At 44.9% G+C, this 144,179-nt stretch overlaps 2 protein-coding genes across 5 annotated transcripts; both read right to left on the bottom strand.

The window, feature by feature from the left end:
- Positions 1–32,102: 32,102 nt before the first annotated feature.
- PDGFRA (platelet derived growth factor receptor alpha) lies at positions 32,103–98,269 on the bottom strand. 4 transcript variants are annotated; one of them, XM_048510153.1, is made up of 23 exons: positions 97,333–97,483; positions 82,644–82,704; positions 80,686–81,000; positions 75,635–75,901; positions 73,743–73,873; positions 71,461–71,632; positions 71,178–71,367; positions 68,276–68,391; positions 67,375–67,498; positions 63,859–64,052; positions 61,211–61,305; positions 60,982–61,114; positions 53,831–53,935; positions 51,463–51,573; positions 49,610–49,763; positions 47,269–47,435; positions 41,870–41,985; positions 41,601–41,723; positions 39,853–39,964; positions 38,627–38,726; positions 37,231–37,336; positions 35,572–35,807; positions 32,103–33,857 (listed from the first exon to the last, which is right to left on the bottom strand). In XM_048510153.1, exons 2-23 carry the CDS (start codon positions 82,690–82,692, stop codon positions 33,710–33,712), a joined length of 3,264 nt encoding a protein of 1,087 aa, XP_048366110.1. In that variant the 5' UTR covers positions 82,693–82,704; positions 97,333–97,483; the 3' UTR covers positions 32,103–33,709. The 4 variants fall into 4 exon arrangements, with proteins under 4 accessions (XP_048366110.1, XP_048366111.1, XP_048366112.1 ...); XM_048510154.1 differs by lacking the exon at positions 97,333–97,483 and adding an exon at positions 98,103–98,269 and having other exon boundaries at positions 32,110–33,857; XM_048510155.1 differs by lacking the exon at positions 97,333–97,483 and adding an exon at positions 98,014–98,103 and having other exon boundaries at positions 32,110–33,857.
- A 36,952-nt stretch (positions 98,270–135,221) lies between these two features.
- On the bottom strand, positions 135,222–141,773 carry GSX2 (GS homeobox 2). Its single transcript, XM_048510173.1, has 2 exons — positions 141,225–141,773; positions 135,222–138,144 (listed from the first exon to the last, which is right to left on the bottom strand). Exons 1-2 carry the CDS (start codon positions 141,733–141,735, stop codon positions 137,804–137,806), a joined length of 852 nt encoding a protein of 283 aa, XP_048366130.1. The 5' UTR covers positions 141,736–141,773; the 3' UTR covers positions 135,222–137,803.
- Between the last annotated feature and the right edge of the window lie 2,406 nt (positions 141,774–144,179).

Raw genomic sequence — 144,179 nt, 5'->3', positions numbered from 1 at the left:
ATAAGTGGGTTTTGGGTTACAATTTGGGCACTCTGTCTTGAAAAGGTTCACCATCACTGCCCTAAGGGCTCTGGGCAGTGTACAGATCAGTAAAAACAGTTAAGTTTAAAATTACAATTAAAACCATTCCAAAAACAGGCTCTCCAACCTTAACTCCAAACATTATTACAAATTCAGCATCACAGCTCATCAGGGCTGCTGCACAATGAGTGTGAGCTCCAGACATGGAATATGGAATACAAGGGATGGCACCCTCAATAGCTGACCTCCCCGAAAGCCCGGTGGAACAACTCTGTCTTGCAGGCCCTGTAGAACTGTTCTAGGTCCCACAGGGCCCGGACCGTTGAGGGTAGAGTATTCCACTAGGCGGGGGCCAGGGCACTAAAGGCTGGAGGCCAGCTGTATCATGGAGGGACCCGGGACCACCATATAGGAAGCTTACAGCCAAGCTCAACACTATGTTTTTTAACTTTTCCAGTTTCCCACATAGCCACACAACAGCTGTAGGAAACTGCATCTTTAAAAAAATCCAGAGATCTCTAATGGCCTCAGAACAGCACCTGTTCCCCCCACCCAGTAGTCTTTTCACCTAAAAACCACGCAAGGGTCAGTTATTCTGTTGATTTCATGCCTCAGAATAACTGCACCTGGAATAACCTGGGAGTAACCGCCCTGAGCCTTCGGGGAGGGCGGTATACAAATACAATAAATAATAATAACAAAATCAGCAAAATAACTCCCTCCTGTGCACTGTCAGATGATAAAACTGCTTGGGGGTAGGCAGGAGCCTTTACTTCCACCACAGAGAAGAAGAACACGAAGAAGAGGAGGAGGAGAAAGAGGAGTTTGGATTTATACCCCACTTTTCCCAACCGTAAGGAGTCTTAAGGCAATTTACAAACTCCTTCCTTTCCTCTCTCCACAACAGACACTTTGTGAGGCAGGTGGGGCTGACAGAGCTCTGAGAGAATTGTGACTAGCCCAAGGACATCAAACAGGCTTCTCTTGGAGGAGTGGGCAAAACAAACATAGTTCACCAGATACGAGTCTGCCACTCATGGTGAAGTGGTTAAGAGTGGAGAATCAAGAGTCCACCACTCTTAACACTTCACCATGTGAGCATTCCTTTTTTAAAAAAGAAGAAGCTGCAGCAGCAAAAATGAAGTGAAGAAATGCATTGTGCCTAGTTTGGCTGTTACTTATTAGGAAAGGGGGGGTTATATGAGTTGAAAGGACTCTGTAGTGAAATGTAATAAAGTAGGTTGCTTTTTTAAATGCAGGTTTTGCTTCTTTGAGATTTCATCTTTATTCTTCCCAAATTGCTTTTTGGGGGCCAGTACATTTGGCAGAAACCAGAGCTCCATTTGTGTGAGGATCTCTGTATGTGAATGTGTGCTGTCGATGGAAAGGGGTTGGCAGAGTTGTACGGCCTGCACTGAGAAGGAACCATGTCTGAAGGAAAGCTTGCAGAAGCTGCCACTCTTATATATTTTGTCAGCGCTTGTATACCATTCATAAATGTCACTGTATACTTTTGGGGCCAATCAGTAAGTGTAAAAAGTGAAACATGAAGGCATCCAACTTCACATCAATATTAATACTGGGTCCTCCAGATTTTATTAATTTAAATGGTAAATTAATTGGCTAAAGTTTGGTTTGGCCAATTTTAAAACATGAAAAGCTGTTTTCATTGCTGGTATCAAGGTTTGGCATTTTCGGAGAATAGCGATCAAAGGACTATTACCAAGCTTTGACTGACCTACCAACTGTCAGGACCAAGTTTCATTTCTCCTAATGCCCTGTAAGGCTGTTTCCGCACGGGCGGAATACAGCGTTCCAGGGACGCTCAAAAAAGAGCGTCCCCGGGGAGGGGTTCACACGGCCGCCTCTGCCGCCACATTGCGGCAGCGGTGGCCTCACAACTCCAGAGTGGTGCGAAGCCGCTGTTTCCGAACCTTGCTCCCTGAGCGAGGCATTTCGGAAACAGCGGCTTCCAAACACTGCCCTGCAAACGGCAGCAGCTGGAAGGCGCCATTTCCCCCCCCCCTTTCCCGAACACCTACCTTGTCTCCTGGCTTCCGGCTTGTCGCAGAGGCCAGGGGACACTCCCCCTGGCCTGCAACTCCAGAGCCATCGCTCCAGGCTGTGGGGGCGTGTCCCCTGGCTTCTGCGATGAGCTGGAAGCCAGGAGACAAGGTAGGCGTTCGGCGACGGTGCAGCCCGTGCAAAGGCTGCGCCGCCACCTGCCGCCCTCCCGGGACCATCCATGTGAACGGTCCCGGGGGGGGGGTGCGTCGGCATTGTTTATGCTGACGCACCCCTGCACCGTTGTGGTGCGGATAGGGCCTAAGTTTCATTTCTCTGAATCCCCTGGTTCCTGCCACAACAATTGACTGCCCACCAACACACCTCATATATACTGGAACTGAGGGCAAGAACCCTCCATTCCAGCAGCCTGTAGCTAGGGCAACACAGATCAATAAAGTCGACTTTGAGTGTGTTCAGCCTTACACCAACTCCCACTGCACATGAAAACAGGGCTATTTTCATGTTGTTAAATATTTTGCCAATTAATGTACCAAAAAGTGTATAATTAATTAAGTCTATGGTGATTTGGGAGACAGCATGGTACAATCATTATGGTGTCAAACTAGGTTCTGGAAAACCCAGGTTAAAATCCCCCTTCTTCCATGGAGACTTGCTGGGTGAACTTGGGACAGTCACACACTCTCAGCCTTGGCCCTGGCAAGAATTTGGATGGGAGAACTCCAAGGAATACCAAGGGCATGACATGGAGGCAGGCAATGGCAAACCACCTCTGAACATCTCTTGCCTTGAAATCCTATGGGGTTGCTGTAAGTCAGCCACAACTTGACAACACTTGACACACATCGCGACTGCAGCTGGAATCGCATTTGCAGCTAGATGGAAAGCAGAGCAACCTCCAGATTTTATAGAACGGACAAACAAATTAACAGAATATGCAAAAACGGCAAAGCGAACATCTTTGATACATAACAGATTTCCTACAGGATTTAGAAAGAAACGGAGTGTCTTTTTGGACTATGTAGATCAAGGTCTGGGACAATAAATGACAACAATGGCCAGATGGATAAGAAAAATATTATATTTTGATCTTTTTAGGTTTGGAAATTTTAAACAGAATATTTGATGGTGTAAGTTTTAGATATTGACAGATGTAAGTAAACTCCATGCACTACTTTTTTTCCTGAAACAATGCTCTCTTTTATTCTTTGTGTTCTTTATAAAATAAATAAATAAACCTGAGCTATTGTCCAATGTCTTGCTGGAATCTGAGCGTGCCTCACTCATTTATTTCCCTCTAAATGCTGCTGATGCTGACAGGATTACAAAGTGCAAAAAAAGTTGTGCTGTGTTCTTTTTAGCTGCAAGGAGAACCATGAAGCATGGCCCTTTCTCCCTTTTACAAACCTTGCTTACATAACTGTTCTAAAAAAGCTATATTCCACTATTCCCTCCAGGTAACTGTCCACAGGTATTTATTTATTTTTTGCATTTGTATCCTGCCATATCTCTGAAGACTCCAGGTATGCAGTGGAACTGGACTCTTTCACACTCCGTCAACACTGATGGGGTTGTAAACTTGTAAAACAACTGTATGCCATTTATTCTCCATGCATATAATCCACAGGAAATGGGAGACCCCCTCAGATGTGCCTCAGGAAAGCTCCCATTTCTTGTGGGAAGAGCATTTTTATGTTCTTATGAATCCTACTGGTACCAGCAAAAGGACTGCCTTCCAGTAGAAGAAGAAGAGAAGGAGTAGTAGTAGTTTGAATTTATACCCCACCTTTCTCTTCTGTAAATAGATTCAAAGTGGCTTACAATCTCCCTTCTCTTCCTCTCCCCACAACAGACATCTTGTGAGGTAAGTGGGGCTGAGAGAGTTCGGAGAGAACTGTGACTAGCCCAAGGTCACCCAGCAGGCTTTATGTGTAAGAGCATGGAAACAAATCCAGTTCACCAGATAAGAGTCCACCACTCATGTGGAGGAATGGGGAATCCAACCTGGTTCTCCAGATTAGAGTCTGCCTGCTCTTAACCACTACCCCACAATGACCCCTACTGTATTGTCTGTAGGTGTCTGGAATGTAGAAGAAGAAGAAGAAGAGTTTGGATTTATATCCCCCCTTTCTCTCCTGCAGGAGACTCAAAGGAGCCCCCGACAATCCTCTCTTGCCACCCTTCCCCTCACAGAAGCAAACTACCCTGTGAGGAGTAAGTGGGGCTGAGAGGAAGCTCTGAGAAGCTGCTTGAAGCCCCAGCCCAAGGTCACCCAGCTGGCATGTGTGGGAGTGTACAGGCTAATCTGAATTCCCCAGATAAGCCTCCACAGCTCAGGCGGCAGAGCTGGGAATCAAACCCGGTTCCTCCAGATTAGATACACGAGCTCTTAACCTCCTACACCACTGCTGCTCTTAGATGTACCACCTCTAAGTAAGCTGGCTATTTTATTCATCATATAACATCCTAATAGTGGGATTTTTTTAAAAAAATGGTATCACTAAAGATGGCTTTTCTTTGTAATGAGGAATTGTATCTTTTGCTCATTAAACTGTAAGCTGGCTTGCATTTCCTACCTTCCCTCAAATGTGCATTCATAACACATCTATTGAAAGTTAATACACTTAATTAATCTATTACCTGGTTTAAAGGTAGGTGCTTAATGAACAAAAACTCAATTGGTAATTCTAATTAATACCTTTACTGGTCAGAAGTTAAGGGGACACAGGACTCTTCAGTTGCACTACACTTTACTCACTTATTTAACAAACCAACCCACACTTTCCAAAGGGGAAAGGGGAGGGAGTCCATTCATGCCCTAGATAGTTGCACAGTTTCCAGAAAAATCAAGGGGAGGAAGTCCTATCTCCGTGGAGGCAGAATTTGGCTTAAAAGGAAAATCGAGCCGAAAGAAGCCACTCCAGCTGTGTCCTCCACAGCAATAACAGCTTTTAGGCAAGTGAGTCATTGCACCTGCAGGCTGCGACAGAGGAGGAGTCCAAACTGATTTGGCACACTGCATGGGCTTCTGGCTAGAAGGTTAAAGATTGTACTTTGAAAAGTTAGGCCAAGAAGACTGCAGCCTGCATGATAACCAGTTTCCTAAGATTAGAAGGAGCTGGGATTGCAACCATTTGCCGGTTGGCATTTTTCACACGTGATGCTATGAGTGCCTTTTCCCCCTTCTGAGCTGTGGCTGCCATTTACTGAAATAATCATTGCTAACTTTTTAATCGCTTGGGGAATGCAGGGTCCAGAAAGATGGGAGTACAGGTGTTTTGGGTTTGTTTTGCTGTATCAAAAGAGCTAGGCTCGCTGAATTGCCGGAAAGCTGAAACTCAAACTACACAGCATCTTGTATCTTTCTTTTTATTGTTGATGACTGGCCATTGGCTGTATAAATAAATCTATCTATCAGCATGGTTTACTTTCATTTTTGTATTAAAATACATTTTTTCCACAATGCAGCCTCTAGGGGTGCTTTTTCAAGGGGGAGAACTTTTTTTAAAAAAATAAAAAAGTTTTTAAAGAAGTTTTTAAAACCCATTTTCTCCACTGTATTGTCCCTGCTGAAAAAGTCTCTACTCACATCGCTTACACTGGATTAAAAAAAATACAGGTATCTATAACTTTTTTCCCATTGGGATATAAGTGGCTGTAGCATGGCCCCAGATGGCCCCTCTCTAACAGGGCCAACTGGTGAGGGGATGAAAAGGTCCTGTTTGTTTAACAGAGGGTGTTTCCCCACTCACCACGACCCCTGCTATCATTTCTGGCGCGCGCCCAGTCATTTCTGTCATTTCTGGCAGTTATTTCTGGCGCGCGCCCAGGCGTCCCCACAACCCCACGCAGAGGCGCCGTTTACAAGAGTGCCAGGAATGACGTGCGCTGAGGGGGTGCGACAGTGGCAGCGTCGGGGCGGCTGCGTTGTCGCCGCCCCTGTCGTGGGGAGTGCCGGGGGACCCCGCGCTACTTGAGGAGAGTAGCGCGGGGCTTAAGGTAAGAGAGGAAAGGCCCCTAGTCTTAATGGCCATTTCTGCACAGTCCAAATATCCCGGGATGGGCAAGTGAAATATCCCAGTTCATGCAAGTTTTCCACACAGTTCCCAGTGCTAAAGCGGCCCTGCCCCGGTGTTGCCCTGCGGTATTTCCCTTAGCCCATGATTTTCAAAAATGACCAAATTGGCGATTCTTTTCAAACATCCTGGGGTGACCCTGCTCCCTTGCAAACACCATGGGAGCAGAACTGGTTTATTTTTCCTACCTCTCCACTCTCGACCAATCAAGAGGTTTGTGCATGCGGGGATGCACTTGCGGTGTAGATACAAAAGACCCGGGCTCGTGCGGAACAAACTGGAGTATTACCTCCCGGTCCTAACTCGGCTCCTGAAAAAAAACGGGGAAACCGGGATAAAATAGACCCTGGTTAAAAGAGATTATCACACACTGCCAGGCCACCACAGAAAATGAGGAAGAAGACAACAAGAGACTTCCAATAGCTGCTGTTGTTGCCTCTTCCCTTCAGTCAGGTTTCAGGCAAATGGAGAAGAAGAGCAGCCTACAAATATCCATTAAGAAGTCTTCAGGCTTGAAGCTGACCATGAAATGGCTAATAAAGAAATGTTTTGACTTGGTATCGAAAAGATAAATGTGCACCAGGGAAGCTTCAAGAGTAAAGGTATTCCAATGGCAAGGTGCAACCACAGAAACTGCTCAGTGTTTAGTCACTACCCTGTTTCACATCTGTAGGCAGAGGTGCAAAAATCAGGGCTTAGGAGGCAAGTCTTAAATGCTGAACTGGACAGTATATTGGTGGAAGGCCCTTCATTCTCTTCTCATTTCTCTAGAGGAGCCAAAATAGATGCTTTTGTAATGGCTCCTGAAAACAGCATGAGGTAAGCGGAGAGGCAGGAGTGACTCCCCCACCCCCTCCATGCCATGATACCCAGCAGTATTGGACCAAAAAAAGGCTCCACTCTTGTGTCACATCCCCATAGAGATGCAATCTAGTCTAGTTTGGCCTTTACAGTTACCAACACTGGCCATTTTTGCTTGCTATGCAGTCATTAACAGATGACACCAGTTCACATACATGCTGTGAGAAGCCCAACTGGCCTATTTTGGCACACCAGACAGTGTTTTTCCGAGATCAGTTGTCAATCACACAACCAAGCCGAGAGTTCTTGTTCCCCAGCCCCAGCCGTGCTGCATTTGTCCCGAAAAACAGAACACCCCTCACCTCCTGCATCTTTGATTCCTTCTTCCCCAACAGGTGTAACAGCTGTGCTGTGTATGTGTTGCCCTTTAATAGCTGCTAGCAGTTTCAGCAGTGCAGAAATGAGGAAGACAAGTGAGGCCTACGTAGTAAACAGCAGATTTGACCACACACTGGGTGTGGGCCTAGCTTCTTTTCCCACACAAGACCACCTGCCGGCATAGTTGATAGACTAACCTGGCGGGCAAAAAAAGGCTGAACGGCTACAGTTTCAATTAACTTTTATCCTGAAGCATTCGTGAATTGTTTTGTTTTATTAATACCACAGAGGTCAATGGAACTTTTCCCAGACATAAAAATTGGTGACAGAATTGCACTCTTTGGCTTTTGTTTGTCTTCAAAACAACAGCGTGACAGCAATAGGTCATTCTTTTTTTTCCACACCTCTTTTAAACTGTTCTTCAGTGCTTCTTAACTTCTCTTCTGAAGCATTTATTGCCAGCATGCAGCTGGGGACCAGTTTGTCAAGCCATGTCTGCTTAAGAAACAGGTGGCAAGATGGCAGGCAAAATTTGTTTTGTACAACTCCCGAGCCAGTTTCACCACCCACCCAGCACTTGTGCACATTTCTGCGGGTTGTTTACTGAACACACATGGTATGATATTGGCCCCCAGGCAGTCCCTTCTGTTGGCCACCCTCTGTTGGCCAGTTAAATATCACACAAAAAGCACAGTGGAGCTCAAGTAAAAACAGCTTTCTTTGAGTTTTCTCTCACTAATTCATGATTTGAGGGAATGGGCCCTTGCACATATTTTAAACTCTACACGTGAGGCTAAGGAAAATAACCCCCGACAGAGGAAGACTGGCAAGAAAGCTTAAACGCAGGGGTAGAATTCAGGGCTACCCAGAGGTGGGATCCAGCAGGTTCTCACAGCTTCCCGAGAGTAAGTTACTAATTATTTGTGTGTGCCGAGAGGGGGTTACTAATTGGTGATTTTGCCATGTGATTTTTGCCTTAGTTACGCCCCTCCTCCGCTCCTCAGCAGTAGCACGCATAACTTGAAGCAGTCTAGCAGGAGGTGCACCGGCGTGCGTGGCAGCCTGCGCCTGCGTGCATTCATTTCCCGCCCAATGACCGGCGCAGCGGCTACGTCCTTGCCACAGCCCCACCCAACAATGCCCTGCCCCCAAAATATCCGGCCACGCCTCCATCGTGCCCCGCCCAGCCCCATTGGCGCTACGCCACTGTTTGAATCCCACTACCATGGGAAACTGTTACTAAAATTTTTGGATCCCACCACTGGGGCTACCCCCCTGACAAACCTAATCTACTTACCTTGGAGCCTCATTTAACTTTTTACATGTGTTATGTGCACCATGTTTATCCTTTTTCTTTGTGTTTACAAAGACTAAGAAAATTAAATTTCATTTTTTAAAATTTTGACCTTTCCAAAAGATTCACGCCATTACAGTTATCAGCTTCAGACAACTCTCTAGTTCTTATTTTCTGCTTGTGGTACATTCTTTTTCCCATCTGAATTATAGTAGACTGATAACAGTAGCCTCATTTAACTTTCTTAGACTTCTACCCTTTTTGAGCAGCAAACGATGCAGAGTGGTAACAGACCATTTCCTCGATGGATGACTATTTTGGACTTGTTGGAACCAACAGATAGTTAATATAGGGCCCCTCCCGCTACTTTTAGCCAGAGAGGCAACTAAGGAGTTCGACACTCATGTCTTTGGGAGATGCGATTACCTGGGCGCTTGACTCACCTCTATATTACTCTGCACAGCAGCTGACTTGTGTCTCCGGAGCCAAGTTCAGAGGGCGGGATTACCTCCTCACATCTTCTCCACTGGCTCCCTTCCGTTTTCCTGATTAGCTGCTTCGTTCTATGGTTGGAAGCGTGTGTGCGCATCGCTTTTTTTTTCGCTTTTACCGGACATAGGGAGAGCTACGATGAGGGAGGATTTTTTTAAAAGTGCGCACTTCTGCGCTGCATACACGAAGTCTCCTGTTCCTGCGTGCATGGCTGAAATACTTCACTGTGAGTGGCTGGCTGGCAGCAAGTTTCGAGAGGCGAGGGAGATTTCTCACTCCGCCGGCTTCAGCCGAAAATTGAGTGCAAAGAGCCGAAGGTTAAAAGCCAGGAAGTTTGCTTTCCGAAAGATTTAACGCGAGACCAGGGTGAGCCGAGATTTAGAACCTTTCCGCAAGGTCCAAGTACTTCACAGCCGTCAAATGCGGATGACCCTGCCAAGGTTCCGGACTCTACGTCGAACCAGATAAGGTCGGAGATCCTACAGTCGCTTGGAGGGGCCATAAGGTCCCCTCCGCATGCGCTTTTAAGCCAACAGCAACAGCTGTTTTGATGCATTCAATATGTACACCTCTGTCTCTGTAGGACAACAGTGGATCTAGTCCATGTCCCACTCAAAGCAATGGCAAAACTCGTGACATATTTGGAGGAGGTGGATTGAACTTTACATTTTTCATGTCAGCCTTCAAATGAGTGAGCCAGTACTTGAGAAAGAATAGAAGATACCAGGACGTATCAGGTGACTGTCCTTGCAGTATCTCATAATCCTTCTGGTCACTGGATTAATACTACTCTTTCTTTCCACACAAAATGTCCAGGGACCTAGATCGCTTTTTAACATACCAGTATACATTACATGTTGGAGCCAGTTGTCTGCAGGATCGGTTAATCTACAGGATCCATTTTCTGTTATTCTGCTTCTGTTGCAGTAATTAGTTTTAGAAAGAGCAGTAATCAGTTTCACATTCATTTTCCAAATAAAGTTGCTGCCACTGGAGGTGATCTTTTCAAGATCAAAACATCCTTTCGTGGCCTAGTTCTGCTTTTCTGCAGTTAACAAGACAGTTTAACTCTTTTGGCAAAACAATTAGCCTTCAAACCCAACCATGAGTACTACAATGTTTTGGCAAACTCAGTTTTTGCTGATCCTAAACTACTAGGTCAAAGCAGCAGAGCTCGGCTAACTTGCAAGTTCATTATTTCTGTTCTATCTGACCTATTACGCTGCTTATAGATTAAAATTGGCAAGTAGGCTTTGCCGTTTTAAAATGACCTGAAGCTCTGCAACTATAAAGTCATCTTAATGGATTCTGCACAGCAGATGTATAGCAGGTTGCAGTCGTTATAAAGGAACCCATTTTGCAGCCATGCTGACTGTTCCACAATTTGATCGGCTGCACCTGTGTGGCTGTGCAAAGTGTCTCCCACCACAAGAATTATTTAACATTCTACACCCATTGTATTTGGCCTGTAAGGAATCCACCTTAGTGCGTCTATATAGGGTTTTTTTCTTTATCTTCTGCATAGGAAAAATATGCTCTACTTTTATTGGCATGATTTTCATCACGGGTTAAGTAGAGGGATGATGAGTACAGACTTCAAGAACAGGGATCAGGTTTGTAAGGCTGCAGTCCTGTCCATACTTTTATAGCAGAGAGGCCCACTGAACTTCATGAGACCTTCTTCCAAGAAAACATTTGCCGACACTGGAAAGACTATGCACAAATCTTTCCCGGGGATCTACTTGGGAATCATTATTTAAGGAGATCTTTCAAGGCTGATTCATATATTCAGTCACTCACAGCTCTTGCAGGACTATCCTCACCATGCTTGGTTGGAAGTCAGTATCATTCATTTACCTTCTTGCATGGTTCCTTCTCAGACTCCACCACTGAAACCCAGGATCAGAAGTTCTTCGTGGTTCTACTGACCTGGATGCCTCCTGGCAGCCAGGACCAAGCAAAGCCACAGAAGCTACCTTTCACTGGCTACCAGCCCACCATCTGCCAGTTTGCAGGTGGCACCCATGGGTGAGTTACTAACCGGGGCTGAGACAACTCAGCTCCTGCAAAACTGTCTTAAAGCATTGCAGGGGCCACTCAGTTTGTCTTGCTCTTGGGCCATTTTAATTTCCAGTCTGCTCCTAACAGAAACACTAAACAAGGGCTTGTTTACATCCAGGTTAATGTGAAAGTGTGTTGACATGGACCTGCCCTTACCTTGTGGGACAAGAGGCTCCAAGAAGGACATGTCTCCAAACAAACCACAGTGCTCTAAAAATATCTGAAGTATTCAGTGACTCATTCTCTATAGGTTGAACAGCTGACAGATGGTATAGTCTGTCCTATTATTATTTCTGTTGGCAACCTGGGTTGGTTTTGAACAGCTGATGTTCCAGACATCCTCTTATCGAGCTGCTTACATACCCCATTTGAATAAAATTACCCCTCTTTACAGCCCAGACTAATGCATTGCTTCAAAAACCACTGGATTACTTGCAGAATCACTTCCTTGGTTGTACAGCCTTTATCTGAGTTATAGAAGAAGCAGGGCTTATTCCTGCAAATAACAGAGAGAAGGGCTTGTAGAAATGGTAGCGATATTACAGCTCCCACTTTCCCAAGTCAGTACCATGTATACATTAAAAGCAATTTTATGGGTTGAATCCAGTCAGATAGTTTTCACTGAATCCCACACAACTTTCCTCCTTACAAGGATCAGCCTTGTATCCTTTATCCAGTCTTCGAAAATGTGGCAAGCCCTGTGCCCGGTAGGTTGCTGATGGGAGAGATGCTGCCTTAATTAAAGCAGAGAAGGCTCTGGCCGATTATACGCTGGTACCCCACAAGGAAGGGAAATTCTTTCCATGGCATAGCTTCTGTTAACTGATGCCTCCCCGCACCTCACTGTGTGGTAGATACCATAATCTCTACTGTTTATGAGAGTGGGCAAAGAGTGACCTTTTCTCCTGCTTTACAGGGAAAACTAAATAAATTGAACAGTGTTATTCTTGGTTTGGGGGAAGAGAGAGAATCCCTGCTCCTCCCAAAAACTCAAATTCTTAAATAAATGTCACCTGGCATGTGAAAATTCTTTTAAATGTATCTGGATTAGCTTTTTCTCTGCCTTTATATGCAGGCTTTATGGTAAAAATGGCTTCTACCATAGAGTTTTGCCCAAACACTGAAGCGTTCTCATGTTACAGAGCACACCAAAGGTGACATTGACATGTCACTAGTAACAGAGGCCCAGGCCTCAGTTTGCTGCCACTTCGTTGTTCACCCATTCCAGTACCTGGCAACCCTAGTCAAGTGATAACCACCTGTGGTGAGCCAGAGAAGGTTCCAAGGAGGTTGCCTACCAAGAAGCTCTGGGTTGGTAGAGGTATAACTTTAAGAGGTGCTTGACCATCCGTCCCATTTTCGAGCCGAGAGACGCTTCACGCTTTTAGCAAAGATTAAGTCCCTCGTCCCGAGGGGTTTTAGAAAAGTCCCGATTTTCAGTTGGGGAACCGGTTGTTAAAGATTAACTTCAACTCCTTTGATGAATCTTCCTTAGTTCTGCAAACTGCCGGTTAATGATTAACTTCAACTGCAACTGACCCAGCATGTCTGTTAATGATTAATCCCCCTCCCCTCCATGGGTGTTAGTATGTGAGAGGCTCTGTTATAAAAAGTATATCAAAGGAAGTAGCCGCCGGAAGAGCGCCCACCCTCATAACCAGTGGGGTTTAAGGGCCAGGAGGTTTGGCCCGCGGCGTAGCCTAGCCAGCCGCTGGCGAGGATGCGCACGCCCTGCTGCTTTGCAGAGGCGGAAGGAAAGGCGAAGGAACCTTCCGCAGCTTGATCTGGCAATACGACAGCTGGAGCGCCATACCTCGCATGACCAGGCGAAGACGGGCAGGAAGGTTGGGCCAGACGAAGGGCAACGGCCTGGCCTGCGATACCATGTGGCGCAGGGATGCACCCGCCCTGCTGCTTGCAGGGAGGACGAAGATGGGATTCGGCGGCTAACCGACGCAATTCGGCCGTGGCCGCTGGTAAAGGCTCCACGCCCGCCTTGCAATAGCTGGTGGCGTGGCAGGAGAGGTAAAGCCAGCGGATACGCGATATTCGCAGTCGGGTCAAGGGATCGCCATTGCCCTGCTGCTTGCGAAGGGGAAGATGGGTCCAATGACTCGATACCTGATTCCGGCCAGCGGACGCAAGGGATGCGCCCGCCCTGCTGCTTGCAGGGCGGGCGAAGATGGAATTCGTTTCCGGTAATTTCGGCCTGGCTGGCCGCCATAAAGCGCCCGCTATGCAATAGCCCGAAGGCGGGCAGGAGGTTGGCCACTGCTTGCAGGGCTGGCTGTAAGATGGGTACGGCGGCGAAACCGGCCTGGCGGTCACCGGGAAACCTGCTACTTGCAGAGGCGGGTGAAGACAGAACCGAGCAGCTTCGGCCTGGCCGGACGCTGGAAACCGCCCGCCTACGCCAACCAGGCGAAGCGGGCAGGAAGGCTGGAGCTCGCGAAAGCACCGATGCCCATAACTGGCCCGCCGCGAGTAAAGGGGGATGTGCCCGCCTTGCTGCTTGCAGGAAGGGACGAAGATAGAGTTCGGCTGCTTGAAGCATTACCTGGCCAAAGCCGCGGCGAAAACGCACCGCCTTCGCATATACCAGCCAGAAGGCCCGGAGCAGGAGGCTGGAGCCAGCAACGCATTGCTTACGCCTGGCCGCCGCTGAAGCGAGGGATCGCGCCCACCCTGCTGGGTTTGCAGGGTAGGCGAAGACGAGCTTCTGCCTGGCCGGCTTTACTAGAGCGCTTCCGCCTTAGTAGGAAAGGAGAGGGTCATGGCAGAAACACCAGGAGATTATTGAGGCTTGTTCCTCCTGGCTATTAAAATAAGTGACTGAGATTTTTGTTAAAACGTTCTGCCCTGTAGTGGCATGGGGATGGAGAGAGGGCACAGTTTGCCCATGCCTGCAAGTTTCTGCTGGTAAAACCTTCTGCCCTGGTGGCATAGGGGATGGAGAGGGCACAATTTGCACATGCCTGGTTTTCTGCTGGCAAAACTTTCTGCGCCCTGGTGGCATGGGGATGGAGAGGGCACAGTTTGGTTACCCATGCCTGGATTTCTGCTGGCAAAAGGCTTTCTGCACTGGTGCCATGGGGATGGGAGGGCAGAGTTTGGCCAGTGCCTGGTTTCTGCTGGCAAAACTTTCTGCCCTGGTGCCATGGGGATGGGAGGGCAGAGTTTTGCCCTCGGCAGGCTCTGCTGGATTCTATTGCCAAAAGCTTTCTATCCTGAATTGCCATAGGAGGGAGAGATTTGCTGCTAAGTGATCTGGCAGAAAAATAGTGAGGATCTGTAATTTGGAACTCCATTTTTGTACTGTAGTGGCACCAAAAAAAGCATAGGATCCATGTATTTGGGGGGGGGGGGGAGTAGTCTGTGCATATGAACATAATGTGTATTATTGATGTGAAGGAGGAATTGAATTTGGGGTTACCCAGTGCAAAAAAATCCTGAGAGTCCATGAGGGAATCTGACTTTGAATCCTACCATGCGAAGGCTGCCATGCGGAGCATGGCATGCAGGATTATTAATGTTCCAGACAATGTTAATCTAGGGTGTATGAGCTGTATGTGATGTTCTACCAGTGATTTTAGGGGTGACCAAGTTGGGAAGGAATCATTGAGGATCCATGTTTTTCAAGTGGGTTTTTGCACCACCACTGGCTTTTTTTCCATGAAGCGTGGACTGTTAACTCTTGATTAAGGTTGTGTTTAGACATTGTGGCTAATGACTGGAGTTGTGATGTTCTGGTGATTTTGGGATGATTTGAATTGCACAGAAATCCGCTTGAGGATCCACATGATGATGTTTTTCAAGCTACAGGTTTTTTGTGCCACTGCAGCACCACAGAGCATGGGATGCGTGATTGTTTTGAATTGGTGCTTCCTGCAAGGAATAAGGAACCCATGTTCCTATAGAATTTTACTTAGGTGAAGTTTCTATTTTCGATTTCCAGAGTGCTTAAAAATCCATTATAAGGAATTCTATGATGAGTCCTGTTTAAAATCATCTGCATCTGGTTTTTTAACAATTCCAGGATTTGTCGAGAGTTTGGGCATGTTCTATAATGCTTGATTATAGCCACTTTGAGGATGAAGCCTGCGTGCAAAAAAAAACTTTTTTTTGTCATGGTGGAGGAGGGCGGTTGCAGTAGGACGGGACACTTATATTTTGCCCCAAGGCTCAATTCTTCCCCAGCCACGCTTCTCTCTCTGGACAGTGTGGCAGCCTCCTCCGCGCTCTTGAAGCGCTTCGCCTCTGGGGACACTCCCTGTTTCCCGCCCTGTGCTCTTCTCATGGGCCAACCAGGTCAACAATGGACGTGGTCCCACTTTACCAATGTTAAAATCTGGTCACCTTAGTATAACTGGGTCCCCTTTTCCCCTTTGATATACCCTTAACCACACCCCTTATATTTGCCCTTCCTCTGCCTTTCTTTTGCAGCCACTCCTTTCCTGTTTTAATTTGCTTACTCGGATTCAAAAAATCATACAAAATTTAGATTGCCCAGTTGTTTTTATTACATTGTGTAAAACAAGGGAGGAAAAAATATGCCTTCTATGATTTTATTGCAACACCATTCAACAAAATTGGCACTATTTTTGTGAAAGCAATACAAATATTGTTCTGGAGGTACCTCAGTCTAATGGTGTGTGGAAAAGTTTCTCCACTCTCGTCACTGAAAGTGAGGGGGCCAATCCATATCCCTCCAAAATGTTTGAGCAATTGAACAGTCCCCCTAGACTGAAGTTTTCCCTTTGGAATCATCCAGCAGAGAGAGAGGGACTTAATTTCATCACTCAACACAGGATCAAGAGCACCATAGCTAATACAAGAAAAATACTTATTTTTAATAGGAGAAATGCAGTACTCAAAGTTTTTTTAAATGCTGCTAATTTAATTTGATGCTGCTAATTTAATCCTCCAACAAATATCACAATTCAGCTCTTCAGTTGTTACATTATATATGTGTGTGAGTGCTTTCATTGTGTTATTATCTTTTTTTAAACTGTTCATTGCCTTGAGCACCATAATTTTGTACAAAGATGGCTAAGTATACTTTTTGCCTGTCTGTACCTATAATAATTAAAATGTGTACCATCATGAGAAAGCACCTTTAATACATCAACTATGTGTGGAGCTACAGCAAAACGTGTAGCATTCCAAGATGTCTGAGACAGAGCTTTTAGGGTCAGTTTTCACAAATGCAGTGAGGCAACTTCCCAGCACTTGGATGCTCCAGAAAAGAATATAAATAAACACGATGGAATATCACCGTCCTCCTCTTTGCCTCGCTAGAACTATCTGCAGTATGTGCCAACACAAGATTCCACTTGGGGGGAGAGAAAGGTACAAAGAAATCCTGAAGATCCCCCCCCCCCCCAAAGAACAATGGTTTGTACTTTTGGGGCGCTACTGTCATAGCATTGGCCACAAATATTAGATACCAACGTTCCATTCTTTTCTATCATCCTTTCCAACATGACGCTTGTAGGAACGTTTTGCTGCTGTATCTGTGACATGCAGAAATTAAAAAAAAAATTCTCCTTGATATCCACTAATTTGCTGTTAATAAATTGAGGGGGAATATATGTCAGTAGAATGGACAGAGCCTCCCCTTGGGACCTTAGTGAAAACTTAACATCCATCACCATGTAGTAATAAAATTGCCATTCTCTGTTTTGCTGTGGTGTGAAGTCTGCAGTTTGAGGGGAAAACACACAATTATTTTACAGCAGTGGTGAACTTTGGCATGTACCTACGGACGCCAGCCATCAGGTGGGACTTTGGGATCTTCTGAAATTAAAGCTCACTTCTAGACTACAGAGGTCAATTGCCTTGGAGAAAATGGATGCTTTGGAGGGTGGACTTTATGCTATTGTACCCCACTAAGATCCCTGTCTTCTCCAGGTTCCATCCTCAAATCTCTAGGAGCTTTCCAGCCAGGATCGGGCAACCCTGCTTCCCCCAACAGTGGCCAGGAGAGACCTGATAAACCTACATGCACCCCAACCTGCCTACTGCTGACCAGGGGCGAACCTAGGCAAACTGGAGCCCGGGGACAAAACCTGAGTTTGGTGCCCCCCTCGCCGGGCGAATGGGCAGCCACCCTCCCCCACCATGAACAAACAATTATTTTTTGCACCAGCTCACAAAACACCTCCCACTCCCAGCAAAACATACATGGCTCTCTCCCCACCAACTCTTTTCCTAATTTCCTAATCACAACAACCCTATGTATGAGGTAGGTGGCTGTTAGGGCCTGGCTCTGGAGAAACAACTCCCAAGCCAGTGCAAGTGGGTATTAAAGCTTATGTAAAACCTCTTCACAAACCACCCCCCAGCTAAAACGCGTTTACCAAACAAAATGTCCACAGCATCATCTCTCTCTCACAAAACAGCACCTCCAGTAGTGAATCCACCCCCCAAACAGCGGCTGGTATTACTTTCAATGGGTGCTTAAACTATTTTGGGAGCTCAGATTCTTTTTAAATCCAATCTTAAAAGGGAGAATCTGGGGTCTCCGGCATTAAAATAAAATTGAAAGTGATGCTGTTTGGGGTGGATTCTCCCCACCCTGAAACAACATCACTTTTGAGGTTGGAGATTTTAGATGAAACAAATACCAGATTCAGCCAGAATCTGGGCAACATTTGGGCAACACATTTTGGACAAAAAAAGTGTCCAATTATGTCCTGCCCAAATATGAACAAATGTGAATGCAAGGTATTTGGGCTTTGGGTGGGGTCATTTCTGAGGTGTTTTTTTGGCCTGCAGTGGGAGGGGGCATTTTTAAAGCTAACAAGCACGCATGATTTCAGGGTATCATCCAGAGATCGCTGCCCTGATGATACCACCCAAGTTTGGTGGATGTTTGGTTCAGCAGGGAAGCAATTTATGGACGCCCAAATGGAGATGCCCCCATCCCCATTGTTTTCAATGGGAGCTAACAACTTGATAGATGGGGCTACCCATTTTGAGGGACCCATAACTCTGGTTCCCCTAAAGTGGCATCATAAGAATAGTTACACAGATGATACCCTGAAATTTTGGTGTCACTAGCTTTAAAAAAAATACACCTCTTACAGGCAACCCCAAGAAAGTTGCCCAAGATTCTTTGTTTTGCAGTGACTTTTACTCCATTGTAGACAATGGGGGAATTTCTGAGGCAGAGCTGCACATTTCTGAAAGAAGATAGAGAGGCACCAGACTTTCAAAGGTGGCTCCAGGGAAGCCCCTCCCTCGGTAGCTTTAAAAAAGCATCCAGGCATAGAGACCTTTGCTTCTTGAGGGGGTTCAATTTTATGGGCCCCTAAAAGAGCTTATTTTGGTTCCAAGTGCTCTCCTTGCCCGATGAAGCCTGCGTAGCTGAGTTCTCTCAGGGAACTCCTCTCAACTCGCCCCCCCCCACTCCAGAAGCAAAGCTCACCACCAAGCTTGGATGCTATTACCCAAGGCCTCTTTGGAGCTACTACCTTGAAAGTCTGGCGCCTCTATCTGTAAAAAAATGTGTGGTCAGTGCTTACACACTCAGAAATTCCACAGTGAATCTCAAGCCAGGTTCTTTCTAGTGAGTCTCTATGGTGGGAAAACATTATTTTTCCCACCCATAGACTTCAATGGGGCTTTCTGTTATGCTCAGCTGGTTTTTTTGTGGTAGAGGTTTCCAAACAGGTGGCAATGTGGTAGTGGTGGTCTTGCTCTGAGTACAGGGCACTTCCTAAAAGTTTGCCTGGGATGGCTGAATGCTCGTGGGCAGGCATCAGGTTCACTCTTCCCAACTTTGGTGCCCAAGCAGCATTTTAGCAGAATTTGGTTGGTTCCTTTCAGGAAAACTCTCACACCAGCAGCCCTGCAGTGAAAATGCCCCCACCCAGAGCAAGACCCCCCTCACCACAGTGCCTCCCATTGAAACCTCTTACCACCTGGGAGCCATCCTGGAAGAATGGAAACAAAATAAGCCTTTTGGGGGCCCATATAAATTGAACCCTCAGAAGCAAAGCTGGTCTCTATGCCTGGATGCTATTGCCAATAGAGGGCCTCCTGAGCCACCCCTTTGAAAGTCTGGTGCCTCTGTCTTCAAAAAAATGTGCAGCCTGCCTAATAATGACCTTCAGAAATTCCCCATTGGCTACAATGGAGCAAAGTCACTGCAAAACAAAGAATCTTGGGCAACTTTCTTGGGGTGCTCTGTAAGAGGTGTATTTTTAAAGCTAGTGACACCAAAATTTCAGGGTATCATCTGTTAACTATTCTCATGATGCCAGCCAAGTTTGGTGAAGTTAGGTTCACGGGGAGCAAAGTAATGGTCCCTCAAATGGGTAGCCCCCATCTACTGTTAGCTCCCATTGAAAACAATGGGGATGGGGGCACCCTCTTTGGGGGTCCATAACTTTGCTTTCCCTGAACCAAACATCACCTGAAACCTGGCAGGTATCAATATCAGGACAGTCTCTGGATGATAGCCTGAAAATTTGGTGTTGCTAGCCTTAAAAATGCGCCCCCTGCAGGCCAAAACGTGAAAAGCACTAAAAAATTTAAAAATCACACAAACGACCCTGAAATGGTGGCGCCCCCCCACGTGACCAAATGGGGGGCGCCCGGGGACATAGGGTACCCCCTGTCCCTAGGCAGAAACGCCACTGCTGCTGACTCTGGCCCAGAGGATTTTCAGGCAAGATACAAACTGAGGTGGTTTGCCATTGCCTGTCTCTGCATAGCAACCCTGGACTATGTTGGTGGTCTCCCATCCATACACTGACCAGGACCGACCCTACTTAGCTTCTGTGATCTGAGGAGCTCAAGCTAGCTCAGGCCATTGTTGTGCTCCTGGACTGTTCAATAACAAGACTTTGTGTTCGAATGTTTTCCTTTATTGAAAACAGCATCAGAATTAAACACGTAGATGTCCATTGACAGAACTAGAGTCTGTGCACCAAAAGAGCTTCCATTATATCCTTGCTACATTCCTCCTCCCTTCCCTTAACACCCAAGTTCCACATCACCCGACACCACCCTTCAGTACCAGTTCCCAAGGGGGAGCAGGTAACCTCCCCACATTTCCAGGAAAAGGCACAGGCAAGACCTTCACGGTGAAGGCTTCACCTGGTCAAAAAAATCCATCCTTCCCAGCGCTTTGAGGTGAAAAAGTAAGCAGATGCATTACAAACTGATTAGCTCCTTCCGAAAAGCGAAAGTAAGAAACTAGCAAAGCAAAAAATCCCCTGAGAAAGGTTCCCACATCCCAGTCAGGAAATGACAGGATTGGGACAGAACAAGGCAAGATCATGATAGCCAACTAGGTCAGAATAATGCATACATCAGGTCACATAGGCATTTTGTGACATATTACTAGGAAAACACCATGGAAAAGGGGGTTGCAATAGAGTAGAAAAGGGGAGCAGCCAATATACTTTGAATCAGGAGAGTATTTAAGTCGGAAGTTTGGCATCACTGTTGCCCATGGCTGTTTTCTTCCCAGGTACTTTTTTGACATGAAATGGCTTATAAAGTTGCTGTGCAAGCAAGAGAAAAGGATGTAGGAGATGGCTGATGAAATTTTACCTTACATCTGGCAGAGACTTCTGTTTTTTAAAAAAAAAATTGGAACACTGAGACCCTGGCAGGAGGATTTCCAATGAATAATCTGGCAATAGTGAATGAAACTGAAAGTACATTTAGGAGAGGCAGAAAACAAGGAGTTCTTCACGCAATAAATGATTAAACTATGAAATTCACTAGATGACTCATGATTTCATAAGAAGGGCTGCTCCCATGAGGCAGTGCAATTAATGCCAGGGCCCAATCGGCCAATGTTCTTGCTATTGAACGCTTTGGTCACATAACTGGCAAATGGGCCCAGTTACAATAGTTAATCTGGCAGTGGATTCGTTTTTCCCAAATTCCTTTTACAAACCGGTCCCAGGCAAGGGACTTGTGGTGACGAAGGAAAAGGGGACAACCATGCCTTTCCCCCGACTGTGTCTACTGCTAGGTAGAAACTTCCAAATTCAGGAATTTTGGAAACTTGGTCTCTTTTGTCACTCTTAAGGAGATAGAGACCAGAGAGGCTTTAAATACAAATGCTGACATGTTCATGGTATGAAGATAAATATAATCACCTGAGAATTACTCGCAGGTCAAACTACTTTCAAAGGAGCTGCTACAGAGACCAGTTTAGAAGTGGGCAGCCATAATGTGAGGGACATCTCACCACTTGATTGGAAGGAGCTGTCTGTCATGAATAGATCCATTGGTTGGAAGGATTGCTGTTCTCTGCTTGAAATGCCTGCCAGCAGACCTACTACATTTATCAGGTGTAGATCTGGCTGGAAAGGATTCATTTCAGCTATCTAGCTGACACCATGCCTTCCAACAGATTTACTCACCAGTGGACACCTCCTATGGATCCTTGCTTGAAGTGAAGCCCTTCTCAATGGCAGATTTGGACCCAGTCAATACCTGTATCTGATCCGGTGGCTGAAGAGTAGAGTTGCCAGCCTGCAGGTGGTGTCTGGAGATCTCCTGGAATTACCACTGGTCTCCAGATGAAAGAGATCAGTTTCCCTGGAGAAATTGGCAGCTTTGGGGGGCAGACGCTGTGGCAGTATACCCTGTTGAGGTCCCTCCCCTCCCCAAACGCCACCTGCTCCAGCAGTCACCTCTACTGCCAATGTGTGTGGGGGAAAGTTAAGTGCTTGCCTTCCCTCCGCTAAAGGCACCAGACTGTATCGCCCCATCCCTCCTCTACTGGACAAACACCCTATACCCCTTATGGCTGCATCTTTCTTTTCTTTGGGCTGAAATGCACAAGTTGCTTGGCGTGGTATCTGTCTATTGAAGGACAGCACGTTGCTATTAGGTCCATTAATTATTGGTAATTGTGTCAGGTTACCTGAAAGTAGGCTTGCTGTGCCCCTCAAATGGCTCATTTCCAGTAAGGATTCTTATAAATGCATTCTAGATGAGATTAACATCTAAGAAATTGAAAAGCAATAGGTTTCTTTTTAAATGACCGAGCAAGGGGGAATAGTAATTTGATGGCCATACCTCATTCTTTAAGGCTCTTCGGTAGTTTATCCCCTTGTTCTGAAATACAGCTTGTTTGGGCTAAGCAAATTGGGGATCACTGTCAAAGCTGTGTGCTATCTACAAATAAGGAATTTGGCATTAGGCAACGATTACTCTTTTAGGCTACAATCCTATGTGTGTTTCTTTGGAGTAAGTCTTCTTGGGTATGGGGGAATTACTCCCAAGTAAGTGTGCCTAGTATTGCAACCTAAATACAACTTTTAGCCTGGTGAAATCTCCAGATCGAGTGGAGCAGTTTGAGCAGATTTCCAGTAATTTGCACTTTAGTGCCCTCTGTCTTTCTCCATGACTCACAGAAGCAAGGAGGAAAATATGAAAATGTGGCAAATGCGTGGAAATTTGCTTATTTTGTGTAACTAGCAATAGGAGCAAGGCTCAAATGTTTGGTCCAGGATTTGGGTTACATTTGTTCAATATTTCTTACAAGTGTGAAGGCATAAGCCACTATAACCCACACTGGCCGTCACAGTGGTTGCTTTCAAACAAAGCCAACTGAAATAAATGGAAATTTTAGGATGGCGAATTTGGGTAAGTGTACCTGTGCCTCAGAGCCCTCTAATGAAGCAGGGTGCAGCCGTCTTACCACAAGAAATGTGTATCCCACCACACACAATGTTGCTTTTAGTTTGTTAAAAGACATTTGGTGGCATATTTATTTATGATTTCCAATAGTTTGACTGTCCCAAAGGCTCATTCCGCCCATGCAGAATAATGCACTTTCAAACTGCTTTCAGTGCTCTTTAAAGCTGTGCGGAATAGCAAAATCCACTTGCAAACAGTTGTGAAAGTGGTTTGAAAACGCATTATTTTGCGTGTGCGGAAGGTGCCAAAGAATCCTGAGAATCCTGGGAATGGTAGTTTGTTGAGAAGCTATGAGCATAGTAGAACCACAGATGTGTATAAGCTCTCAAGTGATGAGCTTGGATACAAGGGTGCATACCTTAGAGTACCTTGAACTGGGTGCAACCCCAAACTGTGAATTATTTAAAATTTCGTAATGTGGAAAAGTTCCTTCGTTTCAAGTGTTCTGCTCATAAACTGGTAGATAAACAGTTAGTCTTTGTAGGGCTGAAGCTTTCCTATGTGTATTCATTCCTCTGTGAAAATCTACAACTAAGTAACTGTGGGGTTGATTCTTTTGCTGCAATGGGCATTATAAATATCCTGCTGATCGATTCCGTTACAATTACCTTGGTACTTTTCCTGAGTGGAAGATCTATTTTACATATGCAAATAATGTGTTTGGCATCCAAAACAATATTTTCAGCATAGTAAGTCAGAATACTTTGTGGTAGGAAGGTGAAATGTAGAAGCTGTTGGCCATGAATTTGAGTAGACAACTGCCACTTGTCTCCCAGAGAATTCTCAGCATTTGGAAAATGAAGGGAATCCGGTGCCTTAATTGATTCTTGAACAATACTTCCACCTTGTGGCTGACTAAGAGAAAATCTAATTATTGTCAGAATAGTTGGGATTTCAGGATAGCATGAGTAGAATTTATCTTCATTTAAAATCCAAGTGGCTCAGATTACTCTTTCACTCAAATAAACACACTTTCACTCAAATAAACTCAAATAAACAATTGCAAATGAGCTTCACGAAGTCGAAGTCCTTTCAGGTCTAGTCGTGTTGTGTTGATGTAGAACAGAATTTTCTTTCAGTCTCATTTATAACTGAGGACGTCACTTCTACAGCAGAAAGGGTGGGAACTAAAGATCTACCAGAATTAAAATTATCTCCAGCCTACAGGATCTGGTTTCAGTGGATGAAATGGGAGCTCTGGAGGGCTTAAACCAGTGGTGGGATTCAGCAGGTTCGCACCACTTCGGCAGAACCAGTTGTTAAAATGGTGCTTGTCAACAACCAGTTGTTAAATTATTTGAATCCCACCACCGGAACTGGTTGTTAAATTAGTTGAATCCAGCCACTGGCTTAAGCCTCATCTTCTTCAAGCTCAGACCCCAATCTCTCAGAATTTCCCCATTTAGAGTTGGTAGTCCTAGGCAAGGCACTGGTCTTTCTCTCTCCCATCCAGAGTTAAACTCTTCTTTGCTCAGCTTTCTTTTTCTCTCTGTCGCAAAAGGATTCTCTTCAATACAACCCAGTGCTTTTGCTTAACAGATCTCGTCTCCTTAAAGTCAAACTGTCTGACGCAGTTAGTTCCAACTAGAAATATAAGAGAGTTTCCTCTTTTTCCTGCATTTTAAAATGTCATCCACTGTGTCATATGGAAGAGGAGATTTCCATGATCAAAGATGCAGCCACATTAAGAAATATCGTAAAAGAAATATGGTAAATATGGAAGTCCACCACTGTCAAATGGAAGAGGAGATTTTCATGATCAGAAAGATACCTGCATTAAGAAATATGGTTAAAAATGGGGCTTGTGATGAGGAGTTGTAGACAGGCCTTACACTTTAAGCTACAAATTAAGTAAGTTTAGAGCAGCTAAGACCTGTCATGATGGGGAAAAGGGAAGTAAATGGCTTCCCAATCTGAAATGGATGCACTTATTAGCCAAGAAGCCAGGTTGATTTGGGTGTATTTACATCCCATTAGTTTTCTGGATTCATTTACTGTAGATATTGGTATTATATAGGTGTACAATCAATGCATGTTATGGTGTGGAATCAGGATTGTGCCTTTTCATACCTGCTGGCACCAACTGTATTCCCTACATGCATTCTATACAACATCAGTGGGAGCCTGCATTCATGCAAACCAGACCCTTTGCTATATTTGTGACTGAGTACAGAGTTATAACCACTAGTCAAAAGTCAGCAATGACTGAGGATCTCAGCCCAAGTCTCCCTAGTTCTCTGATAAATGCACAGATGTCCACTAAAAACGTTCAGCCTCTCTTGCTCTGTTCATATGCACATGTGGAAAGCACCAGGGCAAATGTGAATGAAGTTGTTTCTGGTTCTGAAGAAACAATGTTAAAATGCACAGGGGTAGTTAATGAACCATCCCATTTCAGCCTCCCTGAACATTTTAAATGTAAGTTCAGACCTCACAAGGTGTATCACTCTGGTGCTAAATCTGTTTTATATTTACAACAGACTAGGTGTCAATGTTGGTGATCTTTTCTATTATAACAGTAAGGTGTGCTTACTTATTAATTTTATACAGTACATTTGAAGAGTTCCAACTTTATGGACCTAACTGATATCATCACTCTGCCTTAGATGTGGAAATGAGGTTGAGGTGGCATCATGGTAACTTGCTTGAGAGCACCTAGTGGATTTATATGACTGAACAGGTTTGAGCATTTGGCATTCCAACCATTATGAATCAGGTGCTAACTATTAAAACTCCCCGCGGAGCAAAGAGCCTTTATGCTAGCTTGGTTGAATTCTTTCCCCTCATCGGTAACCATCAGAAGATTCCAGCATACCCCATTTCAAGATCAACTATGCACCTGTGATGATGTACCAGACACAATGTTCTCCTAAACTGTTCTCTACAAAGTAGACAAGCTGATTTAACAGCTATCGTCACATCCAGAACTGAGAGAGAATTTATCCAGTTCCTTTTAGCTGATCAGGATGTGAAAATCACCACCTCAGTTGAAACCTTTTTAGCTGCTGCACAGAACCAGAGCACTTATAAGGTACATCGGCAGGTGGATATATTGCAATTACTTGCTTTTTAGTACATTAATTTTAATCCAGATATAGTCATTTTTGATGGTCTTCACATTATAATTTTCTTACAACTGTTTTGTTTTAATACTATTAAAGTTTAGTGAAATTGATCACAGCTCATATGAATTATGCAGTATGCAAATTTCCATTTCCCCTCAGAAAAACACAATTACTGCAAACTGTTCATTACACTGAGCTGTGTGGTTGTAAACACTGGTGGAATCAATGCTATAATTTACTTCCTTTCCATACAATTGGCTGAGCAAGATCTGCATCCCATAGCACTTTAAAGAACAAGAAGATTTTTAGGATATAAGATTTCAAGAGTTGCAGCTCCCTAACTGATATCTGATGAAGGGTGCTTTGACTCTTGAAATCTAGAAGTCTTCTTGGTTTTTAAAGTGCTACAGGACTAGAACCTAGCTCTTCCACTGCAGACCACCACCATTACCCACCTGAAACATATGACTGAGGTGTCTCAAAAACAGTTCAGGCCTAATTGTCCAAGTTCATTTTTCTTTCCAGGGTCTGGAGGAATCCTCAATAAAAGTCACAAGTCTGGGATTCTGAGACCTGAACTACATATACAGATTGAAAAATGGTAGACTGAACCACATGCATTTGAGATGGGGAACCCTCCCACTTTTAAAAAATGCATTAAAAATACACTATGGCAGTGGTGGTGAACCTTTGGCACTCCAGATGTTTCATTGGACTAGCATTCCATCAGCCCTGCTGGCATGCATGGCCCAATTGGGCATGCTGGCAAAGGGCTGAAATTGTAGTTCATAACAATTCCTGGAGATGCCAAAGGTGTCATTTCCTATCTGGAACGGCACTATGGTATGGGGAGGATCCTACCAATTTGTTTTCTACTGTGCCAGATTTTTTCCTAGGAGATAGTGGGTTATTTTAAAATGTAAAGAAGCATGAAATGTATTCTCCACTTGTAACCTGAAGTGGTATAGTCCTAACTCTAACTCAAGGCACTTAATGTAGTGTTAGATTTATACTAGGGAGACAATGGTTCAGATCCTCACTCACATATCACAGGGATACCTTGTGTTAGTTGCTATATCTCACCCTAGTGTCATCCAGAAGTTTCTGTGTGTGCATGTTTGTGTATATGTGTAAGGGAGATGCATATTGCCTTGAATTTCCCGAGCATGATAAAAATGTAAGAAGAGGAAAAATGAGGAAAAAAATTCTTCTGCATGTATAGTTTACCCTGAAATTGGACATGTGAATTCCCAGATACTTAGAGGGGACTGAAACAGTCTGGCTACCAGTAAATAGGTTACCACTGAGTGGCTCTTGTCAATACCATAGGCAAAAGGGAGAAAACAGACTAAACTAACCTTTAAAAAAAACCTTGTGTGACCAGAGAGTTAAAGAATACAATAGGCCCTTACTAGTCTAATGAAACAGCATGAAGAAGACAAGCTAAACAGTGTGGTGAGAGAGTAGGTTAAATTAGGTTAATTTGGCAGGAAGGAAAGCCACAATGTTTTATTTTTCAGATACGGGAAAGTGAGTCACATGAGTCATTTCCATGCCAAACACAATGCTTAAATGAGCGGCACAATCTATTCACTCCTAGAGACACCAGAATGCTGCAACCCACTATGAGCCTTAGCTGGGAAATGGTTGTATCTAGGTTTGCTTGGACTGGACCTTAAGAAGGTGTCTGTACCCATCCTAAACAACCCTCTACATCAGGGGTGTCAAACTTGCGGCCCTCCAGATGTCCATGAACTACCACTCCCATCAGTCCCTCCCAACATGAGCATTGGCTATACTGGCAAGGGCTGATGGGAATTGTAGTTCATGAACATCTGGAGGGCCGTGAGTTTGACACCTGTGCTCTACATGGTCCAGTCTGTCAGAGCCAAATGGAATTAGTTGATTTAAGCACACCTAATACATTGCACACAAATAATATTGCTTTATTTTGAATCAGCTCATTGGCCCGTTAAAGTGAGTATTGTCTGCTCAGGCCAGCAGCAGCTTTCTATGGTCTCAGATAGAACAGATCACTACGCAGGGGTGGCCAACCTATGGCACTCCAGATGTTCATGGACTGAAATTCCCATCAGGCCAGCCCTGAAATTCCCAATTGGCCATGCTGGCAGGGGCTGATGGGAATTGTAGTCCATGAACATCTGGAGTTCCCAATTGGTCATGCTGGCAGGGGCTGATGGGAATTGTAGTCCATGAACATCTGGAGTTCCCAATTGGTCGTGCTGGCAGGGGCTGATGGGAATTGTAGTCCATTAACATCTGGAGTTCCCAGTTGATCATGCTGGCAGAGGCTGATGGGAATTGTAGTCCATTAACATCTGGAGTGCCTTAGGTTGGCCACCCTGACCTATGCCCTGATCCTGAACTGAAGATGCTGGGGAGTGAAGCTGGGACCTTCTGTGTGCCAAAGCAACTTCTCTATCACTGAGACATAGTCCCACCCCCAGACACTGCCTAGGATCGCAGCTTTGGAGTCCTATAGAATTTCTCCACATACACTTTTTCCCATCTCAGTGCTACACTCGCCTGAGACAAACAGGCTATGACCATGACTCACAGATAGAGAAGAGTTAACTCTGGGGAAGCCTTTTTTCAGCAAGAAAACAAGAGCGGAGGAAAGGGTTAAAGTATTCTCTCTCTCCCTCCCCACCAAGGTTCTCCACCTTTATACAACACCCTGAAAGCTGCATTTTTAAACAACAGCACCAAATTCTTTGTACAAAAGGAGCCAGAACATATAACTGAGCCCTAAAACAACTGCAGTTCAATGCACACTTACTGGGATGATGTCATTGAAATTGATAGAATTTGAGAAACATGCATAGGAGTTGTATTGTCAAAGGCTTTCACGGCCAGAATCACTGGGGTGCTGTGTGGTTTCCGGACTGTATGGCCGTGTTCTAGCAGCATTCTCTCCTGACGTTTCGCCTGCATCTGTGGCTGGCATCTCTCTGAAGATGCCAGCCACAGATGCAGGCGAAACGTCAGGAGAGAATGCTGCTAGAACACGGCCATAAGCCCAGAAACCACACAGCACCCCAATGCATAGGAGTTCTTAGGAGACAAGGTTTATATATGCTTATGGATTACAGTATATAGTTATTTGTTGAATGTGCTCTAAAGAAACTGAGCTGAACTATATGCATGAGAGCCTGCTGCCCAGAATAAAATAACCCACTTTGAATGAGAGAGTAAAAACACCTTACTTATCTTTAAATTATATATCATTTATTGAAATATAAAGATCTTAATTTACATGTTTTGAAAAGACAAAAATACGAACAGGGGCATTTTGCATTATACTTGGTACCTATGATCCAGAGGTGGGATCCAACCAGTTCTCACCACTTCTCTAGAAGTGGTTACTAATTTTTTCTGAGTGCCGAGAAGGGGTTACTAAAACAACCTCCCTGCCCAATAGGGACTGGAGGTGCGTGTGTGCAGCGGCGCCACTGTTTGAATCCCACCACCATCGGAACCTGTTATTAAAATGTTTGGATCCCACCACTGCTACGATCGCTCCTTTTAGCTTGCTGTTCTCAAACATTTTCACAATCACCTACCAGGAGACTCTTGCATTCTTTTTTATCATTCTAAAATATAAATTCTGGACATTTAAAAGTGCAACAGTTAGAGTGCCTGTGGAATATATCACAGTTAAAAAAATTATAAACAAAGGCAGTGATACAGCTTGTAATACATGTTTGGCAGTACTCTTACAGTCGATATAAAAATACATATATACATATTGATGTATAACATCACCTTATTTTTTGTCCCTCATTATTTTTTAGGACTCTTTTGTACATTTTTGCAAACCATGTTTTAAAGAACAGGCCAGCCATCTGAAACAGGCAGTCGTGTGTCACTTGTAAAAATCGATTGTCATTATACAAATACTGAAAAGGCAGAAGCCGGGCATTTCTACTAGGAAGACTTCACTCAGCGGGGCGGGGACCCCAATACTAAGAACATTATCACAAAAACTAAACTCTACAAACCAGATTGGGATGTCAAACTCATTTGTTATGAGGGCTGGATAAATGTGACCTGGTCAGGCTGAGCTCTGGGAAGGGGTGTGTGTGGCTGCCTTGGATGGCTCCAGAACGCCGCTGGGGGGGGGGGGTGGTGGTGTCTGGACTGGTGAGTCTATAGCAGGATGGGATGTCTGCCTTGAGAGGGCTTATCAAGCCTGTGAGCCATCTGAGGCAACCCCCCATTGCAAGCTCACTGGGCTCACTAGGCCAAATCGGGAGCAGGGGGGTTGCCTCAGCTGGCTCACCCCCACAAGGGACCACTTGATCCAGCCCCCAGGCTGCATGTTTGACGCCCCTGATCCAGATTTTTTTTTCTGGTTAGTATTTATCAACAGAACCCCCCCTGTTGCCTGGCATTTCATAAAAATGTCCAATGTGCAGTCTGTTGCAGCATCAAGAATGAACATTTTCAAAGGATTATAAACTTAAGAATTGTTTTGGTCCACACCTGGAGAAATGGCTCCAGTCTAGCTCCCACTAAATGGTGTTGCACACTTCTAGCAGCATTGGGAAATGATGCAAGAGTGTACACAGCAATGCATCCCCTTTAAAATGCAGGTGAGAACATGCATCTTGATAGCATCTGGATGTGCGATACAACATGAGTGCATACATCAGATCTGCAGGCATGAAAAGCTGACTACACATATCTGTGGGATACAGAATTTTAAAAACTACCAACAATACAAAAAGAAACCAGGAAAGGACTGTAGCTTATTCTTTAGTGGCTGTGGGGTTGGTAGAAAGTGCTGTGAAGTCACAGCCAAACCATGGTGGCCATCTAGGCTTTCCAAGAGATGAACAGACGTGGTTTGTCATTGCTTGCCCTGTGTAGCAACCCTGGACTTCCTTGGTGGTCTCTGTCCAAGCACTAACCAAGACTGGCCCTGCTTAGATGCCAAGACCTGAGAAGATTGGCCGAGTCTGGGCCACCCAAATCTGGGACTTTTAGTGGCTACTAACATTACAGTGTGAAGGGCCAGAATGCAAAACTCTGGAAGACCTGATTCATGTGCAGAAATGCATGAGGAATCTTTCAGTATTAAATGCAAGTAGGTACATGGTTACACAACTGGAATCAAAGGAAGTTAAGGCAGGATAGAGAGAGGTTGTCACTGCTGTTCAAGGCCCTGACTCATACATTTTGCCATACCGTAGTAGCTACATATAAACATATTGTGTTTTAGTATTCAGAGTTACACAGTTATTTGAGCCACAGTTTTCCCTATAGAAACAAGTCAGCGAAAGGAAAGCACATTTCAATAAGAGAAGTAATTACTTCCTGTTCAAACTCACAGTTCAAACATCCTAAGCTGAATTACTCTTCTGAATTACACTCTTCTAAACCAATTGACTTTATTGGTCAGAGTGACCATCCATCCCTGATTTGTACCTGATTGCTACTCTACACTAAACTTAGCAACACCACAGGGCTCATATTGCACAACAAACCCAGCAACTTTCCATGTTGGTCCAAGTCAAGCTTACCTGGTGCCCTGACTCTGATCTGGCAGCTGATTTCTTTGTGAGGTCTGAGCCCAGCTTGTGTGTGTAGCCATAACAGACTCTGATTGTGTGCAGAGTGGCTTTCCCTACCAGTGAGCAAATGCACTTTAGGACTGAGGAACATGGCTTCAAGAGCAAACTGCACAGCTCCTAGGCTGGTTTACCCCTTGCCACTTCTCCTTATAGTAATTAAGCACTAGGACTATGAGGATAATGAAAATGATAGAATCTCTTGTGTAGATTACATTGTGCTTGATGGGACTGATTCCAGGTGAGAACCCCCACAGACTCTGATAGTGTCACAGCCTAAATCATGAAACAACTTCCATAGAAATGCTCTATCAAAAACAGGAAAAAATACAGAAGAGGAGGAGGAGGAGTTTGGATGTATACCTTTTCCTTCTCCTCTGTAAGAAGATTCAAAGGGGCTTACAAACTCCTCCCCTTCCTTCCCAACAGACACCTTGTGAGGTAGGTGGGACTGAGAGAGTTCCGTAGAACTGTGACTAGCTCATGGTCACCCAGCAGGCTTCACCAGATAAGAGTCTGCCACTCAGGTACAAGAATGGGGAATCAAACCCGGTTCTCTAGATTAGAGTCCACCCACTACATTTTGTCATAAAGTGGTTTTGTATCAGCCAACATGGTGTAGTGCTTAAACTACACCATGTTGGCTGATACAAAACACTTTATGACAAAATGTATACAGGACCCAGTGCTCTTTGGGTTTTTGCACACACGACACAGCCAAGATTGTTAGTGAGTGTGAACTCTACAGGGAATTGCAGCCAACCTGAAAATTCCACTCAGTGCACCTGTACAAGACATTGATGTTTTTAAACACCTAGCTATTACATATGCATTATTTTTTTAATGTGCAAGCTTTAAAAAAATAAATGTGTGAAGAGATTCTTAACAATTGTTTTACTCCTGATTCAGTGTCCACTAAAGAGGCTATGAGAGATTCCTGTTGATGCCTTTGATAAGTAGACCTGACAAGGATGAAAGATCCAGTTTCTTGTCTATTAAAATCTGATAATTGAATTTCTCTTGCAATGTTGTTACATACTTAATTGGAAATCCCAGGCTCAGAAAATAAGCTTTTTCAGAAAGCGCATTTGGCAGATCAAATCAATTAGTCACATGTAACCAAAAATAAAATTTCAAATGTGCAGCATATTTCTTGAACACTCCCAGTAGCCTTGCTATTGATCGATTAGCCACGCATCCATTGTATAAATAACTGGAGAAACCTGGTTGCAAATGAGAAATTTAAAAAAATAACTTCAGCTGCTCAAACGTTCCACTGGCAAAACAAGAGGATTCACTAGCAATACAGATTTATCATGTTAGGAAAGCCTTACTGCTAAGAATGGGAAATTATATTTGAATTCCATAGAATACACTGAACTTTGCCTATGTACTAAACTAGTTTTAGTTCACCAAAGGTATTAATTCAAATAGATCAGTTGTTTCCTGTAAATCAGAAAACTCTTTAGCTCATTAGTAAAGTTCTTCTAAGCACTGTGTTTTAATGAAGGACAATGAATAGTTATAAACTATACTTAGTGATACTGAAGGCAGTAGTAATAGGTAAACATCTATTCCTCTATGGTTATTAAGAGTCACTAGATTTACTAAGCTATTGTATAAGGTTTGGAAATGTCTATAGTTCCCTTTTATTTGCTTTAGCTGTGAAAGGTAAAATATTACCCAGTACCAATTCCTTTGAGTTTCAAAAGTGGTTTCTGGTTTGCATGTACTTCATCTCATTAGATAGTTCAACAGCAGCTTGTGACAAGATTGAAGGGAAAAAATACGTAAAATCTTGAGTGGTCTTCTAGGGAAAAAGTCTATTTCATACACATCACAAAATATCCCGGTAAGGACAGGTATTTACACAGTTACCCTGGCGATGTTTCACCATAGTGGAAACTTTATCCATCTGAGTCATGAATGCCCTTGAAGCACAAACTGGATTGTCATTTGACCTTTTTCTTCATCCACCTACCTATTAAAACTGCAAACAATGCTACGATGTGATTGAAGTATTGCAAGGCACAAAGCTTGAAAGCTGGCTTCCAAAAGTTCTTTCCCAAACCAGAACAAGATCTCTGTGCCTCTCCTTAGTTCAGCTGATGTTGCAATCTACTAAAGTGGTTTTCCTTCGGCAGTCAAAAAGTCCATGAGTTGTATTTTGAGCTTCTTTTATGTTCTTGTTTCTCACAGCCCCAAAGATGTCCGCCACTTCCTTCAGAGTTACAGGAAGCTGTCTTCAACCAGTTCTGAAGAATCCATTCCTATGTCATCAATAATGTCGATATCATCGATGGTTTCATCCTCTTGCTTGACAAATGTAGAACTGCTAGAGCCAGTCTCAATGGCACTTTCTTCAGATGTCTGGGAACTGTTTAAGAGGATTGCAGAGGAAACTAATTACAAAGATAAACAAGTACTGTGGAAAACACATACTTGAGTTTTCTGGGGTCAGAAGAAGTCCTACCTGGAAATTCAGCCAAATTACATCCATAATTTCAGAATCAGGAAAGAAAGAAAGAAAGAAAGAAAGAAAGAAAGAAAGAAAGAAAGAAAGAAAGAAAGAAAGAAAGAAAGAAAGAAAGAAAGAAAGAAAGAAAGAAAGAAAGAAAGAAAGAAAGAAAGAAAGAAAGAAAGAAAGAGTTCCCTTTACAGCTTTTATTTCCAAACGCTTTTGGGAAATGTATTGTCGAAGGTCACTAATACCCCACTAAACTTTCCCTTCTCACTAGACACAGTGTGTAACAGACTTCCCTCTGTGAGACACCTCTGAAGATGCCAGCCACAGATGCAGGTGAAATGTTAGGAACAAGATCTACCAGACCACAGCCACACAGCCCGGAAAACCCACAACAACCAGCTTTTGGGAAACTCTATGCATCAGCTTGTGAGGATCAAACTACGATGGCCATACATCAGTCTTGTGGCTACTGCCACCACTTTAGAAGCATTTTTAGTTCTCTGAAAATAGCTACAGGGCCCTGATCTGGATCAGACATGTGGCCCAGTGGCACCAGGAGCTCTTATTTACCCTCTGCACCTTTTCAAGGGCTGAAACAGCCATCAGAAGAGTTGTTTCTGCACCTGAAAAAACAGGGAGGAAACAAGAGCTTCTGGGTCCACTGTGCCAAACACCCATGGGAATTTTAAAAAACTATAAATGCTTTTAAAATGGTGTCAGCAGTCATGGGTTGGGCCCATGGCCACTGTCACTTGTAGCTTGGCTCTAAGTTTTCCCCAGGTGATATGCATGTTGCAAAGCATTCTGGGGAGCAGACTGTTCTACATTACACCCTTCATTCATCAGGGCCACATTAAACAATGGCCGGGCCCCGAGGTTTTCAGGTACTTTGGGGGCCCTCCGGCATTTCAGTCTTTCACTCCACTGCAGCTAACAGCCTGACCCTGGTACAGTAGGTACTAGACCGCAGTACATAGTCCTATATTCATTTTGAGGACCTTCTGAAGAATTTTATTCACAATTTTACTCATTCACACGTGATCAAGGCCATGACTTGACTGTACTGCTTTCAGAGGTGTAATAAAGGAGAAGGTGGCATGACATCACAATGCTGACACTGGCGCTCTACTGGCCCGCTGTCTCTCTAACCTCCCCCCCCCAACTGACTCAAAACAAACTTCAGCTGCCTACGAGTGTGCCTCACAACTTGCTCTCAAGCATATCACATGATTAGTCAACGCCTGTCAGAAAGACTGAAGCCCTAGGGCGCTGGTAATAGAGCCTCAGGGGAAAAAAAAGATTGGCAGGGCCCAAGTCCCTGCAGGACCCCTAGGCTTCAACCTAGTCAGCCTTATGGATAATATGCCACGCCATTCATACTGGATACTGGCCAGCTTTCTGGATCTTCATCATTGCTTACTGCAGACTGTAGAGTCCTTGCATGCTTCTACACCTGATCGGAAATTCAGGAAGAATCCAAGGTAGAATTCAATAGATCAGTTTGCCCACTAGGATGCAATAGTAAACATCTGCTTATCAAGTCACTAATCAAGGATGTTAACATCTATTTGCACAAATATTGTACATGCTCCCATGCATGACTGAAGCTTCAGTCAACGTTTACCTGTGCCTGTTCCTTTTGCCAAGTTCATCATCAGAAACAGGGTCAATATCAGGCAGGGGGATTATGTAGCCGCTGTCAGCACTGAGCCTTTGTTCATCAAACCTGCTCTCTCTGTCCTTCAGTTTGTCTTCATTCTTGTACGTGACGCCAATGTAGGTGTTGTCACAGTCTGCTCTCATGCGCGTTACAGCGGGATGGTCACTCTTCAGAAAGTCCAAGTGAATTCTCTCGTAACTCTAAAATAGTTATTTTGGCAGCGTCAGTTGGAATTGCTCAGAATGCCTCTCCCCATCATTCTGGACCTTTGCCGATTTTGATTATATGAAAAATATTTATATTTTGCCTTTCCCCCCAGCCCAGCAGGCATCCTTCTCTTTAAAATCTTGCCTAGGACTGTCTCTCAGTGAGACTGGGTGGGTGGGTAGGTGGATGGGTGGGTGGGAGTTGAGAAAAATTTGGTGCAAGGGGGTTTGCTTTAGGTTATATAAACTGATTTAAGTCTAGAGTGTTTGAGAAATGATTCACGCCCACGTTGGATCGGGGCAGAGAGTCAAGCTACTATCCATGTCCCTGGGTTTCCAACCACATGTGAATATGCCTCTGGAACATTAGTCACCTAACAGGCTGTATGAGTAAGTGGCTGCTGTTGTAAATAATTAAAGAAGAGGAAGAAGAAGAGTTTGGATTTATATTCCCCTTTTTCTCCTTTAAGGAGACTCACAGTGGCTTACTAGCCCCTTTCCCTTTCTCTCCCCACAACAGACACCTTATGAGGTAGGTGGGGTTGAGAGAGCTCTGAGAAACTGTGACTAGCCCAAGGTCACTCAGCAGGAAGGTAGGAGTGTGGAAACACATCTGGTTCACCAGATAAGCCTCTGCCACTCTTCCACCTGAGTGGGGAATCAAACTAGGTTCTCCAGATTAGAATCCACCTGCTCTTAACCACGACATCATGCTGACTCCCAGGGCCTACCTGGACAGGTCCCTGATTTGGATAGCCCAGGCTAGCATAATCTCATCAGATCTCAAGCAGGGTCAGCCAGGGTTAATACTTGGATGGGAGACCAGCAAGGGAGTCCAGGCTATACAGACGATACAGAGGCAGGCAATGGCAAATCACCTCACTTTTTCTCTTGCCTTGAAAACCCTACCGAGTTTATAAGTTTATACATTATATGTCAGGTGCAACTTGATGACACTTTACGTGCACATTTGCATGGAGTCCTGATAGGCCAGCCTAGCCTGATCCCATCAGATCTGAGATGCTAAGTTGGGTCAGCCATGGACAACACTTGGATAGGAGATTACCAAGAAAGTCTAGGGTTGTTACACAAAGGCAGCCAATGGCAAGTCTCCTCTGTTAGGGGCTTGCTTTAAAAATGCTACAGAAATGCCATAAATCAACTGTGACTTGATGGCACAAGAAAAATCAACATAGAGCCAGTATATTGTAAATATTAAGTAAATTACAATGTAACAGCCAGGAACCAAGAAACCAGGAACCAGCTAAGAGCCAGGAAATCACCAATTTTAGTTTCCACATTGTTCTTCGCCATGCCATTCTAAAACATTTAACTCATCCAGGAAGGTCTAAGAACCACTGGCACAACAGAGTAACATGTTCTTCTGGAGAGAAACCAAATTTCCAAAAGAACAAACCTTCTTGTATTCTCCAGGCAACAGATTTTCAACTGTTTCACTCAAGAGGTAAAAAGAAGGTCTTTTCTCGGGTTCACTGTTCCAGCATTTGACCATGATATCGTACCTGTGAATGGTATGGGAGGAAAAAAATAGCTTAATGATCTGAGAATTGGGAAATTCAACAAGCAAACTTATGATAGAGTGTCAAGGTGAAGAGAGAGATAACAGGAAGAGAGAGCCCGCAGCTTGTCCCTCAGCTGCTAGGTGAGCTCAGCATCCAGTATCCCAACCAAAATTACTGATACATTTAGTACTGGCTCAGCCAACAGTGTTGCAAACCTTCTGTGTTTCAGCTGAGCTGTCTGCTTTTTAACGTTTTAAAATTAACATGTGAACATTTACAGCCCCATCCAAGAGCTGGACGCCCAGTTGTGGTGCCCGGTTGCTGCCCCCATAGAGACTTCTTGGTGGCATGGGGAGGTTCGAAAAGTCAAAAAGCCTCCCTGCTACTGAGAAGCCTCTATGGGCCTCAATGGACTTATGCTGCCCAAAAGGATGGCTTCAATCAGCAGTACAGGCAATCAGCATAATACTGGCAAAGGCTGGGAGGCAACTGACTAAAATTGACTCCTCCCCTGGCCATGCCTCCAGCCCACCCCCGCTACATTGGCAGCATCAGGGGCCTTGGACACTGTCACAGCTTCTTTCATGTGTTCCAGTGCCGGGGGGGGGGGGCAGCAGACTCACCCCTCTGCTGGGGTAAGTGCCCTGGGGAGGCCAAATCTGCAGGTTCGGAGTCATCTCGGTCGAACGAGTGCATTCAACCCCCTCCCCCTTTTGGATGGAGCTCTTAACTATTCATTTGTAATATTTGTAAATATACCCAAAAAAAGACACTTAAAATGTTTGACATAGTTTTGGAGATTGTGAGGGGTTTGAGGAGGGGTGGGATATCCAGCACCATGCTAATATGGCTTTAACTTCAAATTTGTAGAACCACTGTTTTTGAATCTCAGGTGCCTTTTTAAAAATCAGATCTGGGGAAAGCTGCTTTCCCCTCAGTCAGATGGCAGTTACAAGGAATTAAGTTGGGTTGAGCTGAAGTCTGTTGTTCCTCCCCACCCCCTCAGTGCTATGGTCCTTATTTGAAACCTGTGGTGCTTGGAAACTTAGTTCTGTACAGGTGTTGTAGGACTAAGGGGAAATTGATGTGGACTGGGGGAACCCAGACTTGATTTGTTAAAAAATGTGACATCTTGCTTGGACCCCAGACCCAGAGGAAGAGGTACGTATGGACTTAATGGAACAAAAACGCTTCCCCATCAACCTTATAGTTTTGTCCATTTCATGTCTGTCTCCTCTTCATGTCACTGAGAAAAAGAGATCAGGAGAGGGGCATAAAGAGAATACGTACACCTCACTGGTAGCATGGTCAGGTTTTGCCATTCGATAGCCACTTTTAATTTTGTTATAGAACATCGAATCAACCATCATGCCGGGGTAAGGAGTACCACCTAAAGATCAAGAAGACAAGGGGCCATTAAATGTCTGAAGAGTCACCACAGCTGGTTTTTTTAATAAGTTCTGTCAGAATCTTACAAAGGTTCAACATACATCTAAAACATAGGTGTCAAACTCGCGGCCCTCCAGATGTAATGGACTACAGTTTCCATCATCCCCTGCTAGCATCATGCTGGCAGGGGATGATGGGAACTGTAGTCCATAACATCTGGAGGGCTGCGAGTTTGACACCTGTGATCTAAAACAAGATTCTACACGTTCTGAAAAATCTTTTTAAACTACATCAAGAAAGAAAGGGTTTGTTGCCATGGGCCCATCTGCTTGCAACATTCACATTTCACAATGGCAGAATTCAACTTTTCTTGGCACAGAATTTGGATTGCCTTAATGTTGTGGCAGACGTTTTGCATCTTTTTAAAGCACAAAATGCTAGTAGACTTTTTCACGTTTCACCCAGACATTTAAAAATGAGTAGCGTGACTTTTGGCGCTTTCTCATGAATGAGAAAAGCTACCCGTATTTACAGTGAAATCTGAAGCAAAGTTATATCCTTCTAAAACACTGGATTTATTTTTTTGTATTTATAGTCCATGACTCAAAACGGATCATGCAATGCAAACTCATAACAGTTCATACAAAGAGACATCTACTAAGCACAGTGTAAGTCAATGCAACCAGTATGAGGACTCATCAAATAAGCAAAGTACTACGACTAGGATTACTGAAATCTGATGCAGGCATTGTACAAAATATGACTACAATTCAGGCATGCTCAACACATGTATCATATGTGCATTCATCATAACTTGTGAACAGGGCTACAGTGTTACTGAGCCAGGCTCATTGAGTTTGGCCTTAACTTTTTAATCATTATTGAGGGTAAGAGTCAAAGAAGAATACGGTCTTTTGGAATCAAACAAATGGTGGCTGTTTGAGAAAAGGATATAGCCAGACAACTTAGGAATATGTCCCACCATCCTGCCTTTATAAACTCTCAAATTAGTCTTTTTAGAAGAAAATGTTTGGAAGGAAGACAGTTGGTATCTGGGATACGTATCCGTGTAACAGAACACCTGCAGATTTAGTTACTGAGTTGTTGTAGATAATTAGGGTGCCTACCAAGAGAAAATATTTCCCACAGCAGAATGCCATATGACCAGACGTCACTCAGTGTTGTGTACAGATTGTCAAAAATACTTTCAGGTGCCATCCATTTCACTGGAAGAAAGGTCTGCAGGGGAGAAAAAGTTAACCAGAATGATTGCAAATCAATCTTATAGGAAATGTTCACCAGCAGATTTTTAAACTTTATTTACAGACCACCTAAACCCCCCCCCCCCTCTTGATATTAAAACTATGCTTCCCAAAGGCGACACCCAAGGACAGCGGAGGTTAAAATCTTACAGCAGAATAAATCATCAATACTAGGACCTCAAGTGGGGATGCTGTAATATACTAGGGCTGTTCATATGTTACTGTGAATTCGTAAACATATATGCGTGTGCATCAGTAAGAAAAGTAAACATGCATCCATTTTATAAATGAAATCAAGGACCAGGACCTGGATACACAAGCAGTTTCAATCACACCTTCAGATTACAGGTATTAAACATAACGTGGGAATTACTCAACTCAAGTAAAGACAAATCAAAGGTACACTATACACACATTGTCTGTGCATTCACCATAACACGTGAACAAAGGTACTGTAAAAGCTGTGATGGACTATAAGCACCAGACATTATCTTTTCCCAGAGGGTACTAATGAAAATACAGCTATCGATTTCAGTGGGGTGACCCTCGGATGTCGTCGTTGAGATTGCCGAAAAGCTAAGCCAGGAAATATTGATAGATGATTTTATGAAGACTGAGAAAAAAATGTCCCAGTTGGTTTGAGAGGAAGCTTATGCTTGTTGGATACATACTTTAATTAAAGCATCACATCAACTGATCTGGCTCATTATTACACAGTGAAATTGTTTAGATTGTTAAGTCTGATGCAAATCTGCACCACCACCCCCTCCACCCCCAACTGCAGCCTGACAGCTACATCACACATTTCTTCAGTTTTCCAGCAGACAGGCCAACCTGGGCACAATGGAGCCAGCCAAGAGGAGAGTGGGCACTTTACTATCATGTATGATGCATAACAGCTTTTCATGTTGGTTGTCTTTAGTAAGGATAGATGGAACAGCCTGCCTGGTGGAACAGCCTCCCTCCACCTGTCTGGGCCCTGCGGGGCCTTGGTGAGTTCCGCAGGGCCTGTAAGACTGAGCTGTTCCACCGGGCTTTCGGGGGGGGGGGGCAGCTGCTGAGGGTGTCTCCTGCCTCCTACCCCCTTCCCCCTGTTTTTTGTCTTTTAATTACATGGCCCATTCTAGTGAGGGGCCTTTTTAGGTTCCTCAGCAGGGTTTAGTTTCAGTTCTCGGATCCTGGGTTTGTATACTGTAATGTTGTACTGCTGCTTTAATGGTTTTAGTAATATTACAGAGCTTATATTATATTTGCATTAGTTTTAACTTCTGCTCCGCCTGCTGATGTTCCTTTTGTACACTGCCCTAAGCCCTTCGGGAGAGGGCGGTATATAAATTTAATAATAAATAAATTAATAAATAAATAAATAATAAAGACTGGCCAGTTTGGAGAACTGAATGGCTAATGAGAACCAAAAAAAATTCCCTAGTATTTTTCATCCAAATGTCAGTTGTTCTCTCTCTCTCTCTCGCTCTCTCTCTCTCTCTCTCTCGCTCTCACACACACACACACACACACACACACACACACACACACACCCCGACTAAGGGAACCTTATATAATGCTTTAATACCAGAATGCACTTGTCTACTGAAAGGCTAAAGTATACATACACTGCCCTTGGAAACGTAGTTTGAGTCATGCATGATGTCTCTAGCCAGGCCAAAGTCACAGATCTTCACAATTTTTCCTTGAGCCAAGAGGACATTCCGTGCTGCCAAGTCACGGTGCACACACTGCAGAGGACATACAGCATATTAGACATCAGAGGACCTTGATTAGCATTTGGCCTTGTATTAGAGAAATAATAATACTGTGTCATCAGTGTACATGGGGCTTATATAAACTTGGCAGTTTGTTCCATTATCTTCCATTGTCTTACATTTTTAGAAGCTAAGAACTCCATTCCCCGGGCAACTTGGTAAGTGAAGCTCAGGAGGTCCAATAAAGTGAGGCCTTCAGAATTCTCATCAGACAGAAGGTTCTTCACATCTGGTTCTGTTGAGAGGAGGGAAGACGAATGAAAACACCTGTAATAGGAAGGCACCTTGAAGGCAGCCTAGTGCAACAGTCACTTTGAACTGGCTTTGAGGACGGGCTCAGCCTTCAACTTATAAATAACCATTTAGAATTTTCTGAGAGGCTATTGTGAGGGTGAGCAGATGCACCTGCCTTCCTTAATTGCAAAAAAAAAAAACATTTGAGAAACATTTATTGCAAAATGCATGGGAATAAAAGGAGAGTGTGTTTTCCTATGCAACTGTGGCTGTTTCCCTGCCCAACTCTAATGTCCACTCACCACTGCTTTGCATGAAACTGGATCAATATTACTAAAATAACAGGTCTCCCTCAAAACAGAGCTTCAAAAAAGGCGACTCTCTTGTGCATTTTCATCAGTCAATGATAGACAGTGACTATATTTTTTTAAAATCAAAAGTTATAGTTAGCATTTGCCCTTTTTTATTATTATAGACCTTTCCAAGAAATTGTAGGATGAAAGATGTACCACCTACATATTATGCCACTTGCTTTTATGTGATTCCAGTTGTGGTCAAAACCCAAAGGGATGATTATGAGATGGCATAGCCTCTTCGACTTTCATTTGTGTATTTTCATTTTTGTCCCATTTAGCTCTGCTGAGCACAGTGATGTTCCTTAGCCAGTATTCCTTGGGGGGCATCCAATACCATCAAAGGGCAAATGATTTTCCCGCAGCAGAACTTGTTATTTTGTTTTGAAAAACCTAGCAGCAACAAGACTAAAACCTGGTTCTTCCATTACCCGCCTGGCTCGGGCAAGCACTGAAGTAGACTAGTCTGTGCCAATCAAATCTGTGTCTGGGAAAGAGTCAGTATCTGGCATCAACAGCAGGAGGTGACCAAGCCTAGTTTGGAAGGCACAGATTGGATTTCTAAGGGTAAGGGAAAGGGATGAGTTAGCCACATTGCCCTTTGCCAGCCTTCAACTGGGAGCTGTCAGTGGATGGGAGTGAATCCCAAGAAACTTCAAAGCCAAAGTGCGTAAAGTTCTGCTATATATAAAGGTAGCAAAAACCGACTGTGACACATCTGACAGAGGACCTCACAAGGTGTAACAGGAGTGGCAGCATGGCATGGACCAACTGTCTCTAAACTGGTTAAAAGTCCGCTATTGTTACGTGATGCAGGAAAAGGGAAAATAATATGTTTATTCCAGAGGTGGTTATGAATAGCTACTTCATATTAAACTTTTTCAGATGTTCTCTCTGCACATACCAGGAGGGTGGCAATCATGGGCACTGCAAGCACGCGACTTCTAATAGGCATGTTTATGGATATGGACTGTGTATGTCTCTGTCATTGCAGATGCAAGACACAAGGAAGAAGGAAGAGATATGGAAACCACTAGAAGAATATTTTCACATAAGATACAAGATAGTTAATTATGTTATATATATGACAAGATAAGTAAGAAACAATGTATATCATTTAGAAAGTCTCTATCGCAAAATGCCTTTCCATCTGTATTTACCGAAATGTAAACAAAAACCAGACATCGTAAAAGGGAAGTCTTTAGTTTAATACTGATGAAATTATGAAACGCTGAAACTGTGTAGGAAATTGTTTTATTTACTTTAAAGCAATGTATGCTGTACGGAATTTGTAAACATGTTTAATGTTTTAATTAATAAACATACTATAATAATAATAATAATAATAATAATAATAATTATTATTATTATTATTATTATTATTATTATTATTATTATTATTATTATTATTATTATTATTATTATTATTTCACTGGAACTTGTGCCACAACTACTATCTGCCTGTGATAACCAAAGGGCACTGGTGGAACTACAAAACCTGAAAAAGGTCACTCTGAAAATGAACACGTAAAAACTACTCTTGGACTTCCGGTTCAGACTGACAAAGTTTTTGGAACACAATACTCTTGACCTCACGATTGTGGAAAAAAAGAAAGTGTGGATAGTTGATGTTGCAATTCCTGGTGACAGCAGGATTGATGAGAAGCAACTAGAAAAACTTACATGATACGAGGATTTAAGGATTGAACTACAAAGACTCTGGCACAAACCAGTAAAGGTGGTCCCAGTGGGTGATCGCACACTGGAGTGCAAAAATTTTAAAGATCTTAAACGGCACTTAAAAACAATTGGCGCTGACAAAATCACCATATGTCAGCTGCAAAAGGCCACCCTACTCGGCTCTGCACGCATTATTCGTCGATACATCACACAGTCCTAGATGCTTGAGAAGTGTCCGACGTGTGATGTAATACAAAATCCAGCATATTGATCTTGCTTGCTGTGTGTAACTGTTTTGTATCAATAATAATAATAATAATAATAATAATAATAATAATAATAATAATAATAATAATAATAATAATAATAATAATATGCATGGTAACCATGTTGTCTGAACAAAGGCATGGCATGCATTTTGCAGTTGTGCAGGGGCTTCTTTACATGTGAACCAACCACTGAATTTTCTAGGGAACGTATTCACAGAGGTTTCCTTTGCAGTTATGTTGTCAACACATATTTTAGAACTCCGGCATTGAGGGAAATGGCTTTAATTTCCTTAGCAAGTGCTGCTAGCTGTTTCTTCCTGCAAATAGGTTAGACTGGTTGCATCTGGGCATTTTTAGGAGATAAGGGCATGACCTGTTTAAAGTGCAGCACCTTTAGGAGAACCTACATGGTGATGTTACTTCAGAAGGTTTCCTTGGATCTACTCTTTGCTATGTTGATTCTGTTAGACTAGCAGATCTGGTCTGATTTTATTGGAATGCTGAATGATTTTATTGATTTTATTGTTTTTATTGATTTTAATGATTTTATTGTTATTTTATGTATGTTTTGGACAGGGAATGCAAACTGACTTCAGTTTCAAATGAAGAAGAAGAAGAAGAGTTTGGATTTATATCTCCCCTTTCTCTCCTGTAGGAGACTCAAAGGGGCTTACAAACTCCTTTCCCTTCCCCCCTCACAACAAACACCCTGTGAGGCAGGTGGGGCTGAGAGAGCTCCGAAAAGTGTCGACAAGCGGGGGTCTGCAACCTGCCATGCTGGCAGGGGCTGATGGGATTTGTAGTCCACAAACATCTGGAGAGCCGCAGGTTGCAGACCCCTGGACTAGCCCAAGGTCACCCAGCTGGTGTGTGTGGGAGTGCATAGGCTAATCTGAATTCCCCAGATAAGCCTCCACATCTCAAGCGGCAGAGCGGGGAATCAAACCCGGTTCCTCCAGGTTAGAATGTACTTGCTCTTAACCACTACGCCACTGCTGCTCCTGTAGGAAGGCCTACAAATGCTTTCAATTAATGTAAATAATAAATAAAATCCACTTTTCTCTCTTTAAAGCTATACAGCCCCATCCAAAGGGGGGGGCTAATCCACTTGGGGGAGCAGCGGGCAGCTGCACTGCCAGATTCGCCTTTCCCGGGGCACCTGCCCTGGCGGAGGGACAACCCTGCCAACATGCAGCTGCCTCAGCCCTGCCTGGCATTGGGACACTGTGCTGGATGCCGTGCAGCATCCCAGGGCCCCTGCTGCTGCCAGTGTGGTGGAGGGGGGGGACCAGGGGCGTGGCCAGGGAAGGAGCTTACGTTAGTCGGCTCCCTCCCTGCCTTTGCCGGCATTATGCCTGGTCCTTGGACTGACACTGCCCAGCCCAATGGGGCTTCTTGGCAGCGGGGAGGCTTTTTTATTGTTCAGACCTCCCCAGGCCCCCAGGAAGCCTCCATGGGAGAAGCAGGGCAGTGTAGCATCAGCACTGTAGCCTGCCACCACTGAGTTTGGATGGGGCTATTAGCCATCCCTGGCAACCCTTCAACAGGGGTATATATATTTTTAATTGCTTTATTGTATTTACAGTTATGAGAGTACACATATACATCCATAATAAAATCATAATCTATTTACAACATCCTAATATATTATAACATTACCATATTGTTCCATTTTCAGTTTAACATAAACTTAATGAGCTTCCGCGATGACATACCAACCTAACAATAACATTTGTTACTTTAATCTAATAATTATATTTATTTTATATTTCTATTATTTCTTATACTTCTTAAATTATATCTAAGATCACATATAACACATATAACAGGGGTATATTTTAATGTCTTTTAAAATTTTGTTTTAGTACACCATGTTTCCCCGAATATAAGACAGTGTCTTATATTAATTTTTGCTCCCAAAGATGCGCTATGTCTTATTTTCAGGGGATGTCTTATTTTTCTGTGTTCTGTTCGTCGGGCATGCTTCCAAACAAAAACTTTGCTATGTCTTACTTTCGTGGGATGCCTTATATTTCGCACTTCAGCAAAACCTCTGCTATGTCTTATTTTTAGGGGATGTCTTATATTCGGGGAAACAGGGTAGTACCGGTAGTTGAAAATTTTAAAGGCTCCTAGGCATTAAGGATTTTTCAGATTAAATTATTATTACAATTATACTGTATAGTGCAACAGTGTGATGTTCTTCAATACCACTGTTATAATTTTTAAAAAGAAATCCACCCCTCCCTACTTCCTTATTGTTTCATATAAGCTGACAGGAGACCACTAAGCCATCTCTCCAGCCCCTTCTGCACATGCAGAATAATGCACTTTCAATCCACTTTCAATGCACTTTGCAGCTGTGCGGAATAGCAAAATCCACTTGCAACCAATTGTGAAAGCGGGTTAAAAGTGCATTATTCTGCAAATGTGGAAGGGGCCTCTCTCTCTCTCTCTCTCTCTCTCTCTCTCTCTTTCATAGTTTGAAGTGTCTTTTGCCTGTGTTAAAAGGGTTGTATGAATATTAGTCACAGGCTCGGGTCATAGATGAGCACACTGCCTTCCACACTGGCTGATTACATCTGAATAGATGCTGGAAGACTTCCATTACTACTTGACCATATCAGCAACATATGCGCAAAAGATCTTCCGTCTCAGCAAAAGTCTCGCCGCGTATAAAATGGTCATGAAAACTGTTCTTTGATCCTTCCAGACGAGTTGACAGTTTAAACTAGAGATTGATGTTGACCACAAAGTTTACATTATTCAAGCACCTTTTTTTGATTCTACCATGGTTTGGATTTCTTGAGCATCTAGGATAGTTCTCAGGGGGGAAAACCCCAAAAGAGGGGAAACAGTGCAATAATTTCTGCAATAAGCTGTAGCATAAAAAAATCATTCAGTGTGGATATTAACACAGATACAGGTGAAGAACTAGTTAGCCTGGCATTCAGAGAAGCACGCAGATTCACTTTCACCTACCCAACACAGATTTCTTCTTGTATGAAGCAGGCCGATCATACAGAGACCTTTGAATGTCTGAATATTTTGACCTGTCTTTTCTTTCCAGCATTGGCACGTACTGAGTTGTTTCCGCTTGCTTCATATCCATATATTCACCATTGTTTTCAAAGGATAGGATCACATAGCTGAAATAAAAGCACAGCGGCAGTGTAAAGGAGCTATTGCATGGTGAGATTTAGGAGCCTTCATACACCATACTCAGTTCTATATTCATTGACTGCTGTACAAATATAATATGGTGTCTTCCCTGGGGACCTCAAGATAAAGATCAAACCGCTACTTTGTCATGCCTACAGTTGTGTTCTCAATGGTTTTCTGCTGTTCCCAGACTTTTCAAGGAATCATTGGCCCCTTCTGCACATGCAGAATAATGCACTTTCAATCCACTTTGAATACATTTTGAAGCTGGATTTTACTGTGCAGAATAGCAAAATCCAATTTTAAACAATTGTGAAAGTGGAATGAATGTGCATTATTCTGCATGTGCAGAAGGGGCCATAATAGGCCTTCTTCCCATTCCTTCATGCCACTGGAAGCCTTGCTAATGAGGAGAAAGGCAAATCAAAAGTACCCCAGAGATACTGTGCCTCAATATCTCTGAAGCCAACCTTGCAATTTCGGGAAGTTAGGTGAACACATATCATTAGTATAACAAGGACTCCTGTTAACCTCAACTGAATGGAAGGTCCATTTGGTGAAAGCAGACTGGCTTGTTTGTCTTTCTAGGGCATAGGTGTCAAACTTGCGGCCCTCCAGATGTTATAGACTACAGTTCCCATCATCCCCTGCCAGCATGATGCTGGCAGGGGGTGATGGGAACTGCAGTCCACAACATCTGGAGGGCCACGAGTTTGACACCTGTGTTCTAGGGGAATAAGTTCTACTCATGTAAGTTGATATGAGTTTCAAGAATGCACTTGTAGGATCAGAGTCTTATCCTCGGTCGCAAGAAAGATTATTTCTAGGAAGTGAGATGGCGCAGGAGGCATTACATCACAAAAGCTCCATATCCATCAACTGTTCCAACGGGACCCAGGAATGCCATTTTAATGCAGATTATTTTATGAGATATTAGTGACTGGATATGCACATTTGCTACAGTTCTGTGGCTCATAATACATTTCCAGGCAGTGTAGAATTATGAAAAAGGCCTTGCTATAAACCAACCAAGGCTCAAAGGACAGAAATGGGACAAGCAATAAGGAAGATGTAAGTGCCTCAGTTTTTCAAAAAGTTTTTACTGAGGTCACTGTGAAATATACTGGCCTTTCAGGCCCCAGTACTGATCACCTGCCACAATGCATATTTATTGATTGGACTAGGAGAGGGGAATGAATGGCCCGCATCTGTGCTCAGGAATTGGCTGTGCCAACACAAGTTGTACACTTCTATTGTAACAAACTGTTTCAATGAGATTGTATCTGACTGGTAGCATTGCAGGGCAAATCTGCTGTATTGGCCTAAAATTGGGTGAAGACAGGCATGATTTAAATATAGAGCACACAGCAGATCACTAGCCTTATAAGTGAAATGACTGTTTTTTATTCATTTTCTATCAATATTAATATCAATGTTTATATTCTGCCTTTCCTTCATGGCTCAGGTTAGCTCAGTGTGTCTGACGTGCAGACCCATTAGTCAAACACTAGTGAGATTGTCATTCTTCCTCTTCCTCACACTTTTTAGGCAGAATGCCCATCTTCTTAATTTTAATTTTTTTTACAATATGATACAATAAAATTTATTATTTGTGAACGAAGGCCCTTACAGTCTTTCTATAAGACCAAGTCATAAATGATAACATAAAAACATCCAATTCTAATCTTTTTATTTTTAAAAGCTCATCTTGATTTTATACATTTGCCCGCTCACTTATTATCATGTTAATTTAAAGAAAGAAGTCACAACATTTTAAAAGCGCAAAAAATGTCTCCAGGAATTGGAGAGAAAGGCTTCTGGAAGTCTCATTGGATCAGCCTCTCAGAAGCACAGGGCACAACTTGTTTCTGCTTCAGACTGGCACAAATAGAACCTCCCCCCTCCCTCAGTTTTTAATTCTAGGAAAGAACAGGTATACTGTGAGGTGAATGCAGAGACAGCACTTCCAGACTGGACTCCTTGCTCTAAACAATCATTTGTGTCTTCATCTGCCCACCTCGATAGTCTGGCACGAGAGTCTGCACATGTCTGCAATAATCAATAGGCTTGCTGTCTCATTCATGCACATATTGGGGTACATCCACTTGAATGAATAATTGCAGAGTCAAGCAATGTGTTCTTTTTTTAAAAAAAAAAGTACCTCCTAGTATTTTCGTCAGTTGAATTCATTCCAAAGATGTCCAAATCTTTCTTAAATTTTTCAGGATTTCGGCTCAGAAAGTTGTCTCTGTTTTTATGCAGGTAATTTACCAAGTCTCCATAAAAACAATATTCCGTAATTATATAAATTGGACCTAGCACAAGAGACAAAATAACACTTAGTATTCTCCCTCTTAACACAGCCCTATTCCTCATGGGAATTATGGTCTCATGATTCCCAGCATAGCCTTTTTGGATTGTCAGAGGAGGCCCCTTTCCTTTTCAAGCAGTCACAAAGCTAATGGAGTCCAACCCAATATATTTACAAAAAAAAACCCCACACAACTTTTTTTCTTGAAGGTACTTAGTGTTGCTTTTTGCTACCTTCAGTATCTATTTTTTGGTTTTGTTTCAAACTTTTGAAACTGGCAGCAGAATGGATTGATGTTTGTTTGAATCTATACTCTTGTCTTCATAAAAGAAAGGGTAAACTAGGACCACCTTATTTATTGTGGACAGAGCTGTCAAAACAATATGAACTCTCCATAAAATGATGAACAGCTGACAATTCTAGTCAATAGACTTCCGAAAGCTTGTGGGAAGCCAAATATCCACTCTTCCAAAATATTATGGGTTGAAACCACACTTTAGCTTTGAGCAATGCCCTGTGGATAATTTTACCAGCACGACAAACACAAAATGGCTACATCTTTCTCCTTCATGAATTGGATTTGCAGTAAATGGAAAAGATAGCAGGTAGCTTCATGGTTGCTGGATTTCTGATCATGGAATAGAAGAAACTGGGTTTCCTTTGCTTTCCCCAGATTATTTAAGAGAACAAAGGCTGTTTTTAATTGATTTTTTATTTTGCATTTCCTAAACTTTGAGACAAGCCTACAGCATAATTTTTGAAATCCTTTATTTTAAAAACTTATATAATTATTTGAAGCAATATAAATTATGACAACATTTATAACCACCCTTTACACAAGATATAGGCTTGTCTAAAAGCAATGGTCCCTGCAAAGCTCCTAAGTACCAAAAATAGATGCAACACTCCATCTCCTCTGTCAGCTCATTCCAAAGCCTTGGGGACTCCTTAAAAGATCCTGCTCTGCCGCCATTTTCTTGGATGAAACCTTTGGCAGAGTTTTGCCTCCTGATCTCAGTTGACTGAAAAGGAGTGAGAGTAGTTCATAAGAACTATCTCTGAGATATGCATATTCTAGACAGGAAATGTCAAAACCAAACACCTTAAAAACCAAACACTTGGGCCTAGAAGTTGACTGTTTGCTTGAACTGAAGGAAGCAGGCAACTGTACATTCTTACACCAAGCATGTGGACTCCCTTCTATGTTTTGATGGGATGTAAGGACAGCTAACAAAACCATATTTATCAGGGATCTTGGAGGGTTCACCCTCCCCCCCCCTATATCTTCTGGGCATGGAGCAGGGGCAGGTTTCCTGCATTCTTCAGGGTGTTGGACTAGATGAAAAGAAGAAGGGAAGAGTTTGGATTTATATCCCACCTTTCTCTCCTGTAAGAGTTTAAAAGCTGCTTACAAACTCCTCCCCTTCTTCTCCCCACAACAGATACCTTGTGAGGTAGGTGGAGTTGAGAGAGTTCTGAGAGAACTGTGACTAGCCCTGGATCCCCCAGCAGGCCTCATGCGTAGGAGTGGGGAAACAAATCCAGTTCACCAGATAAGAGTCTTCCATTCATGTGGAGGAGTAGGGGATCAAACCCAGTTCTCCAGATTAGCGTCCACTAGTCTCAACCACTACATTACATTGGCTCTCTCTCCCTGGAGGTCCTTCCCAACTCTATGCTTCTACGATTCAATGAAAACCTACCTGATTTTGTACAAGCTCCTAACAGGTTCACAATGTTCAAGTGGGGCCCAAGGTGGGTCATTATCTTCAATTCAGACATGAGAGCCTGCTTTTCGCTGGATCTTGCTGTGGCTGTTGAAAAATAAGCAGAGACGCTAATTAGAATTATATTTTACAGAGTTAACAGCGAAGTTAATAGCAATGTTAATAGCAAAGTACAGGCAAGATAAAATGATACTACAACGTGTGATGTATGTTCAATATGTTCTCATGATAGAACTTTTCTGAAATGTACTTCTTTAGGGGGGGAATCCGCTAGACTGAGTCAGTTCTTGAACCAGATGGTGTTAACATTAATCTTAGTTTAGAGAAACCAGTTTGCTCTTGCTCAGAACTGGCCTGATTTTCTTTAATAGCCCCACATGTTATGCCCATGTTATGGTTTTACAGTTTCAGGCTTTCTTAGCTCTGCTAGTATCTGAGCCAAGGCCATTAATTCATGAGCTTGTGATTTCCTGCAAACCTTAACACCCACACTCACAACATTAAAAAAATTCAATAACGACCATTTCTCCACAGGTTATTTCCCCAAGTTCAAAGCATTTAGGAAGCACCATTTTTTCCTGCTTTCTCACAGCATCACACACTTCTCAGGCATTTCCCTGACTTTTCTCCAGTCTTTCTCATACCCACTTTGCTCAGATGTTTTGGGAAATACCACAGGCCGTTTCTGCCTGCCGCGGCCAGGAGAAAGCGCCCCTGTAAGCCGGCAGGGAGTTCTGGCCGGCCTCACACCAGGGGAGCCTGCTCTCGCGACGCAAGCCGTCAAGGCGAAAGCAGGCGAAGGGGAAGGCCCGACAGACGAGCAGGCGGCTGACTCGCGCTGGAGCCGCCTCTCCCGCCCCACTCACGGTGTCCTCACCGTGCGCCTGCGGGGCGTTAAGCCCAGCCCCTCGGCCCACGCTTCGCCCTCCGACCCCTGGAGGTCGGAGGACAGTGCGGGCGGGCCTGCGACGCCCCGCAGGCTTAATGCAGGAGGACACGCTACGTCGGAAGTGGGGGCGGAGACGGGAGACAGCGTCTTCCGGCATGGCCCGATTACGCACCGCAGGGAAGACGCTCCCTTCCCAGCACAACAACCGCCTTTAAAGGGTTGTTGCTTCTTAGAGGTGGTTTGACGCCGCCCTGGGGAGGGAAGCCGTGATTCAGGTCGCCAAGTTGCCATGCTGCAGCTGCTGTGCAAACTGGCGGCGCTGGGGGAAACCTTTTTTGCCCCAGTGTCGCCATTAATGGAAGCCGTGCACGCAAAGCGGCCACAGAAAATGCCGTGGATGGCTAAAATGTGTGTGGGGAGGAGGGGAAGGATTCAGGTTTTCCTGGCCACATGGCAGCCATTGTCCCTGTCCTGGTGGCAACCATTCCTTCCTTACATGCATGATCCAAATTAGTTTTTATATCGATACATGAAAACAGGAACTTGCTTTGCAGTTTTCACCAATGTAGCTTTCACAGCCAAGCTGCCGTCTGGCTTTTGATATGGCTTGCCTAGTCTGTTGTAGGAGATTTGACAGCAAACCCTGCAAAGAAGCTTCCAGCAGTATGCACAAGTTCCTTATACGCTTCTTTTCTGCTGAAGCCCCTGGAATTGGCTTCTAAGCAAATGTGCTTATAACTGAGGCACCAGCCTGAAGCACACAAAAATCTGCTTGCCTCTAAACTTCACATGGGTCTGAGAGGCAGCAAGGAGCACAGAGCTGAGCCTGGGCTGCCACCAGCTGCCTCCAAGACCCAGGTGGAGTTGGGAGGCAGCAGCATTGACAGAGTTGAACCCAGCATTGACCTGTGGGCACCACCTCTGAAGTTCACAGGGATTTTGGAGGTACATCCTCAGTTCAAGCACTGAGCCCGGCCAGGCTGCAGGTAAGCGAGGAAGGAGGGAGGGAGGGAGGGAGGGAGATTTTCTTTTTAAAAAAGACAACAGGCAGAATAGGCCTGAAACGCCCCCCCCCCCCCCCAAATCAGCATTTTTCAGGATCCACTTTTTGGCTCATTCCGCACATGCAGAATAATGCACTTTCAAACTGCTTTCAGTGCTCTTTGAAGCTGTGCGGAATAGCAAAATCCACTTGCAAACAGTTGTGAAAGTGGTTTGAAAATGCATTATTTTGTGTGTGCGGAAGGGGCCAGTGGTTCCTTTTTATTGCCACCTTTTTTTCAGGAGAAAAAAAAAATCCAAAAAATGCTGACAAGGTATTTGAGGAAGGGAAAAGCCCATGATATGTGGGGGGTTGGGGTGGAATAGCATGCCAATCAATTATGCTTTCCAAGACCCAATTCAGACATGTACATTTCAGCACAAATTGGAGTGATGAGAAATAACTGCACTTACGCTTCAACATTTTCACAGCCACCTTCATCACTGGCTGAGACCGGCTTAATCCGTATGCAGTTCCTTCAACTACTTTCCCAAAAGCTCCAGAGCCAAGGATCCTGCCTACAAACAACAGAGAGGCAACACTTTATCTTATCTTGCTGCTTTACTGTTCTGTATAGAATCATAGAGTTGGAAGAGACCACAAGGGCCGTCAAGTCCAAGCTCCTGCCATGCAGGAAGACACAATCAAAGCACTCCTGACAGATGGCCCTTTAGTCTCTGTTTTAAAACTTCCAAAGAAGGAGACTCCACCACCCTCTGAAGTAATGTATTCCACTGTCAAAAGCCCTTACTGTCAGGAAGTTCTTCCAAATGTTTCGGTGGAATCTCTTTTCCTGCACCTTGAATCCATTACTCTTTGTCCTAGTCTCTGGAGCAGCAGAAAACAATCTTGCTCCCACTTGAACATGACATCCCTTCAAATACTGGAAACATCGCTATCAATTCACCCCTTAACTTCTCCTCCCCGGACTGAACATACCTAGCTCCCTAAGTCTCAACTTGTAGGGCACGGATTCCAGATCTTTTACCATTTGGGTCACTCTCCTCTGGACCTGCTTGTCTATCTCCTTCTTGAATTGCAGTGCCCAGAACTTATGTCATGCTGTTGCTATGTGTTTGACTGTGAACAAAATGAACACATTTTTAGCTCATTAAAATATTGTACCTCTCCATATTCAAAACTAAATCCTCCAGTGAAACCAGGGGAGTAAAGCCTGTTTGCGTGGGAAATTGAGGCACAGCTTCCACCCATCTCCACTTTAGAATATTCTGTTTAAATCTTGCAGTTCCTACCAAGAAGTTCATGTCAGAGAGCAATCTGTTGTGGAACTAGGATGAGAGAAAGTGACTGGCCCCAAGCCACCAAGAAAATTTCACACACAGTGTGAACTGGAACATGAATTACACTGATTCATGTCCAACACTCTGACCACTACTCCCCACCACTTCAACCCCTAAAGTCTACTTACCCCAAGGCAATTCCATTTACTTGATAATGTTACTCATGAATAAATCATTGGTAAGCAACACCCTCATTTAATTAAAAATTGACTGGGCTAGTTCATCCCACCAATACTGGACTATACTTGAGTCTTTAGACCAGTGGCTTTCAAATTGTGTTCCGTGAAATGAGACTGATCAGGAATTCTCAGAGATGAGATTGGTAAAAATGGATGAGCTTATCTAAGAGAGTGCTTTCCTGATGCTGCCCGTCTTCCCCTATGACTCACAGTCACATGAAAATGTGGTCTGTGGTTCACATGGGATTTTGGTGTGGCCCAACATGCTTGTGAACAGACGGTATATCTGCGACATGTCATAACACACCAGGGTTCTGTACAGGGGGTGCAAATAGGCTTAGAAATGTAAAGTTTATACCATCATGGTGTTACTGGTTTGGTGGGCAGGGACTATTCCTGAAAGGATGATATAGTTGAAAGTCTCAGACAATCATGACCATGTTCTAAGAGCCTCGTCTTTTTTTTCCATTCAGTTTATAAATTTAAACATTATTACGACCAGCAGCCTCTTAACTTGAAAGAAGTTTGCCAGAAAGAAAGAAAAACGTGTGAAGCTCAGCCACTGTTTATACCTCCCCTTCCTTGCCCACAATCCAAAGTTTGGTGGTTTCCAAAACAGGGCTGCTAAATCCTGTCTTCTAATAAAAACACAAGGTGCTGATAGGAAGTGTCTGCAGATCTGGAATGAAGCAGCAAATGGAAACTGATGGGCTCTAACCTGACACTCTTGCAATTCTCAATAGCCTTTAAAAAGGGGTTAAATGCTGGCCTGGTAGGTTCAGGATTGATTATGGCTGGTGAAACTGTACTGTCAGTCCTAAAAGAATGGCTGCAGAAATTATGGACGTGTCTACATGACTGCATAATCTACTCTACTGCTCTGGTTCCCATCCAAGTAACTGTGGCTATGTGTGTTGGAATAAGCGACTTCTGCATGCCTGGACACTGGGGGGTGCTGTATATCACTCTAACTGTGATGTTGCCTCTCTTGTTTGCCCTCCTTGTCTGGGCCAGGAGACCGCCCACTAACTTCCTTTCTTCCCCATGCTAGCTTCACTTCTGCTCTAGCCTTTGAACCGAGCGCATGGTCAATGGCAGCCTGCTCAGTGGGGCCTTTGCCACTGCAGCATCCTCTCACCTCCACACACGTGATGGCGCGTTAGTTGTGCCCACTTGTCATAGGGAAAGTAATCTCTTTAGTCTAGGGTTCTTTCTATCTACCTTTTTCTTGGAACAAAGTTGTGAACTGAAGATGATTGAATAAATGTAAGTTTTACCTTTTACATTTATGTCTCTGGAGAAGTTTCTATAAACTGCAGTCACACACACTACTGGGCATATCCATGACTCTAAACGAAATCTAACAATGTGAACTATTATTCAGCTAGCAGTTTGCAACCAAGTAGTTCCCTTACCCTCCTACACTACAATTTCCAGAGGGAGATGGCTTCAGACCTAAGAATTAAGTTGGCTTCAGACCAGGCTACATTTATAGTGAAGGCTCAACACTTTCAGTTTCTCTAGATCATGTGGAGATGGGCCAGAATGTGTATTAATTTGTATTAATCAAGAAACATGAAAGTTATAGAACCAAAGAAGCTAAGAATCAAAATGGAGCTTCTGTGTAAGTGACCAGCAGAAACCTGCATGTTTTAGCAACAGGTCAAAGGAATGTTGCCAGGTTTCTCAGTGAATATGCAGGCCAGCAAGATAACATCTTTAGTATCTTGGCATAGAGGGCCTACGTGACAGAAGACAAGATGCATTTTATTACCTTGTTTTCTTGGTTAGGTTTTGGGTTAGAAATGAATGTGATTAGTTAAATTACAAAGTATTTTTCTATATAGTTAAATGAGCACAGAGAAATGATAAATGAGAGTGATTCATATTTACATGTATTTGTATTCACTATAATTCTATTTTCTTAGAATCATTGTATAATTGTTAGAATCATGTTTTAACATTTCATGCTGAGGGAATTGAACAGAGAAGTTTTATGATCCAAAAGAATGTCCTGCATACCTTGAGGACATAGCTCTCTCTGAGAGCCAAACTTGGCCAAACGGGTTTTTCTTGAAGACAGTGAGCTAGCTTTTATTACTATCCTTTGTATATGCATAGAGGCCATAAACTAACAGCATGTAGCGTTTGAATTACAGAAGGAATGTGAATACGTAGAAATATAGGCTGTCTTCATGTGACCAGTTCTGACCAATTAGATTTTTAAGGTATACGAATCATAATACGTAGAGTAAGGGGATGGACTGTGTGACGTCTTTGCATCTACAAAAATTCAGGTCTTCCTCTACTGGCCGTGCCTCCTTCGAGAGCCACCCAGGAGAAGGCAATCTCCTGTAACATTCTAAACATTGGATTGGGGTGTGCCTCCTTAGGGAGAGGTCACCTTCTGTAACTTATCTGTATTCTGTAACATTCTGAATTCAGTGTCTATCACTCGAGGGCACTGGGGAGTGTTCACATTCTGTAACTTGCTATATTCTGCTAAGTAAAACTGTCTGTTTGTTTTTCTAATATCAGATGCCTTGCTTTTATTTCTAACTTAGTTTTTCTTAAAACTAATCTTGCTGTGTAGGACCAGAGAAGCGGCTCTGGCCCCACAATCACAAGAACTTTTAGTTTGATTTTTAGCAGACCACTAGATCTGATGGTTATAGAGAATCCCTTGCAAGACAACTCAGAGCACATGTTTGTAGTACTTTCTCTGACCAGGGAAATGTAACTTTCTCACACTGTGAATAGCAATCCTTTCCAAGGTTCCTATTTTCCTGCATCTGTGCATTTCTGGTTTTCTGTATTTGTCAGAGTTGGTACCAATCCTGCCTTTGCGTAACTGAGGCCCCTTCTGCACATGCAGAATAATGCACTTCCAATCCACTTTCAATGCACTTTGCAGCTGGATTTCACTGTGCAGAATAGCAAAATCCACTTGCAAACAATTGTGGAAGTGGATTGAAAGTGCATTATTCTGCATGTGCGGAAGGGGCCTAGGTCAGCTCATAAACATTAAAAATAAAACACTATCTCCTTCTAAAAATGTAAGTGTACAAAACAAGTCCTGTAAACTAAGATGATCTTGGCTTGAATCAATATTCCCCATAAACTGTGCATGTGCACAGCTGTGTGGCCACCATATCGGTGCTGCGCAGAGAAGGGGCTAGCCGGCAGAGGGAGCTCTCCCAGGCAGCTCAGCTCTGTGCAGACTCGGGGAAGTTCCACGCATCACAGGGATAATTTCGAGGGACTGTTGGCTGGAATGTTTCTCCAATAATAGTGTCTGGTTCAGAAATTGAAATAAAATAATTATATTGACGCCCTTTTGGTTTTTAATTTTGGATTCATATTGGGATTTTAATGGATTCGTGCATGTAAATTCTATATTGTTATTGTTGGAAGCTGCCCTGTGCCTGACTTGTTGTTACAAGCCCAATAAACAAACAAACAAAAATAATAATCATCATACTGGTACATTCAAATAGCTGACTTGTTAAACAAAGCCTTCATCTGGCTTCCTATGACAGATCCCTTTTTGCACTGGAGCATCCAGGATGGGGCAAAGCTTCCTGTCACTTTTCAAGCCCACGTCAACAGGCTGAGCTTAAAAGAAAACTCCAGGGTCCTTCTGTGACTGACAGTCTGCACAGCACAAGGCAGGATGCAACTCTTTGCATGGCATGCTGCTAGCGGGAGTTGATGAAATAACATGTTCTACCATATAAACCTCAGCCCATAGAAAGCTACACAGCAGAGAGAAAAATTCTACTTTGTTTGTGTACGGGATTGTTGCCACTGAGAAACATTCGAACCCTCACTAGTGATTTGAAACATTACAGTCCAGGAACAGTTTCACCACTTCTTCAGCAGTTAATTGGACCATTTCTACTGTGAAAGAGCTACAGGAACCATCATACTATGATCTCTCCTTTTCCTTAAGGAGACTCCATGAAAAAGCATAAAATTGATGAGTTTATGGGACTGTTGTCTGCCCAACCCCCTTTTTCTGTGTATGGAAGAAAACTTTAAGTGTCTGAACTTTGTGAAATGTGCTTGTGACAAGTTGCTTCCCTACTTCGGAGCTGCCAGTTACATAGCACGCTGAAACTTAGGAAATTGTCACAGACTGAAAATTGGTCTTTTAACAGATTACTATCCCAAAGGAGTATTTGGTATGTTGACAGAATGTTGTGCGCATTCAACAGAACTGGACTTCCAAGTAATTCATGCACTGACTCATAAACTAGAATATTTTAAAGTTTACTTTACAACTCATGCTAGTGAGTCAGAAAGACAGGAACATCACTGTCTCATCCACGGTTTTAATTATTATTTCATGTACATAATTAAATTCAGACTATATAACATATTTTTACAGCATGGTTTGATTTCCTCTTAACCAAGTGGATTTAATTAAGTTATGTTTTCCCTGAACCATAAATTTCTTACATGTGTTTGAGAGTGAATCACAAGTGCTTTCTCTATTACTAGAATTACCCCTTTTTATATCAGAAGGAGCAGTGCATGTAATGACATATTATGGAAATATTTCTCTTGCGGACATTCTGGACTTTCTTGTGAGATAAGCATGACACTGTTAGCATGACAGAGCAGAAAAGAAGCATGTGGAAGACCAGGGTGAGATATTTTGATTTCTAACATTAAAGTGTTCATAATAATTCCCTAATGATTTATCATAATTGCCCAGAATCAATTTCCAAGAAATGGAATTCACAGGGTGTTAGATGCTCAGAATCTCAGATCGAATCTGGCATAGTCATATGTTACTGGGGACTGCCCCATTATGCACAAGGAAATATATCCTTCCCCCTTGCACTATAACCCCTAACAGAAGTGAGTTATGTGGAGTTTGGAGTTATTTGCCCCATTACAGAAAATCCCATGACCATGTTTTCTCCTATAACATGTCATTTGGTGCCTTCCCCAGATTGTTCCTGTTTGAGCGAACAGTGTGGGGAAAGAAGTTTAAATTTCCTTCTGCATGCTGCTATGTCCCAACTGGAGTGGGAACAGCATATCTGAGGAACAGAGATCCAACATGCAAGTAACTTTTGGCTGTAAGAGAGTTCACAAGCTGGGTCCACAATCTCTACTCAGTGAACTCCATCTTGTGGGAACTGTTCCTGGTCCTGATCACACTAGCAAGACAAGGTAAACGCTACAAAAATGCCGTTAAGTCCCCAGTGCTCTCTCCCTCCAAGGAAAACAACCAATCCTTGGAATTTCTCATTGCTTGCAGAAGAAGGGGCAGGGGGCTATAGCAATATCCTATCCCTAAGAGACATATATGTACTTCTAATAGTCCTTTTCTGGTTTATATATTTGGCTACACCTATCTGGTTCTGTTCATATTTCAGATTAATGCAAGCTATGGGCCTTCAGGAAACAGTGGAGGAAGGGGGCGGGCATTTAGAAATCTCACCCCCAAATCTCCTTCTTAAGCATTCTTTGAGCTCTTGAGGTATCCAGACTCCCAGAGTCTTCTGCCAACTGCCACTGCTTGGAAGGAAACCTTAGATTCCCCCTCCCCAGACATTTTACCCTTTTACTCAATAGTCCATGACTCTGGAGCACACTGACCACACATCAAGCCAAGAGTTTTTTCCCCTTTCAGTTAATCTAGGCAGTAATATTTTTCTGTATACCTGAAGAGTCAATTTTGCTGCTTTTGTGATTGCCATAGTGTAGTATGCAGCCTAATCCTGAGGCAAATTGGGCTTCGGAGATAGTGTGGGGCCACCCCCACCAGCATGATTGGCACACCGGTTGGGAAAGGCAACGCCCAACCCAGAAGAGCCTGTGCCTCACAGAGCTGCAGCAGCCTAAATCTGCACACCAGCACAGTTGGGGCAGGCTAAGAGTATTCCCAGTGGTGGAACTGACTTTAGTCGGTTTCCACCAGAGTTTGGAGCTGGGAATGCCCCTGAGTAGCCCTCGAACTTATGCCACCTGGAAGGATTGTACTCTGAATAACTTAGCAATAATGGCTTCCATTTGCAATGAATGAGAATCCTGTTTCTGCATACAAAGGCAACTTCTTATGGTCCTTACCCAGCACTAATCCATCTCTGGGGAACTCCCATCTTGAGTCATAGGGCAGCTGCATGGGGTCCACATAAATGTACTCATGACCATCAGGACTGATGGACTCAATGACTCGCCATCTTATTTCATATCTTGGTTTCTGCAATGCAAAAAAACATGGTATGCCAAACGTTAGCTCCTTCCCAAATGGATACCTGAACAGGCTATATCTGAAAGAAGCTTGTTTCTAAATTACCTGTTTCCAAATGATTACCAGGACAATCAATGAAATTATTACAATCACTAGCAACACAAGAATTGCAGCAGCCACCGTCAATTCAGATCTTAAAGCTGTAGGGAAAAGGAAATAGAATGACGTAGATTTTTCTTTTCTTCTATATAAATATTTGAATACACATTTCAGAGCAAGTAAATAAATCTTACATTCTTAAGTTTTCAACTTTTAACGGAATACATTTCATAACTCTAAACCACTCGGACTGAAGAAGAAGAAGAAGAAGAAGAAGAAGAAGAAGAAGAAGAAGAAGAAGAAGAAGAAGAAGAAGAAGAAGAAGAAGAAGAAGAAGAAGAAGAAGAAGAAGAAGAAGAAGAAGAAGAAGAAGAAGAACAACAACAACAACAACAACAACAACAACAACAACAACAACAACAAGAAGAAGAGGAGGAGGAGGAGGAGGAGGAGGAGGAATTTGAATTTATATTCCCCTTTTCTCTCCTGTAGAATACTCAAAGGGGCTTTCAATCTCCTTTCCCTTCCCCCTTCACAACAAACACCCTGTCAGGTAGGTGGGGCTGAGAGAGCTCAGAAGAACTGTGACTAGCCCAAGATCACCTAGCTGGCATGTTTTGGAGAGTACAGGCTAATCTGAATTCCCTAGATAAGCCTCCACAGCTCAAGTGGCAGAGCAGGGAATCAAACCTGGTTCCTCCAGATTAGAATGCACCTGCTTTTAACCACTACACCACTGCTGCTCCTAAATCAAAGTTCTCATTCCTTAGTAAATCAAAGTTCTCATTCCTTTGGCTAGATGTGAGTTTTAGCATAAGAAAAACCTCCTTTACTTTACTGAGCCATTCACTAACTTCAGGCCTCTTGTTTGATTTCCAGTAACGTGCAAAAGTTAAACGTGCTGCAGTAATTAAATACGAAGCTATATTTCATAACCTAATTAGCTGAGGTTTGTCATCTTCAGCAGATGGTTGGGAAATCATGCCAAGGATACCAGAGAAATTCCTACATCGCTTTTTTATATAAAAAGAAAGCTAAGCAGATTCTCTATTGGCTTTTATTTTAAATAACATGGGCTCTGAAAGGGCTGCTCATAGATATCTTTAAAGAAAACAAGTAAGATTGAAGCTTCAGCAATTAATTAGCTAGAAGGAAGTCTTCCTATCAAACAAACTGGAGGGCCTCATGAGCTCAAAAATGAAGTCATATTCCAGAATGAAAGACTTTGAAGAATCATCCTTGTATCCATCTTCCCTCTTGTTTATTTCCTTTATTGAGAACTGGAGCTGCTTATCTCACTGTTTTAAACAAGAGATGGTAAAATTAAGTGATTTTAAGTCTCTTAAACTTGGGTTTGATCTCATGGACAGAACAGTTCCACGAACATTGGGGCCTTCTTCTGACACAAGACACCTTCCCCTGAGCCAGAGGAAAAGGCCTTGTGCCGGAGGAAGGCAGAACAGATCTAAGGAATCCAACAAGAGGTGCCAGGTCTCTCACTCTGGCAGAAGATCTTCTTGACACCTCAACACCTTTGTGGAGCAGCAGGAGCAAAATGGAGAGGGAAATCAGTGTCCCACTAACAACATCAGATGCAGCACAAAACAGGAAGTGACACCAATGCCGATTTCATGGCCTCCACCCCCAGAATCTCTGACCAGCTGCCAGTGTTCTGCCAGCGACCCTCGATTCAACCCGTTGATTCTAAATTGAAGTTAAACATGGGCTTGAGACTCTCAGCGGGTGCTCAACTTTGACTTGCTCTCATTCATCTTTTAGCATCTGCTACTTCCTCCCCTTCCTGAGATTAAACACCCATGTGATACCAGTAGAGTCTTCTGTACATTGCTCCCCTCTCCATGGATGAAAGTTGTGGAAAGTCACAGATTTGTGGGGGAGGAGGCAGGAAATAGCATCAGTCCCAGGACTTCACATTAACTCTCCGGTTATTCTAGTTCTTGATATTCTATAAACTATTTTAAGGCGAGAAAACAAAATGCAGTCATAAACAGGGTTACCCCCTCCCTTCTAAGTCCATTGAGGTCAATGAACTTAGAAGGGTGTAACTGCTCGGGATGGCTCTATTATTACAGCATAATCTTTCATAGACTTGAGCAGCAAAATGAATCCCTAGTCCACAATATTTTTTATACACAGAGAAGAGAAAGAAAACATTGTGAACAAGTTTAAGAAACCTAGTTTAAAACAGTGATCATTCGGAGCAACTAAGTAAATGCAGTTTACTCAAGTCAGTATTTTACTACATTAAGAAACTTGCTTTGTTCTGTTTTTTGAACAGCCTTAGATATAGCAACATTAATTTTAAAAGCTCATTATAAACAACCACAATGATCTATGCAATGTATCTCTTACCGACCTCTTCTAAACCTTCTAAATCCATGCCAGAAGTATCACGTTTTACTGCATTCGGCCCGATTTAATGTTATAGTCATATTTCAAAGAAAATTGCTATCACATTCAGATGCATACATTGTTTCAAACAGTATAGAATCTGCAAGCGGAGCTGATAGTAGTGGTCCTTTAATGTACACAAAGGCTAGCATCCTAAGAATGCTTTCCTGAGAGTAAGCTCTACTAAATAATGTGGGATTGACTTCTCAGTATATCTACTTAGGCTTGCCAAATAAACTTACTAGGTGCCACAAGCTTCAGTTCCCGTGTAACGGTACCCAGGTCGTTCCTTGCCAAGCATCGGACGGCTAATGTCTCTTCCACTTTCTGAAAGGTCACTTGACTTTCAACTGTGTTCTTCTCATCAAGGTGAGCATCCATAGTAATATCTGAGATATTGTTAGTCAAAAGAGTCCATGAGCTTTCATTGCTGCATCTGGAGATGAGCAAGTGCAAATATAGTGAGGATTGTCCTGAACATTACTTTCTGGCCCATTATACATAGAACAGTTACCTTGGACCTGTTAGCTGCGCAGTGGGGCTGTAGTGAGGTCTCCTTGTGTCTTTCTGTTTACATATGAGGAGGCAGCCCACAGCCTACAGCTCAGTTTTTCTGCTAGGCTTTCTCCCAGTTCTCTTAACTCTGTACATTAACAGCCTTAAAGGCACAGATCTCATCACACTCAGGAGTCTCAACACTAGAGTTTATATTCTCTTTACCTCCCTTCCACACTCTCTTCTCTCACTGCCACAAGAGGAGGATTGTTTTAAAACAGTCTTGCCTGAAATAAAGTTTTAAAAGCCCTCCTTGAGAAGGGCAGAAGCAGAGCAGGGGGGTGAGGTAGAGCCAAAAGGGTTCCCAGCTTGTACTGTTCCTTGCAAAAGCCCTCTCTGTGGACATCCATCTCTCAATATGTCACTCAGAGAAGCAGACAGGAGCTAGCAGCATGGAGGAGGTGTAAGGGGCAAAGCATGCAAAGAGGCCCAAAGGAGTGGGAAGGCTGGCTGTGGGCAGAGGGAAGATGTCCGTGACAAGGCCGTACTCACTGGCAAATCTGCCGACTCTGACAATAAAACACATCAAAAGTTTGTGCTAAAAGTGGTGTTGCTTGCCATGGAGAGAATGGAAAGTGAAAATGGGCTCCAGGAAACAGGTCCATACAAGAAACCTTGCTGTGACAGACATTCACCCCCATCATGCAGCTAGCACATTGTGTATAATCAGCCTCTTTCATTTTTAAACAATAAATCTTTTAGAGCTACTTTTTGTGTATAAGAGCATATTTCTTAAGAGATGTTGACGTTTGCCCTCTCTGGTTTCACTAGCTTTTCAACCTTATTGCACGTGATCCTCAAAGTTCTATATCATATATATATATATAAACCTTTAATGGCATAATTAAAACAGCAGCAATATACCAGAAAAATGGCGACCTCAGTGTAATGATACAATCTCCAGTACAGTTATAACCGGCTATTGATGACAGATACGTGCTAGCTAGCCGCCTAATACACTCCTAGTGCAGAACCACAATCCAACATCGCTACCACAATTGATAGATTAATATTATCAATGGGGTTTTAAACTGGCCAGATATTTATTCCTGGCTAAACTGTGTAACGGGCAGTGTAATATCAATGGTTGATTGATTCTTCGTATTGAACTGCAGGGACAAAATCTTTCATTAAAAGGCACTTTCTGCATTCTGCCCTGGAGTGGTAGCTGAAGGGAGAATATTGCACCTGGCAAGGGTCAGGGCTCGCCGCACTTGGGTTCTAAGACCAGAAATGGAAACACTTGGCCATGGTATAGGGTTTTAACGGTATACCCAAGTGCAAGGAGAGTAGCCGCTATTAGCCTGCTGCATCAGGTGACTATACTCGTGATCATACAATCTCTTTTGATAGTCAGTTTTAGCTCATTGGCATTCATTAAACCAATGCATCCAAGGATAGACCCATTTCATGGATTTCGGCCAACAAAGGACCACCACTCGGGTTTTGGCTATGCAGAAAGAGCCCTGGTAGGTAAAGCTTTGTGACAGTTGTTAAAGCACAATCGTATCCAGAATTGGAAGGTCATGCACCATGCTCTTGTATGGAGTAGATGCTGGCTCCACCTCCAAACAGACCGCGAGCATATGGGACTGAGGAGGTAAGCCGCTAACATATAGAGAAAGCATGACTGAACTCCTCTTTTCCATATCGCAGCTCCATGCTTGTATCCACAGTGGGATTCCTCAGATAGTAATTGCATGGTGATTTTAGCATTAAATGCCTTGTAATGGCTGCAGGTACAAACGACCTTTAGTGCTTAAAATAAGCAATGGCCTTGCATCCAAGCTGCTGACCTAATGGCCAATTTCCTTTGGGTGAACTCCAAGAGGAGTTATAATTAAAACGGAGACCCAGGTATTTAAAATGTTTGACCTGTCTGCCGTTCATTATTTATTGGCCAACTCAAATGGTCTCCCAAGAACAAGCAAAACCATTATTTTTGACTTGCAAAATTAAGCCGCCAGGTTATTATGACTACAATATTCAACACAGCTGCCAGTAAGCGCTTCAAGCCATTTTGTAATGGCAGGCCGATAGCCATCAGCATACAAAAGTAAAGGTATGGTCATATGATTCAAAGCAGGGCAGTGCGAGGGAATCCTCCACTGCCACGACTAAAAAAGATTAAAGAGTTTGGGGCCAAACATACCCTCTGTTTGACACCCCTGTTAATTGGTATATAAGGACTAAGTATACCATCAGGAGAGCATTTGACTTGACAGGTAGTGCTTCATGATGTAAGGCCACGGCGCAAAGTAGCCTTCTGTCAATTCCTAGATTAAATGTTTTCTCCACAGTAGATCTCTGGAGACAGTCACGCCCCTTTAAGTCCAAAATACAAACAGGGATGATTTGCTTCCGCTGGTGTATTTTGTGACGAGAGTCCTAAGGATCAAACAATGATCTAAAGTAGATTTCCCATGTTGAAATCCTATTTGTTCTGGGCCAATGATTTTGTTTTCTGTAATCCATGAAGAGAGTTTATTGTGCAAATATTTTGCATATACCTTGCCAGTGATGGACAATAAACTAATCGGACGGTAATTGGAAGGGAGCAAAAATCTCCCTTTTTGAAGACAGGAATTATAATCGCATGGGTCCAATCTGATGGTACAAGAGCTGTTTGATTAACGGATGTAAAAAGAGCTGCTAGTACCGGGGACCAAGGATTCCCATGAGGCAGAACAATATTTCTGCTTTGACCATATCTGGGCTTGGATCCAATGAAGCATTTCCACATTTGGACTGTTTCTTGTTATTTTCTCACCTCCCCCTTCCTGAGGCAGCCCCAAATGCAACATGGAGGAATTTGGGGCTTTAGTGGCTTTGCCAGGTTGCCAGGCAACCTCTGAACCTCCATCCCTCCAGGTTCCCACCGCTGCTTGGGGCAGCATCAGGAGCAAAATGGGGAAAAAAACTGACGGTGCGCTTCAGCACAACATCATTTACAATCATTGACTTGGAAGTGACATTATGGCATTGCGTGATACTCTGGGATTTTCCAAATCTCTACAGTCAAAACAATAGAAATTTGAGAAATGACTAGAGTGCAGTGCAAAGTAGTGACTCCGCTCTTGGGTAACTGACCAAATCAGGTCACCCCATGCACAATTTTTCTAAAAATCTACAATGTTCAAAAATTTCAGACTACACCATAAAGCTGGTGCTATTCAAATAAGATCAGTTTTGAACAATCTTACCTTTTAATGTCCTTGCAAACCAGCCATTCCACATCTGGGAGAGGTGTCCCTTTTGCCAAGCATCTTACTATCTGTGCAGCTGAGCCTTGATGAATGTCCACCAGGTCCTGAATTATAGCTGGAACTGGAAAGGAATAAATCAGGATGAGTTTATGAGATCCTTGATGTGCGGAAAAAACTAGGCACTATTTACTGACTGGAAGACTCAGACATTCCTTCAAGGACATCAAAAAAATTTGAGTTCTTTGAGTAAGTTATATAACTTAGGTGCAATCAGTAGGCTCTAGCCCAGGGGTGTTGGGGGAAAATACCAGCTGAGCTTCAACTTTCACAATTACTTGGGGTAAACCCCATTGAACTCAGGAGTAAAAATGAATGTGGTCAAGAATTAGGAATCTTTGGTGGGAATTAGGAATTAATTTACTTCAATAAGAACTATATCCCATAGGGAGAAGAATGGTCCTTGCACCAAGTGAGGAAAAAAATGATGTGACTTGGAAACTATTTACCCAGAAGTAAGTGTGCTCCCACACAAAAAGCTCCCTGCATATAGAAAACTAGAAACTAGAGAATAACTGGCTGAAAGTGACCCAATGTGCAATCCTAAACAGAGTTAATCCACACACTTTCACACATGCACACAAAGTCCACTGAAGTCAATGGATTTATAAGGGTGAAAGTCTGTTTAGGATGGCACCGTCAGTGAGTTTCATGGCTATGGATTTTAAGTTGGATTTCTGTCTGACTCTAGCAGTTTGTCTACCATAACTGAGGAGTCAACATCTGGTTGCTTGCCAATGGATTGAGACATGTTTAAACGTATAACAAACTCCACAACATCAGTTTAATTTCTGCCTCTCTATTATTTTTAACATGGATTGTAACCACTTTATAGCCTTACCCTGTATGAGCAGAGAGAAAGTATATCTTTGAATTTCATCTTCATTCTGTACTACAATGGTATAATTTCCGTTGTCTTCTTCTTTGGCACGAATTAGTTTTAATACACTTCGGTACCTATGAAGAAAATAACAGCACATTAACTTTTGCAAAGCAGCACAGAAGTCTTATTCTGAGCAAAACCAGGGGCAAAGAGTACATCTAGGGAAGACTCACTACAAAGAAATATTACCATTTTGAAGTTGCTTTTTTCCACGAAACACATATTTGGGGAGGGGGAGACATTGAGCCTGTGTAGCTGAATGAAATTTAGTGGAATTCAATGAGACTATTATCTAGAAGAAAAGGACAAATGCTCTATTTACTGTGCAATCTTAAACTGAAATGCACTCTTCTAAATCCATCGAAGTCAGTGGGCTTAGCTTAGATAGAACAACCTATATCTGCTTAGCATGGCACCATTGGTTACCTAATGCTAAAACAAAGGCAACTGCCTACTCTGTAAGTCAGTGAAGAATATAAGATGAAACAGATGCCTCACTGCCCAGTGAGATTGCTAAACCAATCAAATAGTGTGTTGTGTTGGTCAAGGAATAGTGGCAGCATTACACTTTGCTTGGGGTAACAGAGACCCCTTCTGCACATGCAAAATAATACATTTTCAATCTACTTTCACAATTGTGATTTTGCTATTCCACACAGTAAAATCCATCTGCAAAGTGCATTGAAAGTGGATTGACAGTGCATTATTTTGCATCTGCAGAAGGGGCCTAAATATCTAGAAATGGCTCTGTACTGGAAAGATAGTAAATTGGTTCAGTTCAAGTAGTGCCAGGGTCCCCAAATGTCAATGGATGTCATGGCACCCACCAATCACTTTTGAGCAGTGGGTGGGACTAGATGGGACTTTTGCCCAACAGTGCTTCTGATTGACTGTGCAGATTAAAATGCATCTCATGGAACAGTTTGTGTTTGAAATGTAGATTAGTTACTATTAGCGTTATATATAACCTCATTCCTTGATATTTGATGGTTGGCTCCACCTGTTGTGGCAGCCATTTTGTGACTGTGCCCACTGCCATGTATCAGAAATCCCAAAGGTGCCCACAAGATTAAAAAGGCTGAGTACCACTGAGCTAGTGAATTATGTTTGTGAACTATAAGATATCACAGCTTGATGAAAGAAAGTAAAAAATTATGCTCCAAAACACAGGGGGATAATCAGCCCAGGTAATTTTTCACAGAGAGATGAAATCACGTTGCAGAGTTTCCAAAGGAAAAAACGATGTATATCACCCAGTGGAAAACATGGACAATTTATAGAAACATGCCCACCCCACAAACTTTAATCCATTTTACTCAGGTTGAGTGTTACGGCTTCCTGTAATGAATGTTGGGAACACTGGTTTTATGGGAATGACGTGACTTCTCTATTAAACCATGTGTTTTCTTCTGAGTTAATTTTTAAAGTCTTTCTTTTCTTTCCCAGTTGCAGCCACTGGGACTGCTTTTTCAAGGAGGTGAATGGAGGGCTGTATTTAACAATTTCTTCCTGATGCTTTCTGGGTAGCAGGAAAGTCATCTGACTGAGAACATAAGAACATAAGAACTAGCCTGCTGGATCAGACCAGAGTCCATCTAGTCCAGCATTCTGCTTCTCGCAATGGCCCACCAGGTGCCTTTGGGAGCTCACATGCAGGATGTGAAAACAATGGCCTTCTGCTGCTGCTGCTCCTGAGCACCTGGTCTGCTAAGGCATTTGCAATCTCAGATCAAGGAGGATCAAGATTGGTAGCCATAGATCGACTTCTCCTCCATAAATCTGTCCAAGCCCTTTTTAAAGCTATCCAGGTTAGTGGCCATCACCACCTCCTGTGGCAGCATATTCCAAACACCAATCACACGTTGTGTGAAGAAGTGTTTCCTTTTATTAGTCCTAATTCTTCCCCCCAGCATTTTCAATGAATGCCCCCTGGTTCTAGTATTGTGAGAAAGAGAGAAAAATTTCTCTCTGTCAACATTTTCTACCCAGTACAGTAAACCTTTATTAGGCATAAATAATTCTACATACAGTATGTTCGTTTCATAAACAACAGTACAACAAGGCATCCAATACACTAAGTTAGGATAAATTATACACAAACTTTCTGGAGACCTATTGTGATATCCATATGTTAATTAAAGCTGATATGAACAACTTCTCATGAGCCTCAGACATTACACCAATGTAATTTAGATGATTTGATACATTTTCTACCCCATGCATAATTTTATAGACTTCAATCATATCCCCCCTCAGCCGTCTCCTCTCCAAACTAAAGAGTCCCTTATGGGATGTACACCCATAAGATTCCCCCAAGGAAGTCAGAGACAACAATTCACTGAGAAAACAGCAGGAAAAGAAAGGAGTGACCATCTTCCTCCTTGAAAAAAGCAGACACATTTGGAAAGAAAAAAAGTATTTCAGAATGAATACAAAAGAAAACGTAACATGGAGTTTGACTCTAAGGCTCTCCCACAGCTCTGCTGTTCCGATGATTCCCTGTCAAGAAAGTAACGTGGATTCCACGCAGCAATTACATAATGAGTTGCATTCATTATAAATGAATTTGTTTTCCTTGGGAATTCATTTATAACGATTGCAACTCGTTATAAATCTGCTGTGCAGAATGAGCCAAAGACTATTAAAAGCAGTTTGCAGCTACGGTAAACTGTATTTCAAAGAAGGAATGAAGAGTCAAAAGGTCCATAATTTTTGAGTGACAAAACTTGATTCTCCCCCTTTTCACTGAATTCCAAATAAAGGATTTTACTGAATTAAGCCCCAAGATTTATGAGGAAATACTTTTGACTGACAGAGAACTGAACTGTTAAGGCATCTACAGGCAAACAATTTTTTTTACCTTGTTTCGCTAATCTGCTTGGAACTGGTGACAATTTCTGTGAGATTCTCAAACAGAGTCACATTATTCTTTAGCCAGAGCATTTTGGGAGCTGGGTATGCATGCACATCAAGAATGAAATTTTTCACTCCATGTAGATTGACGTCTTCCAGGAGGTGAAAATGAGGCTCCAGGCGAATGAATCCTTTGTCTGTGAAATTAAACATCTCCATAAGTATTTCTTAATAATGGGTCATTGGGTTGGTAAACTGGGAATCTTAAGGAAACAAGAAACAGATTGTACCATAAACTGTGATTACTATTTTTTGGATTTTTGCAATATCGTTGGTCACATGTTGGGCAGCACATTCGTAATCTCCAGTGTCTTCTACTGAAGCATTTGGGATGTTCAAGCTATACACCAGCTTCTGGGATGGAATTTTGATGTCTTCAACTGTGATTATACCTTTGTTCTTCTGCATTTGGAAAAGAGGAAAAGTCATCTTTGTTAAACAACCTACCCAAACAGCAAATAATTTTGTAATCTGATGAACCCTTCTCTGCCTCCCTGATCTTCAGAGGAAGCACATTTGTTTATCTGAGAATCTGAAAGAGACAGGTAGAATTTTTTTGTACATTGGTGCCTGTTCTCTGAAATTCTCTCTCTGGTGGGCCTTATTGGGCCACTTCAATTTGGGCCACTTCAATTTGCAACTCGGACAACCCAGTCCAGGGGGAGATCAGCAGTGGTGTAGTGGCTAAGAGCAGTGGCTAAGAGCAGGTGCACTCTGATCTGGAGGAACCGGGTTTGATTCCCAGCTCTGCCGCCTGAGCTGTGGAGGCTTATCTGGGGAATTCAGATTAGCCTGTGCACTCCCACACACACCAGCTGGCTGACCTTGGGCTAGTCACAGCTTCTCGGAGCTCTCTCAGCCCCACCCACCTCACAGGGTGTTTGTTGTGAGGGGGGAAGGGCAAGGAGATTGTAAGCCTTTTTGAGTCTCCTACAGGAGAGAAAGGGGGGATATAAATCCAAACTCCTCTTCCTCTTCCTCTTCCTCTTCCTCTTCCTCTTCCTCTTCTTCTTCTTCTTCTTCTTCTTCTTCTCTGGAGCCAGCACAGCCCAGTGCCGGAATGGGTGCCCATGCCGCCAGTACAAGGGCCAAATGTGCCAGCAGGGGGTTTACTTACCTTGACGGCCAGGCACTGCGCAGCTCCCCAGCACCTGGCTAGGAAGCCACTACCGTCACCCAGGCCCACCAGTGCGGTGTGATGCTGGGGTGGCCCTGTCCCTGCCTGCTGGGGCTTTCTGGATGGGGCTTTTAGAAAAGAGCAAAAGTGTTTCTAGTCACAATAAGTACCTGAAAGGTGTGGCCAAAGTGGGTAATCTGACATCTCTCTAACTGTGCCATTGTAAGGTGCCACTGCACCTTTCTAAGTACACTGACGACACATTATCAATGGAAAAATTATTCAAGAAATAGATGAGTTCTAATAGATCTAAATGGTGAGAAACAATGGAGAGAGCAGTGATGGGGCTTTATGAAAATTGCCAAAGATCACACAAAAAGAGTAAAATATTTTCATAATCAGTTTTTATATAGGTCACATTATATTAAATGAAACTTCAGTTATGGTAATCCTGTAACATAAACTGTAACCCTAAAACACTTTGCTATGAATAACCCCAGCAAATAATATACTTCCAATGGTTGCCTCCATATGGCTGCTGTGGGGGGGGGGGGGGATGAGATTTTGCCAGCAAAGACGACTGGACAAAAAATTTTGGGTGCTTGAGTGGGTTAATAAGATCTTGTCATAGCAATGTATGGCTCCTTCCGCACACGCAAAATAATGCATTTTCAAACCACTTTCACAACTGTTTGCAAGTGGATTTTGCCATTCCGCACAGCTTCAAAGAGCATTGAAAGCAGTTTGAAAGTACATTATTCTGCATGTGCGGAATGAGCCTATGAAACACAACTTCATTTTGCTCAAATACGAACTTGAATTTGTTCTCTCCTTACACATAAGGTGGCTATGATGAACATTCTAATAATTTATCTCATCCCTCCATTGAGCACCAGAGAGGAGAGTACACAAAATTAGCATCGGGTTTTTTGGCAGCCATTTTGTGATATAGGTTGTGAGGTTGCGACTGGTTCAAGACAAGCTTAGAAACTTTGCAGCTGTGGAGATCTGTAATCACCAATGGACCTTAGAGAAGAATCAAATTCTCAGATGTGACTTGGAGTCATTTCTGAGGCCATACAGGAACATTAATGTGTGGGTGACTTTACAAACACTCTGTTTTTGTTGTTATGCTTTCCAGACTGTATGTTAAAGTGGGTGTTATTACTGTACAACCATGGCCCCACTTCCTGTCAACCTCATATGGTCCTCATCTCCTCATAAACACTTGTAAAGTCCTGTGTGTTTGCGCACAATGAAGTCTTGGTACTGAGTGAATGTGACAAAAAATTGCTCTCTCTTCATCTGTCTCAATTCCAGGAATTAAAAACAACTAAAAAACCCCACCCAAAGCTTTCTCTGGTGATTTGCTCAAGAACAAAAGGGGGTATTTACCACTTTCCCTGGATAACTCCACTCCAAGTTCACCAGTTCATTATCAAAGACCACACAAGTTACATCAATAGTTTCTCCAGTTTTATACACAGTCTTGAGGGACCCAATTTCAACAGGAAGCTGTGAAGTAGCTAGAAACAGAAAGAAAAAAATTAAGAAGTCTTTAAGAAATGTTATGCACATTACAGAGGCTATTTCGAACAATATTAACAGAGTAAATTTTGAAAGCAACTCTTTGCCTTAGTGAGGAAAAGGGATAAATCAGTGGTCCTTCAGGAAAGTATGGTCTGCATTCAAAACAATTTCTTTCAGGTATTCTGTATTGTGAGAGGACTGTATTTATTCTCTCTTTTTCAAATTCACTCTAGGCTTGTTGACTTTTAAAGTCTGCTCTGGCCTAGTACCTCTTAAACTTTTCCACATGTTGCAAGCAGCTGTGACTTGGTCAAACATCAGCTATAACCTTGGTAATGAAGAATAGCTGAGAGAAACAGTCACCAGCATCTGGGCTGAACACATGTTTGAGAACCACAAGGTAAGGGAATAAATTACTTGGAAAGTTCCTTCCCTCATCCCGAATCCTCCCCCTTTCCATGATACTATCAGGTTTTCAGGGACTGAACAGGCCACACTCCATACTATTGCTGTTCCTGCCACACTTGAGTGACTTTCAGTTGGTTTTTCTGAGGGAATTAAGTCTATTCAGTTCTGATCAGACCTCTGGGAGATATTTTTAAATTTAAAAATATTTCTGTGCACATCAAGGCGGTCCCCTGAGTTTCCAGAACCTGCAATTTTATCTGTGGGCACAGTCCAATTTCTCTGTCTTCACTACAATCACTTGACCATGAAGTCTGCCCGAAAAATAAGCAAAAGGTTCACAAGAAATCATGGGCAAGGACTACAAGGAATTTTCCCTGAACACACATGCAGGAAATGCTCTCCGGAAAATGCTCAGGGCTCAAGTAGACTTGTTTTCTTGTCTTCCTCAGCTTTTAAATTGTCTCTCAACAGCTATCCATGTTCAAAGCCTCAAGGAACAAGCTCAGTCCTGATGAAAACGATTATTCCCCTTTCCATAAATTTTCAAAACCATATTTTTCCTTTATTGCTGGGGAGTCCTCGAGACATCTACCTTGTCAGAGGGTGACCTTACTGTTTTCATAGTAGAAACAAATTCAAAAGAGACCCTTTTTCTAATGTGTACTGCATGTTTACCTTGCCCTAAAACATCAACAATGACATCCTTCATAGGACAGTGATAGTGAACCTTTTCGAGACCGAGTGCCCAAATTGCAACCCAAAACCCACTTATTTATCGCAAAGTGCCAATACAGCAATTTAACCTGAATACTGAGATTTTAGTTTAGAAAAAACGGTTGGCTCCGAAGCTTGTGTTACTTGGGAGTAAGCTTGGTGAAACAACCGTGCAACGCTTCAGACAGGTGACTCACGACCCTAGGAGGGTTTACTCAAAAGCAAGCCCCATTGCCAGCAACTGAGCTTACTCCCAGGTAAAGGATCTTGACTTCCCACACAAATGCAACAGGAACAGAAAAATAAAAGCAGTTCTAGCAAAGACCTTGGTGTGCTTTAAAAAAAAATCCTAAATGCATCTCGGTTCCTCCATCCTGGGCTTGAGCTGCCCAGGCGATCGGCAAAAAACTTGGGTCTGAGCATTTCCCCGGTGTTTGGAAAGGAACACATTTTGCTTGTTCAACCCCTCGAGCAGGAGCAGTCAGCCTGCTCCAGCCTCCAGCAGGTACTGTGTGCACCCTCCGCATGCATGCGTGCCCGCAGCATACGTGCCATAGGTTCGCCACCACTGGCATAGGAGGAGTCTTCAAGTTCATTAATGGACCCTTCCCTTGAAAAACTATGTAAAGGAGTACCTCTGTAAACGTAGACAATAAATTCACTGGAGAGGACCTCTACCGCCTTTACTGTGGTCTTGCACACGTAGGAGCCTGCAGAGAAGTTTCCAATGAAACCCTGTTTGTTGTCATAAAAGGCATATATGATTTTCCCTTCGTTGTTCATGAGGGTTACTTGAGCGTTTTGATCACTTGTGCGGCAAGGGATGACCGAGGAATCGTCGTCATCTGTGATGAAAATGATTTGGTCTTCTGGTGGTGTAGGAACAAAAGGGACAGCAGGGTCTGTTTTTTTAAAAAAAGAGAGAGGCGTCACTTGAGATATATGCTCATTGCTAGATTATGATAAAGTAGCTACAAAGAATCAATAATAATAATGTACTTTCTGTCAACAGGAGCACTGTGGAGGCAGAAGATTTGGAAACTGGGGCCATGTGATGCTGTGATGTCACTTCTGGCTGCATACCCAGAAGTAACATCACAGCATCACGTAATGCGGTCCCTCCGTTTGCTCCCATTATCCCAATGATAGTGGGTAGGAGCCTGGAGTGTGGCAGCACAGGCAACTTGGGACTTTTAAGGGATAACTTTTAACATTCCAGTAGAACAAAATTGATTTGTTCCTTCCACAAGTGTCAAGAAAAATGTCTTTGTTGTCTTTCATTAGTTTTCTATGACTTTGGAGCATAGCACACGTGGCATAGAAAAATCAGTCACTTTTCATTCAAACTGTAGGCCCCTGCAGAGAAATACCCACACAAAGTTTGCTTTGCATTGATGTATGACTCCTCTTCAGCAAGCAGCTGAAACAGAACTGAAACGGTGAGGCTCTGCATGATATTCCCATTCAAACCTTGTCATGTTTCATCCACACACAGCAGCAATATTCAAGTATGTTTGCTGACAAGTATGGCCCATTCAGTGTGATGGGATGAACTATTTCTTCCAGTTTCTTCTTTCAAAAAGTTTGAGAACTATTGATTTAATTGCAACAGATGGCAATTTGATAATGTTCTGATGCTTTAATTTTAATTGGGGAGGGGGGTGAGATGAGGCAGGGGTCTGCAACCTGCAGCTCTCCAGATATTCATGGACTACAAATCCCATCAGCCCCCGCCAGCATGGCCAATTTGTAGAAGAAGAAGAGGAGGAGGAGGAGAGGAGGAGGAGGAGGAGGAGGAGTTTGGATTTATATCCCCCCTTTCTCTCCTGCAGGAGACTCAAAGGGGCTTACAATCTCTTTGCCCTTCCCCCCTCACAACAAACACCCTGTGAGGTAGGTGGGGCTGAGAGAGCTCCATAGAGCTGTGACTAGCCCAAGGTCACCCAGCTGCCGTGTGTGGGAGTGTACAGGCTAAACTGAATTCCCCAGATAAACCTCCACAGCTCAGGCGGCAGAGCTGGGAATCAAACCCGGTTCCTCCAGATTAGATACACGAGCTCTTAACCTCCTACGCCACTGCTGCTCCTGTAGTCCAGATTAGAAACACAAGCTCTTAACCTCCTACGCCACTGTAGTCCATGAACATCTGGAGAGCCGCAGGTTGCAGACCCCTGGACTTGAGCAAATCATCCCTGTCCCATTTGAAAGTGATAAGAGGAAAAAGCTATATCCCTCACTTCCATCCCATGGCTGAGATTCAAACTGTATCACCATCCATGGCTATTTCCAGAAATTAAAGAGACAGAAGAGATGGCCAGCTACCTTCGTCTCCTTGAACTGGAAGGGCTAGGGAGCCAGCCTTAGAAGCTGACCAGACTGGAATCTCCCTCTTCCATTTTCCTGCTTCCTTCCAATCAATGAAGGCGGTTCCAGGGGATGGCCTTTTGCACTACCCAAAAAAATCCCTTTTCTAAATAGAAGTATAAGCAGAATTTAAATGAGACTCCACCCCATCATTGCTACAGTACTATATTCCCCCTTAGAAATCTGACACTGCTCAAAAGAACAAAATATTACTATAGTTTCTCCTTTGAAAGCCCCATTCTCTTTATTTTATTATTTCTGTTGTTTTATCCTCACTGCTCCCAATTTTATCTAGAATGGCTTCTCCTCTCCTAGCGCTCATGAATTAATGGTTAATTAGATCAGGGGAGGGGGGGAGGGGACTTCAGTTTTTTTTCCACTTTGTAGCAATCCCAAATCACTGCCCTTTTTTTGGTGTTTTATTGTTTATCATCATCTTAACCGGATTGCAAAGTTATAATAAAATTGACAACTTGCCCTTGCTTCAAAGTCAATTATTTAGTGCACGCTGGTCACTATTCTTAAGGGGTCAGAGAAAGGGACAGCTGGCAGAAAACAGCAAGTAATTAATTAGATCAGAGAAAAAAGGATTTTAAAGGGACAGAAGCCCTAGAAAGCTTCAACAGTTCTTTGACTGTCCCCAAGGGACCAGTGGCTGCTGTCGTTGCATTCCAAGTGGGAAAAAATCATCAAGAACACTGAAAATACTGGATTGTAGCAACTTGGCCACAATATCATCTAGAGTGCCAATTAAACAAAATAAGTGAATGAATTGTGGCAATTCCAGACTAAACAGCTAGTGTGGAACCAGACTACTCCTCTCTTTCCTGTGTGTATGTGTCTAGAACAGGGGTAGGGAACCTTTAACACCCAAAGAGCCATTTGGACCGGTTTTCCACGGGAAAAGAAAACACTTGGAGCCGCAAATAATTTTTGACATTTAAAATAAAGATAACACGATATATATAGGGTTTTTTTTACCTTTTACTCTGCTCATTCTGAGAAGCGCATGGATGCGCCCGCCCTGCTGCCTGCAGGGTGGGCAAGGATGAAGCCCTCGCCGGTTCTCAGCCCTCGCCGGCCACCGAGGAAAGCAGCCCTGCTCCAACGTAGCGGTGGCAAGAGAGAAGCTTTCCATGGCTGTGGCCCAGCTGACTGTGGGCAGTTGGTGCGCCCACCCTGCTGCCTGCAGGGTGGGCAAGGATGGGGCCGGTGGCTCGGCTCGTGGAGCCACAGTGCAAGGGCAGAAGAGCCGCATGCGGCTCTCGAGCCGCAGGTTCCCTACCCCTGGTCTAGAAGGTCTGAAGAATATGCATTATCCTGTTCCTCCCAGCTGATGCCAACTTAAAGGTGCACATTAACATCGGCCACTCTCCATCTTTGCTACAAAAGACCATTGCCTTGGGCCTCTGTTTGTGTGGGGCCTCCCCACATAAGCGTGTGTGCGTGGTCATGTGTATTTGCAACTCCAAAGTGTACAAACTCAACAACAGCTGCGTCCAGTTCCAGACCTTATATGCAAGACTGCCTGAATGCTGCATTTCAACAGTAACCATTTACACTACACTACATAATGTAATCTGGTTTGAACCTCGACCAGAAAGACTGACTATAAACAAATGGCTATAAAATTGAAACTCTTAAAAAAACCAGCTTTCAGTTTTTATAAAAGCAAGTTTCTACCCCTTTATGTTTACAAATGTGTATAACCGTCTCTTATTTTCTAAATGTTTTATGTACAGGTTGCTGTAAAGGTTATGACTCAGTCCTAAACCCAGGAAATGCCATCAGCTCATCTCCTCGTTAAATCCAGATTGCTGCCCTTCTTCAGTCACCTACAAGCAGAACTGTCCAAGTTGTCTACCCTAGAATATTTCCTGTGCAACTTCAGGCGCCTCCTTCTATCAGAGGTGGACTAAAGCATCGTATCACAGTATGGGTGCCAGCCAGGTTCCCACCAACGGATCTCAGATCCTATAGTTGCATCAATCAGAATGAAACAAAAATTCCACCAATAAGCAGCTTATGAAGTTTTGGCTCAATTCCATCACAAATCTAGTTCTGCATTAAACTAGGCCAATAGCAGAGCTTCTCCATTGGCATCCAAGGAAATTCAGGTATGTAAGATGAGCGTCCCAAGCATTCCCAAAAAGAACAGCTCTGTAGTTGATTCCCCTCCAGCTGTTTCTTCCACTAACATGAGCATGAAATTGCTGGATCCTTCCTGTTCAAGACATGTGGAGGATGAACAGTCTTCTAGGGTTTCCAACTCAAGATTAGGAAATGACTGGACATTTTAGGGGTGGAACCTAGGGAAGGTGGAGTTTGGGATGCCCTTCATTGTATCCTTCATCAGGATACAATGCCAGAGAGCCCACCACCTAAAACAGATCGAGTGGAACTGATCTCTGATTTCTGGAGATCAGTTGTAATTTCAGGAGATCTCCAAGCCTCACTTAGAAACTGATAACTCTGCCCTTCTGCCAGCTGGTAATTCTTCATTACATCCCTTACCTGCTAGGGACTCTCTCCCTTTAAATCCTAAATTCTTTCCACTTTTATCCCACTGCACCTTTTAGTCCTGTATTCAGCAGCCTCTCATTTACCTCCTTTCTCTGGGCAGGTAGGCCCTGAATTAGCCATGTGAGAAGAACAAAATTTGGAATAAATTATAATGGGGCACTTTTACTAACACAATCACTCACTAGGATTGATTTATATTCCAACTGCCATGGTACTATTACAATTACTCTCTATCGGACTTTTTTTTTAGCTGTTTTTATCATCTGCTTCTAGCCTGAGGACTGTTTTATAACAGCTAACATTTTAAGCTGCTCAGTTTTTATGTTGCTTTTATGCCCTGGCTTGTTTTTAATGGCTTATTTTGTCATTTCATTTCAGTTACAAGCTACTTTAAGCAGCTTTCTGGAGAGACAATATACTAAGGTGACCAGATGGTCACCTTTGTGATCCGGGACGGGGAAGCGGCCACTCGCGCGTGCGCAGCCGCAGAAGCGCACGAGCTTCTGGGGCTTGCCGTTTGCCGCCCTGTCACAGGAGATCTCCTGTCACAGGGCGGCAAACGGCAAGCCCCAGAAGGCCATGAGCTCCTGCGGCCGGGCGCACAGGAGGCTGCCGCACTGCCTTGTGCCCCCAAGGCAGTGCAGCAGCCTCCCAAAAATCGGGACAATTTGTAGAACCCGCGGAATGCGGGACAAATTGTCCAAAGGCGTGACGGTCCCGCCAAAAGCGGGACAGCTGGTCAGCCTACAATATACAGATTTCCTAAATAAATTTTTAAAAGCTGCTTCAAGAAACTCACCTGGCACAAAGACATAAATTTCCTTCCCTTCCACCTCCATATCTTCCTCTTGAGAATGATTGTAGTAACAAATGTATAATCCGGTGTGAGTGGCTGAAGCCTTGCCTACTTCTAGCACAGTCACAAATAGGCCGCTGTTGTTCTCTTCACTTCTGATATCCATGGTGTCATTTCCGTCAGGTATTGGATGTTGCCAACTCAGTTCACTATCTCCAGAGCATTTCAGGGTGAAGGGAGAATTCAGTTGCACAACTATTTCATCTTTGTTTGGAAAAATAGTGGGAAGCAGAGACTGACAAGAAGCTAGCCACAGTCCTGTGAAGATAAAGGTCACACTTGTTACCTCATAATCTGTGAGGGGGGGGGGATCTAACTAATTTTACACAGTAGCTAATATTTAGCGTAGAGGCTATAGTTCTGTGGTAGGTGAAACGTGGAGCATATAATTTTTTCATGTTCACATTTTCAATCCACTGTAGCTGTAGTTAAGAGAAAGTAGGTAGCAGAGCTGATAAACTTAGGCCGTTTCCGCACGGGCAATGAATGGCGACCTGGAGACGGTAAAAACGCCGTCTCCAGGCCGCCATTCACACGGGGGGCGCAGCTGCCACGCAGTCGCGCCGCCCTCGCACCGCCCTCCCAGCCTGAAGCCGGCGTTTCCCCAGAGCGCTTCCCAGCGCTCTTTTTGGGGAAACGCCGCAGTGAAGCCGCTGCCGAGCGAATGGCAGCGGCTTCACGCCGCCTCCCCCACCCGGCACTCACCTTGTCCCCGGGCCTCCGGCTGCCCGGCTGTTCCCAGGACCGTCCATGCGGACGGTCCCAGCGTCGTCGGGTTGGCATCATAAACGCCGACCCGGCCGTTTCTGCCTTCGTGCGGAAACGGCCTCAGCTGTAAGCCATGAAATGTACCGGTATGTTAAAGGGCTTCTGCCGGATAAGATTGACTCATTAAATGAGGACTTCCCTTGCAGTACTCAGCCATATTAATTCCTCTGTGATTCAGTTGCTCTCTTCTCTCACCACATTTTTGCTGCACCGAGGAGGAGGCGGATGAGGATCTCCCCCACACCTGGCCCAGACTATACGTATTATTGTTGTTGTTGCCCTCCTACCCCTCTTCCTCTTTACTGCACTATTTTTAAAAAAATTTAATGATATAACTCAGGATAAAACACTGGAATAATTCAGCCTTAAGTCATTCAGCATGATGCATTGCCTGGGCTAGTGCTGCCCAGCACTAGGAAGAAAGAGAAATACTTGGTGTTTTCCTGTGGATAATGAAGCGAACATCTACCCACACCTTCTAGAGTCAGTACAGATATGAACAAAAAACCCAACTGTTATAAGTTCCATAAACATACATAACACATTATGGTTTATTACAGGGCAACAATCTGCTCAACTACCCAGTTTCACACCCCCACCCATCTGCTTAGATCCCGCCCCCAACCAAATACTACTTGGAAAAAAAGATAAAATTGTGGTCTGTATTATCAAAGCTGCAATAGTTCGTTAATGGTATCAGCGTGCACTGCCCAGTTTTGATGTGTTAGCGCAAAGCAGACTTGGAATGACAAGGTTTTAGTGTTGGCGGGTATTAGATATGTGTTGATGTTCTTAAACTGGTGCTCAGGTTTTGGGCATCCATTTTGATTGTTCAGTAGTGCTACAACACCTTTTCAAAAAAGGGGGATTGTCCTGTGCTGACACCCACCACATCACAGGTGACATCCAACCCCCGTCAGGAATACCATGTTTTTAACAGTACCATGCAGAGCAAATACAACTGAAATTGTGTGTGTGTGTGTGGCTGTGCATGTGGAAAAGGTCATACCTTCTTGAAAATAAGTCCCACTGAACTAATTTCTAAGTAGGCAGGCACAGAATTGTATTAAGAATGAGGTCACACACTGCAGAATTCCAAACCAGGCCAGCATATTTTAAAGTGGAAACATTACCTGTGAGAAGATGTCCCAGGATCAGAAAAGTCCTTTGAGAAGGACCCATTGTAGTGGTGAACTGAAATCAGAAGAAACAAAACAAAACATGATCCGTTAATGTCTCTTTTGAAAATGACTGCAACATATCTATGGTGCACATTACCATTTTAGAAATACACTCTGCTTCTGTAGATGGTTGTATATACCATCAAAAGTAACTAATAGAACCTCCAACTCATAGAACCTTCATTCAAGAAAGAATCCACGTTATACCCATCAGACGTAACATTTCAGGAGGGCGCAGACACAGTGTTCTAGACTACATATGGAGCATTCTTCAGGAAACTAATTTATTTTTAGTTTTTGTTAGGTATAATAAAGGCTGTTCATAATTTGCATTCATCCAGAAATTGTTGAATTCAATAGAATCTACCTCCTAATCCAAGAGTCCTCAATCTCATTGGTCCCATCATGTGCATTTCTGGATAGGGAAAGGGCAACACCACAAAATGGCTATTGTGGAGTCTTGGGTCAGGCCAATCACCAAATAGCTGCCATGGGATGTTGGGGCCAATCCAGTGGTGGGATTCAGCAGGTTCGCACCACTTTGGCAGAGCCGGTTGTTAAAATGATGCTTGTAAACAACCAGTTGTTAAATTATTTGAATCCCACCATTGAAACTGGTTGTTAAATTATTTGAATCCCACCACTGGGCCAATCACAAAATGTTGGGAGGTGACAAGCCAAGCATCCTGTAACAATGGAGGCAGCTGATTCTGACTGGGTGCTCCTGAAGACACAGGGGTGATATCTTCCGGGTTTTTTAGAAGCACTTCCTGCACAATTAAGTATAGAAATAGGGATGATAGCCTTCAGGTGGAACTTAGAGATCCCTTGGAATTGCAGCTCATTGCCACACTACAGAGCTCAGTTCCCCTGGAGAAAATGGATGCTTCTGGAAGGTGGACTTAATGGCATTGTACCTCACTGAATTCTCTGTCCTTCCCAGTCTCTATCTGGGAATCCCTGGGAATTTGTCCACCTGGATCTCGCAACCATACTCCCCTACCCATCCCCTGCTGGTAGCCAGGGGGAAACTGGCAACCCTAGAGGAATGCCAGGACTAGCTATATATCCTTTGACGTTTGCTGTGGATATTCCCTTTGACCCACAACCCAAACAAAATATCCCAACACTCGTGGTTCTTAAAATCAGGACTGTTGAAATATACTATGGAGATTATGGGAAACAGCAGATCCAAAGCTTCAGCCAAGAACTTAAGATCAGGTTGCATGCAGTTCTGTGGGACACCAATATGGGGAAAGAGCAGAAAGAGGGTAGGAAGAGCAGAAATGGACACTTGTATTCTTATTATCCGATTCTAATCACAGCATTTAGTCTGATTGCTGCACTCAGACATGTTCTTCTTTACATTCCTCTGGTTACAACTGAAAATATCCTCATGTTGCAGGAATTTCGTAGGAAAACATTTCAGAAGAAATTCAAGTCTTGCGCTGACCTGGCTTGGTTCAATAAACAGCACCCGATCCCAATAGCTTTACTTAGAAAGAAAACCTATGGGATACAACGGACTTTACTTCTAAGTGGACATGCATAAGACTAGGATTTTTGTTACACTGGAGAAAAAACAGCAATAATAATTTGCTCATTTTGTAAAGATGGCAGTTTTTGCTAGTGGCTTTGAAAAATATCTTTTTATGGTGAAGTAAGCATTTTTCTGATCATCTAAATGAATCCTGAAATCTTCATTCTAACACAAGAAGCAATACAAGGCTGGGCTCATATTCATATCTTCTTTAATTTCCTTATACCTATGACAAGTAATGTATTATCATACACACTGCATCTTTTGCAGCATTAGTCATCATATGTCAATGCCTAATCTCCCAAGGGTAACAACAACCAGAAGTTCTCTCATTCTCCACAAAAATATGAGAGCATGAATGGGAACATGATGTGATGCTGTGCCCCATTGTTTTTTGCTGTCACTCACTGTGGGTCGACACATCAGAAGTGCAACCTTTTTGTGGGCCAACAATTCAAAAGGCAGGGCAGAGACGTTCATTCAAGCTGCCACCCAAAAACAACAGCCAATCAGAACGCGGGACACCGGGGATGTGTGCACATGCACGGATATGCCTGCGGTGTAAATACAAAAGGCCTGGGTTAGTGCGAAACAAACTGGAGTATTTCCTCCCAGTCTTTACTCGATTCCTTCAGAGAAACGTGCAGGCATGTGAAGGGAGAAACCAGGATAAGATAGACCTGGTTTGTAAGATGCTGGTTGTAACCCGGTATAATTGTGCAGTGCGGAAACAGCCAAAGTGCAACTTTTCCTCTCCCTTCGCAGGGAAAGCAAAGGCAATCTGCATACATTTTGCTCTCCTCCCCATCTTCCCCTGCCCCCATAACAGCAGTTTCTCCTGCTCTTTTGGTCACCACTTCAGAAGCATCAAAGTGTTTTATTATCACTACTACTACTTTCCTGATGATAGAGATAGACCCTTAAAACTGACATTTACATGAGCCAGTGAATTAATGCAAGATCAAAGACAGCACCCTCAACATCAATAAAAATACAGCAGCAGGCAATCTCCCAGATGGAGGTTGCATGGAAATACCTCCGAAGATTTGTCAAAGCCAGAACATATCTGGAAGCTAGTCGCTCTTGCTGGGATTTCAATATTAAGTTCATAGCTGATCTGTGGAGATTAAGGAAGCAACTATAGAAATGCTACTAGTCCTCATGGATTTACTTATTACTTGTTGAGAGAAATACATGAAGGTGCATTGGGGCACTATTGAGATACAGCCCCACAAGTGTATATATTGTAGATTTAGTAAATTCACAAGTCATACAGTCTATGACTGCTAACCTTATCATATGCAAATGCTTGCTTGGTGATTTGAGTTGCATACCCCCTCTCTGTTGTACATCCCACCTGGAGTCTGGCAACCCGAATATAAAATTAACTGGCACAATGTATTGATGTCTGCTCTATGTTTGAAGTGCTATTTTATTGTCTGTTCTTTTTTTAATTCAGCAGCAGTGGGGATGAAAGGTCAAAACAGGTAAGAGAATAGATTAATCCTCCAAAATTCTGGTATATCATGTGTCCGTCCCCCCCATACCACATGGTTTAAAACTTTCAAACAGCACTTTCTGATCTTACATGAGGCTCAGTGGCTGAAAGAAAATGGCCAAGAGCCCCACCAGGGGGTTCCCAAGACCTTGGAGGAACTAGAGAAGTCCCTGGGATCTTCACCAGAGTTTTACAGTTCAGTCTGCTAAGCAACAGTTCTTCATAGGCCCATGTAAATCAGCTCAAATAAAATGGGACCTAGAGAGAAGGCAGGAGAAACACTTGGGAACCAAGTAGTCTCCAAAGAAGCAAGAAATAATGACTTATGAGGAAGTAGTCCTGCCTGTGAACCAAGTAGTCTCCAAAGAAGCAAGACATAGTGCCTTATGAGCAAGTAGTCCTACTTATGAACCAAGTAGTCTCCAAAGAAGCAAGACATAGTGCCTTATGAGCAAGTAGTCCTGCCTGTGAACCAAAGCTGTGAACCAAAGAAGCAAGACATAGCGCCTTATGAGGAAGTAGTCCTGCCTGTGAACCAAGTAGTCTCCAAAGAAGCAAGACATAGTGCCTTATGAGCAAGTAGTCCTGCCTGTGAACCAAAGCTGTGAACCAAAGAAGCAAGACATAGTGCCTTATGAGGAAGTAGTCCTGCCTGTGAACCAAGTAGTCTCCAAAGAAGCAAGACATAGTGCCTTATGAGCAAGTAGTCCTGCCTGTGAACCAAAGCTGTGAACCAAAGAAGCAAGACATAGTGCCTTATGAGGAAGTAGTCCTGCCTGTGAACCAAGTAGTCTCCAAAGAAGCAAGACATAGTGCCTTATGAGCAAGTAGTCCTACTTATGAATCAAGTGGTCTCCAAAGAAGCAAGAAATAGTGCCTTATGAGCAGCAAATCAACAAATGAGAAAATCTTACTGGCGAAAACTTTATGGTGTGTAGGATGTGAGTGTCAGATAGGGTTGCCAACTCCAGATTTGGAAATACCTGGAGATTTATGAGCTTGGGAGAGTAGGGTTTAACGAGCAGAGTTGCCTTGGTAGGGTATAATGCCATGCAGTCCATCTTCCAAAGCAGAAATGGAATAAATGTTTAAATACATATATACATAAATGATTCATGTAGTCTGGAGATCAGTTGTAATCCCACAAGATCTCCAGTCCATGCCTGGAGTTGGACAACCCTAGGGTCAAAAGCAGCTGGTTTAACCAGTGAGATCCATAAAGCAGTTTCCATTTTAACCAGCATCAACATGCTCAGAACTTGTGGAACATTATTTGGGATTGTAACCTTAAGACCTTTACAATCATATAGGATGAGCCCGACAACCACATGCAACAGGAGTGTGCTTCACCCAGGTTCTTCCAAATATCTGTGGTTGCCATTTTGCGTGAAACAGTATCTACCTTGGTACTTGCAAAAAGACGCATGAATCCTTAAGGTTTCACATTCACACATACCACAACTGTACCCAGGCGGTAAATACACATGCTGTCTCTCTTCACAAAACATAGTCTCAAGAGGCAGTGAACCCTCGGTGGGCTGTCAGTATGTGCAATCATAACATCTGAGAAAGACTTTAGTGGAGCATCAATGTGGAACGTTCAACCAGTATGGTTAGACTTTGTGGAGCAAGATTCTGATCACTGAACTATGTTGTGACTTTAACGTGGCTATTCTTGTGTAAGCGATGAATGACTCAGTAACCTGAATTCCGCAGCCAGGACTGACAACCTCCCAACAAATGGACCCAAGCACAACAACTTCAGAAACACAGCAGATGGCATTCCTGCAGAGTCAAGTCATTTACCTTGGCTTTTCAATTAGCAATAATGGCCATGTGTTTGTGTAAGTGCCTCCCACTGATAGCAGGCTCTTGGACATCAAAGACATCTTCCCAGCCAGCCTTCTTCCCCGTCTTTTTTATCATAGTTCTCTCCTGTATTTTTACTAGATAAAAGAACCCACAGTACGTATATCTTAAAAGAACTCTGACTCTTTGTTGATTAGACCTTAACTGCTTCATATACTCTTATGTTGCCTCTGCCATCAATATTTGGAGTTGGAGATTTCCAAATCAAATTATCTGGAGATTTCAAAAATAAAAGTATTAGCACTATCAACTGCTGCACATGGCATGGGATTACAATTGCCAACAACGTGGAGGAAAAATGTGTCCTGCCCCTTTAAGGGAGGCTCAATACATGGGAATAGCTTACTTTTTGATGGCATAGGAGGTAAGTAGCATCAGCTGGTAAATAGCAATCCCACAAAGTCTCTATTAAAGGGACAGGAGATTTTTCTCCAGGCCAGTTGATAACCCTGAATGAGACTGGATTTGGGAAAATCTCTCTCTAAGAGTACACTCAGAACATATATGCACGAGGTGTTTTCAAATTTTCTTAAAGTAGTACTTAATATCTTTACAGTTGCACTAGATTGATGGTCTGAATAGCAGGTATTGTTGGAGACACCAGACGCTGATTGGTGAAACAATACAGATGTTTTGGAGCTGCCTGGGAATTATATGTTTTTATAAACTGGTTTTGGATCCAGTGAAGGCAATTACAGGATATGAATGAATCTTGGATTCAAAAATGTTTCTGCTGGGATTTGTCAAAGATTTTTGTTGGGGCCGATGACATAGAAATGGGCACAACTTTGTTAACTGAAGCTAGAACCTGAAAACCAAGTAATTCATTGTTATTAATTAATTGCAAACATTGTCCTTATGACTAAACTGATCTGTTGTGGGAGGAAGGAAGAGGGGTCTTCACCCCATGGATCTGTAAAAAAAGAAGAAGATTTTGTTTATGGGATGTGGAAATGTTTTGATTCTTTGAGACCTTCCATTGTGGCCCAGTGTTTGAGGAGGAGGTACATCTGGAAGCACGAGTAAAGGGAGAGGGGGGCTTCTAGGCTGAGCCTTATTATTTGGGCAGGGGCAGAGATCCCCACAAATGTCTCATTTCCTGATCAAGGGGTTAGAACATTCCTGCTACATTATAGTTTAGGAGGAAATGGCAACTAAAGAAAAGCAAGGGTGGGAGTCATCAAATTATGAGTGTTCTGGAGACAGCAGATGGAGGAAGATATTTTTCCCTCGGCCGCAATATTAGAAAGCGGGGCCATCCTGTGAAATTAATGGACTGTAGGTTCAGGACTGGCAGCGGAGAAGCACTGCAGCACATGCAGCACATAGTGCCCCTATTGGCTAGGATCGAGCCAGCTTTTGCTCAGTCTCAGGCAAATTTCCCTGCTAATTACAGCCCCAGCCCATCTGTTTCAACACATGCATTTTGGGTGGTCCAGAGCATAGATTTTTCTGGTTCTGCCTCTTACAATTTTCTCTGTCAAAAAAGCTGGTTAGATCTAATTCATAGAGTGGGTGGTGGGTGGGGGAGCAGGTGTTGCCCCGGGCACCAGCCCCCCCACACATACACACCTCTGCTTGGAGATCAGCTGTAATCCCACAAGATCTCCAGCCACCACCTGAAGGTTGGCAACCCTAATTTAAAGACTGACCAAATTTACTCTAAAATAAGATTTTATAAATCAGAGCTCATTTCCTCAGAGGCATATCGGTCGAGACCCTGTGAAGCCCGCCATGAAGCCCTGCCGCATGACCGGCGGCACAGCCTGTGGTGCCCCGTACAATAATGAGAGAAGAAGCGGAGGGAAGGGAAGGGGGAGCATGCCGGGCGGTGTACCCCCAGGAACAACATGCCGGAAGTGGGAGAGGGGGGGCACCCTGCCATGGAGCTTTTCTGCCATTCACTCCTGCCATGGAGTGGCTTTTCTGCAGAGAACTCTCCTGGCTTGGTTCCCTTAACTCCGCCCATCAAGTAATCCTTAAAGGCACAGATCTCATTACAAAACTCAAATTGCTTGCTTAGCCCTTCTAGCTTATATTGCTGTCCCAACCCCCCCCCCCCCAAAAAAAATGAAAGAGGCAAAATAATTCCCTGGACCACAGGCTGCTAAAAGAAGGCATCATCCTAGAGCTGATATTCTCTTCACCTCCCCTCCTCTCCCTTCCACTCCTCTCCCCTACATATACACACACTTCCTGATGCTGCCAGAGGACAGAGAGGCTTGTTATTTCCAAACTTTCTCAGCCTCACCTACCTCACAGGGTGTCAGTTGTGAGGCAAGGAAGGGAAAGAGTTTGTAAGCTGCTTTGAGACTCCTTACAATTGAGAAAAGAGGGGTATATATCAAAACTACTCTTAAAATTGTAGCCGTAAAGTACCACTTGTTCTGTTGAAACTTTTAAACTAATAATATCACATTGGTGCAATATGGTCTATATTAGAATTATCTGGTTATGATTTTTTGCTAGAGTTCTTTGTCTCTTGAGAAAAAAACGCTTACATAAAGCTGTCACTATTACTAATTTTGATCATCATAATTTAGGAAAATCCAATATTACTTCATTGCAACATTTTGTAATACTTCCCCTTCCAACTTTATCATCTGTCCAGTCTAATGGGAGGTGGGGGGAGTACATCCTGAAGAAATATGACAGGCCATCTGCAGATTGTATCAAGGGAGAAGCTGTGGTAGAATAGCTGACATCACGAAACCATCGCAGCTATACACTAACAAAACAATAACATGCCATGCCAGCTATTCTGCAGTTCCCCAGATGGAAATCCAAATAATTAAACAGTAACATTTTATGCATGCTTATTGAAAACCATCTCCTATCAGACCTACCCTCAGAGTTGTTTCACCGGACATTTGGGAGAGCCAGCTGCTGATTGCCAATTTTTTTTCATCTATCCCCTCCATACCATCTCTGACCGCAAATGTGCTATGCCTGTCCTCTCCCAAAAGTGGGCTTTTCTGGGCAGTCATAACTATTGACCTTCTTGTTGCAGAGGTCATGTAATTGTAATTATGTTATTTTAACTTATTACTGTTTTGAGTGTAGTGTGTTTTAACCACTGTACACCACCTAGAGCCCTTCAGGGGTGAGCAGTCTATCAAATTTAATAAATTAATATAAATAAATAATCATGTATAAGATTCTTGCCTGGGTAACTTTACTTGGGTGCAGGTCGCATGAAGTTCAATGGGACTCAGTTCTGAATCAATTAAAAAAAAGGATTGGACTGAACAAAACATTTCTCTTAAATTGGTAACGTTTTTGGTAAGAAATTTACCTGACCTGCCTTCTCTCTATACAGCAGCCAGTTTTCAACATTTTGTCTTTTTGTAAGTGATAGGCTAGTTTGCACTGGATGAAAAGAGATCTGGTAACTCATTTTGGAATGATAATGGGAAGATAATGAAAGAGAACAAGGACAACGGGTGGGAGCAAGAAAAATGGAATGGGAAGGGATCTCCTTTCTTCCTTCCCTCCTAAAACGCTAATTTTCCCACCTGTGAAATTTCATGGGCTGTTACAAAGTTATAAACAACTTCCTTGTCTCCCAGCTTGTGACCTTCATGTCTTTACTCCAATAGACCAGATGATGGCAGTGTTGATCCACACTGATATGGCTATGGCATATTACATTGATTGGTGGAAACCTTTGAGTACTGGTGAGGGATGAAACTTGGAGCAACCTAGATTGCTGAAATATAATCGGGTGGATAATATTTTTAAATTTGGATTTTTGTCCTGCTTGTCAGAAACAGTCCTAGCATGAGTTAGACTGAGATAGGACAAATCTCAGCGTCCAGTCTCATAATGGTAAAATTATTCAAACGTTTACAAGGTTTAACCTTTAGAACATTTACAATCCTTATAATGGATCGTCACTTACTAGCAAGGTTAGCCTCTCCCAAGAAAACAGTGCTGTTTTCCCAGAAAATGTCAAGAAAGTCCAATTAAAAGAAAATCCTTTTGGAAACAACCTTGTCTGCTACAAATTTCATTTAAGAGTGTGGGTGGGGGAGGGAGGCACCTGCAACTTTTCAACTACCCGCTTTCTTTTATGTATAAAGCTCTCCAAGAGCAGAAGCTTCCAGTACAAGGAACAGTGGGAAATGCTGAAACTTCCAGGGAGTAAGAGACAAACAATAAAAGGACTTGCTCTCAATACTTCATTTCAAAGATAACCATCTTGTGGATTTAAACCTAAATAAGTAAGAGATTCTAATGTGTCGTCTAGCTGCAGATTCCCTGGGCTATTTTCAAAAGTTTCCAGTTAAAAACTGTCAGTTCTTACTCAGCTTGCTGGTATCAGTTTCATAAATTCTCCCTTCCCCCCTCCCACCTGTAGCCAGTATGGTACAGTGGTCAGAGTACTGAACTAGGGTCTGGAAGATCCATGGAAACTCACTGAGTAACCTTGGAAAAGTCATTCTCTCTCATCATAACCCTAACCTATCTCATGGGTAGCTAAAATAGAGAAGCAAGAGCTGACTTCAGCTGTTTGAAGTTCCCACTGAGATGTAATTATCTGAACAGACAAATAAACAAAACCCTGAGGAAGTGTTTTGCTTCTCAGAGGATGCCCGGGAACCTGGAACTTCAAAGACCACTTCTGTCATATAAATCTGCCTGGTACATATATCAGATGCTGATTTTTGGGTCTCTTCCCCTACAAGATCAAGCAGGTGGGAACTCGAGGAAGGACCTTTTCAGTAGTGGCCTCTAATTATAGAAAATCTTCCCAAGACAGATTTGTAAAGCAGCACTCAAAACCTTTTTTTAAAAAAATGTCCAGGGGGTTTATGGACTAAAATGCTTTGTTGTTTAAAGGATGTTTTGCTGACTGTTCTGACTATCTAGCTTGTCTGCTCCCTTTGTTTCACTGCTCCTGATTGTACGATCTATTGTTTACAGTCGAGTTTAAGTACACTAACCTTTCACTTGTTACTTCTTAGCCCTGAAAATGATTAACGGACATGACAGCTATAGATCAAATTGGGAATCCCTAACAAGCAAGTTCCTAATTTGATACAGAAAACATGGAAATTTACTCCTTAGCCCATGCAAGATTGCTTTGTTGCCTTATTTAAATCTGTACGTATGCTGAATCTCCACAGATGACAGCAAAACAGTCACCTGTGGATTAAGAATGCAGAAATAATTGTGACCTGACACTGCTAAAATTTTACATTCTGCATCTACGTTAAGGTCTCCATGAATGTAGGACTTGCATTAAGTAATCATGTGAACCTTTTCTTCACCAGCCAAACCTAACTGCATTCACTGAAAATATAGATGGGTGTACCAAAATAGTCACAGACTGTTAGGGATTTGAGTTCTCTGTATGGTAACCCATGGTGTACAGCTCACTGGAACTGGGGCAGGATTTCATGGACTTCACTATGCCAGCAGCACAGCATTAAAGTTAAAAAAGGAAGTCATCCTAGGAATTCCTGCACATCTGTAAGCCAATCTTTAAGTGATTATTTTGATCTTTAAAACAGCTGGAGAAAACCTCCACAGCTGAACAACTCTGTCCTAAACCTATCATGCAATTGGGGGAGGGGTTTGCAATTGTGTGTGTGTGTGTGTTGTTTATTTGCTTTCTCTCTAACCTCCTGTGCTAAGGCAAGCCCCTCCAAATTCCTTGCCTCTTACAAATTAGCCCATGTTCTCCAATTAGAGTGTGCCATAAGCTCAGAGCAAAAGATGCCAGAGGTCCTTGCCGGCCACGGGATCAGTTTCAAAAAGCAGCCCCAGATGGCATTGGCAAAGTAGAGTTTTCTGTTTGCTACAAGATTAAGCAAAGAAAAAATATATTCCAGAGTCGCTAGCCAATTTGACCTGGGGGGGAAATACTGCTTCCCCAAACCAACATATGGAAACCTTAAAATGGAGACTGTAAACAACACTGCTTAGAAAAGCAGACATACTCTTCCTCTTAGCTCTTTACCATCATCTACTGAACGGGATACGGCATCTAACTTGGGGATTCCCTACTAGAAGAGGCAGAGCTCGATCTACTGAGGGAATTATTATTTTGGAATGCAACCGACCACTCTTCCAACTACCAGGTGAAAACTAGTCATGCATCCTTCATTTGTACTCTAACCTAGCAAATCCCTTTGCTCTCAGTATTCTCCAAGGCAGAATAGTCCATTTCATAGAATAGTCCATAGTTCATTTCTAGGCCTGAAACAAAAGGCTGGTTTACACATGTAAGTTCGTCTCTGGATGACCATAGTCTCCCACCGGCATGTGCAAATCTAACACCGTTACTGGAAATTTTCAGACCATCTCAAACACATGCAGACCATTTCAAACACATGAAGCACTTTGAACTGTCAGTCATCAAGCGTAGAGCGGTAAACAATCAGGTGTGAGAAAATGAGATCCAAGAAAACACCAGGGAGAATACCTTGAGCTACACAATGGGACTCCGCATGATACCCTATGGCACACAATGTTTTCTAACTGCAGTTCTCAAGTCAATCTCCTTATCAACTACCCAAGAGATGAGAAACAGCAGCAAATAGCTGCTTTCCATCCATGCTAAACCCAGGGTTTGATCAGTATTTGGAACAGATTTTCAATAAGATTCCAGTGATCTAGTATTCCCTCCACAATACGGAACCTTAAGTGAGGTAATTGAGGCACATCTTTTTTACCCAAGAGTCCTTATTTAGTTCACACGGTGCCATCGGCGCAAAGCAAGAAGGTCAGAAACAATCACAGACAGGACCAGACTTCCATGCCCAAGGGTTCTCAGAACTGACAACAAGGATTCTATTTCGTTTTAAGGAAAAATAAGGAAATTGACCAGGGATCTTTCCATTTTTCCCCTTGGAAGTTCCTTGAAGCACAACTGACCGAACTTATGTTTCCACTTCTTCAAACAATGCGGTGTGGGGACGGGGGTCGGTAACTTGCAGCTCTCAGCTCTCCCGACGCCAAACGGGTCTCATAAAATCCAACTTCCTGCACTCCTTCGCGAAAGCCGCCGCTAGGGGGCAGGAGAGCACCGCCCAGCTGGAGTGGGCTGCGCGCCGTTTGCTCGACGCCAGGAGGGCAGCGCGACCGGGCTGGCTGGCTTGCAATTTGGGAGCTCTGCCTCTTCCCCGGGGACGCCACCAGGGGCTGGCTCCATCCCGTCCCGTCCCGTCCAGCCCGTCCCGTCCCACCCAGCCACATCACACCCTCTCCTGCCGCCTCCCTCCCCCCCCCCCCGCCGGCCCTTCCCTGCGCCCTGGCCCGGCCAGCGTCCCGCTTAACTGGTCAAGGCGGCCCCGGGACTCCCTCGGACGCTGCGAGGAGGCAGCCAGCCCTGCCGACTCGACACTTTTCTGGGCGGAAGGAGCCGGCCGAGCCAACCGCAAGTCGGATCCCAGCCCAGTCCCAGGCCGAGTTGGAGAGTTGCAGGCGTCGACCTGGGAATGGCTGGCAAAGCTGAGACCCGCAGCCCTTTGCCGTTCCCCCCCAACCCCCCCCCCGGCTTTCTAAAGGGTGGGTGTCAAGATCCCCCAACCCACATCCGAATGAGACGGGTCTGAGCCTGGCTCTCGCTCACTCTTCTTGGTCTCGTTTACACGGCCTGAAACCCACATCCCCCCCACCCCAGCCCACCGCTTTCATGCAAAGCGTCTCGAATTCCGCGGCAACGTGTGAACGCGGGATCTCGCTTCGGAGGGGCAAGCTGCCACTTGCACGTCGACAGTTGGGGTCCCCCCGCGCGTCCCTACACCCCCCACCCAAGAAAGAGCGGCCTCAGTTACATGGGGTCGCAGCAGCGCCACATGATCGGACAGCTAATTCACGCGCGTTCGTTGACGGGAAGTTTGCACGTGTGAATAAGTCGTCGTGGTCCCCAAGCGGGCGAACTTCGCAGCCTCTTCCAAAACTACATACTTCACATGGAGGCGACTGTTTACACATTCAGAATAAGCCACGGTCACGGATACTCAAGCAATGCACGTGAGAACCGTCCCTAAGTCTTCCCCCTATTCCATCACGTGTGTCAAGGGAGAGAAACCCAAAAGAGAGGCGTCCACTAGCCGACCTCCACGGGTCTCTCTCGCATGATTTTTGTTTTCATGCCAGTAAAGGAAAGGCCAAGGACGGTCCCTGTTTTCTAAGCCTGCTCTTTTAGCGTCCGCCAAAATTCATGGACGAATCACCATTTCGGAAACCAGAATGGTCGGGGGGGGGGGGCGGGTGTTAAAAAAAACCCAGTCGGGTTTGGGGCGGGGGGGGGGAACCGATTTGACCGATTTGAGGACCACATGATCTTCTTCCCCTCGGGGGTCTCCAAGGAGGCGTTTCAAAAGCAGGGCTCTTTGCATCAAGGCGCGAAAGGGAAGAGAGCGGAGGAAGCAGAAATCAAAGCGCAAAGAGAGCGACGGGGACTTTCACTTGCCTTCGTCGGAGGAAAAACAACTCCAAGAACACCCCTCCCCCCTCCACTATTCCGTATTTTTGGCCGAAACAGGCCGGGACTTCAGGAGCATCACCTAAGCACAAGATCCCTTCGGGTTCCGGGGCCAGACTTGGTCGTGGGAGCCGAGAAACGCTTCGCGGGTGGGTCTGTTGTTGTGCTGCGCCCTCCCGGAGCCCGCAGGTCCGGCGACCTTCCTTTTGTAGATGGAAACGGATAATCCGAACGGGAAAACCTTTGAAACTTGAGGGGGCGACAAAGCTTCCAAAACCCTCCAACACAGCAGTTGGCCGTCGAAGGGACGCCTGCGAAATCCGAGCAGCGCACGGTCGATCCTCCCCCCCACCCCGTCGGTCTCAGATCAGAATCGGGGAACTCCAAATTGGGCACGCCTTGGATGGGTCGGGAGCGCCGGGGCCAAAGAGGGCGGAGGGGCGTCCCGTTGAGTTATTCCGCAGCCAAGCGGGCAGGGCCGTCCCTAGACATCTGGGCCAGGGCGGCGCGTCGTCCTCGGTGGAAACGGCGTCCGGAAACCTCCTCTTTTGGAGCCGTCCCGTTAAACTGGACCTTGTCCGCGGTTGAAGGGAGCGAGGAGTCGCTGGTTGGGCCCGCAGACTCCCCTCTTGGCGCGCACAGGTTTGGCAAAGCAACAGCCAGCAGGGCAGACGGAGCCACCTCCAGGCCCGCGGGTTAATCCGGGCTCCCGCGTCCCTCTCTCTCCCTGGCGCTCCGAGCCCCACGGCCTCTTCGCTGCAGCCAGCCGCGTCCTCCTCGGCATCGCCCACGAACTGCTGGATGGTCCCAGTCCAAAGAAAACGCTGCGCTACGCAGCCAGGAGAGCCATTTCCTGGTGCGCCCGCCCAGCCCAGCTCCAAGGCACTCCAAGTCGCCACGCAGCCTTGCCAGCTCCGCACAAACAGGCCGTCCGCTTGGGGGGAGGGTTCCCCCTCCAAAAAAGGCCGGCCGCTGCAGCAGCCCCGACGTCTCCTGGTCCCGTTTGCCCGGCAGGACCGGGGGGGGGGGGCGTGGAGAGGAAAATAGCTCGGCCGCGGTGGTCAACCCAAACCGGGCTCCGGAGAGGTTTGCGCGCCAAGCGGGGCGCTCTGCTCCACCTTGGAGGTTGGAAAGACTCCCCTGCCAGGGCGGACGCCCGCCGCGGGGAGGGCAAGAAAGCAGGCAGCGAAGGAAGGAAGGGAGAGCTGGGGGTGGGGGGGTGGGGGGGTGGGAGGAAGGGAGCCTGGAGCGGAGAAAGGCAGAAAAACCAGCTGGAGCCCCTGCCTGCCTGCCTTACCTGGCTCAAGAGGCTTGGAACTGGTCCCCAACTCCCGCTGCGCCCGGACGGGCTGGAGGAGCGCGGTGCGTCTGGCCCGGCCCCTCTCCTGCCCCGCGATTCCTTTGCAGATTGCCCCGGCCGGTTAAACACCCAGACGCCGAAAGGGGCTCCACTCCCCATCGGGGCGGGCTGGGGCAGGCGCGCGCGCACCACGCACCCCCTTTCCCCTCCCCTCCCCTCCTCTGCCTGCCTGCCCCCGGCTCCCCCCGCCCAGCCAGCCAGCCCGGCTGCAGGAATGCGGCGCGGTGGCCCCTCCGTGGCTGCGCCAAATCTGGGAGTCATTAGAGCTGCCCGAGCAGGCGGCGGGATTCCGCCCGCGCCGCAGCCTCCCTCCCGGCCCCGGCTAGGGGGCACACAGCATCCCCCCCCCCTCGGCCCGAATCCCAGCGGGGGCCCCGACCCCCTGCTCGCTGCGCTCTCCTGCCTGCGCTGCCTCCATCCATCCACCAGCCCGCCCCGTTCATCCGCCGGGATCCTCCAGGTTATCCTCGGTGCGCGGACAGAAAGCGCCCTGCGCGCTTCCAGCGCAGACCCCAAAACCCATCTCAGCTGCCTCTATCAGGTGGGGGGGGGGGGCACCGGCTTGCAACTGGATCCGGCTGCAACAGCGGCCGCTCCCCCTCCCCCTTCGCCCCCCACCTTTGGGTGCTTCTTTCTTCTTCTCCCTGGGTTTCTCCCGCATCCGACTTGACTTGGCCAGCCAGGCAGGCAGCCGTCCCTCCTCTTACCTCCTCTGGTCTTTCGGAATAATCCGTGCGGGTCCCAAATCCGGATTGAACCCGAGGTCCTCTCCCTCCCCTCTCTCCGCCTGAGCGGGACGGCCTCCGAACCCGCCTCTTGCAATCGAGGCGATGCTGGAGTTTCTCCTGCCCACACGAATGGTTTGCTTGGAGTAAATAGCTGTCAGGAAATGACCCCCTCCCACCCCGCCGCCACGCCTCCTTCGCAGCAAGAGCCTCCCTCGGTCGCTCGACGCCCGCAGCTCCTAGGCAGGCGGGGGGCCGCTCTCAGCATCCAGACTTCAGCTGGGGTTTTTGTGTGTGTGTGTGGGGGGGAGAAGTGTATGTATCTGGGGGTGATGGGGAGAGGGCTGGACCATTTGGGGGCAAGGAGGGATTCGATCTCCCCATCCCGGTCGCAATGCGATGAATGAAACGCAGACTTTCCTCCTGGCTCATTCCCAGGGCCGGTGGGTCAGCCGCATAAGTGGGGTCCGGTCCGTTCTCCCCCTGGAAGGTCAGGACTTGGGGGTTTCCTGCCCCCTTTCCTAGAGACTGGGGCGTGGGTCGCGGACTGTGATCCATCCAGCGCTGCAGGCAGGCGCCCTGCGAGGTATAGAGAAGTGGTCATGAATGTAAAGGACGTCAAACGAGACTTGTGGAGGGAAGGATGCCCTCTCCTTTGCCATGGCTGGACAGAGAACCCCGGGAGGGTCTTTAGGTTCTCCCGCAGCTCCGCCACAAAGGACGGAGGGAGGGATGAGCTTTGGGAAGAATGTTAGGTAAATTATGTATGTAAATTAGCAGAGTAAGACAGCAGAGACAGATTCTCAGTTGCTTTTGTATAAATGAATTTATCAACAAAGAAGGCTTTGCGAGTGTCCCATTGTTGCCAAGAGTCTTGTTCCAGTTCTGCCTACATTTGACTGTCTGGAAGGTCCATTTCCCAGTGAGTAAATTATAGGTTCATTTCCCCTGAGTAAACTATAGAACAATGGGGGGTGGGGAACAGCTGGGTCAGCCAGGCTAGCGGTGAGTCCTCGGTTGTTGATGTTGGGCTGCGTCAAGGAGCCCAGGCATCCATGTAGGTACAATAGCGGGACTCGGGAGAGCGGGCTATTTGTTTTCTGTCTAGTTCGGAGGAAACCGAGCTCGGGGAGCGCAACTGGTTGGGACTGGGGTGCAGTTCCTCCGTTGAGTGCAAGGGGGCAGTGTCGCTCCAGGAAAGAGAGCGCTGGGGCGGGGGGAGCGCTTTAGCAATCAGATCCATTTCTAGGCGCGCCTGGAGAGTAACAAAACCCCGGGATCCTGGCGCGGGAGTTTCCAACCGCTCATCTTCCCCTCCAGCCGTTCCTTTCTCGTCTTCTCCCGCTTTCCCATTCGAGTCTTGTTCTCCGATCCGACTCCGTTGCGTTTGTCGCCCTGGCAGTTTCCCCCGATCTGTATGTGTGCAATGTGGGGGGCATCGGTGAACCTCCGCGTCTGTGCTGTGGAGAGCAACCCACCTGAAGTGGTGGATATAAGCGAGGTTCCTCTTGCTGTTAGCTCAGATGCCAGGGCTGGAGGCGGAGGGGCCACGTTTTGCCAGTCGACTCGCAGGCAGGATCAGCATGCCCGCCCCAAATGCCAGCCCTGATCTTACACAGAGCATCAGGCTGGAAAGGGGTGCGATATTCCTCCTCTGCCTTCCCTAGGCGAGAAGTGTGCATCTATGGTGTGTTGTTTCGGTGTCTGAAACGAGGGTCAGCTAATTGAGAGCATGTGGAAATGCTAAGGGCCAGACAGACCCCGAAGCGGGGAGGGGGGAAACCCAGAGGAGATGGTAGCCAAGCAAAAGGCTGCACAACCATCACGTTTCACGCCAGAGGATCCCCTCCGGTCCCTTCCTTCTGGAGGTTCATATTGCCTGCACGCTCGTAGCAAGATCTCCTCCCGCGACTGCAGCTCGGGCGAGCACGCAGCCCCCTCGCTATTACTTCCACATGTTGCTCCAGGAAATCATTGGAGGCAACCCTATGAACAGCCTCTTGTTTGGAATGCTAACAGGATACCGTAATGCTTGGAAATAACTGGCAAGCGCAGGAGAGTCCAACGCAAAAGCAGGAGGGGAGTCCCCCATTAACCTACGTTTCTGGCGACTGTTATGGCTGGATTGCTAATACAGGAAATACAGGTTTATGTTATGAATGGAGAGGGAAGGGGGGGGAGCCCAAGGCAGCAAATGGCTTTCGAGACGACCCAGCGATTTCAGAGTTTCCCCGGAGTTTTGAGTGGGACGCTCGCCAGAGTCAGAAATATGGGGGGGAGGGTCTGGGGATTGCAACCCAATCTGAACGCCAGGTGAAAACCAGGACTCCGCATATAAAGGGGAGGGTTGCATGTTAAGAGCTGTGAGAATCGCCAGGACGTCTAAATAGTGGTTTTTTTTTAAGGCGGTCTATTGGTAACTCATCTGCGAGGCAGGAAGAGGTTAAGCAACCCCATCCTTCGACTCCTGTGGATTTCAGCCGCCCAGGTCCCCTTGATAAACCAAATCGGCTTTTTCACCCAAGGGGCTGCTTTCTTTCTGAGCAGTGGATGGGTTTGAAAAGCATCGGCGTATCATTTTTGGAAGGGAAGAAGGGGAGAAAGATGATGGTCTTTCTTCCCGTTGAGATAAAGCCTGGAAACTGATAAAGGAGACTTTTGTTGCAAGACTTTTTTCTTCCTGGCCAGATGTGAAGCTTGAGCTCTGGGAGGGGAGGAGGGAACCAAGATAAGGGGGCGAGGGAGGAAAGGCGAGGAGGGGAACCAGAGCGGGAAAGAAAAGGCATCTTCTGGTTGCAATTAGGTGCCTGATTTGAATAATGCCTTTGTTATGATCGTTAGCGAGGCTCTGCTGCAGATTTCCACGTGTGAGGACATCCTAGCCACGTCGGTCCTGAGTTTTGCAATCCTGCGGTATTTCCAGCCTGCCCCCAGTTGCAAATGCAGTCAGCACCCGGTCCGCGTAAAGCCTTTGCAAATGTCACTTACTCCGCGTCTCTCTCCCTAGTCTGGAGTACTCAGATAAGAGCTGAAGTCCTCCAGCTCTCTTTTACCTTCAGGTTAGCTGCTTATCCATTAATAATAAAAAGGAGTAGGGCACATATGTCGCAGCAGCCCCGTCTTCAACAGGGGATGCTCCAGAGGGGCCCAGAGAACCCTTTGAACCCACCCTGTTCATGTAAGATCCTGCAAGATAGTCGGACAGAGGAGGGGGGGGGCATCCCTGTGTGGTCCCGTTTGGGAGCAAGGCGAGAGAGCTCTCTTCTCCAGAGCGGGCCCCCTCCCCGCTTTGCCCCTGACATGCCTGTGTGTTTGTTTTTGTCTTATCTTGGTAGCCGAGGGCTGATCGAAAGCAGGGGGAGATTCGCACCATATGTGCCCTCGGGCAGAATGCTCCTGCCCCAGCCCAGCTGTCTGCACGCCATTTGCCGGGGGCGGCACCCCACTGAGCAGCAGTCAGTCCCCCACTGCCTCCTGGCCTGCTCCGTGGTGTTTCGGGGCCGCTCTTGGCGGGATTGGGCTGTGGGATCAGCCGGCTGCTCCTGCCGGCCCAAACGCAGCTTCCAGCCCGAACCGGACTGGTCCTTCGACGACCAATAAACCGTTCCGAAGAGCGGAGGGGGAAGAGGACAAAGCGCAAACCAGCTGATGGACACCAGGGTCTGCAAACAAAAGAAAGTTAAACTCTTTCCCTTTTTAAAAAAAAGTCTGATGGACATTTAGTTCTTCATTTCTTCAGAGTTGGTGTCACCAGCAAAGTTTTTAGACCCCATTCAGAATGCATATTTTCCACAAAATCCATGCAACAAAAAGGGTAGCCAGTGTTCAAGGAGAAAGAAGTGTAGACCCAGTCACTTGTGATAAATATCTGGGGCAGCATGTCTGTGAGACGGTGGAAGCTGACACGCGAGGAGACGGGAAATAGCCTTGCTGTAGGCTGTAAATCTTGCGCGTAGGTTCAGGGGTGATCGACCCTCGAAGACTCACGACTGATGGCGTGCAGGTGTAACCCCCATGCCCAGAATGGGTTGGCCCAGAATGGGTTGACCCAGTAAGGGGTGGAGACTCAGAGCAGCAGAAAGGCTGAAAGAGCTCTTTGCAGAAGACAAGGGTACCAGACTCGGACCTTGATTTCTATAAGCCCTTAACACCTTGTTAAGGTAATTGCAATATTGTTGGGAACTACTGGGAAGGTAGTTGTTTTTGCTATGTTGTAAATGTTGGAGTTTATTGTTTCAGGGTTTCTTTTGTGGTTGTAATGGGTGAGAGTTCTCCTGGAGACCTTCATCATGTTGCAACCTGTTCATCAAGCCCTTGGAGTCTTCAGGAGCCAGCCAACTTGCAAAGAAGAATTTGGACTTGGCAATATCAGTAGACTGTAAATAGAAGGGCTTGAAATGCAACCTGAACAGGACCTTGAATTGTAACGTTAAATGTTGATGTTTTAAAAGTGTTAATTGTAAAGAAAAGTAAACCATTTTGTTGTTTAAAAATTGTTGTTGCAACTCATTCCAAGTACTGCCCCACAGAACCCACAAGCTGAGGTTACACAGGCAAGTGAATTCCAGGAGTGCAGGATCTGTATCCCGACGTTTGGCTCGCACACGCGTTGTCCATCACACTTGGTGAATTGATGACGGAACGATTCACCGATGAATGCCTGAGCTGATCCTCTTGAAAAGCAGCTGGTGGGTTGACGTGAGGCAATAGGAAAGATCAGCCCGGGGGATTTGATCTGTAAAGCACATGATGCACGTGTGAACCAGCCAGACAATCGACACGCATGTCGTGCACCATTTTCTATAGCGCAAGAAATCCCGTCGGAAAACGTTGCTATGTTTGAAGCCCCCTCTCTACTAAGGATGAATTAAATGGGATGTTTAAGTGATTTGATACTTCCCATTGTCAAGTATGGTGGTTTCAATTGGGTCGGAACTTCAACGGAAAGTAGACAATATGCGATGTAAATGCCATTCTCCGCTGTCATTGCAACATTACGTCCCTGATATCGAGAGGCAATAAATCATTTTCTTCATGAAACTTGTGCTGCCTGTATAGAGACCCTTCAATGGTGGTTCAATTGAGTGACTGTGGACGACAACCCAGACTTCAGCCTGCACCTGGAGCTCACATGGACATTTTGGAGGAGTTTAAACTCTTCAATCTGTAGACAGCTCAAACGAATGACTCTCTCCTCCTTCCCTTCTTCATCCCCTCTCCTTTCCAGTCACTAAAAAAAAAAACCTTCCAGAAAGTGTGATGGGGCCAAGGATTTAACTGGATTTGTAGACGCTGATTTGGAGCCATAGGATAGTGTGGAGTCTTCTTTCAGTGTGGTTTTGTTGCTGTTTAGCTTGTTTTAAACTTGGAGTCTCGGTCGTCCAGAAAATATTCAAATTTTGACAGACTTCGTTTTCCTTAAAAAAAAAAAAAAACACCAAACCCCTCACATAGCATTTAATGTGTTGCATCAGGTTTGTGTTCGCCATCCTCCTCTGACTTACCTCGCTCCAGATATGACTCCAAGCTGCTCAGGGTGGAGCTAGATCTAGAAAATTCTCCCCCACCAAGGAAAGACGGAGATAGGATAGGACATATTGGGAAACGACATGTTGACGTGGATGTCGAGGGAGCTGGGCTCCCGTTGCCTTTTCCTGGAAATTCCGCCACTACCATCATGATTGGCTGGTGACTTATGGTGGGGCGCCACGTAGCCTACTTAGTTTTTCTGAGGCGGCCATGGCGTCCCATCTTCCTAAAGCCCTGCTCTACGCTGCTGCCCGTAGAGTGGGGCGGGGACAGGGCCTCCTCAGGGGTGGCCCCTTCCCAGCGAGGCTTTCCTTGCTGCCTCCTCGCTGCTCTTCGGGGTTAGGCTCCACCCCTTCTAGTACCCGGGTTGGGGGTATTCACCACCCCCTCTCAGAATCCCAAATATCCTCGCGGCCTCCAAAAAGTTGGCAACCCCCCCCCCCCCCTCCCGCTCTCAGGCAAATGTCATATTGGCTCTTTCCTTCATTCCTCCTCGGGCTGGATGGAGGATAGACGACTGTTCTACTCCACAGACCAGGCCTTCCTCCCCGTATGGGCTTCATTTAGCGTGCTCAACTATAAGTCTTCCACAAAAAACATCTCATGGCGGCTTCCCGATGAATAAGGGCTAAATAAATCTTCCCCGCCCGACTGATCGATGAAGCCGCCGCTTTCTGCCTCACGCGTTTCAAAATGTCCCCGTTTCCCGCCTTCTCTGGCGTGAGGGGGAAAAAACCGCTCTGCCGCCTCGGCAAGCGGCACCTTGAAAAATGGCGGGAAGGTTTCCCCTCACGGGCCGTTGACTAACCGAGAAAATCGAGGATGACAAGAGATTTGCTTCCTCACTGAGGAGTTCTCAGATCACCCCAGGGTGGTACCCCAAGGCTGACTGCCCCACTCTCCTTCCCCACGACCCACACTCCGAAACTGGGGCTCCTTCCGCACATGCAGAATAATGCACTTTCAAACTGCTTCCAGTGCTCTTTGAAGCTGTGCGGAATAGCAAAATCCACTTGCAAACAGTTGTGAAAGTGGTTTGAAAACGCATTATTTTGCATGTGCGGAAGAGGCTTGGGTCATATTGGCTCAAAGAGGGGATAAGAGAACAGCCTGCCCTGAGGTGGAGAGAGACCACCAGCAGTAATTGCCTCTGAGGGGCTGCTCAGGAGCCCCTTGCCTGCTGTTCCACCAAAAGATGGTAGTAGGGTAGGGTTGTATATTCCTCTGCCACAGAACAAAGCATGCGGGACCTTCTTTGTTGGGGAATGCTCCACCTAGGTCCTAGGGACCCCTAGCACTTGCCTAGCCCTGCTCCCTCCATCCATTTGAAAGTAAAAATATATATTTGGCATAAATCCTTTTGCATACAAGTACCATGTTCAATAATGGCCAAAATAATGGTTTTTGACTAAGTCAGTGCATAAAAATGAATGATAATTCTCATATTTGTTCCGGACTATATTCTAATGCGGACACGTACAATATTCTTCACTGCTACACCTCAAGTGAGGGAACTGTCATCTTACTGTGGAACAGAGTATAGGCTGAGGGACTGGGTTTTAGGCAGCCCCATGCTTAACCTTTCGGCACTCTTCTGTTTGGCAAATGTGTTTTTTCTGTCTCTTGCTCCCTCCCTCACCTAGAGGGTGAAAGACTTTCTCAGGAGTCTGTGAGCTGAGCTCCTTTTTGTTTTGACTGCAGGAAGGGGGAGAAGCAGTGCTCTCCCTCAGTTGGTTCCTTGGAGCTGGCCTTCCCCCTCGCCACCCCCTCTCACCTCCCTGACACCATCTATTAATTTTTATGAACCTGTTTAATTTGTAAATAGGGGAGCGGGAAGGGGAATGGAGGTGGGTGGGAAGGGGCTGGCTGAGTTGCGGGTGGGGGGGGGACACCTTCTGCAGACGAGCCCCTTAGGCAAGCTGGAGCCTTTTGTCTTGCTGTGCAGAAGGTCTGGCTTCAATTATGGTGGCCCATGTTGATGCAGGGCTTTTTATTTATTTATTTATTGCACCAGAGGCTGTTTTCAACTGAAACCTCCTCTCCTTTCTTGCTGGCTGTACTCCTTCTGCGATGTGTCTCCAAAGTTAGCAACCTTTTAAAAACCTGAGACAAAAGTTTGACTTTCATTTCTATTCTCCAATACATTTGACAGCAAAGGATGAAGAACTCTCTCGCTTTGATTCCAGTTCTCTCACTCCTTTCCCAAAACCGGGTGCATGGAGTGTTGCACAGAAACGCCTGTGCACGCATCTCCTGAACATCATCTGTGAGGAATATTTTCCTTCTGGTTTACAATGGGAAGTACGACTTCCCTGAAGCCAGGCGGTCCTTTAGAAAGGTGTGAAAGACTTCAGACATCAAAGGAAAAACAAGGACTTTCCCAACTGATTTCTTGCAATCCTGGTAGACCCAGCAACACATTCGTCTTTCTCTGGAAGCAGGAAATGACTTGGAGATTTCTTCTTTCATCCACAGGCAAAGGATTTCTCTACAGTACAGGGAAAGTGCTTCACTCAGTACATTTTCCTTCAAAGGAACATCTAAGGATTCCCTCCCTCAGAATCAGAGGCAAATGATGTCTTTTGGTGCCTTGCAGTTTTCTGAGCAACTTCCACATAGATAATATGCCAGGAAACATTTTTTATACCCTGTTTTTCTCCCCAAAGTTATGGGCCAAATGGTGACAAAGGAGTGCTTTGTAGTAAATCAATAAGTGTTGTTTTAAAGAAATGGGCATGTGTGTCCTGTAAAACTAATAAATAAGTTGAAATTGTTCATAACCAAAGGACATGACAGCTTGAGCCCTTTCTGTATATTTCACAGAGTACTGGTGACGATGGGTAAATACAGCAACCCTCTATAGGATTAAACACAAATCTGTCTATCATTTGAATCTAGTCTCTGAAGAGTTTAGGTGAGCATACATGATGTTCCGTTTGCCTTATCCTCGTAAACTTCCACTGAGGTAAGCTAAGATTCAGGGGAGAAGGAGAGAGCCTGGCTCAAGTGACCCATGGAGTGTCACAGCTGAGCAGGGATTTAAACCCGTGTCTGTTCCTGGCATGGGGTAGCAGTTAGAGTTTTGAATTGGGACAAGGGAGACTTGGGCTGAAATCCCTGCATGCCATGAAACTTACTGGGTGGCCTTGGACCAGCCATTCTCTTGCAACCTTAGCCACCTTCTGGAGTTGTTGTGATAAGAACAATGGAGGAGAGGAAGAACTGTGCATTCCATCTAGAATTCATTGGAAGAGGGGTGGGATAAAATGCATTAAATAAATAGTTCAACACTCTAATCATTCTCACCCTCTAGCCACTCTCACTGTGGAGATGCAAGGAATCAGATCCTTCTTGTCTGTTCTCCACCTATAGAGCATCCGTGGGGGAAAACAGACATCATCAAAGTGTTCTGTGTAGTTGGGAAGCTCCCATGCTCTTTCAGCAACAGCCTTTAAAAAGTAGCACTTTGCCTTCTTAGTGCTTTGCTCATTCCATGAGTCCCAGCATGGTGTAGTGGTTAAGAGCAGGTGGACACTAATATGGAGAAGTGGGTTTGATTCTCCACTCCTCCACCTGAGCTGCAGACTCTTATCTGGGGAACTGGATTTGGTTCTAAATGCCTCCATAGGAAACCTGCTGGGTGACCTTGGGCTAGTCACAGTTCTCTGAGAACTTTCTCAACCCCATCTACCTCACAAGGTGTTTGTTGTGGGGAGAGGAAGGAAAGGAGTTGGTAAGCTGCTTTGAAACTCCTCACAGGAGAGAAAAGTGTAGTATAAATCCAAGCTCTTCTTCTTCAATACCTTCAGCACTGTGCTGCCATTGCTGGAAATGGATAAATGCGCGGCAAAAGGTCCATTCACTATGAACTTTGCTTTTTGTTCCTGAAGCAACCACTCACATGCTTGCAGGATTTTCATTCTATTAGTCCTACAGTAGTGACATCCACTGCACATAAAGGCTGTCCAGTGTAGTGACTGATAGAGCACCATCAGTGGTGATGGACATGATAACAAGAAGAGGGGTCCCTATCTTGTTGCAATCTAAGAGAGTAGAGAGGTCAGAGACAAGAGTTAGAGGTACGTACACAGTTCATTTTTGTTTACCAAGGTTTAGTTTGAGATGGGGCACAACTTCAGGGTTGTGCCAAAGATTTTTCAGAAGGGTGCTTTGCAAAGCATTTCAGTCCACTTTTGCTTTTTGTATCCAGCTTTGGCTTTCCCCCTTGTGTTGCCATTCTTCTGATACTGCTCCAGTGTGTGTCTGCCACCTCTACTCTTCCTTTACTCCCATTACCTTAGTCGCAGACTGCCTTTTTACTGGCCTGGGGGAGGTCAATTAGCACCTTCTGTTCGCCAAACAAATGGAGGACAGGGAGTACTTTTCAGAAATCACAGCTTGGTGTATATGGATTAGCAGTATGTCAGTGGGTAAAAGGGCATAATTTGTTGTGTTAGCGCTAAAGGATAATGTAGAGATAGCACTAGAGGGATTTTAGCAGTAGCACTGGTACTGGAAGAGTGGTTTCTCTGCCTAGAAGCAGCTGGCAAAAGCAACTTCATCCAATTGCAGCATTATCCACAGTCGACAAAGAACCATGCAGTAGGAATAAGTGTGAATAAGGATCCAGAGTAGTTATGGCATGGATATGATATGGGGCCAAATAGTTAAAAGAAGTTACTACGGGAGTAAAATAAGTGGTTATCCTTAAAGGGACAAAGGCAAAACAGCAACTGACATCCACTTCTGCTGATGGCCCAGTTGCCATTCCAAGCAGTGTCTAGGAGTCCCAGGCATGCCCTGAGCCGGGTAGGAGGAGGAATCCTAATCTCCTCCTTTTGTTTTGGTACCATATTTTGACAGGGTCGATCTGGGGATGTTTGTTCTGACAGTATAAACAATGGGAAGAGCATGTAAGTGAAGCTTCCAATCTTGTCCTTCCCAGAGACACTAAAAATTCCCTCCATTGTGAAGACAAAAGAATGGGGAAGACGGAAGGACACCAAATCTCAGCCATCATCGGCATTAAGCCTAACAAGGTTAGTCAGACCCTGTGCTGACGTGCTCACACAGATGCTTTCTCTGGCTCCTTGTTTTGCTTCTGCAGTGCCAGCCTCCTCATTCTGTTTGTTCAATATAATTTGGCTCTGAATAGCAAGGGCCCACTCAGGGGAAAGGGGGAAGAGAGAACTGAACTAGAGACAAAAGAACTTAAACACTAGTTGTTCCCACCCCTTCCCTCCCCCTAACTTTGTTTTACTCACAGCTCCACTGCAATTGATTGTCTTTCTGTGGGCTGCTGTTGCAACCTCAACAACATTGTGGTGGTTGTCCTCGTTGTCTTTTAAACATAGGGACTGGCTTCTCTCTTTCTTTCTTCCTTCTTCCAAAAAGTCTGAAGTAGTTGAGTGGTTTCTGTTTTGTTTTGCTTTCTTCTAGGAAGCAAGTAAACTAAAGTTTTTCTTGTCTAGCCCTGGGGTCTGACTCTTCTGGCAGTTAGTTTTCTCCGGCCCTTGAGCAGACCTAGCAACTCAGCTTTGGAATGAGGTAACAGATCCAGTTGCAAATGCTTCCTGCTATCACCACAGCCGTATGCACGCACACATACATATACTTGTTAAGTGTACAGAAAGTTCACTGCTGGTTCTTCAGATTCTGCTAAACATGTATTCCCTCCCTCAAAGCACTTCACTGTGGAACTGACAAGTTATGGGCTAATAAAAACATTTTTTTTAAAAAAAATACAGAATAGATGTCATTTTGGCACTCCCCAGTCCCAGAATGACAGGAAGTTCTTGGCTGCTGTAAAAGGTCAGTTTCCTGTGAGGAGAAAAAGAGTGTGTATTGGAGATTTGCGCTGCATTTGTAATATTCGTTTATTTGGAAATATATAGGTTGAGTTCGTAGTTAAGGAAGCAAGTAGGCATCTGCTCCCAAACAGTATCAGTGCACATTAAATAACCTTTATACTCAAAACTGTCTTTCATCCCTCTTTTCAGATGATATATGGAGCAAACTATCCCTTTCAGCATTCCCTTACAGAATGCTGAAATCCCAGTTTCCATGTGGAAAACCTGGGGGAAAATCCATCCAATAATTATTAAGATGCATTTGCACTTGGTGTAGTGGTCATCCTGGTATCAGACTAGGTCACTAGGATATCCTAGTCACTAGGATATGTGATGCCCAGGGGCCGGGTCTAAATTCCCATTCTCACATGGAATCTCTCTGGGTGGCTTTGGGCTACTCAATCTCTCTGTCAGTCCAGTCTTCCTCATGGAGTTGTTCTGGAGGAGGAGAGGATGACATCCTCAAAGAAAAGGTGGGCTAAAGATTTAAAGGTAAAGGTTGACCCTTGTTCAAGCATCAGGTCATTATTGACCCCTCGAGGTGACACTACATCATGACATTTACTAGGCAGGCTATGTTTGTGGGGTGGTTTGCCATCCCCTTTCCCAGCAATCTACACTTTACCCCAACAAGCTTTCGCAGACCACAGATGGATGGAAGGTTCAGTCAACTTTGAGCGGGCTACCTGAGACCAACCTCCTCTGGGATCAAACTCCAATCACGAGCAGAGCTTTAACTGGAGTACTGCAGCTTACCATTCTGCCACAAGGCTCTCAGGATACGGCTGTACTAAATAAATAACAAATAAAAATATGGGCCCTCTAGATAGGAGTGCTCAGCTCTTTTTCCATATACTAACAACATAAAAGTTGGCATGGGTTCAATGGGAGCTCTGAAACGAGTGCGCATATTAAGCTGACTACTCTCCATTCCTCCCCACGTCATGCATTTTTTGGGGGGACATAAATCTCACATATAGCCATGATTAACTGAACTTAGTGCTCGAGTAAGTGCGACACTCGCCTCTTGGATGGCACCCTATAAACAGTGAACTGAAGCTTTCCTGACAAGCAGGCCCTGGCTTATCATTTGGAAAAGGAAAGGGGGGGAGTGTGTGCTATCCTTGACTGGAACAGTGGCTGGAGCAGTGACATGTGGAGGAGAGAAACTCAGAATTCATTCCTATGGTGTAGTCCTTGTAATTGGAGACATTGTGGGCAGCTGGGTTAATAAGCAAAAGCCACAACATGTTGTTGGAAGGTAGGTTCTAGTACTTGCCCGGCTTTAGAACATTGATCTTCACAATGTTTCTAGACCCCAAAATGGTAGCAATACCTCACCAATTAATATAAGCCTTGCTGCATTTTGAATCCAGACGATTCTTTGGGAGTTTGTCTGGAGTACCTCAATGGGACATTTAGAATAATAGAATAAGCTTCCATGAAATACAGCAAAGACATTACTGGTCTCATGATACAATTTGATCATCTAGATCTTCCCAGAAGATTTTCCTCTGTGTTGCCCCATCCAAATCCAGTCTGGATTCAGCCTAAACCAGGGATTTTTGGCAATCATGTTGATCTTTTGGAATTCCCTTCCAAAAGAGTTCAGACAGTTCCTCTTTTGGATACCCTATGATGTTATTTGTGGGGACTGAAAAGTGATATCATGCAAACAACAGTCTTACTAATTTGAGCACAGCCACAGATCAGGTCACAGGGCTTATATGATGCCTTGTTTAGGTCTCCATACCCAAATGCAAATGGCTTTTAAACCAGGAGTTCTGGGACATAGGCAGAGATTAGGTTTGTGAGTTAAATCTTCTGCGAGTAGAACTGAGAGAATTGTGTAGGTCAGTCCAGTGCACATGTGTATGAATAACAGTCAAATAATGTCCCTAAGGTAAAGGGGGAGAGAGAGGTATTGGCTGCAAAAAAAGTCCTCCAGGTGGCTTTGCCCATGAGGCATTCAATCCTAATGATCTGAGCTGTATTGTTGGTTGACTAAAGGATTATTAATATCCTCTGTGCTGTGAGGATTTCCAAATGTCACTGCACAAACATCTGTTAGATGATGGAAGGCAGGAGGAGGGAGCAGAGACTTCCTCTGTATTCTGCGCTGCTGGGTCCATAATATTGCACAATGTAGGCTGGGCTTAGTTGTTGAAATAGCTCGGTTTTCTGTGGGGCTGCTTCTGAGCAAGCTGAGAAGAGGCCTGTCTACACTTTCATTAAACACACACACTGCCTCCACTACGGCCACCACAAAGCAACGCCTATTGTCTTCGCAGTGCGTATGTGATGTTAAAAAATAAAACTTGGAAAAGTTGAAACAGTTCCCGAGCAATATTATTCCCCAGCGACCCTGCATTAAGCCACTAGAGGGCACTCAAGTCAAAGTGAGTGCTACAAAATTAATTCAAGACTCCTTGGCAAGGAACCCAAGCCAAATCAATTGAATTGTGGACAAGGTATTCAGATTTCACCTCTGCACAAAATAGCGCACCCCACTCAGGGGAAATGCAATGTTTGTGTGCTTCTGCTGACTTTATACAACGGGGGTGGGGGTGGGGGGGGGGAGATTCCAGGTTGTTGGGGGTTTTTTTAATCCAAAACCCTTATGATGCTAAAAGTCTCTCATCTCCAGCCAATTCCATTTTATGAACATTTTCTATTTACTATTCCAAAGAACATTGTTGATTTTAGCTAACCTCTGTAATATAAGTGTTGTGGATGGGAGAATGACTCTGGGGAGGATGAGATATGATTACTTCCAAATGTATTTCCCAAGTAATCTGATCTATAGCACCACGATAGAGCTGAATGTACTTTAAATTTTTTCCACCACTAACAATATCCTGTAAAGTACAGGCGATGCAAGTGGATATGCAGCAAAAGAACAACCCTGCCCAAGTCACACAGCCCAATTTATCCCAGCAGGAGTTTGATAACATTTTTAGCAGTTTGCAAAAACAGAGTTGAGGGGGTTATGGAGTACCGGGGAGCTTTGATATGTGGCTTCGGGGTGTGTGTGTGTGTGTGACTGCATCTGCCTTAGACATTCACATGTTTCATAGGCTTGTTGTTGAAGTTGTGTTGCCCTAAAGAGAGTTATGGGAAATTGCTCTATCTAAAGGAAATACCTAACTCAGGATACAATTAAATATAATAGCATCCTTACATAGAACTTCAGAAACAGTTCTGAAGTTCTTATAGACACCAGTGTAAACAGCAATAAAGTTGTTCATGGGTGACCCAAAATACAAAATATCACATGACTCTAATGTAAATGAGCCACTGTAATAATTGGAGAAATGAAAATTAAATGTAGAAATCAGAGGGTTTTTCTGAGGGGGAGGGTGACCCGCAGCCTATCGTCACCTGTCAATATGCCTTAATTGTTCTTTGCCTTGGGTGGCCACTGCTTGTTAAGGTTCTAAGTTCTTTCCCATGTATTAGATTTTTGTCTCTTTCATTTAAGTTGACTCCCATGTTGGCTTAGGAAAGCAGTTAGTTAGGAACGACTTGCTCAGCTATCCTCTCAGAGAGGAAGACCTGTCTGTTATCCTGGCATGGTAATACCAGTTTGAAACATTTCTCGCTTTTAATAGAAACAAATCTCACAATTTCCTTGTGAAAGCAACAGTTCTGAACAACAGTTGGTGTAAATGTCATCTTTACTCTGGATTGATTATGTGTTTATCAGAAACTTCTTGCAGTATATTTATATGCCGCATACATTTCTAGATTCTTAGTGGGAATTAGGCCTGGTTTAAACAAATAATCAATCCTATGTTAAAACAGTCTTGAATTACTCCTTCACTGTACAATTCAAGGTGGAAATTGGTGGAAAACTGCATCCTGAAATGCTCCTCCATGAGAAAAAAAAATCCCTGAAGGTTGGAAACTAAAATGAGAGCGATCAGGCTAGATCAGAGTCTGTCTTGGCACCCAGCTTTCTTCATGCAGGGCAGGGATTTGGGGTTTTTTTTAATGGATGCCAAGTGATCTAATTTCCCACTGTCACAAGTGGTACAGTTCATGAGCAGCTTTAAAGTTGCCTTTTAGCTAGCATGGATTGTTCAAGCCTGCAGTCAGAGATCACTGAAAAACGATGAGGGACAAGTCCTCCTTCAGTGACTATTAGACATGACCAAAGGAAACCTCCATATAAGGAGCTAGCAAACATCAGAATACCAGTGCAGCACCAGGAAAAGGCTTCAGCAACTATGCCCTGTTTGTTCACATACACACCCCGCCCCAGAATTGGCCACTGTGTGAAATAAAATGCTGGACTAGATGGACCACAGGTCGGATCCTGCAGGACATTTTTTACAGTCCTGTGCACAAACCAAAGGTTACAACAGATACAAACATGTCTTATTGTCAGGCTTACATTCTCTGTCCATTCTGTCCTCAAACAGTGAAGGCAGAAATCTTCTCTCTAACTACTATTGTGACATAAGAGTGCTGGTAATGTAACAAACAGGTTTGTTTGCTTTCCCCCCAGTCACCAGAGTTCTTAACTAGGATTGAAATGTCATTCTAAATCCCGATATATGGGAAAGAAACAGGCCTCAGTTGTTACGCTATCTGCATTTGGATGACATGATGAAGTGGTGTTCCATTGAAGTCTTTTATCTCCCTGCCATGAGCTGGGAGGAAAGAGGAAGTGTGTAATCCTGGCAACAAGCCAAGTTTCTGCCAGCCCCAATCAAATTCCAATACGATTATGATGTCTGAATAGGACCCAAGGCTTTCGCCTTCTTTTTGCCCATCCGTAGAGCCGCATTCACCTTTATTATTCATTCATTCATTCATTCATTCATTCATTCATTCATTCATTCATTCATTCATTCATTCATTCATTCATTCATTCATTCATTCATTCATACACACTTCTATCCTGCCCTATCCCTGCAGGGCTCATACCAAAGTTAAGGTATGTGGTTCTACAAAATGGATTTTGAAGGCTGTTGGGAAAGGTAGTACAAAACATCTAGAATGTGAGAAGGAAGAATCCCTTTTGAAATACCCAGCATTTTGCAAAGCTCACAGACATCTGGTTCTGTAAAAACATGAATAAGAGTGAGCTTCACAGCTGGAATCACTCAGACAAGTGACCTATAGAGAAAAAATCTAATTGCCAAGAATGCTAAATTTGGAACTGTCCACAGAACTAGCCCAAATTATACCAACTAGATAAATGCCACATGAGGACAGAATCAGATTTTTAAAAGCATATTTTACGTTTTATGGGCATGGATGTTAAAACTTTGGACTTATTTCACATTCGGAAAAGTAATGATGACAAAAACTTTCAGATGCCCAGAGCTTTGATGTCTCAGATTCAAAACGTATTAATTTTGAAGTGAATCCCATCATGGATGAATGGACTTCCTAGAAATGGATTTAGGATTTTTTGTTAGTCGTACTGACCTTTTCACCAAAATAGATGATTGATTCAACACTATTTATACCCTTTAAATGATCTGAATGCTCTTAATTAACACAATAGGGAGGAGAACACTGTGTTCTAACTGGTGGACAAGACTGCCTTTGGCAAGGTCTGACTAGGATTAAAACATCGTTAAAATTATGAAGCATTGTTTCTGTGGCAGCAAATGTGAGGAACTTTTAGTGGAGGGAACAAAGAACCAAGTTGCAGAACAAACTGACATTTAAAAAGTAGCAATGAATTGGTACCATGTAACAGTCACTTAAGAAATCATAAATACATAAATGAAAACAAGAAATGTATTACTAAGATCAATTTTCCCATCAATGAACTAGAAGGTAGCTAATATTACAGCAAGGTTCCAGGTTATGTTCTGTGGGGCAGATGCCACAGCAATCTCCTTTCATGGAACTAAGCCAGTCTGGATCATATCAGTGTCTCAGTGGATGACCATTCTTGTATTTCATGATTGATCAAACATAGAATGTATATAGGGATATAAATGAAACAAATCCACATTTTTGAAGGAGTAATCCAGGAAATCAGAGAACAGTGAATCAGCTAACCTCTTTGCCAGGTAATGGCTTCAAGGCTTTATTAAAGTGTCAAATACATACAAGAAGACTTTCTTAGGTAGAATCAGTATGGCTTCTGCTAAAAATCCCCCCCAAAAACCATGCCATACCAGTCTTTTTGAATACTTTAACATGTCAACAAACATGTACATGAGGTGATCTGGTACAGGTACACATGAGGTGATCTGGCTTTTCCAAATGGTTTTGAGAAAGTTCATTATCAAAAGCCCATTAGAAATTATTTAAGGACCTTTGTGTGTAATGGAAGAAACTAACATCAAATAATCCCTCAAACATGAACCAATGGCTGCAAAAGCCCACGTATCCACATCAATATATATTTCAAGCATACAACTGTTTCTTAAGGAAATGAGAAACAATTAATTTTTGTAGTATATATTCAAAATTAAATACAGAAAAATAAAATACCATATATGCTGCATCTTCTAAAACATCGTTTTTTAAATGTTGCAGGATACAGTCCTTACTTTTTTATCCTAATGTAATGACTGGACAGTTCTGCCTCAACAGTCATATCATGCGATTCAGAGAAGAGACAGAGAGACGGATATGTGGATACTTTTCTTCCTCTCCACTCAACTCGGATGGTTCCATTTTAATGCCAATTATTCAAAATAGCTAGTGGAAATTCTGAAGACAACCTATTTAGCATAATGTAAACAAGCTTGATAGAACCGTGGTCTCTATGCTTTTTTTAAAAAAAAAACCATCTGCCAATTTAGCATAATATACAACATTCACAATTTTCTTGAGAAGCATCTCTGCCCCCCAAAAGGAAACATTAGTGGTTTGAGAATAAACTGCTTTCCAAAAGTAGTATTTTGAGTATTGCTAATCATGGAATCCTCCTGCTGCTACCTTGGGTTCATGTGTTAATATGAATTTAAAGATTATGTATTTATTTAGGAAAGCTGCAAGTGCTTTAATGTATTTTTCTGAGTCTATTTCAAGTACCTCCTGCAGCAAGAGTGTGCAAACTATAAAACTGAACAGCTCCAAATTCCAGGAAACGAAATGCATCATTTCTCTGTCAGGCCCTAAGACAATTCTTTGTTTAAGTAAGACCTTGTATCTTCTGGTATAAATCTCAAGGACAGTTAACCAGAATCTCTATCTCATACTTGTCCAGCCACACAATGTACATTGTGTGAAAAAGCATTTAAAGTTACATTACACAATTTGGTCTTAAGGTTTCTTTTTTATTATTATCATTTCTTATTTCTTATTTATCATTTCTTATGGGTTTCTGAGTCAAGGAAAGAAGAACAATTAAGAATCATTAGAGGCCCAAGACTTAATTGGTGCTTAGGCCCAGAAGTGTAGTATCCACAGGGCTGATGCCAGCAATGGCGTAGTGCCCACGGGACAGGGGTGTGTGACAACCTGGGCAGAACCATGGTGGAGACGTGGCAGAGGCGTGGCGGAGGCATGGCTGGGCCATGGAGGGGTGTGGCAGGGGTATTCCAGGGCGGGCAGCGCTGCAGCAGGAGTGCAGGGCATGCGTCCACCCCAGGTGCAGTTTCCCCTCGCTCCACCTCTGGATGCCAAGTTTGTTGATGATACCAACATATTCAGGATGGTGAAAACCAATGCAGATTGTGAAGAACTCTCTAAATTGGGTGAGTAGGCAACAAACCCAAGTTCAAATCCCCACTCTACTATGGAAACTTGTTGGGTAACCTTAGACCAATCACACACTCTCAGCCTCAAATCTAGCAAGTATTTGGATGGGAGATTTCCAAAGAATACCAGAAGCATGAAATGTATTCATGTAGGTTGTTAGTCTCTTTGAGACCACCTGGCAGGGAGTGCGGGATATCAAACAAATGAACAAACAAACAAATGGCAAACCATTCCAAATGTTTCTTGCCTTAAAAAACCTAGCGAGTCACTGTGACTTGACAGCAAAACACACACACACACACACACACACACAAATATAATATAGGAGCCAGTGTGGTGGAATGGATAAGACCAATGGACTTTGATCTGAAGAAGTGGATTTGATTCCCCATTGGTCCACATGAAGCCTGCTGGGTGAACCTGGGTCAGTCACAGGTCTCTTAGCACTCTCTCAGCCCATGCAGAGGCAAACAATGGCAAACCACCTTTGAATGTCCCTTGCCTTGAAATCCCTGTGGAATCACGTCAGATGTGAGTTGATCGCAAACACACACACATACAAATGTAAGATGATGCACAGTGGAACAAAACATCCTAACTTTAAATACATGCTGATGGAAGGAGATCTTGGAGTTATTGTGGGCAGTACAATGAAAATGATTACTCAGTGGTGAAAAAGGTAAACTCCGTGGTGGAGATTATTATGAAAGAACTGACGATCAAATAGTGAATAGCCCAGGGATTCTCTAGGGTAACAAGAACTTTTGGCTATCCCAGTTTCACTGGAGGTGGAAACTGGTTGGTCGTGATTTGAAGCCCATAGATCAGGGGTCTGCAACCTGTGGCTCTCCAGATGTTCATGGACTACAATCCCCATCAGCCCCTGCCACCATGGCCAATTGTCCATAGTGGCAGGGGCTGATGGGAATTGTAGTCCATGAACATCTGGAGAGCCACAGGTTGCAGACTCCTGCCATAGATTCACTGGTGCTGCTGCATGTACTTTCAAACGTTTATCTTCAGTTCCTCTGTGTCATTTATTACAATTTTCTATTTTCTTTTCTTTTTTTCTATTACATTTTCTAACTTATCTAACATCTAACACTGACTGAATACCATTGGCTTAAATCCATCTGTGATTGATTCCAATCACTTCCAAGATGGAGCGCTGTTTGGGGGAGCACCCACACGCTATCATCCTCTAATTGTTCAGTTTCCAGGTTTTCTTTATCCTCAGAAGATTTCTTCTCAAACCTGGTTTACTACAGTCTTTTGGAAAAAATACAATGCAAGCATCACGGAAGACGACATCTCGGAGGAAGGGCTCCTCGCAGGCCCAAAGATTTATAAGTCTAATAAGCTTGGTTGATTTGGGTTTGGAAGGAGTTATAATAGGGATAAGGGACAAAACTAAATTGCAGTTTCAAAACCTGTATTTGCTCATGTGTTTTAGATGACAGCTACATTTTCTTGCGAGTCCTTGGGGAAGATTGCTGAAAAGCCTGTTGGTTGGGAGTGTGGTACTTCCTAGGTTGCTTTTTGGACTGTCTCTCAAGGAACCCTGTAGTATTGCATTCTTCACCAGAAGTGCTTCCCTCATCCAAAGTCTCCAGCTGTATTCCTGAGTCAGCCACTTTTTTAAAAAATTAGTTTTCAAACCATACAAACATTTTTAGAAATATGTGTAGTTTTTAAATCCTGATTATTATAGTAATTATTTAGATGATCACCTCTTCAGCCTAAAAACTCAGGTTAACACATAACAAATGATCTAAGAGCTTATTACCAGAAACTTGACTTCTGGGATTCCTGGACCGAATCCTGCAATGTATGAATGGAAAGGAAAATGTACCTAACACAGTTGCACTGGTACAAGCAGTAATGCAACAGCCACAGGAACCACATAATTTAATTTTGTATGAAATAAGTCAGAATTTTTGTCTGTTCGTCCATGGTGGCTCTTAAGCAACTTGGTGGCTCTTAACCATCTGGGATGTTCACAGAACCCTGGTTGAAAGACTCTGGCTTAAATTATTTGTCCAGCTGTTGGCTCTTGATTGACTATTGAGACACAACTTGACCTAAAATTACATCATTACTACCTTATAGAACAGGGGTCCCCAACTTTTTGGAGACGGCAGGCACCTTTGGAACTTTCTGAACCTTCTCTTCCTGCAGAGATGTTCCTCTTTCCCAGGTGGACATCCAGGGAAGGAACCTTGGCTGAAAATGCACAGGGAAGCTGAGGAGAGACTACTTTTATAAAATAAAATAAAAATCTCTCCTTCCCCACTCCTGCAAGCTACAACAATAAACCAGTCTTGGGAAAGTGCCAACCCATGTGCAGATTCATCATGTCTAAAACATTTTCCAAGTCTTTCCAGAAAATGATTAATCGATTGCAACACTTTGGGACGTTAGTCAGAAAGATTCACCATTCCAAAATTCCACTGGAAGTCAACTCACTGTGACATTATCAAGTCATCGTGTAAACAAGAGGCATGTTGATTCTGCCTCATACAATCCGGTGAGCAGGCACAACAGGCTTATTTATATAATTTATCTTACTTACTTCATTCTCACCCCACTTATCTCCCCAATAGTACTCAGTGCCTTACAATATGTCCATTATCCTCTCAAAAATCTTTTGAAGTAGATGGGGCTGAGACTGTGTGACTGGCTCAAGGTTACTCCGAATGCTTCCATGGCAGAATGGGGATTCATTCCTACTTCTCCCAGATGATGCTGTAACCCAAGAGTCCCCAACCTTCTTGAATGTGTAGGCTTCTTTGGAACGGAGACACAGAATGGGTGGGCACAAACCCAAAATGACTGCTGCAGGAGGTGGAGCCAAGCACAAAATGGCTGCCATAGGGGGTGGGGCCAAACATAGAGAGCAAGCCCAAAAGAGGAGTGATTTTAAAAATATACTAGAAAAGAGGAGCGGGAGGAAATAAACATTGTGGTAGCAGCTGCTGCTGAAATGATATTTTAATCTATATAGCCAATTTGATCTTTAATGACCAAACAGAGGACCTGCTGGTCAAAAGTTCTATCTAGCCCCACTCACATTCTAAAAATACTTGGTGGTTGCCAAGAAAGGTATAGTGGGCACCCATAGACATTTGGGGACCATTGCTCTAACCATTACACCAATATGACATTTGTTGTGCCACAGTTCTGTACAGGTGAGAGATGCATTTCTGTAATTCCCTTTCATATTGATTGATTCTGTTTCTTCATCTCAGCATGACTAGGGTACAATCTGACCCCAGGTAGCCACATCTTGTGGTCATCAAAGTCAATTAAGCTTCACACCAAATCCCAAGTGGTCTGTGTCCTCTTACATTTAAAAAGCCAAACTACCTCAAAATTCAGAGCGGGAGATCCTCAAAGAGCAAGTATGAGAAAGTTCATTTGCACACTGAAAACATGGAGCTGAACACAGATGATAAATGATACGTTGATTAATCCTTAAAGTTTCTGCAGCCCAAACCTTTGTCGTTGCAAGTTACTTATTAGGAAATAGCAGAAGCACAGTGCACATTTTTTCTCCCGTTCCTTTTTATGTCCAGCTTAATCAAGAATTCTGGAGATCTAGAATGCTTGCACATTGTCCTGTGTCATTTAGGTGTATCTTAATAAAGGATGCAATACAGTTTTTTGCTTTGGGATTTAAGCTTCAAGACCTGGAGAGCATTTTATTGACTTTATTTAACTAACTGTACTTTATTTGTTCCCTGCCATTAAGTATCAGACATAAATGATGCAGAAAACAGAAGTATTGAAGTACAAGACAATGGCAGTAAAGCCAAGATAACATGGTATAAACACTGGGACTCACTACCATCCTATTTCCTTTTCAAAAGCACTGAGCTACAGATCTGGGAAGAGGCAGAAGTTAGTTAAGAAACAGATAAAGGAGAAAGGAGGATTTAATTCTCACTTGCACACTCAATTTTTTTGTTTAAATGTACACCCTCCTCTGTTCAATTTTCTTTACATAGGTGCGCATGAACCAATTGATGCAATGCATGAGGATCCCTCAGAGACCATTGGAACCAGCTACCCACTTTCTTGGTTTGCCATGTTCTACCGTCTACAAGTGAGAATTATAAATGACTATAAAACGGACACTTTTTTTGGTACCTCTGTGAAACTGGGCAGAGGGGAATCCTTTAGGTAAATGGTATTTCCTTCCTTTAGGTAAAGGGTACATTGGAGGTATGTGCACATGTGTGTAGGGAAGAGTTTCTTGTGGAAATGTGTTCCCTTCTGAAACCAATGGATTGGATCCCTCCCCAAATCCCTGCTGACATAAAGTTTTCTCATCTCTCTGTTATTGCTGCAATTCAGAATGTTCTTGAAGAGAGAGGTGACAGGAAACACCCAGTAGTAGCATCATGACAAACTGGAGTTCTGCAACGTAAGATGGGGAAACTGGCAAAAATCTTCTGACAGCAGAAATCCCCCACAGTGTCTAACCCATTGTAAATGGACATATTATGGAAAATAAGTACACAAGATCACAAAAAAGAAGAATGTTTAAAACAAAGCAAAAATGAAATCGTTTTTATATATGTACTTGCCTGATACAAATAATCTGCAAACTGCAACCCACGATGGCAGGTATGAAGTGGCAACAGAAGTTCACAGCTCATCCTTGCAGAGTGCTTTAACATGAACTTAATTGCCAGGTAGACCTGTCTTGATCAGACTCTCTTACTTTCATTGAAGCAGGCTTCTGATAGGAGTTCCTCAGTGTTTTCTGACAGGGTTTGTTTTGAGCATAGCACGATGCCCAGGAGTGCCAGGTTCTGCCTTGATAAATAAGAACAAATATCTTACACTTTACAGCTGCTTTTGCCCATTCTGCAAACAAAAATAATCTCATTTACCAGAGAGGGAGCACATATGAGCCCTTTGGGGGTAGAGTGGTCTACCAAATCGAATAAATAGATAAATAGATAAAAATATTCCCTTGGATCATTTTCTGGTCATTAAATTTCCCTACTTGACAGGCATGGAATCACTTGCAGTTTGCTCCTTCTTCATACCTTGGATGCATCCAATAATGGTCAATGTTTCATACATTGCATTGCCTGGGTTTATTTGTGCTTATGTGGTCAGCAAGTGTAATGACCAGAGAATGGATCACAAGAGTCACAGACATACAATGAAGGCACACAAAGACATACAAGTAGTAAGTTTCCGCAAAAAAAACACCCCTCTTTTTTCTTTTATTAAAATGTCTTGTACAATTAACCTTTTAAAAATTGGAGGTGACTTTAGTAGTAGATGGGTGAGAGTAGCAACGGTGAGAAAACAGTCTAACTACATTTGTTTGAATATAAACTAACAGCTCAGGAAAATATTGCAACCAAAAAGTAATGTCACCCAAACCCATATGTAACTAAGTGCTACTAATTGCAAGCATCGCTCTCTCTTTTAAGCATAGAATCAAAACCCCTTGTTCTAAGGGCGAACAGAAACCAGTAGCAAAACTTTTTTTTTAAATCATCAACATCCTATTTAACAACACCACATCTGATTTTTTTTTTGCTGTAAAATTATTTTGAGATCTGGCAAATTCAAAAGACGTTAAATGTACTAAAGTCAGGGTATTTAGGACAAGCTGATCTTATTTTCTCTGTCCTAGCTCTCAGTTCAGTTGGACATGTCTAAAGATGTTTAAAATAGCAGATTTGCTCATAAAAGCTGTCTCAAGTTATTTCTAGCTAAGAAGCAATCAATTTCCAGTTTGCAACTTATTGTCGCTTATTTTCCTATTAAACAAACAGGCCTTCCTTTAAAAAAGCACAAAATGTATGCAATAAACTGAGTTCCTTTGCAAATGAACAAACCCAAATGCACAGACACAGGCCCCTTATGAGCATGTATACCTCCTCACATCCACACCAGGATTTAATCTTCCATCAATGGAGTCTGCACATAGCCAGATCAGATGCAGTGCAGCGAGGAAGCATGAGCTGTTGTGTTGTGTGTTGTGTTTTTCAGACAAAAAAACCCCTACATTTCTTGGTGAGCCCCCCAAATGTATATAACCGAAGTCTCATGGCGATGTGAGGCATCTCCTTAGTGACTCTGATATCGCTTTCACATGGCGGAATAATGTGGCTGAAACAAGTTTACTGGTCAACATTCATTTGATTAAAGTGGGAGCTGATAGACTCAAGGATGAATGAGGCTTTGCTGAAGTGCAGTTCCGTGGCTATGTAGCATGCAGCCATTCTGCAAAAGAAAAACTCAAAGGTTGCCCCAAATAATAAAAAAGCACAAGGGCGTTAGGCCATCCAAGGAAGACCACACATGATTACTTTATTGAGACTGTAATGGGTTACCTTTGTGCCATTCCCATTCTCATTACAATCAGTGCCACTAGAATGGGATTACTCCACAAGTTAAAATGCCTTATTTTCTGCTCTACTGGTAATCTAAGAATGAAGTGATGCCCCAAACCTGTATTACAATCTTTGATTGGTCGATCTCTCCTCCTGTATTCCCCTTTCATGAAGGCTGGCAGCTCGGAATAGTGAAATTGTCAGAGGGCTTTTGGTAGGGAGAGTTTTGTTGATAATTTCTTTTTCTCCTTTCAGTTTTTCACCTTCCTCTCCATTGAATGTATAGACAACTTTTTTAAAAAAAGGAGAGAGAAAGAAAGAAAGCATTCTCTCCCCCAGTTGGACGAACTTTGGTTGCTACAAGAAAATGCATCCACCTTGCCTACATGAAAACAGTTTTACTTGTACTGCCGTTTCCGTCCACTAGATGGTCCCAGGTCCAGAGAGGAAGTTGGCTTGCAGGCTTCGTGCCAGCCCAGCCTCCTTCCTCCTCATCTCTTTTAGGGCGAAGTCAAAAAGGGCCTCATACATGAACCTTTTCATAAGGATTTTTAGCAGTGTTAAAAGTTTTCCAGCAGGTTTTCCAAGACTGCTTTGAAAGTGTTGGCACATTCAGAGCGAGGATACTCTTTCTGAACTGGTTTTCCCTGGCCAAAGTGACATCAGCATGTAACTTAAACTGATTGGCTACGAACTGTCATGTCATTGTTGTGCTCCTGACCGACCCATGCAATTAAGTCAACGATAAAAAGGCCGCCATGATCTGAAGGCTAAAAGTAGCGCCACAGGATTGGCAGAGATGGGAAGTATTGGTGATGAGCATACTCAGACTTCTCCTAATTATAGTGAGTGGGTTGAGAAGTATTTCAACCTCCCCCTTGAAAACACTACTTTTGACCTATAACCGAAATGGGAGGTGTTGAGTGAAACCCTAGGTCAGGGTCTTCAACCATGTGGCCTCCAGATGTTCATGGACTACAATTCCCATCAGCCCCTGCCAGCATGGCCAAGTGGTAGGGCTCATGGGAATTGTAGTCTATGGATATCTGGAGGGCCATAGTTTGAAGACCCCTGCCCTAGGTCAGTAGTGGCGAACCTATGGCACTCCAGATGTTCATGGACTACAATTCCCATCAGCCGCTGCCAGCATGGCCAATTGAAGTGCCATAGGAACATCTGGAGTGCCATAGGTTCACCACCATGGCCCTAGGTGTATCTTCAGGGGTGCTTTATGTAGTCACATGGTATACGGTTGAGGCAGCAACCTTCCTACCATCTTCTGGACTTCCCTTTCACTGCACTCCACTTCATTATAGTTTTATTGTAGAAATTTTGATTTATCGCACCTAACTAGAGGTGAGTTATATTACTGGTGGTGCTGATGGGGTAGATGGATTTTATCTCACTCAGACTTTTTCTCTGTGGGTAATTTACTATAACATATCCTTACATATATCTGTAAACTATGTTGCCACCTTGAATTAGCTTGTAAATTAATGATTTTGGAATTGTTCAATTTGCATTTGTGGAAATTGGAATGTTTAAAATATTGCACACTGGTTTTATATGGTGTAATTATTGTGTTGTTAACTGCCCTGAGCAGTTAATTAATTAATCCCACTAACCAGGACAAATACTGATTCAGAGGAAGGCAACGGCAAACCACCTATGAGAAGCAGCATGTGTAATGGTTAAGAGCAGGTATAGTGATTAACAGCAGGTGCACTCTAATCTGGAGAACCAGGTTTGATTCCCCACTCTGCCACTTGAGCTGTGGACTGGAGGCTTATCTGGAAAACTAGATTAGCTTGAGCATTCCAACACATGCCAGCTGGGTGACCTTGGGCTAGTCAAGGTTCTTTGGTGCTCTCTCAGCCACACCTACTTCACAGGGTGTTTGTTATGAGGGGGGAAGGGAAGAGTTTGTAAGCTCCTTTGAGTCTCCTTACAGGAGAGAAAGAGGGGATATAAATCCAACTCTTCTTTTTCTTCTTCTATGAACAGCTTTTGCCTTGAAAATCCTACAAGTGACTTGTATCACCTGTAAACTCACAATGTTTAACTGCATGATGGTTGCCTATAGATGTCAGGTGTCATATGTTGCAAAGTGTTCAGCAGCATCTGAGAATTCTGGGAAATTCCTAGGTGAATAGAGGAAAGTTCACCCAACACAAGATGCAAAGCACCTATCAGGAGGGGAGGACTCCACCTCCAGATAAAGTTCATACCCCATCAGCCCCTGCCAGCATAGCTGCTGCCAGGGGTTGATGGGAATTGTAGTCCACAACATCTGGAGTGCCAAAGGTTCGCCACTACAGGAAGGCCACCTACAATTTAAAGTGCCCTCTTTCCTTCGCTATGATGGATATTTAAATATATAGGGAATTATGCGGTGCATCCTAGATCTTGGACAATGAAGGGTTCCATCAGCCGTAATTAAGCTGTTAAACAATGTAGGTAATTAATTGGCTCAGTATATAATGTTCCTAATGAACAGTTCGTTGGTCCTGACTACTATTTGGCTGGGGATACCAGGGCCACTATTCAGGGGAAGGCAATGAGAAACCACTTCTGAACATCTCTTGCTGAAGACCCTACTGGGTCGCTGCATGTCGGCTATGACCTGACTGCACTTTACAGAAATGGAAAAAGAGTTTGGATTTATACCCTGCCTTTCTCTCTGGTACGGAGACTCAAAGGGGCTTCCAAACTCCTTTCCCTTCCTCTCCCCACAACAAACACCTTGTGAGGTTGACAGGGACTAAGAGAGTTCTGAGGAACTGTGACTAGCCAAGGTCACCCAGCAGGCTTCATGTGTAGGAGCTGGGACTAAATCCAGTTCACCAGCTAAGACTCCACCACTCATGGTGGAGGAGTGGGGAATCAGGTTCTCCAGATTATAGTCCTCCTGCTCTTGACCACACTACACACACACACACACACACACACACACACACACGATGTTTAACTGCATAATGACCACCTTGACGCTCAAACCGGCCCAAGCTTTCCAAGTAACGAGACAAATGAGTTATTGGTGCCTGAAGACAGAGGAAAGAGGCAACCAGTGAAAAGCTCCTCGGGCGATTTTGATTCTTCCTCCGCTTTCAGGGGCTTTTCTTTCCCCGCGGCGGCTCTCCCAGGCCTGGTCGGAACAAGATTCATGCCGACACCGCCTTTCGGCCTCTTGTTCCCCCCTTTGCAAGCCAGCGGCAAGCTGCGGGCCATAAATCAGCGTCCCAGCTGCAGCCTTCCCCGGGCCCTGTTGTTCTCCACGTGCAAAGGCTGCGCCTCCTGCTTCCCGGGGGCCGCCTCCCTCGCTCGCTCGCTCGCTTTGCAGCGGCAGTCCCGGGGGCGGGGGCGGGGGCGGGGGGGGGGGGGGCCTGTTTGCAGCAGGCGCTGGGCGAAGCGCGCGGGGGGGGGGGAGCGCTGACCCCACCGGGGGCTCTTCTTCTTTTGACATCCCACCCTCTGAATCTGCGGAGGAGGACACGGATGGGCCGCGCGTGTCCCCCGCCCCCGCCCTATCCCCCCTCCCTCCCCAGCTTGCCCGCCCCCCCCCCACCCCTTGCTCCGCCGCCGCCAGCACGCCTTTGAAACGTGGGAAGAGGCAAGCTTGTTCAGGTGGCCCAACTCCAAAGTTGGAATTTCCCACTCCTCTTTCTTAAAAAAATAATAATAATAACGGGGGGGGGGGGAGGGCAGAGAGAAACTTTTTTTAGCGCGCAACAATTAATATATTCGCGTTTCCTCCCACTTTCCCGATGGGCTACCAGCTGCAGAAGTCCTGAATAGCAAGCTTAATTGTGTTTTGTCATGCAGAATACCTCTCTTTTCTATAGGGGAGAAAAGGGCACAAAGGGGGAAGGGGCGGCTTCTGGAAGGGTGGGAGGATTTCTTTCTTGGCTAATGCGGGCTCATTTGCATGGATCACCTCTTCGCCTGCCAGACCCAGGTAGCACCCCTCAATCACCCACCCCAACCCCTTTTTCCCCTCGTGTCAAAGACTCTGCAACCGGTTGCTAGTTCTCTCTGCCTCTCCCCCCTCCCAAGAAAAAAAGACTTCATCACCCTTGCCACCTTCATCAACTCCCATTATCCACTCCCGTTTAGGTGGGATTCTTGAGAAGCATCTCTCTCCCCCCCCCCCCCAAAATATAGTACTGTTGCACTTCTGTGTAGCATTTGGTAAGGCTGGCTAGAGAGTTGATTTTATTTTGGAAAAAGGAAACACCTCCGCGCCCAGGGGAAGGGCCTCTTTTTACTTTCCCTTAAGGAAATGTGAAAAATCATGGAGCAAATTGGCTGGAGAAGAACTAATATGGGCTAGTTTGGGGGGCAGTTTGCCTGGCAGGTCATCCGTGGGCATGATTACATGAAAGGACGCCTTTACCTACTCACTTCTTGGTAAAGATGCCCAATGACTGCAGGCTTCCAGGCAAGACTGTCAATTAATCTTCATTTCTGGGGGGGGGGGGCACCATGTTTTGGAACAGTTGGAACTAAAACCAGGCTTTGGACCAGCAAACAGCCTTGGCTTTCCTGAAGGGCAGAGCCCTTGGAGGCTGAAAAGGTATGACTTGGGGCAGTCCGCACTGTACTTTGGCAAGCTGCATCAGTGTTGGCAGATGGATTCTCAATTTCCTTTTTCAAACTTGATGAGAAATCAGTCAGGCTCATTCCGCACATGCAGAATAATGCACTTTTAAACTGCTTTCAGTGCTCTTTGAAGCTGTGAGGAATGGCAAAATCCACTTGCAAACAGTTGTGAAAGTGGTTTGAAAACGCATTATTTTGCATGTGCGGAAGGGGCAAAGAACTAGCACTGACTTCAGCCTGAGAGCTGGTGTAATGGTTAAGAGGGGTGCACTCTACATTGGAGAACTGGGTCTGTTTCCCCACTTCTCCCCAGAAAGCTTGCTGGGTGACCTTGGGCTAGTCACAGTTCTCTCTCAGAACTCTCTCAGAACCTACCAGGGCTGTTAAGCTGCGTATTCAGGCACAGGAAAACCTGGGACCTCTGGCGTGCAAAGCAGATTGTCGGCCACGGGGCCACTCACAGCAGGCTCGGACCTGTCTGCCAGGCCAAGAACTGAGAGCGCTCCTCAGATCCCCATGGGCGTGCTCATCCGATTTCCTAGAGCGCCCCCCCCCCCACACACACACCCAAGGTGCAGGGTGGGTGTGGAGGAAGGGGGTCTGCGCACTCCTTCGCTCACACCTGCGTGGCAGCCATTAACAATGACTCGTCCCCTTTTTTCCTTGTGAATAGGCGGCATATTCAGGGGCTGTCTTCCCCCCAGCTCAAGAATCCTGAGTCAGGATGATATATGGTGAGCTTAAAAAAAAAAAAGACGCCATTGATGCCCAGCCGGGAACGCAGCGAGCTCAGACTCTCTGCTGCGCTGTCACCTGCCTCCTTGGCCAAAGAGGAACAGATCCAAGAAACCAAGGGGTGGGGGGCGGGGGCTGGAGGGGCAAGCCCTGTTCCAATTCCAATTCCAAAACCTTTATTAGGCATAAAAGGCAAGCCCTGTTACATCAAGCCTGCGCCAATTCCCCGGCCTGCCTCCACCCTAATCTCCCTCCCCCCCCCTCCCGCCAGGTGGGCCCTCGGAAATCTTCACCCCTTACTAAGTTCACAGAGACGTGACTTCGCTTTGTTACCAAGGTGGGCAACCTGAGTGGGGGGGAGGGCGGTCCACTTCCTAAGGGTTTGTTGCAGGGGGTTGCGCCCACCCGATGGACTCCACCCCAGTCCTTGTCCGTGTCAGCATTTGAAGAAGAGGAGGAGGAGGAGGAGTTTGGATTTATGCCCCACCTTTCTCTTCTGTAAGGGGTCAAAGCTGCTTCAATCACCTTCCCTTTCTCTCCCCACAATAGACTGCTTGTGAGGTATGTGGGGCAGAACCCAAGGTCACCCAGCAGGCTTCATGTGGAGGAGCAGGGAAACAAATCCAGTTCACCAGATAAGAGTCCACCACTTGTGTGAAGGAGTGGGGAATCAAACCTGGTTCTCCAGATTAGAGTCCACTAGTACACCATGCTGGTTGCAGCAGACAAGTGGCTGGTCCTTTGGCAGGTCTTTCTGCTGAAGTCCGGGAGGCTTCAATAGTCTTTGCACATCAGCAACCGAAACCTGAGGGCCAAATTTGGCCTGCCCAGCCAAGCAAGTCTGATCTCCACAAATAGCAGACCCTTGTGCACCAAAGGGGCAAATCTAGGCAGAGCGACTCCAGATTCAGCCCACTGGTCTTACTGGGCTGGGGGCAAATCTCCCTGGGACTGCGCTCAGATCCTCCCCCCCCCCCCACACTTCCCTATGAAGCTGCCCAACACCGCTTGCCTCACCTGCTGGCAGAGTCTGAGGTAGAGGTTTTCCAGTACTATATAATCCTTTAGAAATATTAAAATATAACTTAGGAGTTTCCAACTGTGGCCCTCCAGATGTCCATGGACTTTGATTCCCATGAGCTCCTGCCAGCATGGCCCCTTTGGTGTCTGAGTGTCTGGGTTCTCTCTGCGGTTCCAGCTCTGGCATTCAGCAGCCTCACTATCTCCTCTCACACACGGAGGAAGAATAGTCGCTCCGTGTTTTTCCAACTTAGGCTCATTCCGCACACGCAGAATAATGCACTTTCAAGCTGCTTTCAGGGCTCTTTGAAGCTGTGCGGAATGGCAAAAACAGTTGTGAAAGCAGCTTGAAAGTGCATTATTTTGCGTGTGCGGAATGAGCCTTAGGCCCTTCCCGCACATGCAGAATAATGCACTTTCAACCCACTTTCACAACTGTTTGAAAGTAGATCTTGCTATTCCGCACAGTACAATCCAGCTGCAAAGTGCATTGGATGTGGGTTGAAAGTGCGTTATTCTGCATGTGCGGAAGGAGCTGCAATGCTTCCACAGGCGCTCAAGCGCGCAGAGATCTCGCCCGGCTCTGGCCCACGGGTGCTCCCTCGTTCTCCAAGAGAAACACTTGGCAACACCCCCCCGCCCCCCCGCGCCCATTCTCACGTGCTTTCCAAATGCGACTTTTCTCTTTTGGTTTCCGACTCTTCCAAACAGCCTCGTGTGCTCGCCTCGTTTCTTCTTTTGCCCAAAGTCATTCATTCCCACGCACAAGCTTACATCTCTGGATAGCGACCTGGCGCTTGGCTCCGTTAAGATAAGCGGAGCAGTAAAAGGAAACCGGGATCCAGCCGCACCTTAAAGACCTCTGCTTTTTCGCAAATTTTCTCAAAAATGCCAACTTGTGAACAGTGGTCAAGGTCCTTTTCTGCAGATGATTTGAATGTGACAGAAGCAGGAGGAAGAAATTGGATTTATACCCCACTTTTTTCAACCAAAAGTGTCTCAAAGTGGTTTACAAACTCCTTTCTCTTCCTATCTCACAACTGACACCTTGTGAGATAGGTGGGGCTGAGAGACTTCTGAGAGAATTGTGATTGGCTCAAGGTCACCCAGCAGACTTCATGTGAAGGAGTGGGGAATCAAACTCGGTTCTTCAGGTTACAGTGCATGGCTCTTAACCACTACACTACACCATTTTATCCTGCTTCTGTCAATCATGCCTCTTGAATAATGGTCTGGCCAGTGGAGACCCAATCCTGGCACCTGAAGAAGAGGGCTCTGGCTCGCCAGACTGGCCAAACCAGGCAACATTCGAAGCACTTTCAATCCACTTTCAATACACTTTGAAGCTGGATTTTACTGTGCGGAATAGCAAGATCCAGTTTCAAACAATTGTGAAAGTGGATTGAAAGTCCATTATTCTGCATGTACGGAAGGGACCCAAGTATATTCAGTGGGATTTACTTTCACGAAAGTGTCCTTAGGAGGCCGCTCTTCCTTCGAGATGGGTGTTGTTTTTCAATCCGACTTTTAATTCAGTTTCTTTAAAAAAAATACAACTTTAGAAATGAATCATAGCAAACGGGGTGAAGGGTGGGTGGGAGAGAAAACACTGCTCTAACTGGTCCTCACAGATTCAGAAAAAGCGTAGGAGAAACCGCAATAACCCCGACATTTCAGCTAAGACACACTATTTAATAGATTTGTCACATTTTAAGATGTCCTATTTGATTTTCTCCTCCTTCATTTGACACACACAAAAGGGAAAAGCCTTTTAGGTTGCTGTTGCGGGTTTTCCCAGCTGTGTGTCCATGACCTGGTAGTTTTTTTCTGTGCCATGGAGAGAAACACATCTTACCATGACTTGCCTCTGAAGATGCCAACCAACGATGTGGGTGAAGCGCTAGGAGCAAAAACTACCAGACCACCGCCATACATTTCAGCTGTGAAAGCCTTCCCTTCGACGTGGCCTGTTGATTCCTTAAACTTCTCTATTATGAGCCCCCTATGTACTAGGTCAGGCTGAGGAAAAGGTCACTCATGCGCACACAGAGTGAACTTCATGGCCAGTTGGGAATTAGAACCCAGATCTCCCCAGTTCTGGTCCACACCTCCCACAATTGGGCCACACTTTCTTTCGTGGTAACACTCTCAACATGAAAAGTAGTCCATGAACATCTTGAGGGTCAGAGTTGGGCATGTCTGGTATAAATAAAGTCAGCCACTGGGAGTGCCTGGGGTTGTGAGCAGTGAGCAAGCTTTGGAGCTGGCCAGAACTCTTCGACGGGGCGTTTCTGAAGAGCGGGGTGCCTTAACAGCAAGTCCCTTTCTGACCTGCATTCAACGCCCAGCAAAACTGACCGCCCCAAGCCTTTTAAGCCGGTGACCTTCCAGATGGCACCTTCCTTCCCAACTGACTTGGGGCCTGCAGCTTCTCTTCCGAAAAGGGCGATTTGCAACCACAACATACCTCAGACGAGCGGCTTAAGGATCGCATCCTCGTTTTGCGCAGCTCGACAATGCTACATGCTATTGGCTTTGGGAACACAAAGCAAAACAAACCCTGCTAGCCAAGTCCCCTTCCCTTAAGCGGATTTTCGCCCTGCAGTGCCCTGGCTAAAGTAGCTTCTCTTGAAGTGTTATCCCCTCAAATGTCCTTTCAGCCCCATCTCAAGGGAACCGGAGTCACTTATTGGAAACGGGGCAGCTTAATACAAAGTCATCAAAGCGCTCTGGTCCTTGTCTTAACGTGACAGCCCTCCTTTATTGGCCTGTTTGACAGACGCCTCCGGCTTTTCAGCTTCCCTCTATCCATCTTTGTCTCCTCTTCAGGGGGAAGAGACGGGACAATATAAAGCAGAGCCCGGCCAGCTCCCCCCACCCCGAGGCTTGGGTAGTGCCAAGCTCCGCCTGGCTGCCGACTGAAATTGGTCTCCCCTGAATTGAACTGGAAGGAGCAACTCTTTGCAAGGGGACGTTGTGTGCCTCCCCTTCTTGTTCTTTGAAACAGACTCAAGAGTCGCTGGCAACTATTCCTGCAGTAGCGCTTGAATAACTTTGAGGGACTTTTTCCCTCTCTTGAGTCTGAGGATAAGAGAGGAGTCTCATGAAACTACAAACAGCAGACAGCGAAGCACTTTTGTGCCTGAAATCCTAAGCTTGCCTACAAAGAAGTAAGTTGCATCCAGTGATGAGTCTCTATTCCCAGTATACAGTTTAGGATCACGCTGCAGGTCTCACGGACTTCAGCCAAGAAGAAGTCCTATGCATTCCTGTATTGGGATAAGTTATAGTATTTCTGAGTTTAACACATGCATTGGATCCTCCACTACGGTGGATTAGTCCTATTTACTTTTGTAAAGCTCTGCAAATCCCACATTTGTTTAACCAAGTTCTTGGGTCTTTAGAGTATATGGGTGACCTTTCCTGTGAAATCAATTCTCATATCAATCAATGCCTTTTGACAGAGGCCCACTTCTCAGTGAAATAAGTAAAAGAGTAGATCTCTGTAATGAAGTCACTTGATCAGAATGGCCATTGTAGACAGAGCATACTGCTACGGAATCCTATGTTTATTCAGAAGTCCCCCCCCCCCCATTGCTACCAAAGTACTTCCTATGAGAAACATATTTAGGATTACTCCCAGTAAAAATTCAGCATTTGCAAGTTTTCATTCCTATGTTTTGACTTAGCAGTTTACAGTTTGTAAATCCAGGAACATTATAACTATTTAATTTTTTGATTTTAGCTACATGAGGAATTTTGGGGCATGATACAGCTTCTTGGATGTAGTTTTCATTATATATATATATTGATCTCCTCATATCTCCCATGAAGTCCAAACAGAATTAAATTTCTTTTGAATATGTGTTCTAGTTATCGATTGTCTATAAAAATATGTGCCAGTAGCCCAAACAGCTTTTAAACAAATGAATGGGATTATAAACACATTCGCTGCAAGCAAATCCCTTTGATTTCCATAAAATGTATGGACATTCAGGTACAGGAGTGAAGATGCAGTTGCCCCAAAAGATCACCTCAAAGGGCTGATCCAACAACTATGATAAAAGAGAAGATGAGAGTCTGTTCAGCCATCCCTTTGAGTATGGTGGTATGAGGGGGGGGGGGAAGCATGTGATATGAGAGCTGTGTAAGAAGGACAATTCAAAGAGATTCAGGGAAATGGCTGGATCAGACCCAAAGTCTTGAGTTTCCAAATGCATTTTCAAGATTAGGACTATGGATAAAACTTTTTGGAACAGCTGTTGTTTTTGTACATGTAAGCACTGGGTTGCAGCAGGCATCTGACTGATTCCTTGGCAAGGTCTTTCTGCAGATGTCTTGAAAGCTTAAATAGCATTTACAATGCAGGTCAGTGACCTTAAAACTGTGGGCCAAGTCTAGCCTGCCCTGCCCTGCCCGAATGGCCCAGGCTAGCTTGAGCTTGTCAGATCTCAGAGGCTAAGCAGGGTTGGTCCTGGCTAATACTTGGATGGGGGACTATCAAGAAATACCAGGGCAGAGAGGAAGGCAATGACCAACCTGGTGCTACCTGATGCCAGCTCAGGTCAGTTGGCCCATCTGGACCAATAATGGTCTGACATTGGCTCTTTGGGGACTCAGGAATCTTTTTTAGCAACTGATTTACCACATATGGCAACAGACATGTTAGTCTCTTGCCTTGAAATCCCTACTGGGTTGCCAGAAGTCAGCTGTGACTTGATGGCAGGTATGTAGGAGTGCGGAAACACGTATGTAGGAGTGCGGAAACACACCAGATAAGCCTCTGCCACTCAGGTGAAGGAGTGGGGAATCAAACCTGGTTCTCCAGATTAGAATCCACCTGTTCTCAACCACTACATTACATTGGCTCCTGTACATCCTCATGCATCTGAAGATGTGACTTTGTTTCTGAAAAGCTGCAATTCCCAATGTAAGAGGGAAGGTAGTGTTTTCATAAAGGCAAGTTCTGTGGACTGCTAAGACAGTGGTGGAGGAAGAACTGAGCTACAGCCTGTTGGAAATTTTGCACTGCCAATTGGCTGTAAGTGGGACTGACTAAGCCAGTGTGATCAGGAAAGGTACATCCCAGGATGCCTTGACCATCAATGCAGCCTTGGACAAGTGGTGCAAGAGAATAAGTCAGAAAGTGATGAGCAGCTATGTGGGTTGGGTCTGACTGATCTGTTTCACCTCCTTGCAGTGGCCCGTTGATCTGTGCCTTTGTAGGCAAACAAGCCTTTTTGGACATCAGAGCCCTCCTGGGTATTGAGAGTGACTGTCATTTGTAGCCATGACATTGAGACGATAAGCAATAATGCACGCACTCTTTATTTAATGTGCTAGTTTTTACTGTTATTTTTTGAAATAAAGCTAAAAAAAACGTACAGGTACACCAATGCTTGTCTTGAAGCCTCCGGGGAGGCAACTATTAAGAAGTTCATGGGCTTTTCATGCGATGTGTGGCTTCATCGCAAAATAACTGCTTGTGAGTTTCACCATACGCTACTTTACTTTCAACCATTTATATCCTGCCTGTTTCCGTATTTCCACAGATGTTTAATGTTATAAGCACTACATTTGACATACAATGATTTCTAACATACATTGCTTTCAAGTTACTCATTTATCTTGTACCAACAGTAAGAAAACTAAAGTTATCAATACTCCCCTTAGTAGAAACAGAAGAGACAATTCTGTATATGAATTGACCTGATGCCAGCTCAGGTCAATTGGCCCATCTAGACCAGGGGTCTACAAATCCCATCAGCCCCTGCCAGCATGGCCAATTGTAGTCCATGAACATCTGGAGAGCCACAGGTTGCAGACCCCTGATCTAGACCAATATTGTTTACTGTGTTTGATGTTGGTTGTCCAGGGTTTCAGGAATCTTTCCATGCAACTGACATCCCACATATGGTAACAGACACATGATGCGATCACATTGCACAAGTCAACTGTCTTCTTCTGAATCAAACTACTGGTCTATCAAGATCATTATTGTCTCTTCTGACTGATACTGGATGCTGGGAATCGAACCCAGGACTTTCTGTGTGAAGCACTGTTGATCTACCACAGAATCTGTTGCTTACACCACAATTTCTGAAGCTTCACAGATGTTGTATATGAAAAGATCAAGTCAACAGTTGCATACCACACAGTACTTTTTTGGGAGCTGTGTTACACAATTGCACTAAATGCTTGGTGCTGTTGAAGAATGTAGGAGTAGAGAAACAAATCCAGTTCACCAGATAAAAGTCTGCTGCTCATGTGGAGGAGTGGGGAATGAAACATAGTTCTCCATATCAGAATCCACCTGCTCTTAACCACTACACCATGCTGGCTACATTCCTTGGACCAATTCTGGGGTAGAATAAAGGTTCTAGGTTTATTTAGCCTGCCTACGCTTGGGCTGAGAGAGTTCTGAGAGAATTTGGCTGGCTCGAGGTCACTCAGCAGGCTCTGATCCACGTTTACATTGATTTTCATGCCAGAATCTCACAAGTGTTTAAGTGAATCCAGTTGACTCTCCTTCATAAAAACCACATTACAGGTATGTGACAGCTATCAAGAATATAAGTGATACCAAAATCCAGCACTTCACCTCTAATAACCTTGCAAAGATGGTTGTGACCTCACTTTCAAATCTCTGCTTGCGGACAGCCACCCTGAGAACACGAAATGGGGGCAGCTGGTTTGATTCAGCGCTGCAATTCTCATGTTTATATAGTTTTAAGGGGGGGGGGTACCTTGATTAGAATCAGTCAGTTTCAACAGAATGGCCAGCCCAATCCAACCCACACAGGAAAATTGCCCTCCAGGGCAGTAAAAATGGCCTTGCAATAGCAGAGCTGTTTCTAATGATAGATTTGTCACATGTAACTGAGGCCACTTCCGCACATGCCAAATAATGCACTTTCAATCCACTTTCACAACTGTTTGCAAGTGGAGTTTGCTATTCCGCACAGTAAAATCCAGCTGCAAAGTGCACTGAAATTGGATTGAAGGTGCATTATTCTGCATGTGCAGAATGGGCCTTAGAGAATGAATGGACAAAAATTCATATTCTCTCAGTGGCTGATTTCCAAAGGAACACTTAATGTCTCTTGGTTCTTGGGACGTTTGAAAGAATGTGCACAGGTGGATCCTCATCTAATCCTCACTGTATCATAGCAAATATTCTGAATTACTTAACACAGATTAGTTATGCTTTAGTTACCACACACTCCTGATTAGGGGTGCTCTGCCAACACTGTATGGTGTTTCCCCTCATGATAAAATTAAAAACTTCAACTACCAGTGCCTGAACCACGAATTGTACACTGATTTGAGTTCTGAACAGAAACGGAGTCAGAGTTGCCTAAATATAACCCTGTTTGTCCTTTAGACAAATAGAAGCCTTTTTAAAATTTCGTTTCCCATCCAGTCATCCTTGGAAACACCCAAAACTTCTCAGTTCTCGGCTGACCTCCTTTATTTAAATAAATATAAATATAAATTTAATATAAAACTATTCACACTCAAATCAGAGCATCTGAGCTACTCTAATTTGGATTCCTCCTGTGGGCAGTGATTCACTTTCTGGACTCCCCATCACCAGTGAGAAAACCCCCATCCCAACTAAGAATTTGGGGAGGAGAAAGAGAGGAACAAGTTGGGGGGGGGGGACATAGACAGAGTTGCAACAGTTTTGTGACATGAATGCAGTAGTATCTGAACCCTCCTTTTTTTAACATTCAAGAATCTCCGCTTCTCAGTGCCGAGGGGACTACACTGAAGGGCGTGTGGTCGTGTCCCCCTTTTGCAGAAGGTCCGGCTCGCCCCCAAATTGGTTCTGCCGACTCCAGCTCCCTCAAAAGTAGGTAATGGGGGCAGTCCCGGCAAGAAGGGCCATCGGAGTCCCGGCAGGGCCTTTTCATAGAGGCGAGATCTCTTTGTCCTCGTTGGCCGAGGCCGGCGAGAGGGACTCCTCGTCCTCCGACCTGGGGAAGCGGCCCGGGTTGGCGGCGCAGCTGCAGCCGGCGTGCGTGTTCCTCTGGGCGCCTTTGCCTTCCTTCTTGTGCTTCACCCGCCGGTTCTGGAACCAGATCTTCACCTGCTTCTCGGACAGGTTGAGGTAGGTGGCGATCTCGATGCGCCGCAGGCGGGACAGGTACATGTTGGAGGAGAACTCCCGCTCCAGCTCCAGCAGCTGCGTGCTGGTGAAGGCCGTGCGCATGCGCTTGCCGTTGGTCAGCTGGCTGCCGTCGGACCCTCCTGGGCAAGAGAGAGGGAGCCCCGGTTAGGAACCGCAGGGGGTTGAGGGGGGGTCAGGTGGTCAGGGCGGAAGAGGGATGGGGGGTTATAATAAGGTTATCGTTTTTTCTGTTAGATTGTGGAATTAGAAGGGGAGTAGTAGTTACGAATTTGGGAGGTAGTATTTTTGAATTATGTGCATATATATGCATTTATATTCATTGTTAGATAATCACTTTATATGTTATGAGTGTTGTTATTTGAGGAATGTATTCTACTCCTGCTCTAAATTGTATTTGCAGTATTAAAACTCTCTATCTATCTCTAACTCTAAGTCTATCTCTATGTCTGTCTGTCTAAAAAGAACCGCAGGGAAGCCCCTTCCGCACAAACAAAATAATGCACTTTCAATGCACTTTGCAGCTGGATTTTGCTGTGCGGAATAGCAAGCTCCACTTGCAAACAATTGTGAAAGTGGTTCTGATGGGTTTTCTGGGCTGTGTGGCCGTCGTCTGGTGGATTTTGTTCCTAACGTTTCGCCTGCATCTGTGGCTGGCATCTTCAGAGGTGCATCACAGAGAAAAGTCTGTGATATCAGAAAAGTCTGATACACCTCTGAAGATGCCAGCCACAGATGCAGGCGAAACGTTAGGAACAAAATCCACCAGACCACGGCCACACAGCCCAGAAAACCCACCAGAACTCGTTGAATCCGGCTGTGAAAGCCTTCAACAATAAATTGTGAAAGTGGATTGAAAGTGCATTATTCTGCATGTACGGAAGGGGCCCCAAGTCGGCTCCTCCAAGCAAAGAACCAGCGGAAGATCCGTGCTGGGTGCTCAGGAAGAGACCTGGTTCCCTCTGGAGAGCGCCTTTCCCTCAGCCACAACATGACCCCACCTCAACAGGCTTGGAACCTGGGCTATTGCCCTTCTAGGGATGAACCACAAGTCTGGAATTTGCTAACCAAGCTGAAGAAGGGTTTGGATTTGTACCCCATTTTTGTCAACTATAGAGTCTCAAATTATAGAGTCTCCAGTTGCAACTTCTACCCTGACCTGGTCTGTTTCCTTGCAGTCCCATCCGCCTTGAGCCTCTGCTAGAAAGATGGGCTATACATGAAGTCAGTAGACTCATGCAGAATAACACACGTTCAATCCACTTTCACAGTTGTTTGCAAGTGGATGTTGCTATTCCGCACAGCAAAATCCAGCTTCAAAGTGCCTTGAAAGTGGATTGAAAGTGCATTATTCTGCATGTGCCAATCGGCCTCAGCTAGGCTGTGAGCTTGCTCCTAAATACACGGGAGTGGGCTGGGTCGTGTATTGGCTGGTTTCTTGAAGCTGAGGTTTGGGAAGGCAGGGCGGGCCTACTTCATGAAACCAACTAATCAAGGTTTAGTTCATCTTTAAGGCTAGCCACTGGCAAACGAGACCACAGACCAGTTACACCGGGAGACAGTGGAAACCAGAAGTTCTTCCGATTTCTCTTTGCAGACTGTAGATCTCAGAACACATTAGAGAATCCCTCGGCCAGTTCATACTTCCGAATGAACCTGCCCAGGGCCTCTGCCTGTGCCTGTGTTATTTCCGAGTCTCTACGGGCACTGAAATAATGCAAACTTTCATGTACTGTTACCCTGGATCACAGAAAGAAACTGAGACCCCAAAGGCGCTATGGCCGGCTGCAGTTATCAAATGCGACCCCCAACTGCCCAATGACTGATCCTACCTCTGGATCCGAGACCGATTCTAGGACCATTCCTTTCAGGCAAGTCAGCCTGGGAAGATTTCCGACTTCCAGTTAAAGTCAGATTTAGATCCTAAAAATCCTTCTTGGATCTATTCAGAAGATCTTAAATCCCAGGAAACTGTTTTTCGGATTTCACAGTGAGTTTATAACCCTCGGATTGCCCGAAAGAAGTAAATCTGAATTCTAATCTAAATTAAAAATATAGACCCTGCAGGGGTTTTGTTTAAAGGTTGTCCCTGTTTCCAGGAGGAAGTGCGTACTTCCACCACTGGATTTTGATTCCGTGGTTGGGGCGCAAGACCCGACCAGAGACACGCATCTGGCCCCCTCCCCACGTTCATCAGTGCTACCAGCTGAGCTGAGCTGCCCTTTGCGCTCCACCCATCTGGAGAAGTGGGCTCAGACCCAGGAAAGTTTATGCTGGGGGAAAAAGTTGGTTAGTCTTTCGCTGTTCCTTCCATGTGATATAAAAAATCTCCTCACCTGTTCCCCTCTGCTGTCCCAAATAAAGGGAAGACACACGCACTAACTTTCGGTTAGGTACGCCCAGGCAGGTCAAATCTGGGGAAAGGCTGGGGTAAGTGTCTGACCCCCCGCCCCCATCCCACCCCCAGCTCTCTCCCACCCACCTCTCCAGATCCCATTCTCTCTAGTGGATTCCGCACAGCATATTTATAACAAGTGGCAATAGTTATAAATGAAGTGAAACGAGTTCATTTCTAACGATTGCAACTTGTTATAAATATGCCGTGCGGAATGACTCTCTTCTTTCCTACCCGTAGCTACTCCGTCTCATCTCGAAGTCGGGGGGGGGGGGCGACTCCATCGCACCTGCCCTCAAACTTTTTAAAGTTTGGAAACCCCAGGAGGGCGGAACTGGAGGACCACCCCCCCCCCTTTGGATAGGTGGCAGGGAAGGAGTCTTACATAAATCAATGGGTCTTCTCTGTCTGCAACTGCTTTGTCGCTCTGGAGAAACCGTCAATAAATCATGGGGGCGACTTCTGAAGTTTGCGGAAGGAGAGAAGGCCATTCCCTTCAGAAATCCCGTGGGGGACTAATGGAGAGGAGGTGAGCGCGGCCATGGAATAACCCCCTGGAAGTGAAGGGAGTGACGCGCAGGAGGGGATCAGCCCCGCATTTTGGCGGCTCCCAGAATGTGACCTTCGGAGATTGGAAGCCTGAACTCTCCGCTACAGGAAGGGACCGACTTAAGCGGACCGGATCCCGGGAGACCCCTCCGGAGCCCAGGCGGACCCACCTGTCCCCGTCCACCTGTCCCCTCCCCGCCCCTCGCTGCCCCCTCGCCCACCCTCCAGGACCGCGGAGGGGCCGTCGGAAGCTCCTACCCATGCCGAGGCAGTGGAATCGCCGAGGGTCGCTCATGCTGTAGGCGGCCGCCGCGCAGACCGGGGGGTGCCCCAGAGCGTGAGCCGCCGCCTGGTGCTGCTGCTGCTGCTGCGGGGCCGGCGGGTGCTGGGCATGCCCCACGCGGGGACAGTAGTGGCCTTCTCCGTTGCCGCCGACGGCCGCCCCGACGGGCGCGAAGTGGCCCTTGAGCAGGGGGAGGGCGGCCGGGGCGGCCCCTCCTCCCGCTGCGGCGGCGGCGCCTGCCGTGGCCCGGGCCGAGGCGTGCAGGTGGGCCGAGGCGAGGCAGAGCGGGCACAGGCAGAAGCCGGCTCCGGTCTTGCGCGACGGGCAGGCGGCCCCGGCGGCTGCCACGGAGCGGAGCAGCGGCGCCGGCACGCCCAGCGGCAGGAGGAAGTCGTGGCCGGGCGGAGGGGGCGGCTCGGGGGCGGCGGGCAGGGCGGGCGCCGAGTCCTTCACGATCAGCGAGTCCACATAGAAGGAGCGCGACATGGCGAGGGCGGCGGGCGGCGGCGGCAGGAGCCCCTCCGACGGCCCGCCGGGCGCTTATGTCTGCGCGCTGAACAAAGGCAGGGGGGCGCCGCCGAGGGCTGGCCCTCCGCCCCCCCCCCTCTCAGGAGACCTCCCCTGGATCCCCCCTCCACCTCCTCGGGGAGTGGGGGGATTTGGAGCCGCGCGTCGACACGTGACCCCCGGGAACCCACCAGCATCTGGGGCGGCTGCCAGAGGAACCAAGGAAGCGCGGCCGTGCCTGCCCAGCCTTCCCCCGGGGTCGCCTTCGCTGCTTCCTCTCGGCCCGGTTGGGCTGGAAGGCGAAGGAGAGCCGGCGCTGCGCCGCCATCCCCGGGCGCCTGTGCTTGCCTCCGCCTCGGTTGTCAACGGGATCCCCCAACTCTCTCTCGATGGGGAGATCGGGGGGGGGGGGGACGGTCCTCTGTTGCCGTTTGCGCGCTTCGTCTCTGCTGGTTCCCTATTCAGCTCTCTTGGGGCAACGCTGGCGAGCCCGGGCCGCGTTTGGAGGCGCCGTTCAGGTAGCTCCCCAAAGTGAGGCTTAAGTATCCCGCCAAAGTGCCTGACTGCACAGGGGGTCCTCCCCCACCCCCCAAAAATACCCTCAGACCTTACCAAATAAATTGAATTTCCCAAGGGGACAGTGTTTTCTCTCGCTTTGGGTGGGGAATTGGTTCCACAGAAGAGCCCTCTAAGGGAGTCTTACAGGGAAACCGACTACACTCCGTGGGTCTATTAAGGCTTCCCCGCCTCCTTTCAACTCAGCGGAACCATTTGGAGCTCGCTTGAGCCGGCTTCCCAATAAACACCTGCCGGCGCGCCTGCTCACCCCGGCGTCTTGGCAGTCTGCAGAGCCAAAGCTGCGGTGCACGTCTAGCGTTTCCTTTGACGACTCCCGAAGAAAGCTCCAAGCGCCGCTGCCCTAGAGTTACATAGTTACACAGAACTCTTCGCACGTGCGCTTAAAAACTCTAGTGAAGCGGGAAGTCTTCTTGATGGGAGTTTGAGAAGGGTGTTGTAAAAGGAGAGCGGACCCAGACCCCACTCCCTTTATTTCCTTCTAGAACATTCTGCTTTTTTGAGGTGTTGTGGGGTTTCCAGGCTGTATGGCGGTGAAGATGACAGCCAAAGATGCAGAAGAAACATCAGGAGAAATTGCTACTGGAACTCGGCCATACAGCCCAGAAACCCAACAACACCCCAGTGATTCCGGCCGTGAAAGCCTTCGACATTTCTGCTTTTTATTTTAAGAGAGCTTTTTAAAAGGCCGTTTTTATGCGTTTTCCCCTGAGCCCTGGGCTCGCTTGCTTGGCAGCCCCTTTGGAATCAGCCATGGGGCGTTAAGCCCGAAAGACCCCCCCAAGCAACAGGCTGCGATAACCTTTTCACTCCCCCTATTAGAGGAAACAGGCCTCAGTCCTACTCGACAGGAATAAGCGATGTCCTGCTGAAACCCCGAGTAGGCTCATTGAGTTCAGTTGGATTTACTCTCCAGCAAAAGCTTCATTTCCAAACGTGTTCAGGCTATGGGATGTGAAAATTATTCGGGCGTCTTTGCAGAGTTAGGGTTGGGGGGGGGTTCTTTCTCTCCTTCCCCCTCTTTCTTTCTTTCTTTCTTTCTTTCTTTCTTTCTTTCTTTCTTTCTTTCTTTCTTTCTTTCTTTCTTTCTTTCTTTCTTTCTCTCTTTCTTTCTTTCTTTCTTTCTTTCTTTCTTTTTGAATGAGGGGGGGGGGGGATAAAGCACTTCTGGACGGTTCTGGGCCCAGACTGAAGGCTCTCAAGTCGAAATCTCTAGAGATCATTGCAGGATGTCTCCACACGCCCCCTCCCCCCAAACCCTTTAATGAAAAGCGAAATCTCCGGTGGGCTGGAAGGGGACTTTGATCTCCACCAAGTTCGCCCAGGCGATCTAACCCGGGGGAATTGACTAAAGGGCGAAAAGGCGCTCTGGGTGATTCTTGAGCATTTCAGATTTCATTAGGAGCGAGTCGAGATATTTCGCAGCATATTAGACGATTCTCCAGTGACCTGTTTCATGGGAGTTTAAGAAGCCGCGGATAGAGTTAATGGAGGGAGCAAAATGATCGGGCCTCCTTGTTCGGATTAGAGCCGGGATCCAGTTCCGCTCGACTTGGGCCCAGAACGGTCACAAATCGCCTCGAAGACACAGACCTATGAATGAACCAAGAACTAAATGACAGCAACGACCCCAGTCCTGTGCGCAGCAGCTTAGTAAGGGCATCCCGGTGGTTCAGCGGGAGTTACTTCCGAGGAAACACGCACAGGTTGGGGCGACAAGCCCAGCGATGTTCCCAGGTGGCGTCTTTTCTGCACTTTTTTTTTTAAGTGGAAGATTTTCAGTGTGATTTGCAGAACTTTTAAACTAAACGAGGGTTGGAAGTCCAGGCATGGTGTATTAGTTAAGA

The sequence above is a fragment of the Sphaerodactylus townsendi genome, linkage group LG10 (genome assembly GCF_021028975.2).
Source record: "Sphaerodactylus townsendi isolate TG3544 linkage group LG10, MPM_Stown_v2.3, whole genome shotgun sequence".
NCBI lineage: Eukaryota > Metazoa > Chordata > Lepidosauria > Squamata > Sphaerodactylidae > Sphaerodactylus > Sphaerodactylus townsendi.
This window is presented reverse-complemented; position numbering and strand designations above follow the sequence as displayed.

What these genes read in the sequence shown, in the direction of transcription:
- PDGFRA (XM_048510154.1), bottom strand. Translation starts at nt 82,692, where the DNA reads ATGGGTCCTTCTCAAAGGACTTTTCTGATCCTGGGACATCTTCTCACA. An exon ending in TATTGTCTACGTTTACAGAG is followed by an intron (nt 73,874 to 75,634) that starts GTACTCCTTTAC and finishes TTCTGTTTCTAG; the next exon opens with CTACTTCACAGCTTCCTGTT. An exon ending in GTGGGAAATATTTTCTCTTG is followed by an intron (nt 38,727 to 39,852) that starts GTAGGCACCCTA and finishes CTTGATCTTTAG; the next exon opens with GTGGTACTCCTTACCCCGGC.
- GSX2 (XM_048510173.1), bottom strand. Translation starts at nt 141,735, where the DNA reads ATGTCGCGCTCCTTCTATGTGGACTCGCTGATCGTGAAGGACTCGGCG. An exon ending in ATTCCACTGCCTCGGCATGG is followed by an intron (nt 138,145 to 141,224) that starts GTAGGAGCTTCC and finishes TCTCTTGCCCAG; the next exon opens with GAGGGTCCGACGGCAGCCAG.